This window comes from Monodelphis domestica, chromosome 3 (genome assembly GCF_027887165.1).
Source record: "Monodelphis domestica isolate mMonDom1 chromosome 3, mMonDom1.pri, whole genome shotgun sequence".
Lineage (NCBI taxonomy): Eukaryota > Metazoa > Chordata > Mammalia > Didelphimorphia > Didelphidae > Monodelphis > Monodelphis domestica.
The window spans coordinates 371,088,132-371,232,310 of NC_077229.1; positions in this window are offsets into that span (position 1 = coordinate 371,088,132).

Sequence of the window (144,179 nt, forward strand, 5' to 3'; positions counted from 1 at the left end):
CTGACCACATGGGAGTCTAAAGAATCCTCTCAATAAAACTTTTAAAATTCCTTGCCTTTTTACTATACCGTCTCACCACTTAGTCCTTTTTTTTTTAACAAAAAACTTGGCTTAAAGACACAGCTGCTAGAACACGTGAGTATAAAAAACTTTTTTCTCTTTTCTCCTTAAGTTAAATTGGAATCAGCAGTTTTTTTCTTTTTCTTCCCTTTAATCTTAAGGGACAGCTGGGTAGCTCAGCGGATTGAGAGCCAGCCCTAGAGGCAGAAGGTCCTGGGTTCAAATCGGACCTCAGATACTTCCCAGCTGTGTGACTCTGATAGACAGAAAACAGCTGTTTTAAATCTCAGCAACAGGACTCTAAAGTCCTGGCTGGAAGAACTGTTTCTAAATATCCTTTCCCTTAAGGAACAACTTCCTGGATTAGAAAAAAAAAAACCCTGTGGAAAGTTTGTTGCTTTGCCCTGCTCATCACGTGTTTTGTGAAATTACAAAATATATATATATATATATATATATATATATATATATATATATATATATATATATATATATATATAAATGAGTACTACATTATTTGACAATTATATGGCAGCTGAAGAAGTAGGGGCATTGAGGAATGAAGGATACCTCCAAATTTTTATATTAATAGGTACTGTCATCTTTGTAATCCTCAATACTATATTTAGAGATGAAAAAATAAAAAATATTGAGGATAAAATAAAACAAAATGAGGACAAAATAAAACAAAATGAGGATAAAAGAAAAAAAATGAGGATAAAATAGAAAATATTGAGGATAAAATAGAAAATATTGAGGATAAAATAGGAAATATTGAGAATAAAATAGAAAAACTTGAGGATAAAATAGGAAATATTGAGAATAAAATAGGAAATATTGAGGATAAAATGGGAAATATGGAAGATAAAATAGGAAAAATTGAGGATAAAATGCAAGCCCAATTAGAAGATCTAAAAAGTTTCTTACAGGATCAATTGGCAAACAACCACTCTACCAGAAACAGACCTGTTTCTGAACCTTTGAATGAGGAAATTTCCTTCCCTGAAATAGAGATGGAAAACACCTTCCCTATAGCCCAGTTAACAGACTGCTTCTCTCGTGTAGTGCAAATCTTGTCTGAATTTAATCCCCAAAGCCCTTCCCCTGCAATCCCAGCTTCTCATGTTCTTTCTCCTACAGAAAACCAAATTCCAATGCAAGGGAGATCTTGTCCTCCTAGAGAAACCTGTCCTTGTCAAACTGACCCACAGGTGCAAAATTCAACTAGAGGCCTGTTTCCTCTAAGAGAAGTACCTGAAATAGGACGAAATGGGGATGTGGTGACTTTAAGACATAGGATACCGTTTACTCCCCAAGAAATAAATGAATTTACACGAAATATCCCCACATATGAACAAGATCCTTTTCTAGTAACAAAAAAGATGGGAGACATATTTTTTCAGTATAATCCATCTTACAAGGACGTTGAGAGCTTACTCCAGGCTTTTTTAAGTGAACGTGAAAAAAATAAAATAATTGCTCATGTCAACAAAACCCGGGGGCGTAATGCAGCACATTGGCCATCTCAGGATCCCGAATGGGACTATAATAATCCTGAGGATTATCTACAACTATACCGTTGTAGAGAGGCCATCCTCACGGCCATGAAGGAATGTGCAGACAGTACAGATAAGTGGATGGAACTGGAAAAAATTAAGCAAAAGGACGAAGAAACACCCTCCAGATTTATGGACAGAATTATTGAGTTTGGGGACAGATACTTAGATTGGGACTTAACTAAAGAGAATAGTTTAAGACAAGTTAGAAGAATCTTTGTAAACAATTCTTGCAAGGCAATTAAAAATTATTTTAAAACACAATGCCCAAGATGGTCAGATATGGACCTTGAAGAATTGCGAAAAACAGCTATATATGTTTTAATGGGAAACGAAGAAAAGGAGAAAGAAAATAATGATGACATGGAGGAAATGAAGAAAAAAATAAGATATTTAATAGATAGGATAACTAAATTAGAAAGTGGGCATGATAATGAACCAACGACAATTGCCCCTCTCCAGAAATCCAATTATCAATCCATTACTTGCCACTTCTGTGGGAAGAAGGGCCACAATATGATGGATTGTAGAACCTTTCTTAAGATGTTTGGAAGGAATACACAGTTTAATAATAGTTTTAGAAATAATAACTATAGAAATTATGATAATGGTTATAGAAACCAGAATTCTAGAAATTATAATAATGACTATGGAAATAACTATAATGAATATAGAAATAAGAACTTTAGAAACCAGAATTATAGAAATAGGAATTGGGAAATTAATGAAAATGCTCAAATTGAAGAAAATTTTAATGATAATACTCAACAATATATGAGAAATGGCGCTCGTCCAAAAATTACTCGAGGTACTAATGACCCTCAGAGAGGTGCCCTTCAGGGGGGTGCCCAAGGAATATCCCAAACACAATGATGGTGCCCGGGGGAGGGGCTGGGGCACAGGAATCAGAGGATACAACCTTTGATTTCCCAGACCCTGATGTCCTACTACCCGTTGTCCCTACCCACTGCCCTCCCCATACTAATGAACCCCATGTTACCTTAAAGGTGGGTAACACCTATTATGATTGTCTATTAGACACCAGAGCTTCCTGGTCTGTATTAAAGAGAACACCTGATTTACAATGTTATTCTATTGGCTCAGAGAATGTAATGGGAGTATCAGGAATAACCCAAAGAGTTAAAAGACTTCCTCCTAGAATGGTGTCTGTAGGACCCCCTAGAGGTACAACACTCCTTCCTTTTGATGCCTGACTCCCCTTTAAATTTGCTGGGGAGGGACCTTCTATGCAAACTCAGAGCCACAATAACCTGTTCCCCAGATGGCTCATTATCATTAGAAGTACCAGAGGAATCTTTAAATTTACTCCCTGTACTTCTCTCGGAAAACCAGGAGGCAAAAGAGCCTTCCAATTTTGAAATACCTAAAGATATACCGGAGTCTCTTTGGGCCACATCTTCTTCTGATGTAGGCTTACTTAAATCTGCTGTTCCTGTGCAGATAAAAACTAAATCTAGCCCACCTCCTTCTATCCCTCAGTATCCCCTCTCAAAGGAGGCAATTGAGGGTATTACACCAGTTATTAACTCATTAATAGAACAGGGAATAATAATCCCTTGCAAATCTGAATACAACACGCCCATCCTGCAAATTAAAAAACCAAAAAAAGGGCCCGATGGCAAGCACATCTATAGATTCGTACAGGATCTAAGGGCAGTGAATAATCACGTTATAAAGAGACACTCCGTAGTTTCTAACATACATACTATTATTTCATCTACCCCTAGCACAGCTACATACTTTACAGTAGTAGACTTGTGTTCAGCTTTCTTTTCCATACCAATACATGAAAACTCCAGGCATATTTTTGCTTTCACCTTGGAGGGCTCACAATATACCTGGTGTCGGCTGTCACAGGGTTATATCGAAAGTCCGAGCTTATTTGAGCAAATTTTGAGCCAAGACACAGACAATATAACATTTAAAAATAGCAAATTAATCAAATATGTAGATGATCTACTCTTGGCTTCAACAGATGCAAAAACATGTCAAGAAGATAGCAAACACCTTCTTTTGGAATTGCACAAAAGAGGACATAAAATCTCTAAGGATAAAGTTCAATGGTGTCTCCAAAAAGTAGAATATTTGGGATTCATCTTGACTGCGGGTGCTCGTTATATTTCTCCAAAACGAATTGAGAACATTCAAAAATTGAGTGCTCCTACCACTAAGAAACAGCTGAGAGCAATTTTAGGAGCAACAGGGTTTTGTAGACAATGGATTCCTTGCTATGGGGAAATCACTAAACCCCTTATAGCATTAACAAAGGATTCGGATCCTGAACCCCTCAAATTAGAGCCTGAACACTTGTCAGCTCTATCAGATTTAAAAAAGGCTATCATGTCTGCCCCTGCTCTAGGCATCCCAGATTACAACAAGCCATTTACTTTATATGTGCATGAGTGAAGAGGAGTAGCCTCTGGTGTGTTAACTCAGACTTTGGGACCTTCTCAGCACCCAATTGCTTATTATTCTGCCCAATTAGACCCAGTAGCAGCAGGAGCACCACCATGCCTTAGAGGAGTAGCTGCTACAGCCTTACTAGTAACAAAAACCGTTGATTTAGTATTGGGATGTCCATTAACAAAAATGTGCCCACATGAGATTGAAGCATTATTGGTAAAACATAGAACACAGGCATTCTCGGATCAGAGAATTACAAGGTATGAAATAACCTTATTAAATAGTGAAAATATTACCTTGAAACGCTGTTCAACTCTTAACCCTGCCACCTTGCTTCCAGATTTACCTACTTCAGGAGAACCATTACATAACTGTGAAACATTAGTGTCCATGGCAGAAAAGCCTCGAGATAATCTCTTGGACACTCCCTTAGACAATGCAGATCTGATTTTATTTACCGATGGTTCCTCTTTTATGAGGGATGGCACATGTTACACTGGAGCTGCCGTAGTCTCAGAATTTGCCACTGAATGGTCAGCTTCACTACCTTCTAACATTAGCGCTCAAGGAGCAGAACTCATAGCTCTAAAACAAGCTTGTATAATTGCCAAGGATAAAAAGGCAACAATTTATACGGATTCTAGATATGCTTTCGGCATTTGTCACTCAGTTGGGATGCTATGGCTCCAAAGAGGATTTTTAATCTCAGCTGGAAAATCCATAGCTAATGCAGAAATTATTAATGAAGTTCTTTCTGCTCTCAAACTGCCTAAAGCCCTAGCTGTAGTTCATTGCTCTGCCCATACAGGTAGCTCTGACCCTGTCTCTAGAGGAAATGACCGAGCAGATGCCGCTGCAAAACTAGCAGCCATAGAAGGACCTGGATTAATTTTAACATTAACAACCACTGATAATTTAAATTTATCACTCTCCTATAATGAAAAGGAAGTGGAAAAATGGAAACAAAAATTTAAAGCAAAACAAATTAATGGAGTATGGGTGTCATCTGAAGGAAAACCCCTGCTCCCTAGAAGTTTCTATAACCAAATTTGCCAATCTATTCATAAAAATGGTCATTTTGGCACCCAGGGCATCGTGGACTCTGTCAAGAGAGTATGGATAGCCCCTGGTATAACTACTGTAGCCTCTAAAGTATGTTCAGCCTGTCCTATTTGCCAGGCATATAACCAACATGCATATCATGGAAAAGCCTTTGGGGGACGTCCTCTGGCTTACACACCTTTTGAACATCTACAGATAGATTTCATTACAATGCCAAAGGCTGGATGTTATAAATTTTGTCTAGTAATTGTAGATCAACTAACCAGATGGCCGGAAGCATTTCCTACGACCCGAGCCACAGCAGATTTTGTTGCAAAGATACTTTTAAAAGAAATTATTCCTCGTTTTGGCCTACCAGCACGTATTGACTCCGATAGAGGGAGTCATTTTACCGATTCTGTCTTAAATCAAATATATTCTTGCTTGGGGATAACTCCAAAATTCCATGTTCCATATCACCCCCAGAGCTCAGGCCAAGTGGAGAGGATGAATAAAGAACTTAAGACTATGATTGGCAAATTATGCACTGAGACCCATTTAAAATGGCCTGAAATTCTCCCTCTGGCCATATTTTATCTTAGAAGCAGGCCTAGAGGAGACTTACATATTTCACCATTTGAGATGCTTTTTGGACATCCACTTATACAGGCTAAGCCTTTCTCCCCGGCTTATACATCGCTATTAGGGGGAGATATTACTATTGCTTCCTATATACAGGAGTTACAGCACAAACTACGTGAACTTCATGAATCCGGAGCTGCAGTACAAGCTGGACCATTAGACTTTTCTCTGCATGACCTGAACCCAGGAGATAAAGTTTATATCAAGAATTTCAAGCGAACTGGAGCAACTCAACCTTCATGGGAAGGACCATTCCAAATATTATTAACTACTCCAACATCTATAAAGATTGGAGAAAGAGACTCTTGGATTCACTGCTCACATGTGAAGAAAGCATCTTCTGCTGAGACTGATTGACTCTATCCTATCATATGAATTGTGACTCTATCTTATCATATGAATTGGAGATAATAATCCATAGACAAATGGATGCTGTTTTTTTTTCAAGAATATATTGAATTACTGATTTTTTTTCTTATTTTTTCTTATTTCTTTTCTTTTATTTTTTATCAGAATATTTGATTTTTTTCTCATTTTTGTACTGAAGGTACACATAATTAATATTAATATTTTTCCCTACAGTAATACAAGTTAATATATATACTCTTGCTATAATATCAATATATGCCTAAAAGCTTTAAACTATGGGAACCTGCCATTTATTGATAAAATATTATAGGACTGTGATTAATGTTTGTGTCTGATTCCAGGAAAAGGGATAAAAACAAGGAGCACAGACTAAACCTGAATAGTGCCAATAGAGCACACAAGAAATATTAAAGTGAGACTCGAGGTTGCGACGCTTAACTTATGTTTAAGTTGTAGGACTTCCTTGTATCTACACTCTTTTTGAAATACTCAAACAAGTACAAAGCTTGACTATCATGCTGGCTCCCTATATCCCTGAGGAAAAAATCAGACAAGGGAATGACATTTCCCCATCAAAATAGAATTCTAATTCTTTTCTTCTTATATTATGGCAACTTCCTGTAGTCTTGGCTACAAATGGCTAAGTGAAATATTACTGCATTCTGTCCTACCTACTTGTGGGATAGAAATTACTTTAAACTGGACCTATACAAGGTCTATTTTGAATTTTTCTTATGTTTTTGATTATTTTTCTATTCTTTTGATAATTGACACATACACCCCCATAACTGAACATTGCATTCTGAGCTAAACTTGATATTTTTTTTAAATACTTACTTCAGGGGGGATTGTATTTTAATTTAAAATCTAAGAATTTTTGAATTTTTTTTTGTTTGAGATTGTATTTTTATAAAAATCCAAGACTTTTGTTTAAGATTTTACTGTTATAAAAAATTTCAAAGATTTTGATTTTGTTCGAGAAAAGATCTTCAAGAAAGAAGCTTGAAACTTTTATATCCAGAGAATGAACTGTTGCAGAAAGATGCCAAAAACCTACACTTCATCAAGAAGATCAAGAATGAACTTTGGATGTGATTGATTGGACTGAACTTTTGATTGAACATTTATTGTAACATTTATGCCAAAAGGGACTGCCCCTAATTTGGCTTTCTGTCAATGCGCCTAGTAAAACATTGGTTTTGCTTTCTTTTCTTTTCTATTTCCTCTCTCACTATTCTAATTTCTCTTAGAAAATTGAATATTGTGTATATCTTTAGTTAGAAGTGAATTTAGAACTACAAAATGATTATGTTAAATGATCAATGGGGAGACTAGTCTCCCAATGATCATCAGGGGGGATTGTAAACCTCAAATTTCCTTAGACTTATAAATGTTGGTAATTTCACCATTGGGATATTTCATACTTGGAAAATTTCTTACTGATAGTCTATTGGAATGGGAACCCCATTGGCATGGGAGGCTCTTTCTCTTCCCTTCTTAAGATTACTTTAGGACAGAAACCCTTTGCTGAACAATGGAAAGGACTTTGACCTATGCTTAAGCATAGAACAGGAATTTCTTTGAGTCTTGATTGATTTTAGAATTGATACAATGGAGATACTTGGAATAAAATCTCCACCCTATTCAGTCCTAATAGGATTGAGTAAGGGCTGCAGCCTAGATCAAAATTTAATTATTCCAATCTCTACCATACTCAAGTTAACAGGATTTAGAAAGGGCTGTAGCAAAGGAGTAAAGATTTAATCATTTGAAAATATGACCTTCAACAGACATGTGCAAAAGCCAGAAACCTCTGGGCGGTCCTCGGTTAAGCTAGAGCCTCCATTGGCACAGGGAAATTGATGAACAGGGATTGGTAGATGGGAGAACTGGGAGGAGGAACTTGGATGGTTTCCTTAAAGATAGGAGGGTCTGGAGACTGGAGGTGGTTGAGGTTTTGGTCGGTGTGGTTCCTGGGCTCTGAGGAAGTTTGCTCTGAAGGAAGCTGAAGGTGGGGGCCTCTGAGACTGTTTCTCCATTTTGGACACGTGAGTAACAGGGACTGATCTCTTTTCTTTGCCCCAGCTATCTAAGGGCTTGGGCCTTTTGGCCCAGCCTAAACAGAAGGGATATTTAAGCCCTATTCCCTTCTCTCCCTTTTTCTCTCTCTCTATCTCTAATTCCTTTCTTACTCCTATTGTAATTAAACTCCAAAAAAGGCTGACGGCTGACTTGAGTTTTTCATTTAGGAATTACATAGCTGATTCCTTGGCGAACTTAAATTAATATATATCAGTCTTTTAAAGTGATTCCCTTGTTACATAACCTATAAGCTTCAATTTCTTTATCTCTAAAATGTGCATAACAATGCTTATAATTTCTAAATTATAGAATTAATGTAAGAAATAATAGTATAAGTACCTTTTAAAAAGAAAAAACACATTTTTGTTTTATTATTAAAATAATTATTTTGTTGAAGTTTTCCATTACTACTTTTCCCTACAATTGTCAAAAAACTTGAAATAATGATTAATAATTATATGTAGACACAAGAGAAATGGAATTTTCATTACACATTTTGTATTAAATTGGAACTGTGAACAAATGGAAATCAAGGACTAATGTTTTGACAGTCAGGGTCTGATAAAACATAGATGTTAATATAGGAAACATGCACAGATAAAATCTACATGGGTCACTTTGGCATATGAAAGTAATTATTTTTAAGAATGAATTTAATTTGGCATGTATTATCCTAGAATTATTCAACATCTTTTTAAAAGATATCAAAAGAACAATATACTGTTATTACTTATTGAAATAATAGATCACTGTTTCATTAATTCCTAAAGGTTTTCAAAACTATTCCTTCTCTGAAGCCCTGTAAGCATGTGAGAAATCTACATTTTTAATTATATGTATCCCTATTTTGAAGATGAAGAAACAGAAACAGATTCAATAATTATATGATATGACTATTATTATATAACTAGCATGTTTCAAAGCTGGGAATCAAACCATGATCTTTTTATAATATCATGCTACCTCTCAACTATGTCCTGGCGAATATACTACATTCCAGAGCTATCTTAAGTAATAGTATCAACTTTAGAACTAGAAGGGAGCTTAGAGTTCATCTAGTCCAATTTCCCCATTTCACATATAAGGAAATTGAGGCCCCAAGAAGTTGTGACTTACCAAAAGTAACACATAATAAGGGACAGAGTTAGGATTCAAGACTAAGTCCTTGAGACTAGGTCCTTAGACTCAAATTTTTTAGCATATTCCACTGTACAAAATTACCTCCCCAGTCCCTATTCCCTAAGAATTTATTATGTGATTGTTTTCCTACAAAGGTGAAATAGAAGCAAACTGGTTTACTAGGTACTAGTAAACTTATCTTATCATGCTCTGTCCAGTGTTTATGAGGAAGACATTTTTAAATGAATCAAAATTGCTAATAGTCCATAAACAAAAATTAGATTAGAAATTGAGAGTCTTTTTCTGCCTCAAATTAGGATTTCCCCTTAGAGGAAACAGTAGCAATTAAGTGGCTATATGATTATATAGAAGAGGTACCACAAGATAATATACTCCTTAATGTGTTCTTTTACACATACAGACACACATTTTAAATTCTCAGAATTAACCTGTATTAGTTATCATTTGTGGTCTTAATCCCTGAAAATCAATTGTTAATATAGAAATCTAATCTGAGTGTAGCATATTTTTAGTTAAAGAGAAGGAAATGTGAGGTTGGCTTTAAAGAAGGAGGCTGTGTAGACAACAATAGAATTATACTCTTAGATAGCTGGGGCAAAGGCAGGAGAAAATATCAATAAATAGTAAAATGGAAGGATCTGAAGAGGAAAATATGTATTTCCATCAATAACACCTATCTAATAGGGTTGTTACAAGGTTCAAAAGAGGTAATATATTTAAAGCAAATCAAAAACAATACAGAATTATTAAAATGTGAGTTTCTATTGCTGCTGCTGCTGCTTCTACTACTACTACTACTACTACTACTACTACTACTACTACTACTACTACTACTACTACTACTACACTCTTAATGTTAATATTAATAAGAATTCTCCTTGTGGATGCTCTGCCTCTCTACTAATGCTTATATGACAGGATCAGGCTGGCTAGATAGAATTTACCATTCCAGTTCTATCCAGTAAGTCTATAAAAAATTCTATCTAAAATAAATTGTCATCCTTAGAGAAGACTAGGTGGCTGAAGAATGTGAAGATTAAATTTAGCTCTCCCCTGATTGTGAAAATGAAATTCACTAACTTTACCCTGATTGTGAAAATTGGATTAACTCCCCTGCCCATTTTAGATTTAATCACCAGAAGTATAAACATGCTACTTACAGTTGAGTGGGGAGATCTGCCCATTTTAGATTTAATTACCAAAAGTGTAAACACCCCACTCACAATTGGGTAGGGGAGGTCTGTGACCCATGTGTGCAATAGTAGGACAAATCAGAATTGACTGACTGACTCCTGGGCAGTCCTAAGCAAGGCTTTAGACTATGATTTGTCCACATAAAGAGTGATGGAAGGCACAAGAAGTGACACAAAAAAGTGTCTTAAAAAGGAATTACAACTTCCTGTGAGAGTCAGTTCTTCATTCTTTGGAGTTAAGACTGGAGAAGAATCTGCTGACTGGACCTGCGACCCTGTTCCTGGTGAGACTGTTCTTAAATCTCTTCCTTTGGACTGACGTGCAGTGAGTAAAAAAGCTGACTCCTTTCCTGGATTTTCTGAAGAAACTAGCCTCAGGAGAGACCTGCCTCTTGAGAGAGATTCCCTCTATCCCCAGGTCCTCAGCTACAAAGGCCAAGGCCTCTCTGGTTTAGAACTAACTCTCCTTGCCCAAGTTGAGCCAGGGGTTGGAGTAAATTACTTAATGCTTAGACTATATATCTTACCCTATCCTCTCTCTGATTTCCTACTTCATTCTTTCTGTATTTTGTAAATGAATTGTAAATAAATATCTTTGGAATAAATTAAATTCCTGTTGACCCCATATAAAAGTGTAATCCTATCCAACCTTTTTATAAATTAACCATTTTTCTCCTTACAAGAAAACAAAAAATCTCAGGAGAGTGAGAGAACTACTGACTCCTAGAGCTATAAGGAGTATTTGACCCAATTATGCTTCTGTTCACCTCCAAAATTGCCTCTGAATTCAGTGATAATATGGTATGCTTTTCTTTTCCTGATGGGTTGAGGTTTAATTAATACTACCATACTGCCAATTTCTTTTTTATTGTCTTTTTAGTATCCACTGACATTTCTGACCATTCAAAAGTGAATTCACTCAATTCATTTAAACATAGATTTATTTACACACAGTAATTCTTCCAGATAAAACATTTCAGACATAGATCAAATGTCTTGGCACATTTGAATTAGTTTATGATTTTGTATTATAGAGTAAATATTTTTTTATCATTCTCAAGGGAAAATACATATAGACCCTCTCCACGAGCTTTCATTTTTTTTCTATCAACCTAGTTAAATTTTTAATAGAAATTCACATACATTAATTTTTACATTTTGTTTGCCAAACACTATATTCATTTTATTTATTGATTTTTAAGGTCAAAGCTCCCTATGTGAACTAGAATGAAAGTATAGGTCTTCTCATAGCATAATATTATTTAGATTATTAAGGGAATATTGATTTGTTCCTTTCCCAGTCTTATATATATGTCCTCCTTAGGGAACTATGCTCCTAGACTTTTCACCAAATTATCTTTGAACTTAATATAGACATTGAAACATCATAACACAGCACAGATCACTACAGAGTTGAAAAGATCCACCATCTTCAATCTTCCTTTATTTTCAATTTTAGGCCCATGGAAAAATGCCCAGCTAATCCAAAGGTCTCCTAGTGATGAAAATTCTAGTAGTACATTTTTAAACTTTTTAAAATCTGATTCCTTTCTAGTTGTGAAAACTTACAAATTAACTATGACCAATGAAGATATATAGCATTTACTTTGATAAAGAATTAAACTAAACTATATTTCTTAGAGTTGGTAAGGAATATTGTAATTTTTCCAAAGATTTTTGCATCATCATAATTAAATTTTATTTTAAATGAATAACCATATATTTCCCATTGATTCAACAAATTTAAGATTCAGAAAAACATGACTTTTGCCATATTATTACATATATATCATATAATTTAGGGCTCTCATTTTAATGATGTGAAAATGTGAAGATCAACTTACAATAGAAGGATACTTTCAAGATGAACCTGAATGTAAATATCTGGGCTTATATTCAAAACAAAATCTCTTTGAATAATAAATCTATTGGTATATTTAGCCACTTAAGAATTATTGAACATTATCTTGTAAAAAATCAAATTACAAAATATTCCTTAAGGTCAATATTATTTTAAAATATTTTTCATTATTAAAATGAGAAGTTAATTGTGTTTTTCCTTCACAAAACACTTACTCGCATCCTATTATTTGAACATCATAAAAACCGTAAGTAAATGAGTAGTAAGAATTCTAATGTAGGGACTTCCGGTCAAGATGGCGGCTTAGAGAAACCTAAAGTTCAGATCTCCGGAAAACCCTTCCGGACCGATCTCAAACTATAAGCTCCTAAGGCGCCGAAATTCAAAACGATCAACAGCATAGACCCTGGGAATCCTCCTCCTGGACCTGGATCAAAAGGTACAGCCCCCCTCAAAAGCCAGAACCCGAGATCACTCAGACCTAAGGGGTAGGAACACAGAGTTCAAGGCTCTGGGAAGCCGCGGCCCCTCCCCGCTCAGAGAGCAGGGTAGTCTGAAACAACAACAACCCTCAGGGCGGGCAAGACAGCCTCACCAGCTGGATCCTGCTATCCAAGTCTCAGTGAAAGTCACTGCCCTCGGAGCTCAGGGAAGCCATGACTCCTTCCCCCGCAGAGAGCAGGGTCGTCTGAAACAACAGCAACCCTCAGGGCCAACAAAACAGCCTCATGGCCAGCTATTCTGAAGGCAACTTCCGGAAAGCAACCCGACCCAGTGGAGGGTGCACCTTAGCAGCAGGGAAGCAGATAGAGCCGGGGGAGAGTGTGGCCCCCTGGTCCAACCCTTCCATTCTAGTTCCAGTGAAAGTCATTGCCTTAAGGCATACTCAATTTAACCCAGGGAACGCTCATAGAACCGACAATTTGCCCAGGACTAAAGCCTCTGAACACCAGACAGAGATAAGAAAAGCTAATCCTCCCCATTCAGAGATGGCAAACTCCACAGAAGCACAGAAGCCCCAAAATACCAAGAAAAATAAGAAGGGGCGACTTTGGACACATTCTATGGAACCAAAATACAAAATACAGAGGAGATAGAAGACGATGCACAAGAAAATGCTTTGAAACCTTTCAAAGGAAATGGAAACTCTCCACAAACCCATGAAGAATTTGAATCAGAAATGACCACAAAACCAGTTTGACCAAAGTGAAAAGGAAAACCAGGCTTTAAAGGCCAGAATCAGGCAGCTGGAAGACAACGATCATATAAAAGAGCAAGAATTAATAAAGCAAAGCCAAAATACCAAGAAATTAGAAGAGAACATAAAATATCTCACCGACAAGGTGACAGATCTGGAAAATAGAGGGAGAAGAGATAATTTAAGAATAATTGGACTTCCAGAAAAGCCAGAAATAAACAAATTGCCCAGAGATTCTAGAACTAGGGGGTAATACAGCCACTGACAGAGCTCACAGAACACCTTCTACACTAAACCCCCAAAAGACAACTCCCAGGAATGTAATTGCCAAATTCCAAAGCTCTCAAACAAAAGAAAAAATCCTACAGGAAGCCAGAAAAAGACAATTTAGATATAAAGGAATGCCAATCAGGGTCACACAAGACCTTGCAAGTTCTACTCTGAATGATCGTAAGGCATGGAACATGATTTTCAGACAGGCAAGAGAGCTGGGTCTTCAACCAAGAATCAGCTACCCAGCAAAACTGACTATATACTTCCAGGAAGTGATGCAGAGCGAGAGGAGCAGAACCAGGAGAACATTGTACACAGAGACTAATACACTGTGGTATAATCGAACGTAATGGACTTCTCCATTAGTGGCGGTGTAATGTCCCTGAACAATTTGCAGGGATCTAGGAGTAAAAAACACTATTCATAAGCAAAGGATAAACTATGGGAGTGGAAACACCAATGAAAAGCAACTGCCTGAATACAGCGGTTGAGGGGACATGACAGAGGAGAGACTCTAAATGAACACTCTAATGCAAATATTATCAACATAGCAATGGGTTCAAATCAAGAAAACATGTAATGCCCAGTGGATTTACGCGTCGGCTATGGGGGTGGGGGGAGGAAAAAAAATGATCTATGTCTTTAATGAATAATGCTTGGAAATGATCAAATAAAATATATTTAAAAAAAAGAATTCTAATGTCATTTTTATTGTGAAGAGAAGTGAGACTCAGGGTATTTAGGTCACCATCCTTGGTGTCACAACTTGCAAGTATTTTTCACCACCTCTCTAAACAAGCACATGATTTCAGTATTTGGAAAACAAAAGCACTGTAGATGTGGTTTTAACTATTAATTACTTTTTTGTGGGTGTCAAATGGCCCATCTATTTACTTCATAATGGTAATTTTTAGAGTTTGAAAAATTTAATGAGCAAGGGAAATTTTGTAAGCTGTATAACAACAACAATGAACCAAACTAACTTTTAATTGAAAAGTAAAATTAATCAAATTATTTCCAGAAGAAATATACAGAACATATATTTGTCATTGGCCTTCAAAGTTGTTTTCTACTATAAAAATACTTTAAAATATCTATATTAAATTGCATTCAATTATGGTTTGATAAATTTGAAATAATAAATTATTCATTAATTTTTTCTATTAAAAGCAAATTCATTTACTTTAGAGATGTAACTGAATTTAAAGTTAACATAGCTTAACCAATTAACAGAAAATCCAAATTCATTTTTTTTTTTTACTTTTTTAGGTTTCTCATAGGTCTTGTGTTTAGACTTCAAGTTTTGTGTTTAGACTTGGTCTTTTCCCCAGGCCAGGCTTGGAAATCTATTTTTTTGAATGACCATTGTTTTCCCCTTGAAAGAATGTACTCAATTTTGCTGGATAGGTCATTCTGGGTTGTATACCAAATCTTTTACCTTCTGAAATATCATATTCCATACTTTCTGATCTTTCATTGTGGAGGATTCTAAGTCTTATATGATCCTGATTGTAACTCCAGGGCATTTGAATGGTTTCTTTCTGGCAGCTTAGAGTATTTTTCCATAGCTTGGAGGTTCTTGAAATGAGCTATTATATTCCTGGAGTTGTCATTTGAAGATTTCTTTCTGGAGGTGATATGCGGATTCTTTCAATTTCTAATTTACTGTCTTATTCAAGAATATCTGGGTAATTTTCTTTGATAATTTCTTGTATTATGATTCCCTGGCTTTTTTGTTTTTTTGATTGTGGCTTTCAGGTAATAGAAAATTCTTAAGTTTTCTCTTCTGGACCCATTTTCCATGTTGGTTGGTTGTTTTTTTCAATGAGATAGTACCCATTTTATTTTTATTATTTTGATTTTGCTTTATTGTTTCTTATTTTCTCATCAAGTCATTACTTCTCATTCTAATTTTTAACATATAATTTTGTTCTGTCAGCTTTTGTGCCTCTTTTTTCATTTAACCTCTTTCTTCTTGTATTACTTTCATTTCACTTCCCCATTTTTTCTCTGCCTCTCTTAATTGATTTTTGAAATTCTTTTTGAACTCTTCTAGAATCTGTGTTCAATCCATATTTTTCTTTCTGACTTTTCATGTGTTCTTTTGCTTTCACTGTCCCTCCCTATGTCTGTACCTGGCTCTTTGTTTCTATAAAAATTCTCTATGGTTAGATTTTTTTTTTAATTTTAATTTTTACATCCTTTTTAAAGGTAGACTCTATTCTTCTGAAGGTTGTGAGACTCTTTTATAATTCAGTCCTTCCTTAGCCTTATTTCTGGGTTTCTACCAATTTTCATTCTTCCAAGAGGGTATGATGGCCTGTGGGCTGGGAGTTCTGAGAGCCACCTCTTAGTGCTGATTCAATTAAACACAGAGATTACTAATAGCTCGAATTCTAGCCCCAGGCTAAGGCATGTGCTTTTAGTCTCATTCTGGGCTTTTTCAGGTCAGTCACACAGCACACTGCAGACTGACCTGCCCTGAGGCTCTGCCTTAATCTTTTATAAGGGTCAGCCAGGTTTCCAGGGATTGAGGGTAGGTGCCAGATCCCATTCTTATTACTGCCCCAAACCTGTATTTAGGACCTCACCAGAAGCCCAGACTGGGGTACCTGGCTTTGCTTTGAGACCAATACAGATCAGGATGCACAACGTAGATGGCCTGGTCTAGAATTCCAGACACTATAAGTTTGCTTGGAAATGCAAGGGGCATGCTTGGTTTTGACCACTATTGGCCCAGATCTGGGTCTAGATATTAACTTGGGCCCAGGTTCAGAATCTGAAACAATAGATGTGGATTGGGTAGAGGGGCTTGCTCTTGGTTGCCCTTTGATCCTTGCTATAGTTTATTGCTAGTTATGCTCACTATCACCCCAGTGTTCTCTGCCTACCTTTCAAGTTGATTTCTTTATGAAAGCTGCTTCACTATGCCTCCTTGTTGGTCCTTTCACTCCTGTATTCATTTTGTGACATTTTTTAAGATTGTTTGCAGAGTATTCATTAGGTTGTTTTGAGATTTCATGCTTCTACTCTGCCATATTGTCTCCAGAACCCACAAGAGGCAATTCTAATTTAGAGTAAAGGAAAATTGCTTATTGGTAATTGAGGGTAAAGCAATCTGATTAAAGCCAAATCTTCTCTTACCAACAAATGTCAATATATTTATTTTTTATCATAAAACTTGGGCTATCTAGAAGTGAATTGGGGAGAGTTCTGTTGAGATAATTTAAATTTTCCAAAAGGCTGATAAGCTAACTTCTTAAATATCAGCATTTGCCTCCAATTTTAACTATTTTGTTACTCCCATATTAAAACTTCTTATGATAATAATTTAATCTTTTTTCTTAGTGACTCAGAGTCAAATATGTGATAGACACTATGCTGTAAGTTATCACTATATAAAAATTATCATAATGCTTACTTTATATATAGTAGGTACTTTAATAAAATAAAAACCAAATATTGCTTGATCATACACTCTTTGGGCTTAATCTGGATATTTTTGTTCTTTTTTGTTATATTTTACTTTGGTATTGTTGCTTTCCCATCATTATTGTTTAGTCTCTTGTGAGCTGTTGTCATTTGTTATTATTTTCAGTTTAGCTATTTCTATCAACTTCTTTTACTTGTCTGATTCGGTATTATTTATACATGAAGACTTGAAAAGTAGCCTGTCAAAATCATAAGCAACATATAAGTAAATTGGCTCTGACTGACTTTTCTATAAATAAAATAATCACAGAATCAGATATTTAGAGCTGAAAGTGACCTTAGAGGACAATTCATTAATTTTACAAATGAAAAAACTGAGACCCAAAGAAGTTAAGTGACTTTTTCATCATTACACAACCAGTTAAGTGTTTGGAATCTGATTCAAATTCAGGTTTTCCTGACTTCAAGTCCAGTTCTTTGTTCACAGAAGTCCTTAGCTGCCAAGAGTTTTCATGCCTGAACTTTTTTTTTTTTGCATACAAATAATTTTTCCTACTTTCTGAATCTTAGCAGCATAGTATAGAAAATTAAATGCTGGAAATAGGATTAGTAGTTGGGTTTGGTTTTCCTCCCATCCATTTAATAGCTGTGTTACCCTGAGCAAGCCATGACCTTTTGTACCTTTGGTTTCTACAAGTATAGCACAGAATGAATAGCTACAATAACTATCAATGTTGCATTTATCTGACAGGAATATTCTGTAAATCAAATTAAATATTTTATGTAAACCATTTTGCAAACTTTAAGGTGTTATACAACACTCCCCCAAAAAAAGTATAGAGAAAAAAGGTTTTGTAATAAAAAATTTTATAGAAGAAAATTTTATAGTCCATAGAGATATAATATGGAGTCAGGAATTCCTCAGGTTCAAACCTTAATTAAACACAAACTAGCTGTGTGATCCTAAGCAAGTCAAGTAACTTCTTTTAGCCTAAGTTTCTCAATTATAAAATGAGGATTATCAGAGCATCTACATCACAGGATTATTGTGAGGATTAAATGCAATAATTTATGTAAAGTCCTTTGAAAATCTTAAAATGCTATATAATGCCATATATTATAATATAAATATAAATTATTTTATTAAATTGATCACTGATTAATTTATTTTTAAGGTGAGATGTTTAAAAGGGAAAGGTTAGTTTGTGAATTACAGATTTATCCTTTGACTAAATAATTCACTAATTTCAAGATGCATCTTCTCTGAATTTTTTAGATAACTTATTTTGCTTTAATTTATTTATATTTTATTAGTTTTTATTTCATATATTTTCTAAGCTTTTCTCTTCAAAAGATATCCTAACTATTTTCAAAAGCTGATTCAAAATTAGAAAATCCGTTTACTCCACAAATCAGAGTATTTGATTGCATTTACTCAAATAATTTTGAATAAGCTTACAGATTGAAAATGATTTTTCTCTGAAAGCTGATTTTATCAACTATCTTTGGGTGTAAATTCCTATTAAATTCAGCTAATTTTTCATTAAAGAAATATTGGAAGGACTTAATTCAGTTCTTCCATAGCAATAGTTCACAGATTTCTACATATCCAATGCACTATTCAGGAAAATAAAAGTCAATTTAGCTCACTGTCTATTGAGGGGGAAAAATGCCGCCATTAAAACATGATTGAAATCCATATCTAAACATTTAATCAATAAGATGAATGTCTCTCTTTTGATTTTTTTTATTTTTTTTTTTTGCTTATTTGGTCATTCCAGATGTATTTGACTCTCAGTAACCCAATTTGAGCTTTTCTTGGTAAAGAGAATGAAGTGGTTTACAATTTCTTTCTGCAGCTCATTTTACTAAAGAGGAACTAAAACAAACAGGATGAAGTGACTTTACCAGAGACAAACTATTATATATGTCTGAGGACCAATTTTAACTCTAGAAGATGAGTTTTCCTGACTCCAGATCTAGCATCCCATCCATTGAATCACCTAACTGAAAAAATAAATTAATATATTTAAATAGTTATTGAGATGGTAAGATATTTTGCCAGATGTAGATAATGCACTAATCAAGTCTTCAGAAAGAAGAGGGGAGTGTAATGTTAGACTTAAGTAAACAGATAGACATTAGGAAGGGAACAAAGTAGTCATATGAGCCCAGGAGAGAAGTGATGAACTGGGCTGGTATTGAGAATCACAAGGTGAAAAATAGTCACATAAGTATTAAGAGTAGAGAGATGGAATAAGCCATGCCATCAACCTCAACCTTTTCATCCTCCTACAACTAGGAACTTCAACACTGATCTTAAGATTGCCCTGTTCTCTGATAAGTAATATTTTGCCTTATCTTGACCTGAACCAGTTGTATAAATCACTTTTAAGTCATTAAAAATGCAGCTATATGGATACCCATGCTGCATAAGTTCCTAACTCCCCTTTACATTTTCACCATTGTAATGTATACTCTTTGAGGACAGTCTCTTACAATATAATATTTGTATATTGAATTCTTAGCATAGTATCTTATTCATATTAAATGATTAATATATTCTTTATCTTTGTGGGTTGGGGAAAATTTCTTCTGCATGAAAGCAGAATATTTGTGGGTGATAGTGAGCAAAAGTATGTACCTGTTCCCATTTGTAGCTGAGGTGGAGAAGAGTTCATTATATCATGTCATTGATGAGATTGTTAGTGGTAGTTGAGGATACATAAAGGAACAATATATAGATATAGTAGGACATTGAAGGATGACATATTTAGCTTACAGTCCACTAAAACTCCTGGATATTTTTTTTAGACATACTGTTTTCTAACTATGTCATTCTCATCTTATATTTATAAGATTTCCTTTTTAAAAATCAAGCATCATATTTGATATTTCCCTTTACTGAATGCTTTACTGCCAACACCATTTTAAATCTTGACTATTCTCTACTGAATGGTATTTCTCTTGGATTGTGTCCTTAGTAAAGTTGATAAGCCTGTCATTTATGCCTTTATCCAAGTTACAGACAAAAATATAAGTGAGAATATATTCAAGAAATAGATCCAGAACATTCCACTGGAGACCCTCTGACACATTGTCATTAAATATTTTACTATTTTCATATCTTTCAACTAGATTTTCATTTTGTCCACATCTTTTTATATATTTTATTTTCAGAAGTTATTACAAGAAATATCATCAACATTTTTGAAGAACATTTCATCCAGGAAATTTATTGAGGATATTTGATCAAGAGTACTGCTAATCAAGGGGGCAGAGTCAAGATGGCGGCATAGAAACAGCATAAGTTCAGACCTCTGAAAACCCTTCCTTACCGATCACAAACTGACTGCTCCTAGGAGACTGAAAACCAAACCTAACAACAAGACAGAGCCAAGAAACCCTCCTGCTGGACTCAAGCCAAAAGGTATGCCCCACAAAAGCAAGGATCCAAGAATACTAGGGTTTAAGGGGAAGGCAGAAGGAAGGTCCCAGGATGCCTCCCCTCCCCCACCTAGAGTGCAAAGCCTCCAGTGGCAGCAAGAACCACTGGACAGGCAAAGGCACTGGTCTGGATGGTGTACCTTGCGAGCAGGGCTATGCCAGGCTCAGAGTGTCAAACACAGCTGGCAGGGAAGGAGCTGGAGAGGGAGTACAGAGCTGGCAGCCTGGGAAGAGCTACAAAGACCCTCCATATTGCTCTAGACTTCCAGGAGGTTTTGGCCTCAGGGCACAACCCAGCTGAACGTAATCCCATCAAAAGTCTTCAGAGGACAGGGAAGCCCAAACTCCAACAACCCTCCCTCACAGACTTCTAAACTTTAATTTAATCCAATCAAAAGCCTCCAGAGAATGGAGAAGCTCAAATTACAACACCCCATCCCCACAGAGTACAGGGAGAAACCTTCTGTCAAAGCTCCAAGAGGGGAGACTGACAGAAAGCCCCAAAACTAAAAAAATGAGAGAAGCAAGAACGCAGACAAATACAGGTTGCCCAAAAGGGTAAATATGAGCAAACAACAAAAAGAAGAAAGAAATTACAATACAAGGCTTCTGTACATGTAATGGGCAAATGAAACAGAGGGGGAGGGATCAGCAAAGGAAAAATCAGTAATCCCAGAAAATTGGATACAGGCTTTGGAAAAACTCAAAATGCAATTCAAAACACAATTAAGAGAGGCTGAAGACAATTGGGAAAAGAATTTAAAAACTAATATAACTCATCTGGAAACAGAAAATAGTGTCTTGAAAGCCAAAATCAACCAGGTTGAAAATGAGGCAAAGGAGATGAAAGATGAGGCAAAGAGGATAAAAGATGACCTCTAAAGAAAATCAGACCAGAAGGAGAAGGATGACCAAAAAGCCAGGGATGAAATCCAGTCCTTAAGAACCAGAATACAACAACTAGAATTAAGTGACCTCATCAACAAAGCAATGGGTTCAAATCAAGAAAACATGTAATGCCCAGTGGATTTAGGTGTCGGCTATGGGGGGTGGGGGGGAGGAAAAGAAAATGATCTATGTCTTTAATGAATAATGCTTGGAAATGATCAAATAAAATATATTAAAAAAAAGAATTAAGTGACCTCACAAGGAAGCAGGACACTATAAAACAAAACCAAAAGAATGAAAAAATTGAGGAAAATATGAAACATCTCATTCACAAAATAGAAGATTTAAAAAATCATTTGAGGAGAGACAATTTAAGAATCATTGATCTTCCAGAAGAGCATGACAAAAGAAAAATCCTGGATATAATACTACAGGAAATTATTCAAGAAAACTGCCCTGATATTCTAGAACAAGAAGGAAAAGGGGAGATTGAAAGAATCCACACATCACCTCCTGTACTTAATCCCCAACTGACAACACCAAGGAATGCTATAGCCAAATTCAAGAACTATCAGACCAAAGAAAAAATATTACAAGCTGCCAAGAAAAAGTCATTCAGATACCATGGAGCCACAGTGAGCATAACAGAGGATCTGGCTGAATCTACACTGAAGGACCAAAAGGCATGGAATATGATGTTCTGGAAAGCAAGGGAACTAGGTCTACAACCAAGAATCAACTACCCAGAAAAACTGACTATATTGTTACAGGGGAAAGTATGATCATTCAACAAAATAGAAAAATTCCAACTATTTGTCAAGGAAAGATCAGACTTGAACAGAAAATTTGATGTCCAAGCACGGAACTCAAGAGAAGCATCAAAAGGTAATTAGAAAGGATGGAAAAAAGAAAAACAAAACAAAACAAAACAAAAAAAACTTTTTTTTTAAGAGACTCAATAAGTTAAAATGATATGTATCCCTATAAGAAAAGAAGCCATTGGTAACTCTTAAAAACTGTTGTTAACACCTGGGAAGCTTGAAGAATTACACTTAGAGGGAACAATGACATACTGTATAGGATGAAAGGACAAGACATAAATAGGGATATAGATATATGTATGCATAAATATATATACGTGTATATATATGTATATACAACTAGAGCTTAAAAACAGATTAATACTAAAAGAAATGGGAAAAGAAACAAAAGGGGAGTAAATTTATATGTCACAAAGAAGCTCATGGTGGGAGGAGGAGAACATCAATACACTGGAATGGTAAAGAGGTTGGAAACAGGAAATACTCAACTCTTCCATGCATTGAAATTGACCCAAAGAGGGAAGAACAATCCAATCCATTGGGGCACAGAATAGATTTATGCCCTATAGGGGAGTAGAAGGGTAACAAATGGAAGGTTGGGGAGGGAAGAAGTATAAGGGAGGAAAAGAGTAGAGAGGTAGTTTTAAAAAAAAACTGCAAAGAAAATAAGGGGGGAATAAGAAGGGAGTGAGGTAGAAAGGGAAGTAAAATAAGGGAAGGAACTAGGGGGACTGATTAAAAACAAACATTGGTGTAAAAGGAAATAGTGAAAGAAGAAAAGTCAGGACTAGAAGTAGAAATCAAAATGCTAGGAAATACATAGCAGTTAATCATGACTCTGAATGTGAATGGAATGAACTCACTCATAAAATGCAAGCGAATAGCAGAGTGGATTAGAGTCCCAAACCCTACCATATGCTGTCTGCAAGAAACACATATGAGGAAGGTAGATACACATAGGGTGAAAGTAAGAGGATGGAGCCTAATTTATTGAGTATCAACTGATAAAAAGAAGGCAGGAGTCACAATCATGATATCTGACAAAGTCAAAGTAAAAATAAATTTAGTTAAAAGAGATAGTGAAGGTAATTACATCCTGATAAAAGGCAGTATTGACAATGAGGAAACATCAGTAATCAACATGTATGCACCAAATGGCATAGCATCCAAATTTCTAAAGGAGAAACTAGTGGAGATTAAGGATGAAATAGATAGAAAAACTATACTAGTGGGAGATCTGAACCTTCCCCTATCAGAACTAGATAAATTAAACCAAAAAATAAATAAGAAAGAGGTAAGAGAAGTGAATGAAATCTTAGAAAAAAAAGAGTTAGTAGATATGTTGAGAAAAATAAATAGGGACAAAAAGGAATATACCTTCTTTTCAGCAGCACATGGTATATTCACAAAAAGTGACCATGTTTTGGGGCATAAAATCATTGCAAAAAAGGGCAAAAGAGCAGAAATAATAAATGCAACCTTCTCAGATCACAATGCAATTAAAATACTAATTGATAAAGGTACATGGAGAAGTAAATAAAAAATTAATTTAAAATTAAACAATAAAGTTCTCCAAAACCAGTTAGTCAAAGAACAAAGGAAAGTAATAAATGCTGGAGGGGTGTGTGGCAAAATTGGGACATTAATGCATTGCTGGTGGAGTTGTGAATTGATCCAACCATTCTGGAGGGCAATTTGGAACTATGCCCAAAGGGAGATAAAGACTGTCTGCCCTTTGATCCAGCCATAGCACTAAGCACTGCTGGGTTTGTACCCCAAAGAGATAATAAGGAAAAAGACATGTACAAGAATATTCATAGCTGTGCTCTTTGTGGTGGCAAAAAATTTGAAAATGAGGAAATGGCCTTCAATTGGGAAATGGCTGAACAAATTGTGGTATATGTTGGTGATGGAATAATATTGTATTCAAAGGAATAATAAAGTGGAGGAATCCCATGGGAACTGGAACAACCTCCAGGAACTTATGCAGAGTGAGAGAAGCTGAACCAGGAAAACATTGTACACAGAGACTGATATACTGTGGTATAAGTGAATGTAATGGACTTCTCCATTAGTGGTAATGCAGTGATCCTGAACAACTTGGAGGAATCTATGAGAAAAACCATTATTCACATTCAGAGGAAACTCTGTGGGATTAAAAACACTGAAGAAAAAGAACTTCTTGAATACATGGGTCGAAGGGATATGGTTGGGGATGTAGGCTCTAAATGAACATCCTAGTGCAAACATCAACAACTTGGAAATAGGCTATGATCAAGGACACAAGTAATACCCAGTGAAATTGCCTGTCGGCTGCGGGGAAGGGTGGGTGGAGGGGAGGGATGAAAATAAGTGAGTATTGTAACCAAAAAAATAAAATGAAATGAAATACTAAAAAAATGTATTATAATTGAATAACAACAAAGTCCAGAGTATATTATAACTTTAAAAAAGAAAAAAAAAAAGAGTTACTGCTAATCTTTGCTTTTAAAAGTGCTTTCAAGAAAGAAATTAAACTTGAGTCTGGCATGGGCTTAATTTTATGAAGCCATATTATCTTTGACAATCATTGCTTCCTTTTCTGGATAAACATATACCTGAGAATTGAGTTTACATTTTAATCTTACCTTCTTCTTTAAATATCAGAAATCAGATTACCTGTTGACCACTTGTGTTTTGTTATTCCTAATGGAATAGCTGTTCTGCCTGGGAAAGAAAAGAAGTAAAATAAAACCAGATGTACCTATTTTACCTCTGCTATCAATTACTCATATCTCTTTTTTCATAGAGCCATCATTCTTGTTCCTTTTGAACTAGGCATTCCTGTCCAGGGATTTCTTCGAGAATGCATGTTTCATTTTTTTTCATTTTTTCAGATTACCCATAGATATATTTTATGATCTATGTTCTTTCCTTCTCTTCTGATTTTTTTCCTCCTCAAAACAACAGGTAACAAGATATAATTTTCACATATATTTTCATATAACATGTAATTCCATAATTGTCATGTTATGAAAGAGAAAATAAAGTGAAGAATGTATGCCTCAATTTGCATTAAGACTCCATCAGTCTTTTATATGGTGCTGAATAGGACTTTTTCTCATGAGTCCCCTGAAAAACTCTCGACCTTCGCATTGCTGATAATCATTAGGTGATTCACACTTAATCTGTTACTGTGTACAACATTCTCCTGGTTTTGCTCACTTTATCTTGAATCACTTCATATTGTACTTTTCAGATTTTGGGAGGAAGTGGGGTTTGTGATCATCTTGCTTCTCATAATACAATTGTATTCCATTATTAGCATATACCACAACTTCTTCAGTCATTCCCTAAATTGATGGACATTTCTTCCATTTCTAGTTCTTTACCATGACAAAAAGAGCTGCTATAAATAGTTTTATACTAATAGATAATTTTCTCCTATCTTTGATCACTTTGGAATATAGACCTACCAGTGGTGTTGGCGAATCTAATGCTAGATCCAAAATTCTTTGACCCTTAGGCAAGTTTAGAAATTGTTCTTTTGAATGGTTGGATCAATTCATAGCTCCACCAAAATTTATGTGTTACAATTTACTCACATCACCTCCAATGTTTATCATTTTCCTTCTTTGTTATATTAGCAAATCTAAGAGATATGAGGTGGTATGTCAGAAGTGTTTTCACTTTCATTTCTCTAAGTTAGTGATTTGGATCATTTTATCATATGATTAAAATGGTTTTAATTTCTTCCTCTGAAAATATTTTCATATCCTTTTAACTTTTGTTCACTTGTTAATGCTTTTGATTCTGATAAACTTGAGTTAATTCACTATATATTTGGGAAATGAGACCTTTATCAGAAATAAATACTATAATTTTTTCCAGTTAGTTTTTTTTTTCCTTTCTAATATTGGATGCATTGGTTTTGTTTGTGAAACACTTTTCACTTGCATGTAGTCAAAATTACCTATTTTATGTCTCCTAATGTTCTTTATGCCTTAGTAAGTTCTTGTTAGGACAGGCAGGCTATTTTGTGTTCCATTAATTTATTTATGGTTATCAGCCTTTATATATGTCATGTTTTCATTTTGACTTAACTTTGGTATATGGTGTGAGGTGTTGGTGTATACCTAATTTCTGTTGTATAGTTTTCTCGTTTTCCCAGCAGTTTTTGCCAAATAGTGGGTTCTTCCAAAAAAATTACTATGGTCATTAAACAGGGTGTATTATGTGCTTAATCTATTCCACTGATCCACATTTCTGTATCTTAGCAGTACCAGATTATTTTGATGGTTGCCACTTTATAATGGAGTTTGATATAACACTGTCACCATTATTCATAATTTTTAAATAATTATTTTGATACTTTTGGCCTTTTATTCTTCTAGATGATTTTTATTATTTTTCTAGGTTTATGAAAACTATTTACACTAGTTTGATTGATAGGGCACTGAATAGGTAAAGTAATTTAGGTAGGATTATCATTTTCATTATATTTACTCATCCTACCTGTGAGCAATTATTGTGGGAGTTTTTTCATTTGTTTAGATATGACTATTTCTGTGAAATGTATTTTGTAATTGTGGCCCATTTTTATTTTCTAATCAGGAGGTTCATCCAACCAAATCTCAATGATAGCTATGAATATATCTTGATTTGTTTTTTCCCAAATTTGGGTGTTTTTGCCTTCACATATCCTCATTAAATAAATCAGTATTTGAATATTGACAATGGGAAAAACCAAGGATAATGTGGGAACATTCCATGTATTAAGTATGATACATTATGGAAGCATGTCTTTCTTTATCACATGACAAAGAGAGAATACTATGAACTATTTTGAGGGAAGGGAATATGTCCCCTGACATAGATGAGTGAATAAAAGTAGAGGGAAGGGAAATGTTAGAACATAAAGAACAATTTTGTTTGTTTGCTAAAGTCAAAGATACACAAATACAACACCGATGTAAGCAATTAGAAAAAATATATTAATCACACATTGGTAGTCAAAGCCAAAATAATAAAAATTATAAATTTATCCAAGTCATATGTTTTTCTTCTGCATTTCTACTCCCACTGTTATTTCTCTGGATGTGGATAGCATTCATTCTCATAAGTTCCTCAGGATTGTCTTGGATCAATCCATTGCTACTAATAGAGAAGTCCATTATATTTGATTGTGCCACAGTGTATCTGTCTCTGTGTATAATATTCTTCTGGTTCAAGCTTGATTTATTATTGAGAAATAAGACTAGAGGTTTTTACAAAGCAAAGTACAAAGAATGAGGAAATTATAAGCTATTTCTATTTCATCTAATTTCCATTGTGAACAACCTACCTCATACTAGTTTTGTGTGATAAAAATCTTGCAAGTTTACAAAAGGATATTATTTGACAATATTGGTATATCAAGTAAATTTTTTAAAAATAAAGATAGAAAAGAAATCATATTTATTGTGGATTGAGCATTTCTTTTGATTTTGTTTTTGCTTTCTTAGAGAAGTCTAGACCTGATGTCTTATTAGCAATAGATTTTTATCAGTAGTTTCCCCTATTTGACTATGGTTTTGCTCTTTTGTGTCTGTTTGATTTCAGCTACAAAGGTGAGTTTAGTGGTAAGTTTTATAAAAGTTTTGTATCATATGACTTATTGGCCACATTGAATCCTTCAAAGAGAAATTTCTACATCGGTATGAATTGAAGAGGAAACCCAAAAACACAGTGTTTGAACCCTGAGTATTGGAGTGGGAGCTGTTTAGAAAAGTGAATCTGGCAATATCATGTTCCATAATACATGCTATTCATTACATTATATCTTTGTCTCACCATCAGAGAACCTGCCTTATTTATTACCATCATATATAAATCTAGACTATTGTTTGAAAAATCAATCTAATTCAATTGTTAAAAAGATCAGAAAGACCCATGTGTCTGATATATTCAAGTTTCTCACTATCTTCCTTTCTTTCTCCCTCTCCCAATCCTCATAAACAGATCAACTACTTAGCAATGTGATCCAATTCTTAATGCTTAGCTATTATGATGGTGGACAAAGTCCAAATGACTATAACAACAATAAGGCCTTTAATACAAAATAAATAGGGATAACATTTCATACTGAAACAAGTCCAATAAATTCTATTTAGCTTCATTTTAAGCTATCTTTTTGGAATAAAAGTATGGGAATAAAGTTCTTCAAATGGCATTACAGAAAGCATTTTCCCCAATAGCATAATTCATAAATCAGTACAAACTTTAAGCTTGACAATGCCAAGTGTATTCTTGCGGGAGATATCAGGCTCTCTGGGTTCAAACCTTTAGTGCCTAAAGTCAGAAATACTTTAATCTTTTTTCCTCAGGTTCTGAGAGAATCTAGAGTGAATAAACCATTCTTTTAGAGCACCTGTATCCAATCACTGTGCAGGCCCTAAAGCAAAAGCATATTTCACTATCATTTTATGGAAATAGTTTGCAAAAGTCTTTAAGATGAAAGGTTACAAAAGTGCTTCAAGTATCATCAGCCAAGTTTGAAAATTGCCTACTTCTGTTTATTTCCTGAAATGGAACAATTCCTCCTTATCTGAGTATTACAAGTACAGCAGAGTCTGTGTAATTTGTAATGTTGCCCCTTTTGTCAGTGGAATCAGTATGAGGAGCTCAAGAGCATCAATCTGTATCATATGATCAATGGAATGCCTACAAGATGCCTGATTTTTATCATTAAGTACTTTTGGTTAATAATATGCAACTATGAATGAAACAAATGATGTTATTCTGTGGTAGATAGTGTTCATTGTCATGGGGTAATGGATTGCACTCAAATGCAGTATGTTCTGAACATTTTTTCCCTGCTTGGAAAGCAAAATAGCTAGGTGGAAAAATATAATATCTGTGATTAAATGACTATAGCTATTGTAGTGAAACTGAAGGAAAATTTAGTGTACTGTTCAATCTAAAATCATCTCTTCTATTTTTAGTGAAGAAGAATGAATGTCATACTTCTTAGATAACAGAACTGACTACTGAAAAGTAAGGGAATTATCTCATCATTTTAAAGGAATTTCAAAGTTGAACTGAAAATTCTCCCAACTTGATTATTGCTGTATGATTTTGTGATATTGGCGTGCTTTAAAACATGGGTGTTCATATGGAAGTTTTATACAAACACATATGCATTTGTGTATGTGTATAAACAGCTATATTTGTGTGTATATATATATGCATAGATGTTTAATGATGCACACATATATAATTTTACAACACATATACAAATCTATATTTTTTTAGTTTAATGAAATTTGTGTAGGTGAGTCTTTGTTCCCAGAAGAGTGATGTTATTTTCCTGTTAGTCAGCTGATTTGATTTTTTTGTCCCCATTACATTCTTTTATAAAACGTTATTTTATTTGTTCAGTTATTTAAATAAATTATGTCATGCTTTGCTGTATATAATTTCATATATCCTTTTTTATTTTGATGTTCAGAGTTGTAGCTTCTTCATTATGCAAATTATTTACCATTATACCTGCTATCCTCTCCATTTAAGTCATTGGATCCTGTTTTTGTTTTTTTTTTTGGCCCATATTATATCAAATTTTGTGAAATATTCTCATTTCTTTTTACAAGAACTTGTAATAATACCTTCAGAGTTCTCTATGTATTAAAATCCTAATAGATAGAGGAATATTTTACTATATATATTTTAAGACTGCTAGGGTATATTCTATAACTATTGAAGGTAAAAATGCAACCAATATTAAACTTCACTCATCTGATTATGTAAAAAGGTATTTTCCAAAATATATTATTAAATAATCAGAATTTGGCATAAACCATTTAAGAATATCAAGAGTATTGTCCAAATACAATTTTACTATGTGATATTTCAGTGTAATTAATACATTAAGAGATGTATATCTATTTCTGACTCAAAAACACAGTTTCTCTCTTTCTCTCCCTTTCTATCTGTTCACATATTTGGTCTATATACGTGCTTGTTTGTTTTTTAGGCAGCTATACATATAAATATGTTTTAATGAACCCAACCACAAAATAGGCTATGAAAGTATCCATATTTTGAGTGTACATTCCTTTAATTGGAATAGGAGATGTCAAAAGAACAACAGCATAGTTACAATAAACTTTTAAAAGCAATCAAAAAGTAGATTCAATAGTATCAAAACAATAGAATCATAAAATGTCCATATCAGGACAGACTCTGAAGTTCTAATTTATTTCATTATAAAATGTGACATGTTAACATGAGCAGGATTTTTTTAGGATAATAATCTTTATTTTCAAATTCAATCTATATATTTATTCATATAACCGTTTTTTAGAATTTTATTTAGATCAACATTTGTAAAAGATTGCATTTAAAATTTCTTCCTTTATGCATTTTTAATGAAATTGTGGTGGTCATTTGCTTTAGCACATGGTCATAATTTTTAGAGCTATCATGGAAAGATAAAAATAAGAGTATAGTTCTTGACATTATTATTCAATCATCATCAGTTTTTTTTCAAATCTCCTTTTTCCAAAATTTTGTCCAGTTCTAAAATTTATCCTTTATCTTTCCCTACTATAAACTGTTGCAAAAATATTTTGAGATCATGCATTATCAAATTATTTTCTCCTTAAAGTATTTTGATGTCATACCATTCACTGTTCAATTTTTAAAAAATTATATATTGATTTTGTTTTCCTTAATTTGCCTTAAACAAATATGGTCTCATGTCTTGCATCAACAATATCTAGTTTAATTTTCATCTTAGTAGAAATAATAATAATCAAGGGATTTAATTATTCATTTATGCCACATAATAATTTGTGCTAGAGTTTCTCATTTTAATTTTATCAATATTTATGTTTTTGACTGGTTCTTATATCATGAGCAGCATATTTTTCTTGTTTTTTTTTTTAAATCTATCCTCCATGCTCCTTCATTGTTAGAGATGAGTTCACCCCCTTTAACATTTAAATTTTTAAATGTTAATTTTCTTTTCTCATAGATTCATACATTTTCTTACATATAAATTTAAAAATCAGGGTTGCATATGTCTGTGCTTGAAAAATATTATCCAGTTTCATCCTTTTCCCAAAGATAACTATCTACCAACCCTACATGTCCAAGAGCAGATCTTGCCATCTTCAAGCCTATTTCAATCTTGTCATCAAAGCTCTCTAAATAGAACTATTTTTAGTTTATCTCAAGGAACTTGTCTCTAACTCTAGTTTCAAACTAAAAATTTATTATTTTTTTTGTAATCTGAATAAAAATACATCTTCTTTCTATTATTATTTTTACATTTATTTTGAATATTACAGAAAAATAGATGGTCCATGAGTTCTTACCTTTCCTGCACCACCTTTTTATTTGAATGAATTTGTTGTGATGTGCTGATTTAAGAAAATAATAGATATTTACTTCCCTTGATCTTCAGCTTTATTTGAACAAGTTATTATTATATAACCCAAATGCATATTTGTTCTTTGTTCCACTGATGTTCCTAAGAGAATGAAGAATGACAAAGGAGAATGTTCAGTTCTCCCTTATAGCATGTAAGAACTCAATCACCTTGATCTTTTTAGTTTATTTGTATGCATTTTCATTTCTTAAATTTCTTTTGAGTACTACATTTTGATTTTGAAAATTGATGAACTCATTTGCTCAAAATTAAATTCTAGAAATAAATTCATTCAAGGAGCATTTTTATTAGCATGCTTATCTCTTCAAAATGAGTTGCAATTACATGTAGTTTATTTTCTTTTGATTTCATGGATATATATTTTTATAGATGAAAACAGGATTTATCATTTATTTATTTGGGTTTATATTTTGGAGCTTTGGTTCTTGAAGATTACTTACAAAAGTAAATAATATGGAAATGTGTTTTGCATGATAATGCATGTAAAACCCATATTGAATGGCTTATCAACTCTGGGAGTTGGGGAAGGGGAGAAAGGAGGGAAATAATGTGGATTATATGCCATTGGAAAACTGATGTGGAAATGTATTATTAAAATTTTTTAATGTAAAGTACATATATTATTCTTGATTTTAGAGTTATATATTGTTCTATGCCCCACCCCATCATCAATGAATAGTTTTATATAAGTTAGCCTGTTATCCTCTAACAAATGAACTATTACATGGTTTTTGTAAGATTTATTTTTTTCTGTGAACTTAAAGCTCTAGAATTTCACAAAAATATGCCTAAGGGACTTAAAGATAGGGTGTCTTTCAGCATACTGGATTACATTGATCTGCATTTTTCACCCTATTTTAACACTTCTATTTACTTTTAATAATATATTTGAAATATTTAATCCTTTCTTTTTATTTCATTCTATTTTTTTGAATGATTTTTAAAGAACTCTATTATCAAGTTATGTTTTGCTTTGTTTTTTAGGATGTGGAGTTAATTAAAATATAATCATGATCTAGATAAGCCTGGAGATATAGATTTTCTAGCAATTTAGCTCTTTTTTTAATTGCTCTAGTGTTTTACTTCCATTTCCAAAATTTAGCTCTACTTATTTCACTCATTTTAAAGTACTCATTTCAAAAGCAAAAGGAATTCTAAAGGACCTCAAAGGGTGTATTTGATCTAAGTTATTTTTTTTTCTGAATGTGACACTCATTCTCTATCATCTATGTACACATCATATATGTGTTTATATATACATATGTATGTATATCAATATATGTTTGTGTGTATTATGATAATGATCAGTCTCTACTAATTGAGTTATTCCTGATCTCTTCCTAACTGCCAGAAATCACTGTTCAGTTGTTTTGATTTTTATATACATCACAAGGAAATAGGAGAACCTCTCTATGTTTGCTGGGTGTTTTCAATTTCCCTCACCCAAGGAAAATTCCCAATTTCCCTATCAGGTTGGTTGAAGAGTTCCATAACAGTTTTTTGGGGGACAAATTTAGGGGAAAGTGCTTTCAAATACTATTATCAGAAAACATATATTGTAACAGTTAAAATTTTGGGAAACTGAGGCAGGTAGAAATTAGTTTCTCTCTGCAAGGAGTATTCTATTTTTAGAGGTTTATTAAAGGTTGATAATTTAAGAAAAAATACAAGTAAGAAAGGCATGTGTCTACACCCAGAGAGCCTATTCATGACCACTCACATCTTGCCTGCTAGGTGAAGAGACGCGTGTGCTCTGAAGTGGAAGTAGAAAAGAGACCAAGCCTATTCACAACCAAGTGAGAACTCAGTGAGATTAGAGGGCATTCTGGGGAAGTGGAGCAAGGATTTCTGGGGATTGAAATCCTGGATTTGAATCTATTTTTACATTCCTCCTTTTGATCCTCTGGGGAGAAGGACTTCCCCAAAGGATCATAAAAACATAATCAATTTTAAAGATTACAATAATTTGAGGATAAGAGAAAAAAAACCAATAACTGCTGGATGCATTGACAAAAAGCCAGTTGGGGGCAGTCCCCTTTGGCATGAGAGTATACATACAAATAAATGTTCAATCAACCACACCCAAAGTTATGGTGAAAATCACCTTTAAAGATTGTTATAATATTAATTTATGGTCTCCAAGGAATTTACTTATGAAATTCCTAAAATGAAACACTCAAGTCAGAATGGAGTTTATGGTGGTTTAATCACAATGGGAGTAAGGAAACAGGACAGGGAGTAAAGGAGAGAGGAGGAAAGGGCAAAGGGTTAACTCAACCTTCTGACAAAGCCAGAGGGAGTTTTAGGCCCAAAAGGGCCAAGGTAAAGAAGAGAATCAGTCCTTGACTCACGTGACCAATCTGAAGGAAACTGTCTGTGGGCCTCCTCTCTGCTCTCTCTCCTCTCTGCAGTTCCTAGCATGAACTCCCATTGTGATTAAACCACCATAAACTCCATTCTGACTTGAATGTTTCATTTTAGGAATTTCATAAGTAAATTTCTTGGAGACCATAAATTAATATTATAACAATCTTTAAAGGTGATTTTCACCATAACAATATATACCTCCTTTGTGTGCATACATTTCTTCCTCTATCACAAGACACTAATTTATATCTACTCTTAAAAAATATAAAAAAATTATATGTGTATATAAATATTTATATTTCTACATATTTATCTGTATATCTACATATACAACTTATATATATATATATCCACATTCACACACACACATACACACACACACACACACACATATATATATATATATATATATATATATATATATAGAGAGAGAGAGAGAGAGAGAGAGAGAGAGAGAGAGAGAGAGAGGGAGAGAGAGAGAGAGATACTTTTTAATCTTTATGGTTCTCTCCTACTTTATTTAATAAGCAAAAGTCAAAAATACATCATGAAGAATAGATATTAGGTAAAACCAAAGGTAGTCAAATACTAGCAGAGGCTTTGGTTTTACAGATGGTGTTCTTTCCCCAGTCCATGTTCACATCTCATGTATAAATATCTATATGCAGATATTAATAAAAATCAGTTAAGAATAATCTATATGTGTTAGATCTAACTATCTAGAGGACAAAAAATGTTTTCAAGAAGATGATGGTCATGCATTTCCAAGGAACACTTCTTTATAATTTATTTTTAAAATGTTCATTACTTATCATAAGGGATCAAAAGGGTTTATTTATATGTCATGTGCCAGCCTTAAAAATAAAAATCAATAACCTGTGTATTCATGTAACAAACTTGTCTTGATCATTTTTATCTTTTAATTAATACCAAATATGTTGTCTTACTAGACACATATGGCAGACACTCAGTAAATAGTTGTTGATTACTTTTTTTTTTTTACAGAGTACTTTCCTACTGTACACTCTAGTGCTCCATTTCAGAGCACTATTTCTTCCTCTTGGAAGGTCATACTTCAAATTATACTTAATCTAATCTAATGAGTAAAGAAATATCTAATTTTATGTTTAGGGTAACATCAAGAATATCATTAGAGCTCAAGTGCTACATAAATATATTACTACTACTAATCAACCTTTGTGTGTTTAGCCCTGACCAAGTGAACATCATAATAGAAAAACTAGGTGGAATGTCCTATGGAGTCTTGTGTGCTTGGAATATAAAGCACTTCATCATTTCCTGGTTTATACCAAGAAACATAACCTAGCAGTAGTGTATCTGGCTTGCTTCAATGATGCAGATGGTCCTTTATAATTGAACTGCACCATGCACATTCTGAACCCATTCATCTCCGTTGGCAGATGAGATATGATTTTTTAAATGTCATTTCCTTTCAAATATTAGAGTAAAAGATGAACCAGGCAAAGTAATTTATTAGATTGTTTAGCATGAAATATGTCTTTTGTATAGGGCCAAGAAAGAAGTGGAAAAACTAGCTTCTATTTAAAAACTTATAAAATATCTTCTCTGTCAATTCTATATCAGTTTTGAATTTGGAAGGCAGGCAGTTAAATTCCAATGAAGGTTATTGCCATTACTCTTTACAAGATAACAAAAACAACTCTACTGCCCAAAGAAAGCTTAAAGCTTAATTATTTTGAAACTGAGTCCTCTTGACAGTCTCTAAATTATTTTACACATTTTCTGAAAAACTTGGGACTGATATTTATAATTAGCTATTGGACTCCATATAGAAGCACTCACTCAATCAATGCTATCTAGCAGAGAAAAGTACCTTGTCCCTAAACAAATGAATTGGGGACTTCATTTTCTTCTTTTACATAAAAAGATGATAAATACCCCAGGTTGGGTTTTCCTCTTGTCAAAAAATAGTGGTAGACTACATCATTAAAACATAGATCTAATATCGATCCAGTCCTGTCACTGTTTACCAAGAGTTTGGCCATGGAAATTTTTCTTGATATGAGATCAATGACCAAAAGTTTCAGAGAAATATCAGACACCTGTATAAATGTGTATGTTGGAAACAGACTTCATATATGTATAGTGATTAAATATTTGCAAATGTAATCTATATGTATAGATGTATACACCTATATATATGCATGTGTATATGTATGTATACATGGAATATGGCAATACAATAAATGTCTCCATGTGCATGTGTTTACATATATCCATAAGGTGTGGTCAAGCATTTTACTTATATGTATATGTGCACATACAAGTATACTTATATACATTTTTGCTAAGTTATTTCATACATAAATATAAATACATACATATCTTAGTGTATATATATGGAGTTGTAATGCATATTTATAATCACTTTGCAAAAAAAGATAATACTTTTTTACTGATGAGAAAATTGGCTCAGAGAAGCTATATTCCATATATACCTAGATATATTTGTGATTCACACATATAGATATGAATATGTATGTCTACACTCATAGACACCCCCCCACACACATATATATGTATGTCTAAGTATACTCTGTGAACCTTAAAAATTCCCCATTGGGACCATTCCCCATTCGGGCAGTGAAGGTACTTAGATTAGGAATGTGAGAACTCTACTCCACCCATACTTAAGCCTGGTTTAGGGGAAAAAACTCCTTGCTGAACAATGAAAAGTACTTAAACCCATACTTAAGCCATGCCTATTTTAGGACTAATAAAAAAGGGTGCTAAGTACCTATAAAGGTCAGGCAACTTATGAACTTACAAGGAGCAAAGAGGTGAGAATTACTCAAAAAGATTAGTCTACTCAGGTGTGAATTCAAAATGGGCTGTCTTTTGGAAAATGTCTACTGTGATTGGTAGGTGGAAGAACTTAGGGGAGGTGACATAGGAGAAAATGCCCTTTAAATAGGAGCTCAGACATTCAGATTGGGTCATTCTGATGCAGATTCATTCAGAGAGGATTCAGATTCAGGCATTGAGCTGGTGGACTCAGCTGAGATGGAACTGGCCGGGTGTCACTAGAATACTTGCTTGGACAGATCTTGTGGTGATTGACTAAGGATTGACTGATTTTTCTTTTAGGGCTTAGGCCTGGGTTGGCCAGGGCTGGCCTGGCCTGGCCTTACCCTCTTCTCATTATTTCCTTTTTCTCTCTTTCTTTAATTCCTCATTGTATTATTAATTAAATTCTCTATAAAACCCAGTTGACTTGGGTATATTCATAATTGGGAATATTTCCCTGGCGACCACCTTATATTTGATTTGAAACAAGACACTGTAGTGAAAACATTTTCTGAGGTCACAATTTTACTCATCCACTATTATATCTACTACAATTTATATCTTCCACTATTTTAATCACAAAAGTTTTTGGCCTCCACTATTTTAACTCTTACAACGCACTATACAGGTCTTCTTATTTATGTAGTCCCATAATTGTTACTGTTCAGTTTTCTAAGGAAAAAGGAGAAAAATGGAATTCATTATTTTTTTGGTTGACTGTCCATTGATTCATGGTGATCTGCTGGTATCTACATTTCAGTAAGCTGTCTTTCCCAACTAATTTGATACACTTCAGGTATCCTTCAATTTTTTTTTCTATAAAAAGTGAAATATAACAATATATTTTTTGTTGTCTCTTTCAAGGCTCAATGGATATTTTACTCATTATTTTTCTGGTAAACCAAGGAAATAAAAGGTGAAAGATCATGAATGTGTGGATTTGAAGGAAGAGAATGAGAAAATGAAGATGAAGCAAGAGAAGGAAATGGGAAGAAGGTGGATAAATAAAAGGGTTGGGGTTTCCTTGTTGGTTTAACAGGTGTTGAAATATTATGCAATGCCTAGATATCATTCCATCATATTAAATGCATAACCTTGCCCTCTGTCTATGTAGACTACTTCTAATAACTTTAATAGTGATAAAGTTCTTAGGGGTTACAAAAATCAACTTCCCACTTAGGTAAGTAAACAATATTTTTGATAAATAAATCATTTTATATCTCTTATATAACACAATAATTAATAATATTTGACATGTAAAACTTTACATTTTTTCCATTTTATCCTTGTAGATTTGTGTGATTATTAACATATTTTGTAGATATTGAAACTGAGGCTCAGAGATTATAAGTACTTTGCCCAAAGTCACATAGTCCATTTTTTGAAGAAGGGTTGAACCCCCCTCAGTCTCCATGCCAAATCCAACTCTTCCATCAATTATACAGTGCAGTCTCTCTGAAAAGGACTCTCAACAGAAAGTCTTAGGATGTAGGGAAGTAGCAACAGTAAAAAAAGACACTGAAATGAGTTCTTGGATTCTACTCATAGTTAATCTACCTGTGCAATTGAAAGTAAAGAATTAACTTTCTGGATCTCAATTTTCTCATCTATAAAATAAAATTACCAGATAATCTCTAAGGTGCCAAACAGTTCTAAAATTTTGCCAAGTATATTTTATTTTTTTAAAGAAATTATCTTTAGGTTTTAACTACAAGAAGGTGTTAAGTAACTATAAAAGGTGAATTAATCACAAAAAAGGTGTTAAGTAACTACAAAAGGTGAACTTAACAAAAGAGGAGTTAAGTAACCCAAAAAGATAAAATCTAACCAAAGAAGGTGAGAACTAAAGAATGGACAGTCCTGGAGAAAAGGGCCTGCTGTGATAGGTAGACATGAAAGTTTAGAGAAGGTGACACAAAAGAAAAAGGCCTTTAAATAGAGGGAAAAAAGACTGAAGACAGTCAGTCACCCCAAGCTTGGGATGAAGGATTAGTTACTTGGAGCTGAAGGGAAGATGGACAGTCAGACAGTCAGTCACCCAGGCTTGGAGTGAAGGATGGAAGAGTGACTGGAAGTCCAACACCCAGACTTCTTTTAGACTTTTACAGTTGGTGAGTGTAAAGCTGACTTAGTGACCCAGCCTTTCTGGAGGTGTGAAGCCCAACATCTTGAGACCCTCTTCCCTTGGCTGGCTCTTAGAAATTCTAAATGGTATAAGAAGCAAGAGTTTTCTCTCTCTCATTCTTAATATCTTCCTTCTATTGTAAATATTGTAAATAAAATACCATAAATTCCATTTACTTTAGTAATTCATTTTGGAATTTAGAATTAAATCCCTGGTGACCACCTAATTCATATATTTCAGAGTCCAACCACAATTAATTTTAACACAGTGATCTCCTAGGAGGATAGCACTTTAGGAGGTAAAGGAAAAATGGAATCAGCCTAAACCACTCACCAAGGAGGCTAAGAACTTCTCCCAGGCACCTCACCAGCAAGCTGCAAATTGCCAAACTGCCCAACATGCTGCCATGAGCCACACAAGCCAGAGAGAGTCTCCACAAGAGAGAGGCCAGAGGGGGGAAGTGACCTGAAATATATAGACTGTTCTTTACACCAGTTCCTACTTCTCCCATGTACCAATGATAGCTTAAGCTTGACATAGGACAGTACAGGGGTTCTGTCAGTTGTTTTTGATTTGTCACTTGCTAGCACATATCTGTCATAGGCCATGCTCCTCAACACTCAATCCTTAAGTAGAGGTGTATACATTCCTGGTTGCTAGGATTTTAAGGACTATTCAGGTATGAAAAAATATAAAATTCACAGTGCTATGGAGAGTAGGTGGGCTTCAAGTGTGTCTTACTTCATCATCTTAATTTGATATCTCACTGCCACTTCCATGTCTGCCATACCTGCCCTTGTAGCTGCTTCTGCCATTGCTTGTCATTGCCTCTAGGGGGAACTACCACTAAAGTGACTATCACTGTAAATACCCCTGCCAGTTTGCTTTATTTATTTTGGTATGTAAATAGTTTAACCTATTAAATATTTTTTTGTTTTTCTTTCCCATTTATCTTTTTATGCTTCTTTGGAGTCTTATATTTGAGAGTTATATTTTCCATTCAGCTCTGATCTTTTCATTAGGAACGTTTGAAAGTCCTCTGTTTCAATGAATACCCATTTTTACCCCTAAAAGATTATGCTATTTCTTGGTTAAAGTCCTAGCTCCTTTGCACTCTAGAATATCATATCCCAAGCCCTCTGATTATTTAATACAGAAACTCCTAAATCTTGTGTCATTCTTTCCAAGGTATCCCAATATTTATTTTTTTTCTTTTTCAATGAATGTAATATTTTCTCTTTGACCTGGGTGTTCTGGAATTAATATTCCTGGGAGTTATTCTTTTTATATTTCTTTCAGGAGTGGATTGGGGATTCTCTCCACTTTATTTTACTATCTTCACTATTTTACAGACTATCAGGGCAATTTTCCTTGGTAATTTTTTGAAAGACAATGTCTAAGCTCTTTTTTTTTTAAATCATGACTTTCAGGCAGCCCAATAACTCTTAGATTATGTCTCCTTGATTTATTTTTCAGACCAATTGTTTTCCCAATAACATACTTTATATTTTCTTCTATTTTTTATTTCTTCTGACTTTGATTGTTTCTTGATGTATCGTGGAATCATTAGCTTCCACTTGCCTGATTCTAATTTTTAAGACTTGATTTTCTTGAGTAAGCCTTTGTACCTCCTTTTCCTACTAGCCAATTCTACTTTTGAAAGAGTCCTTTTCCTCAATTAATTTTTGAACCTCTTTTTTTTCCAATATGTTCAATTTGACTTTTGAATAAGTACAAGTTCTGACCTGTTTTTTTAATGTATTATTTTCTTCAGTATTTTAAAAATAAATTTAAATGAATAATTAAATTTAAATAAATAAAACACATTTAATAGAAAAAAAAAACACTATTTACCAAGCTGTTGCCTACTTTTCATGATTTTCCTTTATCACTTTCATTTCTCCCAATTTTTCTCCTATATTTTAACTGATTTTTAAAATCCTTACCAACATTCTTAATTAATCCTTTTGGACTTGAAACAAATTCATATTTTTTTCTTAGAGGCTTAGGATATGCCAACATTTACTTTGTTACCTTTTGATTTCATGTTTTGGTATTCCCTATCACTAAAATATCTCTCTGTTCAGTTTTTGTTGTTGTTTGCTTATTTTGTATTTGAGCTATGATGAGCACTGTTCCAATCTCACTTCAGGTACTTTGTATAGCTGTTCTTAGAGATAACTCTGCGAATCTACAAATTTTTGGTTCTTCTAAGGTGATATGATCTAAGGAGAATTGTATTTAATATTCTCTTGACTTGTACTCTAGTCTTTGAGAAACCACAAATGTGATTTTTCACCTTGGAACTGAGACCTGGATCCCCTCCTCCCCTGAAGTCTTTAGTCATGTTTTGTGCTAGTGCTCCTCTTCCACCTCAGATCCTGACCTGGACTTCTTCATATGCAATACTACAAGAGTCTTGCCCCAAGAGGCAGCTAAGGGATCTCTGTAATCAATCTCCTTCTGAGCAGCTGTCCAATCCCAGCTTATATTCTGTGACTGAGAGCTGAAGAAATTTTTATTCCTCATTGAGCTTCCCCCAAGGTCTGTCACCTGAATGTGGCCTGCCTTGGTGTGCTGCATTGTGCTCCACTTCCACAGTGTGGAATAAAAATTATTAGTTATTTTATATGACTCATAAAGGTTATCAGTAGTGCATTCTTCACAATTATGGTTAGCATTAGGAGTAATAGTAGTAGTGACAATTTCTGATCAATTATCCCTGTAACTCTCCCTCATAGATGAGTTCAGCTAGATCCTTCTGGGAAGAGAGAAAAGAAGCCTATCTCTGCATAACAAAAAGAAGAGACATCCTCTCCTGGAAGTGAATGCACCATTCCCCCATCCAAGACCCTCCTCATCATTAGTACTTCTTTAAAAGTGGCCCCAAACCTTTTCTTTTCTTTGTTATTAACTCTCAATTGGCTGGAGACAAGCATTTCAAGGGTTAATAAAGTGAAATCCCAATGAAAAATACATTATAGAGAATACAATGAGGAGCCTAGAGAAGATACAGTAAAACTCCCAACTAGAAAATTGTGGCAAAGGCTGTGACTCTGGCCTTGTACATTCCTCAATTGTGACTGAGATAGTGTTAATTTGAGAAAAACTCTCATGATTAGAAGAGATCTGGGAACCAAAAGGAGGGTAAGGAGTATATCAGATGAGAAACCAAAGACAAACACAGGTGGTGGTGAATTCAAGGAACCATTGTATAGATTTCCTATGAAATAAGGATATTGCTGTAAGCCAATCGACTTAGCTGAGGTAATATCCAGTAATGCTCCTTAGTCTCTGCTTTTCCTCAAATAAATACTACTCCCTGTCAACATCTTATCTAAGTCTCCTGCCTGCTCATTAGAGTGATTTCTGGGGGTGCTAGACCACCCCAAAGCTGCTCCACACATCCACCATAATGCAACATATTTCATGCCCAACCTAAGTTTGGGGGGGGGGTTCAAAATTATTTCACCATATATTTTTTTATGGATTATGCTGCTCCAGAATTTACTTTGAAGTGTTCTATCTTGGCTATTTGGAGAAAAAAATTGGGAGAGAGCAGGTGGGCCTGTATACTTTTTCCACCATTTTTGTTCTGCTCCATCTCTTCCTCAATCATTAACTTACATGGCTTAAAACTAAAAGCCCACTTTCTTAAAGAGATCTTTGTAGTATAATAAATCGGAGATGATAAGAAGAAAGAAGGCAGTAGAATTAAAATATATTGAGTTTTTGATACTTTATGCCATAAAACAATGTCACTAAGTACTATTGTTAGAAAATGGAAAAATAATAGTCCTTGCTTTCAAGAATATTATATTCAAAAGGACTAAATAATAGATCAAGGAAGATTTTAGCTATAAAACAGATAGATGTAAAGGTTTGTATGGGCTTTATAGTATAATAGTATGAAATTGGAATCTGTTACCCTAAAAACTGTGATTTCCAGTAAAAGTACAATTCTCAGGAGCCCACTCACTTCCTGTCCTCATGTACTATGTAGACAGGAGATAAATTGGATGGAATTCCATGTCTAGCTCTTTTTCCTTCCTGTTGGCAACTTTGTTAGAGATGACCCTTTTGAGCAGGTAGATTAACTTAGTCACATGGTTCTATTTTGTCAGATAATAAACTTTATGAAAATAATACTTGAAGTATTAGATATTGATTTAAATCCTTCAATAGCAAAGTATATGTTGATACATATTTTAATGTTATTTCCACTGATAAAGTATTTATTTATTATTTTGAATTATTTGAAGATATTAAAGGTTTGAATTAAATTCTTCTTTTAGGGTGTCAAAAATAAGTGTGACTGTAGCACCTACCTAGAATCAGTCCATGTGCTCATTAAGGTTGTTTCCCAGGAAGGTGCCTGCAAGAGTTGAGTTGGAAACAGTATAGGAAATCTAGGAAATGCTATATCTTTTGTAGGTTCTTGGATTCCTTTGCCACTTGGTTACAAGTGGTCTTCATGTGGTATGAGGCTAGTGAGAGAGTTTAGACTCCTTATTCTGAGTAATTTTTGCCCTTGTTAGTTTTGGTTCTTGGTGTCAAAGCAAGACCAATGATCTGGGAAGGGAATGGGGAAGAAGGTTATTCATTTCCAGGGTACTTGGGTTTAGTTTTCTGGGTTATTTCCATAAATATCTAAGTAGAGAAGCTGATCAAGGGAGTCTTAAAGTTTGACTTAACAGATACATCCTGCCTCCTGTGTGTTCTTTAGGGAACCTTGTTGTGTTAGCTCATCTGGTTTGCTGACTCCATATGATATGCCCTTAAGATCCAATGTTCATAATAAGTATTTGCTAAATTACAAATGTAAAATATTTATAGCATAAGAATTAGTTCCTGGTGCATATTCTGAAGAAGTTCAAAAATTATATAGAATGTATAAGAGATCCTCTACAGTTTAATCAATTAACATTTTTGTATTTGATGACTTCATACACAGATGAACATAGAAGGGGATAGTGAAAATACCATTGATTAGTCAGGAATGGATAAGCCAACCATTTGTAAAATACACAGAAATATCAAACCTATACATCAAGAATACTTATAGAGAAAACAGAATCAGAAGGTGCTAGACATTGTAAAAACTGAATAACACTTTTAAAAATTTGATTAAATTCCAGCAGGCAGGAAATAACTGTCTACTAATATAAAAGTTGAGTTGTAGACAATAAGAAGCCTAGTTTGGTAAAATACAGATCAAAAGAAGAAAATAGAAAAACATATATATATATATGTATATATATATATATGACATATAATGAAAACTTTTCTTATTTGATATATTTAAATATATTGTTGACATAAAACACCAGAAACTAAGTGGAAAAAAGCATCAACAATGAAAAATTTCATGAAGAGGTTTTACTGATGTAAAAAATTGCAGTAATGAAGAGACAGAAAAAGTATAAAACTTCCTTAGTCAGCAACCATTTAACCTACTTGCTCAGCCGAGAGATACAGTTGCCCAGGGCAATATAAGTTTAGAATATTACTTCACATACAGTTAAAAAGATAGATGTTTGAAAATTACTAATAATATTCCTTCATGAAACACTTTGGATAAGCAGAGGGGGAAAAGAGTTTAAAGAAGCTTGATGAGATAGAGTGCAAGAGTCATCCCAATAAAATTTCACAATGAAAGCACAAAGATAAAAACAAATGGATGACAAAAGGAGAAGGAATAAAAGGACATCATCAAAGGAAAAATTTGAATTGTTCACATGAGATAACTGATGAATACCTTTTATTCCTTGTTTATATTCTCTGATGAGAAGGAATCTTGAGGAAGGTCCAGAAAATTAGGTAAACTCCAAACCTGGGTGGGTATAGGCAAAAAGTGCAACACTTACACAAGTAAGTGTGAATAGGTAGTTCAAGGAGCATCCAAAAAGCTGAAAACACAATTATGAAATTTGTAATAGTGAAGTAAATATATACCACATAGAAGCTATGATGACATCTCATTGATTCAAAGATCTATCAATATAGATGGAGACATGATATTATCAACAATTCATGCTCACCATTATTAAAACTTGGTAAGGAGGATATAATTCTGCCTAATTTCCCATTTTTTCACAGGTCTCTAGATCTTCCTGGGAACAATAATGCCAATCATATAAAATATATCCCCAAATTCCATTTAAGTATGAACTATTGAATTTAATATCCCAATTATAGCATATATTCTCTGTAAATGTGTATTATGTAATTTGATGTTTTCATTAAACAAATAAATAAACATCTAGGCAAAACCATGTAATCAAAAAATAACAATCAATTAGCCAGTCCTTACTAAGAACCAGTATACCCCAGGAACTGTGCTTCATTTTAGTGAAATAAAGACATAAATGGAATAGTCCCTGCTTTCAAGTAGTTTGTATTCAATCATGTAGGAAAGCATAGATATGTATGAATATGAAAATGTATAAGTAAGAAATAAATACAAGATGATTTTAAAGGAGAGAGAGGGGAGTCAACTGGCAGCTGGGATGATTAAGGAATCTTTCCATAAATGTTGTTTGCCCTCTACCTTGAACAAGGGATTCTGAGAGATGGGACAAAGAAGACACATATTTCAGATGTGGAGAACAGCCTATTCAAAGACAAAAAGGTGGGAAATAAACTAGTATGTAAGAGACTAAAATGTAGAGCTCATGAAGGGGAAGAATGCATAAACCTGGAAAAGTAAAGAAAGGTTGTGAATTACTATTTTTTTATTTTGAATTTGATCTCTGAGATTCAGGAGTTAATTGAACATAAATAATATAATCATATCTATACATTAGAGATTTCATTTTGGACATTGAGAAGGATGGTTTGGACAGGAGGAAAAGTAGAGGAAAGCTGACAACCAGGAGAGTTTTGAAGTAATCCAGAAAAGAAATCATGAAGTAGCTAGTAATGGAAAGCAAAGGTGAATACACAGGGATATTTTATTTTGTCATTATAGATCTGTCATGGTAATTGACTGTATATATGGCATTAGGAAGACTGAAGAATCAGATCAAGACGCAAGTACAATGGTAAAATAGTGGCTTTCTAAGCTTTTTTTAACCTGTAAATCTGAAAAATTATTAACCATTTCCCATATAGTGAAAGAAAGTGAGGGAAAAGTGACTAGACATGTCTTTGACCAGTACTCTCGCTCAAAAGTTACTCATGACAAGGACTCAACACTGGCATACCGTTGCAACCCCCAAGACAAAGAGGTGGAAGGAGGAAGATTTTCAGGAGGAATCTCAAAGTTAAGTGATTAAGGAGGAATAAGAAAGAAATAAAGCAGACAGCATTGTAAATATAGAATAAATAGCACACACACACTCACAAACTGAAGTACTTTGCACAGTTATAATATGAAGGAAAATGAGCCAATGCTACATAATGAAAGGGACAATTATGTGGATTCCCAAATGATTACTGAGCGGCAAAAAGAAACTCTATAATGGTACAAATGAGAAAAGAAATTAAATTGAGACCTTTGCTTTCAATGTAATTGGCAACTCTATTTTAGGAAATTCCCTCTACTAATATTTACAGGCAACTAATTCCCTCAATTCTAATTCTTAAAAAGCTATTAGAGGCAGTGAGAGATTAAATGATTTACTTGATATCACATAATAAATATGAGTCAGAAATAGGACTTGAACGTCAGTCAGTCTCCCAAATTCTGAAATGAACTGTCTATCCACTAAGCATTTTTGCCTCTTCAGAGATGCAATTTCTAAAAGAAGAAATTTGGAAAGACTTTAAGTGAAATATAAAGCTTTCAACAAAGAACTCAAATAAAACATACATAGCATTAAAAAAGTGAATTCAAGTAACTCACTAAAGAAGTAGAATCTCTGAAAAGAAATAGATTTGAAATACAAAAATATTGAAGAAGACAATTTAGTAGAAGAGAAGAAAAATGTAAATTATTACATAAAGCATGAAGTCTATACAAGCCAAAGTGGCTGACCTTAAAAACAGCATAGACAGAGAGAAACTGATTAAAGATCATAAGTATCCAAAAGGAAGATGAAAAATTATAATACCTAAAGAGAAAATGTAGTAATTTACTAAAAGATGAAGAAAAGTTATAATTCAGAATTGTGAGTAAAAATAAGAGTAAGAGACTTCCGGTTAAGATGGCGGCTTAGAGAAAGCTAAAGTTCAGATCTCCGGAAAACCCTTCCCGACCGATCTCAAACTATAAGCTCCTAAGGCGCCGAAATCCAAAACGATCAACAGCACAGACCCTGGGAACCCTCCTCCTGGACCTGGACCCGGTTCAAAAGGTACGGCTCCCCTCAAAAGCCAGAACCCGAGATCACTCGGACCTCAGGGGTAGGAGCGCAGAGTCCAAGGCTCCGGGAAGCCGCAGCCTGGCCCGGCTCAGAGAGCAGGGTCCTCGGAACAACAACCCTCAGGGCCTTCTATCCGAGTCCCAGTGAAAGTGACTGCCTTCGGAGCTCCCGCTGCAGAGAGCAGGGTCGAAACAACAACAACCGTCAGGGCGGGCAAAACAGCCTCACAGGCTGGATCCTGCTAGCCAAGTCTCAGTGAAAGTCCCTGCCCTCGGAGCTTGGGGAAGCTGCAGCCCATCCCCCCGCAGGCCAACAAAACAGCCTCACGGCCAGCTATTCTGAATGGAACTTCCGGAAAGCAACTCGGGGGAGAGTGTGGCCTCGTGGTCCGACCCTTCCATTCCAGTTCCAGTGAGGCATATTCAGTTTAACCCAGGTAAAGCTCATAGAACCGACAATCTGCCCAGGACTAAAGCCTCTGAACACCAGACAGAGATAAGAAAAGCTAATCCTCCACATTCAGAGATGGCAAACTCCACAGAAGCACAGAAGCCCCAAAATACCAAGAAAAATAAGAAGAAAGGGGCGACTTTGGACACATTCTATGGAGCCAAAATACAAAATACAGAGCAGATAGAAGAAGATATATAAGAAAATGCTCCAAAATCTTCCAAAGGAAATGGAAACTCTCCACAAACTCATGAAGAATTTGAATCAGAAATGACCAAAAAGATGGAAGCCTTCTGGGAGGAAAAGTGGGAAATAATGCAAAAGAAATTCATGCATCTACAAAACCAGTTTGACCAAACTGTAAAAGAAAACCAGGTTTTAAAGCAAGAACTAATAAAGCAAAGCCAAAACACCAAGAAATTAGAAGAGAACATAAAATATCTCACCGACAAGGTGATAGATCTGGAAAAAAGAGGGAGAAGAGAAAATTTAAGAATAATTGGACTCCCAGAAAAGCCAGAATTAAACACCAAACTGGACATGGTGATACAAGATATAATCAAAGAAAATTGCCCAGAGATTCTAGAACAAGGGGGCAATACAGCCACTGACAGAGCTCACAGAACACCTTCTACACTAAACCCCCAAAAGACAACTCCCAGGAATGTAATTGCCAAATTCCAAAGCTATCAAACAAAAGAAAAAATCCTACAGGAAGCCAGAAAAAGACAATTTAGATATAAAGGAATGCCAATCAGGGTCACACAAGACCTTGCAAGTTCTACTCTGAATGATCGTAAGGCATAGAACATGATCTTCAGAAAGGCAAGAGAGCTGGGTCTCCAACCAAGAATTAGCTACCCAGCAAAACTGACTATATACTTCCAAGGGAAAGTATGGGCATTCAACAAAATAGAAGACTTCCAACTCTTTGCAAAGAAAAGACCAGAGCTCTGTGGAAAGTTTGATACCGAAAATCAAAGAGCAAGGAATACCAGAAAAGGTAAATATTAAGGAAAGGGGGAAAATGTTATCTTCTTCTTTTACTCAAACTCTCTTCTATAAGGACTACATTTATATCAATCTATGTATACTAATATGTGGGGAAAATGTAATGTATAAATAGGGGGTAAAGAAAGACCAAATAGAATAATCTTTCTAACACAAAGATTCACATGGGAAGGGGAGGGGAAGAAAACTCCTATAAGAAGGAGAGGAAGAGGGGGGGGTTACTTAAAGCTCAATCTCAGGGAAATCAACTCTGAGAGGGAAAAACATCCAGATCCATTGGGATCTTGAATTCTATCTTACCCAACAAGGGTAAGGAGAAGGGAAAACCAAGGGGAGGGAGGGGGAGAGGGAGAACAAAAAGGGAGGGAAAGAGAGGGGGGAGGGGGAGGGAAGAAAAAGGGAGGGACTAAAAAGGGAAACATCAAGGGAGGGGACAAGGGGGACTGATTCAAAGTAAATCACTGGACTAAAAGGTAGAGCCGAAGAAGAAAAGGTTAGAATTAGGGAAGGCTATCAAAATGCCAGGGAGTCCACAAATGACAATCATAACATTGAACGTGAATGGGATGAACTCACCCATAAAACGTAGACGAATAGCAGAATGGATTAGAATCCAAAACCCTACCATATGTTGTCTTCAAGAAACACACATGAGGCGGGTTGACACCCACAAGGTCAGAATTAAAGGATGGAGTAAGACCTTCTGGGCCTCAACTGATAGAAAGAAGGCAGGAGTGGTAATCATGATATCTGATAAAGCCAATGCAAAAATAGACCTGATCAAAAGGGATAGGGAAGGTAATTATATTTTGTTAAAAGGGACTCTAGACAACGAGGAAATATCATTAATCAACATGTATGCACCAAATAATATAGCACCCAAATTTCTAATGGAGAAACTAGGAGAATTGAAGGAAGAAATAGACAATAAAACCATACTAGTGGGAGACTTAAACTAACCATTATCAAATTTAGATAAATCAAATCAAAAAATAAATAAGAAAGAGGTAAAAGAAGTAAATGAAATCTTAGAAAAATTAGAATTAATAGACATATGGAGAAAAATAAATAGGGATAAAAAGGAATACACCTTCTTCTCAGCACCACATGGCACATTCACAAAAATTGACCATACATTAGGTCACAGAAACATAGCACACAAATGCAAAAAAGCAGAAATAATGAATGCAGCCTTCTCAGATCACAAGGCAATAAAAATAATGATTAGTAATGGTACATGGAAAACCAAATCTAAAACCAATTGGAAATTAAACAATATGATACTCCAAAACCATTTAGTTAAAGATGAAATCATAGAAACAATTAATAATTTCATCGAGGAAAATGACAATGGCGAAACATCCTTTCAAACCTTTTGGGATGCAGCCAAAGCGGTAATCAGAAGTAAATTCATATCCCTGAATGCTTATATTAACAAACAAGGGAGAGCAGAGATCAATCAATTGGAAATGCAATTGAAAAAACTCGAAAGCGATCAAATTAAAATCCCCCAGCAGAAAACCAAATTAGAAATCCTAAAAATTAAGGGAGAAATTAATAAAATCGAAAGTGATAGAACTATTGATTTAATAAATAAGACAAGAAGCTGGTACTTTGAAAAAACAAACAAAATAGACAAAGTACTGGTCAATCTAATTAAAAAAAGGAAGGAAGAAAAGCAAATTCACAGCATTAAAGATGAAAAGGGGGACAGCACCTCCGATGAAGATGAAATTAAGGCAATCATTAGAAATTACTTTGCCCAATTATATGGCAACAAATACACCAATTTAGGAGAAATGGATGAATATATACAAAAATACAAACTGCCTAGACTAACAGAAGAGGAAATAGAATTCTTAAATAATCCCATATCAGAAATTGAAATCCATCAAGCCATCAAAGAACATCCTAAGAAAAAATCCCCAGGGCCTGATGGATTCACCTGTGAATTCTATCAAACATTCAGAGAACAGTTAATCCCAATACTATACAAACTATTTGACATAATAAGCAAAGAGGGAGTTCTACCAAACTCCTTTTACGACACAAACATGCTACTGATTCCAAAAACAGGCAGGTCAAAAACAGAGAAAGAAAACAATAGGCCTATCTCCCTAATGAATATAGATGCAAAAATCTTAAATAGGATACTAGCAAAAAGACTCCAGCAAGTGATCAGAAGGATCATTCACCATGATCAAGTAGGATTCATACCAGGGATGCAGGGCTGGTTCAACATTAGGAAAACCATCCACATAATTGACCACATCAACAAGCATACTAGCAAGAACCACATGATTATTTCAATAGATGCAGAAAAAGCCTTTGATAAAATACAACACCCATTCCTATTAAAAGCACCAGAAAGCATAGGAATAGAAGGGTCATTCCTAAAAATAATAAACAGTATATATCTAAAACCAACAGCTAATATCATCTGCAATGGGGATAAACTAGATGCATTCCCAATAAGATCAGGAGTGCAACAAGGATGCCCATTATCACCTCTACTATTTGACATTGTACTAGAAACACTAGCAGTAGCAATTAGAGAAGAAAAAGAAATTGAAGGCATCAAAATAGGCAAGGAGGAGACCAAGTTATCACTCTTTGCGGATGACATGATGGTCTACTTAAAGAATCCTAGAGATTCAACCAAAAAGCTAATTGAAATAATCAACAACTTTAGCAAAGTTGCAGGACACAAAATAAACCCACATAAATCATCAGCTTTTCTATATATCTCCAACACAGCTCAGCAGCAAGAACTAGAAAGAGAAATCCCATTCAAAATCATCTTAGACAAAATAAAATACCTAGGAATCTACCTCCCAAGACAAACACAGGAACTATATGAACACAACTACAAAGCACTTGCCACACAACTAAAACTAGACTTGAACAAATGGAAAAACATTAACTGCTCATGGATAGGACGAGCCAATATAATAAAAATGACCATCCTACCCAAACTTATTTATCTATTTAGTGCCATACCCATTGAACTACCAAAATACTTCTTCACTGATTTAGAAAAAACCATAACAAAGTTCATTTGGAACAACAAAAGATCAAGGATATCCAGGGAAATAATGAAAAAAAAAAACACATATGAGGGGGGCCTTGCAGTCCCTGACCTAAAACTATATTACAAAGCAGCAGTCATCAAAACAATTTGGTACTGGCTAAGAAACAGAAAGGAAGATCAGTGGAATAGACTGGGGGAAAGCGACCTCAGCAAGACAGTATACGATAAACCCAAAGATCCCAGCTTTTGGGACAAAAATCCACTATTCGATAAAAACTGCTGGGAAAATTGGAAGACAGTGTGGGAGAGACTAGGAATAGATCAACACCTCACACCCTACACCAAGATAAATTCAAAATGGGTGAGTGACTTAAACATAAAGAAGGAAACCATAAGTAAATTGGGTAAACACAGAATAGTATACATGTCAGACCTTTGGGAGGGGAAAGGCTTTAAAACCAAGCAAGATATAGAAAGAATCACTAAATGTAAAATAAATAATTTTGACTACATCAAACTAAAAAGCTTTTGTACAAACAAAACCAATATAACTAAAATCAGAAGGGAAACAACAAATTGGGAAAAAATCTTCATAGAAACCTCTGACAAAGGTTTAATTACTCATATTTATAATGAGCTAAATCAAGTGTACAAAAAATCAAGCCATTCTCCAATTGATAAATGGGCAAGGGACATGGATAGGCAGTTCTCAGATAAAGAAATCAAAACTATTAACAAGCACATGAAGAAATGTTCTACATCTCTTATAATCAGAGAGATGCAAATCAAAACAACTCTGAGGTATCACCTCACACCTAGCAGATTGGCTAACATAACAGCAAAGGAAAGTAATGAATGCTGGAGGGGATGTGGCAAAGTAGGGACATTAATTCATTGCTGGTGGAGCTATGAACTGATCCAACCATTCTGGAGGGCAATTTGGAACTATGCCCAAAGGGCGACAAAAGAATATCTACCCTTTGACCGAGCCATAGCACTGCTGGGTCTGTACCCCAAAGAGATAATGGACACAAAGACTTGTACAAAAATATTCATAGCTGCGCTCTTTGTGGTGGCCCAAAACTGGAAAATGAGGGGATGCCCATCAATTGGGGAATGGCTGAACAAACTGTGGTATATGTTGGTGATGGAATACTATTGTGCTAAAAGGAATAATAAAGTGGAGGAGTTCCATGGAGACTGGAACAACCTCCAGGAAGTGATGCAGAGCTAGAGGAGCAGAACCAGGAGAACATTGTACACAGAGACTAATACACTGTGGTTTAATTGAACGTAATGGACTTCTCCATTAGTGGCGGTGTAATGTCCCTGAACAACTTGCAGGGATCCAGGAGAAAAAAACACCATTCATAAGCAAAGGATAAACTATGGGAGTGGAAACACCGAGAAAAAGCAACTGCCTGAATACAGAGGTTGAGGGGACATGACAGAGGATAGACTCTAAATGAACACTCTAATGCAAATACTATCAACAAAGCAATGGGTTCAAATCAAGAAAACATCAAATGCCCAGTGGACTTACGCGTTGGGTATGGGGGGTGGGGGGGAGGAAAAGAAAATGATCTATGTCTTTAACGAATAATGCTTGGAAATGATCAAATAAAATATATTTAAAAAAAAATAAGAGTAAGCAGTAAGGAGAAAGAAACTCAAAAGTCAACAAAAGATATTTCAATAATTCAGGATAATTCATGCGGAATTAATTAGACATTAGAATGGCTTGCAAATGACTTACAAAAAGAAAATAAACCCATGCTTCAAATCAGAATAACAGCCCTTTTAACATGACTATCATCACCTATTTTTTAAAAATAACATTGAGAAATAGTATAAAATTTAAAGCATTCTGTGAATAGGTCCATATGAATAGAAGTGAGAAGATTATTCAACTTGAAACTGGTAGAAAAAAAAGTTTAGTAGAAAAAAGTTAAAAGTACAATTTTATGTGTTCATACATATGTATACATATACCTATATATGTACTCTATGTAGAGATAATGCATGCATCTATATGTATTTTTTCCTTTTTTTAACATGGTTTTAGGAATAAAAATAGGCAAAATCAGGTAAGGAGGGGGCTTAAGATGGAACCTCAAGAACTAGAAAACAAAGTAGTACTTAATGCCTAAATAAATTCATCTAAAATTAAGGGAGGAAAAAGGATGTCAAAATAATTACAAAGGCAATAATATAACAATTTGATAAAAGAAGGAATTAAAACAAGCTTTGGGTGAGATACAAAGAATGAATGAGAAAGAAACAAATAATAGTATAGCCCATAAATCAAAGAATAATTTTCAGAGTAGATTGGATGGGGGAAAATACCAATACAAGGAAAATGTCCTACAAAATGGTGCAATAAAGTACATTTAATAAAAAAATATTAAGTTGTAGGAGGAGAAGGAAAGAAAGGTTTTTTTTATTATTTTGGTTTAAAGGGTCAGAAAAGAAAGGACAATAGAAATGAGAAACAGAAAAATAAAGGAAAGAAATAAATAACCAATAAGTAATTTATTATAAAAATATATAAGCAAGCAAATAAATAAATAAATAGCCATAAAAAAGAAATGAGGGGCTAAAGCTGACTCAAAGGACCTAGTGGATCAAAGCTACACTCATATGGGCTTGATTTTTCTAGATACAGATATAGTTGAGGAAGTCAGAAAACAATAATAATCACAATAGTTGCTAGAAGAGAGTTAACTAGTAAAGTAATAATAAGGTTAATTATTTTTCTCTGGCATTACCCAGAACTTAATGATTGGAAATCAGTAGTACTAATTATACTAGAAAAATAGGAACCTCATCAATAGATGGATACTTAGAGGAGTAATCATACAACGTCTACAAAATGTCAGTATCAAGCTGCTGCTTCAAAACCAAAATGGTGTGTATAGGTAAAGTGGAAGTAGAATTGTTGAAGTAGACAATCAAAAATGTAGATCCAATAATTACATGTAAGCCATGAAATCCTGTGGTTACAAAAAAGGTGGATCCATAAATTCCATCAGAAATTGTAAAGGAGGCTTTGTAGTATGGTAGAGTAGAGACCTAGTAAAATGGTAATGGCCAGTGCTTGAATTATTTGTTTTCAGTTACCTTCTATTAAACTATGATGGGCTCATGTAATTGATACTCCTGAGGCTAATAGAATGGATGTATTTAGTAATGGGACTTCAAATGGATTAAGAGGATGAATTCCAGTTGGAGGTCAGCAGCCTCCTAGCTCATGAGTTGGAGCCAGACTTGAGTGATAAAATGCTCAGAAAAATCCGATAAAAAAAACTTCTGATAAGATAAATAAAATTATACCATTTCATAATCTTTTTTGTACTACAGGGGCATGATGTCCTTGAAATGTTCCTTCATGGACAATATCTTGTCATCATCGATATATTGTTAAAAATATTGAAATTAACCCGATGATTAAAAGCATTATCAAGTTATAATGAAATCATATAATTATTCCTGAGGTTAAAAGTAAAGCTGAAAGATCTCCTGTTAATAGTCATGGGCTTGGATTTACTATGTGATATGCATGGGTTTGGTGGGTCATTATGAATTATCATGTAAGTAAAGACTGACTACAAGTGTAAATACATAGGCTTGAATTATAGCTACGACTAGTTCAAGAATAGTTAAAAGAAATAAAATTGAGAATGTGATAGTTGAAACAGTTATATTGATTGATGATAGGGCTAAAGTTACTGATCCAATTAGGTGAATTAAAAGATGTCCTGCAGTAATATTAGCTGTTAGTCGTACGACTAATGCTAAAGGTTGAATAAATAAACTAATTGTTTCGATAATAATTAGTATAGGGATTAGGGTTCTTTGGGGATCCTATATATATAGGGATCCTATAACCTGAGTTATAGGAAGAATGGTAATATGTTCAGTTGCAATTGATAAGTTCAGAAGAAAAATTTTCAGGGAAAAAAATTGCTACTACTAGAGAAGTCCATTATATTCAATTGTACCACAGAGTATCAGTCTCTGTGTACAATGTTCTCCTGGTTCTGCTCCATTCGCTCTGCATCAGTTCCTAGAGGTTGTTCCAGTTCCCATGGGATTCCTCCACTTTATTATTCCTTTGAGCACAATAGCATTCCATCACCAACATATACCACAATTTGTTCAGCCATTCTCCAATTGAAGGGCATCCCCTCATTTTCCAATTTTTGGCCATCACAAAGAGCGCAGCTATGAATATTCTTGTACAAGTCTTTTTTTCCTTATTATCTCTTTGAGGTACAAACCCAGCAGTGATATGGCTGGATCAAAGGGCAGAAAGTCTTTTAGTGCCCTTTGGGCATAGTTCCAAATTGCCCTCCAGAATGGCTAGATCAATTCAGGATTATACCAGCAATGCATTAATGTCCAAATTTTGCCACATTCCCTGCAACATCTATTACTTTCCTTTGCTGTCATGTTAGTCAATCTTCTGGGTGAGGTGGAACATGATTTGTTTTGATTTGCATTTCTCTGACTATAAGAGATTTAGAACACTTTTTATGTGCTTATTAATACTTTTGATTTCTTAATCTGAAAATTGCCTGTTCATGTCCCTTGCCCATTTATTAATTAGGAAATGACTTGTTTTTTATACAGTTGATTTAGTTCTTTATAAATTTGAGTAATTAGACTTTTGTCAGAGGTTTTTGTTCTGAGTATTTTTTCCCAATGTATTGCTTCCCTTCTAATTTTGGTTTCATTGGTTTTTATTTGTTCTAAATCCCAAAATGAATTAATGAAGTAAATGGAATTTATGGTAGTTTATTTACAATAGAGGGAAGATATTAAGGAGGGGGGGAGAGAAAGAGAGAGAGGGAGAGAGAGAGAGGGAGAGAGAGAGAGGGAGAGAGAGGGACAAGGAGAGAGAGAGAGAGAGAGAGAGAGAGAGAGAGAGAGAGAGAGAGAGAGAGAGAGAGAGAGAGAGAGGGGGGGGGGGGGAGAGAGGGAGAGAGGGAGAGAGGGAGAGGGAGAGAACTCAAGCTTCCTCTGAGTTGAGCAAGGTAGAAATTCTAAGGCCCTAATCAGGGAAAAGAGTCTCAAGACAGGCCTTTCTCAGAGGTTTGCACCTCCAAGAAAGGCAGGGTTACTAAGATAACCTTTCACTCACCAATGATGACCATCTAAAAGGAAAACAGTCTGAGGTCTCCTGCATGAGGTCCTCCAGGGGTCCAGTTCCACAGCCAGGTCTGAGTGTCCATTTTCCAGTCTCTCCTCCAAGTGAGAGTTCTTTGATCTAACTTGAATCGAATAAAAAACTTCTGGCCTCTGGTCCTCTTTTTAAAATTTTTTTTCTCTAAAATTTCATGTCTACCAATCACAGCAGACACTCCTCTCCAGGACTACCCACTCTTTAGTTCACACCTTCTTTGGTTAGATTATACCTTTTTGGTTACTTAACACCTTTTTTGGTTCTTTCAACTTTTGTAGTTAATTAACAACTTTTTGTAGTTAAAATTGGTAGATCTACTTCAAATACTGATTTACCACCTTTTTGGGGATTAAAATATAAAAATAGATTGTGAATTACAATTCAATTGTCCTAATAAAGGAAGAGCTAAATATCTTCATTGTTTCAATCAGGATATAGCTAAATCCAATCTTCACAGTATCCTGTACCTTTGCCAAAGTTGATTCTTTCCCCTAGCTTTTTAATTGATTCTCTAGGGTTCTTTAAGTAAACCATCATATCATCTGCAAAGAGTGATATCTTGGTCTCTTCGTTGCCAATTTTAATACTTTCAATTTCTTTTTTTTTCTCTAATTGCTACTGCTAGTGTTTCTAGTACAATATTAAATAATAGAGGTGATAATGGGCATTTTTGTTTCACTCCTGATCTTATTGGGAATGCATCTAATTTATCCCCATTTCAGATGATGTTGGCTGATGGATTTAGATAGATACTGTTTATTATTTTTTTTAGGAAAGACCCTTCTATTCCTATACTTTCTAGTGTTTTCAATAGGAATGAGTGTTGTATTTTGTGAAAGGCTTTTTCGGCATCTATTGAGATTATAATGTGATTTTTTTGTTTGCTTGTTGATATGGTGAATTATATTTTTTCCTAATATTAAACCATCCTTGCATTCCTGGTATAAATCCCACCTGATCATAATGAATAAACAGAATAAACCTCATGATCACTTGCTGAATCTTTTAACTAGTGTACTATTTAAGATTTTTGCATCTATGTTCATTAGGGAGATTGGTCTATAGTTTTCTTTCTCTGTTTTTTTACCTGCCTGGTTTTGGAATTGTGAGATTTAAGATGATTGAGGTCTTAAACTGTAGTGAGTTAAAATGGTGGAAGATATAAATTGTGATAGATATAAGAGAGGGTGAGTAAATTTGACCGCAGAAAATATGTTTCACTACAGTGTCTTAGTTTTTAAATCAAATATAAGGTGGTCGCCAGGGAAATATTCCCAATTATTCAAATACCCAAGTCAATTGGGTTTTATAGAGATTTTAATTAACAATACAATGAGTAATCAAAGAAAGAGAGAGAGTAAGAAAGGAATAAGTATGAAGGGCCTCAAGCCAATATGGCCTAGACCTGAGTCTTAAGAGAGAAAATCAGTCAGTCAGTCTTTTAACACTCACCACAAGGTCTGCCTAAACAAGGATTCTAGTGACACCAGGCCAGCTCCATCTCAGCTGACTTCACCAGAGAGAGCTCCCAAGCAATCCTCATCAGAGATCCTCCAAAAGGATATATATCCTCAAGAGATTCTGCTTTTTCTTATATAGGGGTTTTTCTCCCATGTCACCTCCCCTAAGTCCCTACATCTACCAATCACTATAGACGCTTTCCAAAAGACTGCCCATCTAAATTCCTGCTAAGTCGACCAATCTCCTCAGTAAGTCTGAATCAGAAAAAATGCTGCTGTGTCGACCAAATCTCCTCAGTAGATATGAACGAGAGAAAACATAGCTGAGTCAACTAATCTCATCAAGAGAAAACTTGCCCGACCCTTTTAGGTACCTAGCATCCCATTGTATCAATTCTAAAAACAGGCCTGGCTCAAAGAACTCCTTGCCCCACCATAAGCATGGATCCAAGTACTTTCTTTGTTTATCAAGGAGTTTTTTTCCCCTAAAGCAGTCTTAAGTACGGTTGGAGTAGAGGTCCTCCCATTTCTGATCCTGGTGAGTTCTCACATAAAAATGGGGAATGTTTCTCAGTAGGGAATTTGTTCCAATTAAGAATTCCCTGATGGGGAAATTTTTAACATTCACAAGTCTGAGAGATTTCAAGATTTACAGAATCAGTACCATATTTATGTCCTAAAATGAATTTGGTAGAACTCCTTCTTTGCTTATTATGTCAAATAGTTTGTATAGTATTGGGATTACTTGTTCTTTTAATGTTTGACAGAATTCACTTCTGAATCCATGAGACCCTGGGGATTTTTTCTTAGGGAGTTCTTTGATGGCTTGTTCAATTTCTTTTTCTGATATGGTACTATTTAAGTAGTCTATTTCATCTTTTGTTAATCTAGGCAATTTATGTTTTTGTAAATATTCATCCATATCACCTAGATTGCCATATAATTGGGAAAAATAGTTTTTAATGATGGCTTTAATTTCATCTTCACTAGAGGTGAGGTTTCCCTTTCCATCTTGGATACTGTTAATTTGGTTTTCTTCTTTACTTTTTTATTAGACTGACCAATGCTTTGTCTATTTTATTTGTTTTATTTTTCAAAATGCTGGCTTCTAGTCTTATTTATTAATTCAGTATTTCTTTCAGTTTTGATTTTATTAATTTCTCCTTTAATTTTTACAATCTTTAATTAAGATTTTCTGGGAATTTTAACTTTGTTCACATTCAAATTTTTTGATTCTCACATTCAATTTGTTGACCTCTGCTCTCCCTAATTTGTTAAATTATAAACTCAAGGATACAAATTTTCCCAAGTACTGCTTTGACTTCATCCCATAGATTTTGAAAAGATGTTTCATTATTGTCATTTTCTTCAATTAAATTATTAATTATTTCTATGATTTGTTCTTTAATTAACCAATTTTGGAGAATAATATTATTTAATTTCTAATTAATTTTTATTTGCCTCTCCATATACCCTTATTAATTGTTCTTTTATTGCATTATGATCTGAAAATGTTGCATTCATTATATTTGCTTTTTTCCACTTGTTTGCCATGTTTTTTGGCCCAATTACATTGTCAGTCTTTGTGAATGTATCATGCTCTGCTGAAAAGGTGTATTTCTTTTTGTCTCTATTTATTTTTCTCCACATATCTACTAACTCCAATTTTTCTGAGATTTCATTCACCTATCTTATGCCTTTCTTATTTATTTTTTGGTTTGATTTATCTAGATTTGATAGAGGAAAGCTCAGGTCTCCCACTAGTATAGTTTTAATATCTATTTCCTCCTTCAACTCCACTAGTTCCTCCTTTAGAAATTTGGATGCTATGCCATTTGGTACATACATGTTGGGTACTGATATTTGCTCGTTGTCTATACTGCCTTTTATCAGGATGTAATTATTTTCCCTATCTCTTTTAATTAGATTTATTTTTATTTTGGCTTTGTCAAATATCATGATTGTGGCTCCTGCCTTCTTTTTCTCAATTGAGGCCCAATAGATTTTGCTCCAACCTTTAATTCAAACCCTGTGAATGTCTAACTGCCTCATGTGTGTTTCTTGTAGACAACATATGTTAGAATTTGGGATTTTAATCCACTCTGCTATTTGTTTCCGTTTTATGGGTGAGTTCATCCCATTCATGTTTAAAGTTATGATTGCCACTTATGTATTCCACAACCTTTTGATATACACTCCTCTTTCTGCCCTTTCTTCTTTTGTTATATCCTTTTAAACCAGTGGTTTACTTTTAATCAGTCCCCCTAATCCCCACCTTATTGTGCTTCCCTTTCTGCATCTTCCCTTTTTGTTCCCTTTTTCTTATTATTTTTGGGGGTCTGTTAAGTTGCTTCCTCCCTCTCTTTCCCTCCCTTTTTGTACTCCCTGCTCCAATTCCCCCCTTGGTTTTTCCCTTCTCATTTCCCTGTATGGTATGATAGAATTCAATACCCCAATGGATCTAGATGCTCTTCCCTCTCAGAATTGATTTCGCTGAGAGTAAGGTTTAAGTATTACCTATTAGCTCTCTCTTCCTCTACTTATAATAATATTCTTCTCCTACTCTTCCCATGTGCCTCTTTGTGTGATATAGATTATCCCATTTATCTTATTCTTTCAGATTTCTCTTGGTGCCATCTTCTAGTCCCCCCCTCCCTTTTTCTTTTGTTGTATATCGTCTTATAACACTTATTACCCCAATCACTACCTGTGAATGATTCTTCTAATTAGTATAATAGTAAATATAATTTTTAGAGTTATAAATAACATTTTCCATATATTAATATAAACAATTTGATCTTATTAAAGCCCTTAAAGAAGAAAGTTTAAATGAAAAAAAAAGTTTCCCCTTTCCCCTCTCTTTCTTATTTACATTTTCATGTTTCTCTTGATTTTTGTATTTGGATATCAAACTTTCTACTTAGTTCTGGTCTTTTCATTTGGAAATCTTCTATTTTGTTGAATGTCCATACATTCCCATAAAAGTATATAATCAGTTTTGATGGATCGGTGATTCTTTGTTGAAGACCCAATTCTCTTGCCTTTCTGAATATCATATTCCAAGCCTTGCAATCCTTTAATGTAGAAGCTTCCAGATCTTTTATATTCCTGATTTGTGCTCCTCGATATCTGAATTTTCTCTTCTGGCTTGAAAAATTTTCTCCTTAGCTTGCAAGCTCTTGAATTTGGCAATTACATTCCTGAGGGTTATCTTTTGAGGATTTAGTGTAGAGGGTGTTCTATGAGCTCTTTCCATGTCTTTTTTGCCCCCTTCTTCAACAATATCAGGGCAGTTTTCTTGAATAATTTCTTGTAGTATGATGTCAAGATTTCTGTTTATTTATGGGTTTTCCGGTAGACCAATGATTCTCAAATTGTCTCTTTGTGCTCTGTTTTCCTGATCTGTCATCTTTTCAGTGAGATATTTTGTTTTCTTCTATTTTGTCAGTCTTTTGACTTTGCTTGATTAATTCTTGCTGTTTTGCAAGGTCTTTGGTTTCCAATTGCCTAATTCTAGTGTTTAAGGTTTTCTGCTATAATCTTTTGATTTTCTGCTATAATATTTTGATTTTGCTTTTTGATTTGGTCTATCCTGCTTTTTGTGGCTCCAAGCTGTATCTCCAATTGGGAGTTCCTGTCCTTTAAACTAATATTTTTGTTTTGAACGATTTCCCACTTTTCTTGTCAGAATACTTCCATCTTTTTGATAAGCTCTGGTTTAAATTCTTCAAGAACTTGTGGCCAATTTCCATTTTTTGAGAAGTTTTGGATGCATTTATTTGTATGTCCTCTTGTGTTATTTCCTCTGTAGTCTGGATTTTTTCCCCATAAAAATCATTCAGGGTCAATGCCTTCTTCTTGTTTTCCTTGGTGTTGGCAAGCTGTTTTTTTCTGGGCATTGTTTGCCATCACTATGGTGGTTTTTCCTTCCCTTTGTAGTCAGAAGTCTGAGTGAAGAGGGCAGGCTCTCTATGTATGGAGGTATGGAATAAAGATTTTGCCTGAGGCCACATCTCCAGTCTCTGCAGTTTCTACTATTTATTGCCCTTCTCTGAGCTATCTCCACTTGGGTGCCTAAAGTCTGTACTCTTCAGCCTGCTGGGTTCATAGGTCTAAATGCTCTCAGGGGTAGATATTTAGGGCTCTCTATGTGCCTTGTTTTAGGAAAACATAATAGTTCATAGTGAAACTGGTTATTATTAGTCTGGAGAAGAAAAAAAATTACACAGGATAAATTGATAGTTTGCAGATCTTTGGAGAATTGGAGGAAAGGGATTGAACTTGTTTTGCTAGGACAAAGAAGATTTAAAAATTGGAACAATAAGTAAGAAATTTACAGAAGAAGATTAAGTTTCATGTAATTAAAAATCTGGTAATAGAGCTATCCAAAAATGCAAGAGATGTTTCCATCATTGAAAGTCTTCAAAAGAAAGCAGAAAATTATTTGCTTATTATTTATTATTATGCCCTTATATCAAAAGCTTCTCTCCCCCAAGGCATTAGAAAGGGTTCCTGCCTCCCTGAAAGGTGAGATGGTTGCAATTAGTTCTAATTGTCATTCTTTGTGGTGCTTTTCCCAGTGGATGGAAGGAGATGTCTATTATCTCAGTTACAATTGAGATTTATGTGAGCCTATGAGAAAGTCAGAGAGAAAGGTTAGGAGAAGTTTATTTCTTGTTAGAACTAACAAACACTGTTTGATGATTAATAATAAAAACAGAATTTTTGTGAGGGAAGAAAATAGAGAGAGAATATTAAGTGAGGGCTTGAGAAGAGTTAAATTTACTGCCACACCTGGATATATTTTTGTTATGAGAAAAAGTTAGAGGCAAATTAGATCTTTCCGCATTACAATATTATAATCTTTATCTTGAGAGAAATGAGGAAGATAATTATCATGAAGAGAATATATTTATTAAATTGGACTTTATAGTCACAAAAGAAAATAAGCCATTTGATATTATATGGAAGATTTGAGATGTTTCTGGCTGTGCTCATTCTCACAACTATATACACACATATACACATTTGTAATTGTGTCTGGATATACATATATATATATATATATATATATTTTATTTGGCATTAAGTTTTATAGACAGTAACTACTATTTATTTGTATATAGGAGATTAAAGGATTCAATTTATAGATACATAAGTACTCTATTCAGAAAAGATAATTTTCCACTTTATTATATCAATAATATTTAATAAAGTATGGTGGCAGCTTAATCTAATGGATTAGTGAAAATGGGATGTGATTTTATTAGTTAATAAGAAAAGAGCCAATGTAGCCATGAATTGCTCCAAAACTTGGAAAATAAGGTGAGATATGGAACTAAATTTAATGCCAGGCTGAGGGGTGACTTTGCAGTATGGTCAAACTAAGATTCAATAATTTATAATATATTATTAAGAATTCATGTTCAGATGTTGATTATACTGGTTGGTCTCTAAGGTTCCTTTCAATTTTTAGATTTTTAAAATTTCTTTAAAATCAAGAACTAAGTTTTAATTTTGTGCAAGTCTCAAGAAGAGCAGAATAAGAAAAATGATTATTTTTTGCCTGAGTTGTGTTTTATTCCAAAGAGTGTCAATACAATTTTTACAATTGTTTTTGACATTGTGTGCTCTATATTCTCTTCTTTTATCCCACTCTTCTTCTTTCTCTAATATCGCAGTTAATAAGATATAGGTTATATATGTATTATTATACAATACATTTTTCCACTTTCACAAAGTTGTGAAAACAGACATATATTGCTTATTCTATAGGAAATAAAGTGGACTATGGTGTGATTCAATCTGCATTCAGATTCCCTAGATTCCTTTTATAGCAGTGGCCCTTTTAGTCATGAGACTTTCTGAGTTCTTTATTTTTGCTTTGTTGATAAGAGTTAAATCATTCACAATTGATCTTTGCATGTTTTTGCTTTTACAATGTATGACATTCTTCTGGTTCTCACTTATTTTTCATCACTTCCTATAGGTCTTTCCAGGTTTTTTGTGATATTCTTTTTGTTATTTCTTATGGCACAATAGTATTCCACTACGATCATGTATGACAACCCATTCAGTCATTCTCACTTGATAGGCATCTCTTTAGTTGTGGAAAGGGAAACTAAAGCAAGTTTTGGACTTTCTGCCACTCAGGTGGAACAAACAGCAGTTGGAATGTTAGAGAGAAGATATTGACAAGAATGATAGTTGTGGGGGAGGGGAACTTGGAGAATGACAGTTGATGTACTAAGGCTCTCTTTCTTGGCTCTCTACCTGTCTCTGGATAGAAGTACCTCTATTCCTGGATTTCCCCAACTGTGTGCTCTACCTGGATTCCTATGATTGTGTCATCGAACAAAATGATTTATGGGGGGCAGTTTGAACTATAAGGCTTGTCTTTAGGGGTGTCAGCCCAAAGAGACAAGCCCATCCAGCTCTGAAGGTCAGAAGCTTTTCTTCCTCTTCCTGTCTACTGCTAAAGACTTTTAACTTAAGAAAGCTAGCACAGATTAGAACAGACAGGAATAAAAGAAACCCTCTACCAGCCTGTGAATCCTGGCCTCATCTCCAAAGCAGAGAGAGACTCAAACCCAATCTAGGGAAATCTCGATTCTTTCTTCCATGATACCTCCCAAATCCAAACTTGTTATTAAATTCATCTTCATTTAATAAAACTGCAGTCGGATAAGAGGACTATCATTTCAGGGGGATATAGAGGGAGCTGAATCTAGGGACAGCCATTCAATCATAAACGGTCCTTATCGGACCCCTGCTGGGTGACCTTGGTCTGGGAGGAGGCTTGTCCCTCAGGGAGGTCTGTGATTTTATACTCTAGGGTATCCTCAATATCAATTAATAGAGAACACATTCCCTCAGTGTTAGCTGTAAAATTTAGGGTTGTTGACTGATTATATTAGTGTTCACCAGGGATTAAAATTCAATCTGAATGAAATACTCAAGTCAGTTTGGGATTTTTATGGTGGTTTAATTACAATAGAAGGAAGAAATTAAGAAGGAGGAGAAGAAGGTAAGGGTAGGAGATTTTCTCCAGCCTGGAATAAGTCAAGGGGAGTTCAGTGGCCTCAGCCAAGGGGCCTTCTCAGAAGATTACAACTAGCTCAGCTTCTAGCCATGAGGCCTACTCCGAGATAAGGGGCCTCCTAGGAGGCCTTACCACTCACCAAAGTTGCTCAGGGAAGATGCCTCACCTAAACCATGATACAGAGCCAAACTCCACAAGCACACCAAAAAGACCCACCCCCACCCCCACATCTCCCAAGCTCCCAAAGCTGCCCAGAGCAATCCCAGGAAGTGACACAAAATATATAGGCAGTTCTTTACATCACTTCATCTGTCTCACATGTACCAATGGTGGCTTAAGCTTGACTTAGACAGCCCAGGGAGTCAGTGAGTTGTTTCTGATTTGTCACTTGCTAGCATATGTCAGTCATAGGCCACCCTCCTCACAGTTAATCCTTAAGTGGGAGTGTATACATGCCTGGTTGCTAGAATTCTAAAGTCTAAGCAGAGTGGAATAAATCTAAAATTCACATCAGGTTATAATCAATGGCCCAGTTCTCAGGAACCCCAATTTACAAAGATAACCTCCAAGCAGGGGGTATCTCTTTCCTTTTACCTCACCAACAGCCATATTCCCTCTATCCCTTCAACCTCTCCATTCCCTGTTACAAAACCTTCCTTATACCATGTCCCTCTTCAATCCCTACAATTCCTTTTAACAATCACAGTATTCCACTACAGTTATGTATGACAACCCATTCAGTCATTCTCAATTGATGGACATCCCTTTAGGTTCGAGAACTTTGCCAACCAAAAGGAAATTCGTCCTTTTCTCTTATCTTTGATCTCTTTGAGATTGAGACCTAGTAGTAGTATTGTTGGACGAAAGAGAATACACAGTTTCATGGCCTTTTGGACATGGTATGAAATTGTTTTCACAATGGTTGGATAAGTGTATTCACCAACAGTGTATAAGTTTCCCAGTTTTTATGTATCCCCTGCAATATTTATCATCTTGTTTTAGTTGTCATTATTATATTAGTCAGTCTGATAGGTGAAAAATGATAGCTTACAGATTTTTAAATTTTCATTTCTTTGATTTGAAATGATTTGGAAAGCTTTTTCATATAAATTAAGTTAGTTTTAATTTTTTTTTTAATTTGAGAATTGCCTATTTATATCCTTTGACTGAAATTAACCCTTTTACTAAGTGTTGATATACACACAAAAGAAGTTAGGTCAGTTGTCAATCAATAGAATATCAAAGAATAAGAGCTGGTTTGGCCCTGAGAGGACCTTAGTCCAGGCCCTTAATTTTATAGAGGAATTTTTAGAAGTTAGGTAAATTTACTACTACATTAAGTAGTAGAGTCAAGATTTGAGCCTATGTCTTCTAATTCAAGATTCGATAGTGCATGACTTCCCTAAACAGGAAAAAAAAAAAAGAGATCTAGTCCCTATTATGGGAATGTTTCAAGGTCTACTTTTTATTAAGGCTACTCATGCATTTATCTCCTCTATATGCAATATCATTGTTCTTTGAGCTAAGAGACTAAAAGTGTCTAAGCAGAAAACCTCCCTTCGTCTTAATGAACTCTTTGCCACTCTCTTCTGAGCTGTAGACTTATTTACAAAGTTCAAGTACATTTGGAGTAAGAGACATCTGAGCTATTCTTGGAATTCCTTAGAGCAGAATAGTACTCCTATTGATCTTGAGACAAAGCTAACAATATTTTTTAAATGAGAAATAAAAATATTATATAGACTATGTTTAAAACTTAGTACAATATCTATCCCAAGAGTGCTTCCCATCACAGAGGAGTCTATTATGGATTGCACTACTTATAATATGAACATCTGTACCTAATCATAGTTCTAGCTATATGAATAAGACAATATAACTGAAGCTACTAAAGGCTTCATTTTCTTAGATTATACATAGCAAGGTGTAAATTAGGAGAAAAAAAGTAGAAATATTTTTCATGTGGGAAAACTAATGGATCGAATGCAATTATAAATAAAAGCTGTTTCATTCCACAAATATTTGCTTTTCAAAAATTTGCATTAATAGTTCAAGCTGCTGTGTTGAGGATTTTTTCCTTTAATCACATAACTTTCCTGATAGTCAAAAATTAATGAAATACTATATATCATAAACTTACTAGAAAACTTTCTAAAGATGCAAAGATATAAAATGATAATGCTGATATAAGTAATTTATTAGCCTTAAATTATAATCTCTTTCTTTTAAGTGAGTATTTACATTTATATAATTAATTAATTAACAAGGATTTATTTAGCACCTAACATATTCTAGGCACCTTGGTCGATGCTTGAATTATAGTTTAAAAACTTAGAGAGCCCATGACCCCAAATATTCTATTCTTCGATTACACTACAAATCCTAACTAACAAAAATCAGAAAAAAATAAGTAGTTTAGTGTTACATGAACTTCTGATTAGGGAAATAGTCTTTGGAATAAGCAAAATACTTAAAAACTTATATAAGAAAAGAGAACACATTATCAACTTTCAAACATGTTATCATTGGATTAACTCTTCTAAAAATTAATAGTTCCATTCACAAATTATTTACTGAGTCTGTCATCAGTTTGTAAGTTATTAAATTAATAAACATGTAAAACTGCTGAATATGTGCCATGTACTATGACAAACACTGGGAGTTCAAAGAGAATCAAAAGATATGGCTCCTGCCCTCAAGGTGCTTGCATTCTAATGAGAGATACAGGGCAACAAACATTACAATTTATGAACAAGTTTTGCACTGTGTGAAAGGATTGCATTTTTAGGCAAGGCAGCATTAATGGAGTAACCCACAAAAGTCCTCTTGAGCAAACTAATCTAAACTAATCAACTAAGTCTTGAAGGAGGCCAGAGAAGCCAGAAAGAGGAGATGAGAATAGAGAACATTCTGGGTCTGGGAGATAGACAATGAAAAGAAATAGAATCAGGAGACAAAGTAAAGTATGCAACATAACAACACAAAACTAAAACTAAAAAAAAAGTCAACATGTAACCAGTTTAGTTTATGTGGCTGTCAATCAGATACATGGGAGGAAAGAAAAGAGTAGAAAAGGAAGGAAGACCCAGATTGTTAAAGGCTTTAAAAGATAAATAGCATTTCATACTTGATTAAAAAAAGGGGGGGGACACCAGCATTTATTGAGTGATGGTTGGAGTAGCTCTTTATGAAGATCACTTGGACAGCTAAGTCAAGAATAAACTATAGTGGGAAGAATCTTTGGCATGGAGACCAATCAGATGGTTATTTTGGCATTCTACAAAGACTACGATGATCCCTTGCACTTAAGTGGCAACTCTGTAATTTTAAAGTCCTGTTTCTGCTCTAAATCTTTGAAATACATATTTGTTAAAAGATGTGAGAGAAATACCTATGTAAAAGTCAATAAAAATAGATGTGATCCCTTCAATTCCCAGTTCTTTGTCACCACAAAAAGTGCTGTTGTAAATATTTTTGTACAATTAAGTCTTTTTCATCTATCTGATCTCTTTGGCATACAAACCTAATTCTAATTGTGATATTGCAAAGTCAAAGGGTATGCATAGTTTTATGGCCCTTTGGACATGCTCCAGATTGCTCTATGATGTATTTATGTAAGATCTCAACTTTGAATAGTGTATTAGTGTCCCAAATGTCCCATATCCCCTCTAACATTTTTTACTTTCTTTTTTGTCTTATTAGCCAGTCAGGTGACTATGAGGTGGTATCTCAGACTTGTTTTAATTTGCATTTCTCTAATAAAAAACTATTTGTATTATTTTTAGACAACTAAAATAATTTTAAATTTCTTCATCTGAAAATTACCTCTTCATATCCTTTGGTTATTTGTCAATTGGGGAATGTTTTGTTTTCTTAAAAATTTGATTCAGTTCTTTAGATATTTGAGAAATAATGCCTTTGTCAGAGAGACTTGCCATACATATTTTTCTCATGTTGTTTGCTTTTTAATATTTGTTGCATTGGTTTTGTTTGTGCAAAGTTTATTTTTTCAATTCCATATAGTCAGTGTTATTTATTTATGTCCTATAATGTTCTCTCTGTCTTGTTTTGACCTAAATTATTCCCTTATCCATAGATCTGAGAGGTAAACTATTTTTTGCTCCCCTAATTTGTTTATACCACCACATGTATCCCTTTTTATTTTATCTTGGCATATGGCATGAGGTGTTGAAGTATCCATAATTTCTGCCATACCCTTTTCCAATTATTCTTTCATTTTTTGTCAAATTGTGAGTACTTTTGAAAACTTGGATCTTGGGTTTGTAGATGGAATCTATTTTTCAATAATAATTACACTGACTGGCTTTATGCTTTAAACAAACATCGTAATACTTTACTATATCCTCTAGTGAACCAGTTGCTTGGCTTTTGGCCATTATAGAAAATGGCAATTATAGGTTTCTTAGACAGTATGTGTAGCCATTACTGGCAGGCAGCATCTTATTCTTCAAATACATTTCATGCCACATTTAACTGATGTCATACTCATTAAACTAAAATGGAAATTTTGGCTTCTCTCCAGTCCTTCTCCCCCTCTTACACCCAAAGAAAGGCTGAACCTGTTTTTGAAGAGTAAACAAGCTGTTTGCAATCCTGGCATTTTTCCCCCCAAAAGCATCTCCATGTCTCTCCTCTAGTGAGATATGTTGAATAGCTGAAGGATTATAACACCCTGTATTGCTGTAATCTTGAAGTGGAAATTTCAGATAAAAGGGGGATTAGTTAATTCCTTTCTTGTACTTCTCTGTGAATATTTTAATGCATATTCAAAGGTTATGTTATTTAGGACAAAAAACAATAATTGATTTGAAAAAGACCTCATATGATTTAATTCCTTACCGAAATTGTTCTACAGTATTACTGAAAGGCAGTGATCCAAACTCTGTGTAAACATTCACCATGACAGAGAACTTACCATCTAAGATAACTCCCATGATGTTGAGGTTTTTGAATTTTCTTTCAAGAAATATAATTTTTTGTCACTGTTAGAAATTCTGTATCATTTTGATGCAATATCTGCCTTTTTATAGCTTCTACTGATTGATCCTCATGTTTCCCTGCTTCAGTGATCCAGAATAAGTCTTTAAGCTTTCTGCTCAGTGATTCAATGCACAATCATGGAATTATTGAATTTCTACATTGTAAGGGATTTTAGAAAGGGTCATCAAGCCCAGACCTACCAAAGAATCAATATCCCCAATAAATGCTCATTTATCCTTAACTTTAAAAAATTAATTGACAGGCAATGCTGACTACAAAACACAGCAAATTCCACAAAGATAGTTCTGTCAAAGCATGGGAGAATGTGTCTTCTTCATTGACTAAAAGAACTGAGAACATTTGACTAGGAGAAGATGGAAAACCATAGCTATCTTTTAGGATTTGCTTCAAAAAGCTACCACTACCATTTTTAGGTAGTTCAGTCAGGAATTTTCTCATACTAACAAACTAAATTGTCCTTTTTTTGCACCTTTATTCTATTACTTTCACAGTAGTTTTGTTTTTGGTGACCAAAAAGGAATGGGAGAAAATTACCTATTATTTCATTAAAATTTGAGCCACTCTGCAGAGGAAGTACTTACCTCCAACAATGAAGGGAAGTATTTTATCTTCAATTTATTCTCCTCCATAGCTGCATAGAGAATCCAAAGTTTAAGTGACTTGCACGGGGTCAAAAAAGAATCAATAGATGCCAAAACTTAAACTCTGGTCTACCTAACTCTAAAATCAGACCTCTTTGCACTGTAGAAATCATATTCCAACTCAGAATAAATATTATCCCTACTCCCTGTAAAAGTCTTTTGAATGCTTGAAGTATCCTTAAGAGTCCAATTCTCTAGGCCAAATATTTCCAGGACTTTAAACTGATTCTCACTGACCATGTATTTGAGGACCTTTCCATTCTTGTCACCCTGAATGGTTATTCTCTATAAGGTTAATTTCCTCCCATACATTTTCTCAGAAATTAGCATGACAAAGTCAGCCAAGCTGTCTTATCCTACAGATAATGAAAATAATGTTTCAAATTGAATCCTGGAGGGTTAGAATCAATAAAACTTTGAAGCTTTGTTAATAATTTTTTCTAACCTTGGACACTTTAGAAAGTTGGCAGCAGAGGCCTCCCTTGGGAGGAAGAGTGGAGGGAGCAGATCACACATGATGCAAGTACTAGCTGTGATGGAATGGGAGCAATAGTTTTGGGAGCATTCAGCTCAGAAACTTTAAAGGAGTTGGACAACTGGCCAGAAAGAGATTATTGAGGACCCTTTGCTGGCATTTGGTTAAGGGCTTGGTACTGATTGACAACCCCTTTGCCCATATGCATATCTGTTTGGCAGTTCCAAGGCATAGAGAAGTGACTGTGCTTGGTGTGAAAGGAACAGGGGCCCTGGTCACAGATCAAAGCAGAGTGGTGCCCTAAAATATTTGCTGCTGCAGAGGAACAGAGGTCTTTTTAGGGTAAAAAGCAGAGAACAATAACCACACCTCTCCCCAAATCACAACCTCTTGAGAGCAATGAAAACTGGAAAATCCCCAGAAATAGCTCTGCAAACACCCTTCTAGGGGCAATCAAGAAATTAGAGGTCCCAGATTCAAATCTTGCCTTAGGCAGTTTCTATCTATGTGACCTTGGGAAAGTCACTTAACTTGAAATACCTAGCCCTTAGCACTCTTCTACCTTGGAACCAAAACTAATTCCAGTTGTAGGAGAGAAGACAAGTGTTTATTAAAAACAAACAAACCACTTCTGGTCAAGATGGCAGCTTAGAGAAAGCTAAAGTTCGGAACTCCAAAAACCCTTCCTTACCTATCTCAAACAGAATGCTCCTAGGGCATCAAAATTCAAAACAAACAGCAGAAAATACCCCGGAAAGACTCCTCCTAGACCTGGATCAAAAGGTATGGCCCCCCAAGAGTTGGTGCCCGAGATCACTAGGATCTAAGAGGAAGGCAAAGAGAAGGTCCCAGGACCCATCCCCCCAACCCAGAGTGCTGAGTCCAAGGCAGCAGCAGGAACCTCAGGGCAGGCAGGGAGGCCTCGGGAGCCGGCTGTTCTGAGGGCCTCCCCCTGAAAATGACCTGAGCCAGTCGCGGGGGTACCCAGACAGCAGGGAGGCAGAGAGAGACAGGGGAAGCCTGTAGCCCCCTGACCAGAACCTTCCATCTGGGTCTCACTGAAGGTCGCTGCCTGAGGGCATACTCAGTCTGAGGTTAATCCTGTCACCAGGACTAGGAGAATTGAAGGAAGAAATAGACAGTAAAACCTTATTTGTGTGAGACTTAAATCAACCATTATCAAATTTAGGTAAATCAAATAAAAAAATAAATAAGAAAGAAGTAAAAGAAGTGAATGAAATCTTAGAAAAATTAGAATTAATAGACATATGGAGAAAAATAAATAGGGATAAAAAGGAATACACCTTCTTCTCAGCACCACATGGCACATTCACAAAGATTGACCATACATTGGGTCACAGAAATATGGCACTCAAATGCAGAAAAGCAGAAATAATAAATGCAGCCTTTTCAGATCACAAGGCAATAAAAATAATGTTCAGTAATGGTACATGGAAAACCAAATCAAAAACTAATTGGAAATTAAACAATATGACACTCCAAAATCATTTAGTTAGAGAAGAAATCATAGAAACAATTAACAAATTCATCGAGGAAAATGACAATGGCAAGACATGCTTTCAAACCTTTTGGGATGCAGCCAAAGAGGTAATCAGAGGTTAATTCATATCCCTGAGTGCATATATCAACAAACTAGGGAGAGCAGAGATCTATCATTTGGAAATGCAAATAAAAAATTCAAAAACGATCAAATTAAAAACCCCCAGCTGAAAACCAAACTAGAAATCCTAAAAATTAAGGGAGAAATTAATAAAATTGAAAGTGATAGAACTATTGATTTAATAAATAAGACAAGAAGCTGGTACTTTGAAAAAACGAACAAAATAGACAAAGTACTGGTCAATCTAATTAAAAAAAGGAAGGAAGAAAAGTAAATTAACAGCATCAAAGATGAAAAGGGGGACATCACCTCCAATGAAGAGGAAATTAAGGCAATCATTAAAAATTATTTTGCCTAATTATATGGCAATAAATACACCAATTTAGGAGATATGGATGAATATATACAAAAATACAAACTGCCTAGACTAACAGAAGAAGAAATAGAATTCTTAAATAATCCCATATCAGAAAATGAAATCCAACAAGCCAGCAAAGAACTTCCTAAGAAAAAATCCCCAGGGCCTGATGGATTCATGAGTGAATTCTATCAAACATTCAGAGAAGAGTTAATCCCAATACTATACAAACTATTTGACATAATAAGCAAAGAGGGAGTTCTACCAAACTCCTTTTATGACACAAACATGGTACTGATTCCAAAACCAGGCAGGTCAAAAACAGAGAAAGAAAACTATAGACCAATCTCCCTAATGAATATAGATGCAAAAATCTTAAATAGGATACTAGCAAAAAGACTCCAGCAAGTGATCAGGAGGGTCATCCACCATGATCAAGTAGGATTTATATCAGGGATGCAGGGCTGGTTCAATATTAGGAAAACCATCCACATAATTGACTACATCAACAAGCAAACCAACAAGAACCACATGATTATCTCAATAGATGCAGAAAAAGCCTTTGATAAAATACAACACCCATTCCTATTAAAAACACTAGAAAGCATAGGAATAGAAGGGTCATTCCTAAAAATAATAAACAGTATATATCTAAAACCATCAGCTAATATCATCTGCAATGGGGATAAACTAGATGCATTCCCAATAAGATCAGGAGTGAAACAAGGATGCCCATTATCACCTCTACTATTTGACATTGTACTAGAAACACTAGCAGTAGCAATTAGAGAAGAAAAAGAAATTGAAGGCCTCAAAATAGGCAAGGAGGAGACCAAGTTATCACTCTTTGCAGATGACATGATGGTCTACTTAAAGAATCCTAGAGATTCAACCAAAAAGCTAATCAAAATAATCAACAACTTTAGCAAAGTTGCAGGATACAAAATAAACCCACATAAGTCATCAGCTTTTCTGTATATCTCCAACACAGCTCAGCAGCAAACTAGAAAGAGAAATCCCATTCAAAATCACCTTAGACAAAATAAAATACCTAGGAATCTATCTCCCGAGACAAACACAGGAACTATATGAACACAACTACAAAACACTCTCCACACAACTAAAACTAGACTTGAGCATTAACTGCTCATGGATAGGACGAGCCAATATAATAAAAATGACCATCCTGCCCAAACTTATTAATCTATTTAGTGCCATACCCATGGAAGTTCCAAATTTTTTTTACTGATTTAGAAAAAACCATAACAAAGTTCATTTGGAACAACAAAAGATCAAGGATATCCAGGGAAATAATGAAAAAAAAAAAACACATGTGATGGGGGCCTTGCAGTCCCTGACCTAAAACTATATTACAAAGCAGCAGTCATCAAAACAATTTGGTACTGGCTAAGAGACAGAAAGGAAGATCAGTGGAATAGACTGGGGGAAAGCGACCTCAGCAAGACAATGTACGATAAACCCAAAGATCCTAGCTTTTGGGACAAAAATCCACTATTCAATAAAAACTGCTGGGAAAACAGGAAGACAGTGTGGGAGAGATTAGGTTTGGATCAACACCTCACACCCTACACCAAGATAAATTCAAAATGGGTGAATGACTTAAACATAAAGAAGGAAACCATAAGTAAATTGGGTAAACACAGAATAGTATACATGTCAGACCTTTGGGAGGGCAAAGACTTTAAAACCAAGCAAGACATAGAAAGAATCACAAAATGTAAAATAAATAATTTTGACTGCATCAAATTAAAAAGCTTTAGTACAAACAAAACCAATGTAACTAAAATCAGAAGGAAAACAACAAATTGGGGAAAAATCTTCATAGAAACCTCTGACAAAGGTTTAATTACTCAAATTTATAAAGAGGTAAATCAATTGTACAAAAAATCAAGCCATTCTCCAATTAATAAATGGGCAAGGGACATGGATAGGCAGTTCTCAGATAAAGAAATCAAAACTATTAATAAGCACATGAAGAAGTATTCTAAATCTCTTATAATCAGAGAGATGCAAATCAAAACAACTCTGAGGTATCACCTCACACCTAGCAGATTGGCTAACATGATAGCAAAGGAAAGTAATGAATGCTGGAGGGAATGTGGCAAAGTAGGGACATTAATTCATTGCTGGTGGAGTTGTGAACTGATCCAACCATTCTGGAGGGCAATTTGGAACTATGCCCAAAGGGTGACAAAAGAATATCTATCCTTTGATCCAGCCATAGCACTGCTGGGTCTGTACCCCAAAGAGATAATGGACAAAAAGACTTGTACAAAAATATTCATAGCTGTGCTCTTTGTGGTGGCCAAAAACTGGAAAATGAGGGGAAGCCCATCAATTGGGGAATGGTTGAGCAAATTGTGGTATATGTTGGTGATGGAATACTATTGTGCTAAAAGGAATAATAAAGTGGAGGAGTTCCATGGAGACTGGAACAACCTCCAGGAAGTGATGCAGAGCGAGAGGAGCAGAACCAGGAGAACATTGTACACAGAGACCAATACAATGTGGTATAATTGAACGTAATGGACTTCTCCATTAGTGGCGGTGTAATGTCCCTGAACAATCTGCAGGGGTCCAGCAGAAAAAACACCATTCATAAGCAGAGGATAAACTGGGAGTAGAAACACGGAGGAAAAGCAACTGCCTGACTACAGCGGTTGAGGGGACATGACAGAGGAGAGACTCTAAAGGAAACCCTAATGCACATATTAACAACATAGCGATGGGTTCGAATCAAGAACACATGTAATACCCAGTGGAATCACGCGTCGACTACGGGGGCTTGTGGGGAGGAAAAGAAAATGATCTTTGTCTTTAATGAATAATACTTGGAAATGATCAATTAAAATATTATAAAATTGAAAAAAAAAAACAAGAAAACAGAATCACAAGAAAGCCTGAATCTTAGGAGAGTGCTTCCCCACCCAGAGGTAAAGAGAGCCAAGCTTTAACATAGTGTTCAAAGTCAAAAAATAGTCTGAAAAAGAGAGAAAACAACAAAGAACTTGATAATAAAAAGCTACTTTGATGGCAAGACAGAGCAAATCAACAACTCAGAGAACAACAATATGAGAACAACTACAAACAAAATCTCAAAGAAAATTGCTAATTAGATAGAAAGCCAGCAAGAATTCTCTGAAGAATTAAAGAAAAAAATATGAGTGGTAGATGAAAAATCAGTAAAAAAAAAAAAATGAAAGCAAAGCAAGACAATTATTTGAGAGAATTAACAGTTTTTTATAAGAAATACACAAAAATATGCTAAAGAAAATAAAATCTTAATAAACAGGATTAGCTTATTGGTAAAAGAGTAAAAAAAATCAAAGTAAAGAACTCTTTAAAAAGCAAAATTGGTCAAATGGAAAAAAGAGGTAACAATCCTTTCTGGAAAAAAAAAAATCTTAAATCTTAGAATTGGGTACATGGAAGACTACATCAGACAGCCAGGAACAATAAATCAAAGTCAAAAGAATGAAAAGCAGAAGAAAATGTGGAACTGGGGTAAAAATTGACCTGCAAAATAGATTGAGGAGGCATATATGAAGTCCCAAAAAATATAATAAAAAAGACAAAAGGACCTACTTGTACAAAAATATTTAAACGAGTTCCTGTGTGGTGGCAAAGAATTAGAAATTGAGGGGTTATCCATCAATAGGGGAATGGCTGCACAAATCATGGTACATGATAATGATGAAATACTATTTTACTATAAGAAATGATAAGCAAGACAATTTCAGAAAAAAATTGGAAAGATCTACAGGAGCTGATGCAAAGTAAGCAGAACTTGTAGAAAACTGTACACAATGACAGTAATTTTGAATGATTAATATCTGTAAAAATTTGGTTATTCTCAGCAAAGCAATCATCTGGAACAATCCTGAAAGGCTTATCACAGGGAATGCTATCCATCTCCAGAGAAAGAACTGTTGGAGTCATCTTTCACAGGAGCGTATATATCATTTTATTATTTTGGGTTTTTTGTTATGTATGACTTTGCTCTTGCAACACTGACCAATATTGGAGTGGGTTTTACATCACAATAAAAATACAATTAAAAGTACTATTGAACTGTCCTAAAGACCCTATATATTAATTTATAGAAATTATAAAGGGAAATTGCCTTGAGATTTTACATACTGAAGGTAAAATAGAAATTGAAAGAATTTAGTGATAATATATCCCCAAATCAAAATTCCCAGTGGAATTATAATCAAATTTTAGAGTTCTCAAGTGAAGGAGAAAACATTGCATACAGCCAGAAAGAAGTAACTCAAATGCCATGAAGTCAGTCAAGATCACACAAGATTTAGCAGCTTCAATATTAAAAAAGAAGAGAATTTCAAATGTCATATTATGAAAGGCAAGGATTCTAACCAGGAATAACCTATTCCATAAAACTGTGTATAATATTCCAAAGAAAAAAATAAATATTTAGTGAAATAGAAGACCTTACAGCATTCTTGACAAAAAGACCAGACTTCAAAATAGTTCATGTGGGGACACCTTGTATAAATCCTATGTAATATAAAAACATCCAGAATGTGGACAAGAGAGAATCACAACTCCTTTCTGATTATCAGGTTTTTGTTTGATTTTTTTACCAAATGACTTACTATTTTCCCTTTATTTGACTATTTAGTTTTAGGGTTTCTTCACTTACCCAACAATGAAATAAGTGGGGCCAGGGATAAAAGAATTGCTGTTATTCAGTAGATTTTTAGTTACGTATGACTCTTTTAGATACTTTCTGGGGTTTTCCTGGAAAAGACACTGGAGTGATTTGCCATTTCCTTTTCTAGCTCATTTCACAGATGAGGAAACTAAGGTAAACATGATTAAGTGACTTTGTTAAAGTCACACAGCTTATAAAATTCTGAGCTCAGATTTGAACTGGAGAAAATTAATCTTCCTCTTTAAAAAGTATTTATTTATTTATTTATTATTTTCAATATTTTTAATATTGAATCAAAGTCAAAATCAACAATCATATACCCATCAACTCATGTGATCAATCATAATTTTTTCTTCTGCATTTCTACTACCAGGGTTCTTTCTCTGGATGTGGATAGCATTCTTTCTCATAAGTCCCTCAGAATTGTCCTGGATCATTGCACTGCTGCTAGTGGAAAAGTCTATTACATTTGATTATTCCATAATGTATCAGTCTCTATGTACAATGTTCTCCTGTTTCTGCACCTTTTTCTCTGCATCAGTTCAGAAAATGAGTCTTCCTGATGCTTGGCCAGGTGCTATGTCCATTATGGTACAGAGGGCATGGATTAAGGGAGGGAGTGGTCAAAAGAAAAGCAAACTTTTGAGAAGCGAAAGAAAGACAGACAGACAGACAGAGGGGCAGGGTGGGGTAGGGAGAGGGAGAGACAAAAAAAGAGGGAGGAGAGTGAAAGGGGGTTGGAGACAGAGAGAGAGAGAAGAATAAAGAGGAGAAAATAGTAGGAAAGGCTGAGAGAGATATCAGTAGTTATTTTCAACTTTAAATAGAATATCGTAGGATAAAGACTGTAAGTTAGTCAATAAAGGACCAGACTGATAAACAAAAAGGACAATGTTTTTTTTTTTTAATATAAGTATTTTTCCGTTGTTCCATGATTTATGTTCTTTCCCTTTCCTTTTCCTTCCCCTCTCCCAGAGCTGACAAGCAATTCCACTGGATTATTACACATGTATCATTATTAAATATCTATTTCCATATTATATATTTTGTAATAGTCTTTTAAAAGCCCAAACTGCATATTCTATACCCATATAAAAGTGATAAATTAAATGTTATTGTTTTGTGTTTCTATCCCAACAGTTCTTTCTCTTGATGGCTATAGCATTCTTTCTCATAAGTCCTCAGCGTTGTCCTGTATCATTGCATTGCTATTAGTAGCAAAGTTGATTACATATGAATGTCTCATGTTTCAGTTTCTGTGTACAATGTTGTCCTGGTTCTGCTCATTTCACTCCACAACAGTTCATGGAGGTCTTTGCAGTTCCAATGGAAATCAAGCAGTTTATTGTCCCTTATTGGGAAAAGTAAGGGATTTTTCCATGCCCTAGAAACACTTTAAAGCTAAGAGCTACAAAGAAGATGCTGGTCTTTATTTGTAGATGTTTTTTTCCATAACAGGATATCCTTGTGCCAATGAAATCAGAGGCTCAGCCCTGTCTCTAATTCAAAGAGCACTTCAAATTGTATGTTGTATGTAGTATGTAGAGGGAGGAAAAGGGATTTGAAAAGATACAGTACCACCCAGGAAGCATCATTTATATATATATATATATATGTACATATATACACACATATATACACACCCATATATATTGTTATTGATCAGTCATTTTTCAGAAACATGTATATATAAATATATAGATATATATACCCATACCCATATATATGCATACATATACATATTAGATATATATATGTATGAAAAATGACTGAATAATAACATGTGTGTGTGTGTGTGTGTGTGTGTGTGTGTGTGTGTGTGTGTGTGTGTGTGTGTGTAAAATAGGACAGAATAAAAGAGACTGCTAGGAAGTCAAGCCTATGTTCAACAATAGTGGGGGATGAGAGAAGAGATTCCCTGAATATAAAAAGGATCTGCTGCTGAGGCCAGAATTTACACTTGTTCATTTCACCAACGGATAATGGTACAAAACAGCAGTGATTAGTTGGCCTGGAATTCTTTTGTGCCTCACAAAGATCCTGCCAACAGCTGTCTTTTTCAATAATAGATGCTGACTTTACCCCCGAGCATGGGGCCTTGTCCACAGCATGCTTTGGGAAGGTATTTCAGGATCAAATGATTTCTTGATAAATGCTACTAGAAACACAATTAGTTCTGCATACAATGACTCAACAACTTTAATGTGACAGCTAAAAATTCCACATTATAAATGTATATTTTTCCAGCACTGGAGAAATATTTACCTTCAATGCCTTCTAGAACTGAAATACCCTTAATAAGCAAAAAGTCAGCGCTAGACCAAAGTATGATGTCTTGAACATATGAACTTGTATTTATATGTAGGTATGTATATATGCACATGTATGTGGATATATAATAGCAGATGGAGAAAGAATGAGAAGGAGAAAGAGAAGAAGAGGGAGAAAAAGAAGAATTAGTGGCAAATATATATATATATACATATATATATATATATATTTCACTAATCTTTACCTGACATTTAAATTTCTTTCCATTACTATTGTTTGTAATAAGTATTGTTTTGAGAAGGTTCAAAGACTTCATTAAACTTACAAAGGGGTCCATGACCGAATGGACATTGCATGTATGCAAACACATTGAAATAAATTTGCATGTGTATACAATTTAGTGAGCATGTGTGCATATATTTCCTAGCATGTGTTATTATTTATTTGGTATATTTACATAAAGGTGTTTGTGTGTGCATATATTTGCTGTCTAACTATAATAACAGAAGTCCATACATTATTTCTAATACATGTACACATGGAATACATATGTTATTGTGTGTAAATTGAAGGTATCAGATATCAGAATTTTAGGATATCAGGAAAAACCTTAACTAGACACACTGCGCTTTGAAAAATGCTAGGCACTGCATTAATTAGAGCAGAAGAAGGACTGTTTTGCCACATAGGAGAACAACCTATGCAATAATATGATGATAGAACATATGATGTTATGTGTAAAGAACAATCAGTGGATCTATTTACCTGTAATACAGAGTGCCTGGAGGTGAGAAACATGGAAAACTTTTTGAAAACATAGGCTGTAATTTGCCAAAGTATTCTGAAATCCCACTAGAAATGGTGGCCACAAAATATGGGGAGTCAGGAAAGTATTCACGGCACAGGTAGAATTTAGATTGGATTTTTTAATGGAAATGAATTTAATAATTTAAGAGAGTAAATTTGAACAAATCAGTGAAATGGTCAAATTTTAGATTTTTTTCATTTATTTTATTTGAAGAAATATCATTCTGGAATTAGCATTAAAAAGTAGAGGCCAGAAGAATGTGTATGATTCCGTGAACATGTTCCAGTTGTTAGTTGATAAGGGTTGATGTAAGACTAGTGTTACTGAATGGATGAGAAGTGATAAGAGCACTTTGTTTATCCCCTCAGAATAGCATGGTGATTTCCACATGCTAGGGGAAGAAAGGCATAATGTGGTAGTAGAATCAACAAGTCTAAAAACTAATTTGATACATGTGGGGAGTAAACAGTCAAAAATGACTTCAAAGTTTCAGCTTCATTGACTGGAAAATAGATGATCCCTTCAAATTTCTCCACCTATCCCACCTTATACATTTTTAGTGATGACCTGATTCTTCTCCATTATGTTTTATCTTTACTACAGAGGAGTTAGCAGAAGATCCACTGACTTTCTGGGCATACTTTTAATTCCCCAGACAAGTGGTTTGTGTTTGACTCGGGACCTTACCTGACTAGTCTAAATGACATTAATACCCTAATGTGACAACAGCCATATGGAATTCAAAAAACAGATTATCCATAATGCTAACTAGATTACTTATTTCCTTTTTGATCTCAGCAGATAGCTATCCAGGAAAAAGCATGAAGTCATCTCAGAGATTCTTTATAAAGTCTCTGATATTTGAAATCATGTAAACAGCAGATCCCAAGTACAACAGCATGAATTTTGAAGAATATTCTCTGTCTACATTTTTTGAGCAATTTTATTCAATTTCTAGTATGAGAAATGAGCCATATGCATCAGTGACTGCAACACCAATTATTCAAGCAGAAGCAACAAAATGCTCACTTCCTTGTCCATTACAGATTAATTTATCTTGTTTTTACGTTCCTGTAAGAAATAAACCCCAGCATGTAGAAGCTGGTCAGAACCATTTACAGCAGGCGGTCTACTATCCAGATGCTCCAAAGCCAAATTGACTGTGCAGAGACCCAGATAGACCTATAACCTGGTTATAAGTGAATTATCTAAAGAGATTTGTTGCCCCACTGTTCATGTCTGGCTACCGACAGATGTGGCCTCAGGCTGTGTCTACCAGACAACAGGGCAACTGGTCAAGTCAGTGAAAAATGTCAAATTGTTTTTGTTGTTATTAGTGTTCATCATTTAGAAAGCTATAATGCCATTCCCTGTGTTTCTTTAAAAGAGTAAAGGTATTATGTTTTTTCTTCCCCATTTTGTTTTGTTTATAAGTGGCACCTTATGAGAAGGTTGTCTTTTTTTTTTCTAAATAAGAAGCAAGTAAAATAAAGATCAATATTTTGGGAAAGTGGTGTCAAGATGGCAGAGAAGATACAGAGAACCATCTAATCTCTACTAAATTCCATTTCAAACAACTATGATATAATGTATCAAAATAAATTCTGGAACAGCATAACCCACTAAAAGACAGGGTAAAAGAAAATTTCAACTCAAAACAACTTAGAAGGCCAGTAAGAAAAAAAAAGATGTAGTGAGCTGGGTGGAAGTGGAGCACTCCAAGGCAGATTCTGCTGTAGCAACAGGGCTTGGGGGTGGCTGGCTATATCAGTAGCAAAGACTGACAGCTCTCAGGCAGAGATGGTAAAAGGTATTGATAACTGCCAAAAAATGAGATTACAGAGACCCCTTTTCTGATTCTGGGTATAAGAATCTTGTCACATTTCCTACACCAAGATCCAAGTCATGCTCCTTGGTTCCCATCTCAGGATAAGGAGGAACTCTAGTATAAATCAGCACTTATGACCACAGTAGAACAAGGGATCCTGGTCACAGTTATATGACAGAAAAAAAATGCTTGTGTTTGCTGATAGACCAGAGCACAAGTTGGGAGAGTATTGACACAACTCTCATTATACCATACCACCTTGAAAGAACTGAAAACTTATAGATCCCCAGAGCTAACTCTGAAGGAAGCTGCACAAAGAATCTGAAGCTTAGAAAAGTATTTCTTTCATCACAAGAATGGGGCCCAACTTTAATATTTTTAAATTGAAAAGAAAAGAAGGCTAGAAAATGAACAAACAATTACAAAAAAAGAAACAACATAGAAAATTATTTTGGCAACAGGGAAGACCAAAACCCAAAAGAAGACAAAAAAGTCAATATTGTGCATTCAAAGCTCCAAAGAAATATATGAATCAATCTTCATGCACCCTAAAAATTAATGGAAAAAATTAAAAAAAAGATTTTAAAAATCAAATAAGAGGTAGAAGAAAAATTGAGAAAAGAAATGGAAATGATACAGGAAAATCACTGGGGTGGGGGGGAGAAAGATCTTAAGATCTTGTTAAAGGAGACCCAAAAAAATAATGAAGAAAATAAAAAAATAGAATAGGCCAATTGGAAAAAGAGGTATAAACATCCACTGAAGACAACTTCTAAAACAAGTACAATTGAATAGAAACAATCAGCAATTTCAATTGAAGAACTGAATTCAATTGAAGAAAATAATGTTACAGCATACCACAATTTATAAGACACAGTCAAAGCTGTACTTAAGGGAAAACATATCTCTCAACATCTGTATCAAGAAATTTAAGAAAGAATAGATCGATGAACTTGGCATGAAACTAAAAGTTAGAAAAAAAAAACAAATTAAAGTCTCAATTTAAATAATAAATTGGAACTCTTGAAAATCAGTGGTGCATCTGATAAAAAGTGATGTCAACAGGTCAAAAGATGCAGTTTTAGAGTCCTTTGAGTATATATGAGTGTGTGTATACAATTTGCAAATAGGTCCTTTTCCCTTTTTTTGATCTCTTTGAGATACAGAAGCAGAGTGAAGAGTGAAGCAAGTAGAATCAGAAGAACATTGTACACATACAATAACGTATGATGAAAACTTGTGAATAACAGCTATTCTCACCTATTTGAGAGAATTCAAGACTCAAAATTCTATTTTTTAAATATTGGAGATTATTTTTAATTGTAATTGGGGAGGGAATTAAATTTTTAAAAAGATAATTGGGATACCAGGATAGAGCATTGTGAGATTTTAGTAGTGCAAAAAAAACTGGCAACATCATTCCCTTATAGTGAAAAGATAGACATATCTGACTAGGAACAAACACAAAAATACATACATACCACAAAAGTTTTAAGGCATATCCCTTACCAAGTGACTAGTAATATTTTCTATTCACATTATAATTTTTCTATTCTTGTTCCCAAATATAAAGATGAATTAACTACAAAAACTTTCCTAAACATGAATGTCATTATTATTTTTTTTAAATTAGCACTCATTTAATTATCTGCTTCAAAATTTTCAATAAAATTCTCTTGATGCCTGGTGATGTTTTAAGATCTGTCATATTGGTTATAGAAAATACTTCTTTAACTGATGAAGAAATTGTTTAAATTTCATTCTATCTTCTAAAATGCAAACCTAAAAAGAATTCTTTTCATTCTGTCATCTAGTATATTTGTAAAATAATGATGAATACAATTCTTAATATTTCCTCAAGTTGTCCTTGACTTATTGATGTCTTTTATAGTATGATCCTTTATTTAATTGTTCATGCATGCATACACCAGTTGTCACAGAAAAACAACATAAAACAGCTTCTGTTTAGATCTGACAAGTGAAAAGGCATATAAAATGGTTATACATAATGCAGCTAATAAATTGTAAAACACAAATGAAAATGGAAAACATATGAATAAAACTCCTACTCCAATAAGGACAACTGCTTTTTAAGCCACAATTTTGAATGCTTGTAGAACTATGTGTGTAGATAGATAGATGGATGGATAGATAGATAGATAGATAGATAGATAGATAGATAGATAGATAGATAGATAGATAGACAGATAGACAGATGGATGGATGGTTAGAGACAGAGACAGACAGAGATATTTATTTTTCTATGTGTACCAGATGTCTACTCTGGTATGAATTCTGACAATGTAATTTTCCTGCAGAGTCTTTCTGAGTAAAATCCTAGTTTTTGAGGATGGAATTAGGGATGGACCTTACACCATTTAAGTCTAATAGCTCTTGAGGCCTCAGTGTTGAACTTCTTTTTATACAATGTAGTTCTTATTAATGAAATCACCATTAGCTCTTAAACAAAAACATTTCCTTAAAAATAAGGTAAATGCTATAATAAACTACATATTGCTCATATTCAATGTCACAATCATCACATAAATGAGTTACAATCTCATTAATGTAAGATCACATGTATAGAAGCTTGGCATGGAAATGAGTGAAAAAATCCTTTTGTACTCAGCATAATTCATAACTTTACTGGTATTTTTTATGTCTTTGGTTCAATCAGGAACATCTGAAAAGTTCAAAGCCCTTTTTTGGCTCAAAAAGCTCTTCAAGTGTTCCTTACTACTGTCCTACTGAGCAAACCCCTCTGCTTCTCCTCTCAAACTTGTGAGACAGTGAAAGCATATTTTAATTTATAATCGCCCTCAAGAGAGCATTGAGAGAGAAGGTTACACTATTATATTTGAACAGTGGTTCCTTTAACTAGAGAACTGAAAGGTCTTTTGAAAGACTTTTTCTGGACAAGGTGGGTGAGTCCAACAAGCTCTTCACTCAACAAGATTCCACATCTTTCCATCAGAAGTTAGCTATCTGGTCGAACAGCAAAGTCCATATTTCTCATCTACATTTCCCTTTCAAATCAGCAAGAGAAGCAAAAAAGAAAATGGTAACTCTGAGAGGCTTTAGCTGTTTCATACACACTTCATATAATCGAACGAATGAATTATTTATTATTCACTATGTACAGAGCCCTATATTAAATGATGGGGGTACAAATAGAAAAATGAGACCATTTCTGCCCTGCCATAGGTAGTATTCTAAAAGGGGAGACAATAGATATGGAAAGTTTGAGCTATGAGTCATGTTGAAGATTCTAATGCTCCATAATATGCACCAGAAAAACAGATGGTAGCATTTCTTTAATGTCCTTTCCACTGATAAAATACTTGGTTTTTCATATTGAATAGTCACAAGAACTTTGATAATTGGAACTTCCTTTTCTGGCTCTTCAATAAATGTGACTAATAACACTTGCAGATATTTTTGCCAAGTTGCTCCTCTATAAGGCTTGCTTTCCAAGATGGTGGTTGCAGGTTCTGGGACAGAAGCATTGCTATTTCCAGTGATCATGGGTTCAGGATACTAGGTTGTCTCCATCAGTGCCTGAGAGATAGTGGTCAAAGTAATGGTAATGGTTTCAGTTTCCTGGAACATGATGCTTCTTTTCTCCTGTGCAGTGGTCCCTATTGCTTTAGCTTCTTTGGCCTGCCTTCCTTGAGAGGCAGAAAGTAGACAGATGATGTAGATGGATAGTCTTATTTCCCTAAGACTTATTTCCTACTATCATGGTCTTGAACAGGTAGTAGGATTAGTGGTCTTGGAGATATGGCCACATTCATGGCTCCTTTATTGTCAACTGGCCATTAGTTGCTGTTGGTGGTAAGAAGGAAAGTGAGTCCATTTTCTAAAATAATTTCCCTCTTCAATGTATAGAGACTAAAGAGCAATATTTATCTTCTAAAGAAAAAAACAGCAGTTTTTCAGCCAATCAATAAGTGAAAACTTCTAAACTAAATTTCTTGCGGACAGTATTTTTCAGAGTTCCATAGTGCTAGCTGCTTTTTATGCACCCCTTCACTGAGTTTTCTTCTATCCATTTTGGACCATTTCACTGAGGTTCTTTCCTTTCCTTTGCTTTTAAATTGTTGAAATGAGTACTTCACTATGCTCAATGACTCATTTTCTTCTTGTGGTTAAAAAAAAGGAAACTCACAAATTCCCCTTGTATCTCAGATGTAAAACCAACATGATTTTTTCAATAATCCTAAGACTTACATGACATAATTTTGTGAATTTTGACTTCAAAAACATTTATATTAAAAAAAGCTGAAGGATCATAATACCCTGAAACTTTAGCCATTTTGCAATCTTCAAAACTAACATCTTAATATCTTATGATTCTGAAAATTATCTTCTTGAACCTGAATTGTATGAGATATTCTTAAATAAAAGTTACTTCTTGGCTTTCAAATCATAAAATTATTCACATACTAAAAGGAAATATTTTTAAATAGCTTAGGAGGTGATTTAAGTTTATGGATGTATATTTTTGCTTTGATAAACAGGGTGTTCACACACTTTATTTTGGACTGTAGGAGTTTTGATTAATTGACTATTTTCCCCCCTTTAAAATGGCCTAACTCTTTACTTATGAAAGGGTCAAGGGTCATTATATTTAACCTTTTCCAACTAGATTTATTTATTTTTAAAAGGAACATATTTTTGTACTCTGTTTTTAGTAGCTGAAGCACTAATGTTCTAAAGGGGAAATATTATACAAACAAGCAAATACAGATTTAATAAATGACTTGTGACAATGCAATTCTGTAGTTCCCTAGAGAATAAATTTAACACTAAGAGAAACAATGAATATTTTTTGGGGAGAAATTTTATTTAATTAATTAATTTAGAATATTTTCCCATGGTTACAAGATTCATGCTCTTTCCCTGTCCTTCCCCAAACCCCCTCCCATAGCTAACACTCAATTTCACTGTGTTTTAGATGTTTCATTGATCAAGACCTATTTCCATATTATTGATATTTGTACTAGGGTGAGTCTATATCCCCAATCATACCCCCATTGATCAAGCAGTTGTTTTTCTTCCGTGTTCCTACTCCCGCAGTTCTTCCTCTAAATGTAGATAATGTTCTTTCTCATAAGTCCCTCAGAATTGTTCAGATCATTGCATTGCTGCTAGTAGAAAAGTCCATAACATTCGATTGTGCCACAGTGTATCAGTCTCTGTGTACAATGTTCTCCTAGTTCTGCTCATTTCACTCTGCATCAATTCCTGGAGGTTGTTCCAATTCCCATGGAATTCCTCCACTTTATTATTCCTTTGAGCACAACAGTATTCCTTCACCAAATTTGTTCAGCCATTCCCCCATTGAAAGACATCCCCTCATTTTCCAATTTTTTGCTACCAAAAAGAGCTCAGTTCTGAATATTTTGGTACAAGTCTTTTTCCTTATGATCTGTTTAGGGTACACACCCATCAGTGCTAAGGCAGACAGTCTTTTAAGGCACTTTAGGTATAATTCCAAATGGCTACCCAGAATGGCTTGATCAATTCACAACTCCACCAGCAATGAATTAATGCCCCAACTTTGCCACATCCCCTCCAGCATTCATTACTTTCCTTTGCTGTCATGTTAGCTAATCTGCTAAGTGTGAGGTGGTACCTCAGAGTTGTTTTGATTTGCATTTCTCTGATTATAAGGGATTTAGAACACTTTTTTCATATGTTTATTGATAGTTTTGATGTAACAATGAATAATTTTAGCAAAGTTCCCAGATAGAAAATAAACTCAGATAAATCATCATCATTTCTATTTACCACCAACAAAATTCACTAGTAATAGATATAAAAGGAAATTCTACTTAAAATATCTATATACAATATAAAATATCTAGGAGAATACCTGCCATAACAAACAGAACAACTATATGAACACATTTACAAAATGCTTTTCAAACAAATAAAGTCAGATCTTAATAATGGTAAAAAGATTAATTGTTCACAGATAGGCTACACAAAAAATATAATATAAATGACAATCCTACCTAACTTGATTCATATATTTAGTGCCATATCAATTATTTTCAATTTCATAAAACTAGAAAAAAATTTAACAAAATTCATATGGAAGAACAAAAAAACAAGAATAACAAAAGAATTAATGAAAATAATTTGAAGTAAGGAGGCTTAACTCTACTAGATCTCAAATTTTATTTTAAAGTGATAATCATCAAAACAATCTGGTACTGGCTAAGAAATAAAGTAGTGGAAGAAAGGAATAGGATAGGAAAACAGCACATAGTAGTTAATGACTATAGTAATCTAGTATTTGACAAACTGGAAGATCCAATTTATTGGGGGTAGAACACACTATTTGACAAAAAATGTGGGAAACATGGATATGGCAGAAAGTAGGCATGGACTAACTACTCATTCATTACACCAAGATTAAGTCAAAATCTATTTTTTATATAGAAATAAAGGAAGAAATCATAAACAAAATAGGGCAACATAGAAAAGTTTACCTGTTAGACTAATGGATAAGAGAAGAATTTATGACTAAAGAAGACACTGAAAATATTACAAAAATGAAATGGGTAATTTTGATTACATTAAAATTTTTTAAGTCTATAGAAATAAAACCAATGCAACCAAAATTCAAAGGGAAATAACAAATTGGGGGAATTTTTATGCCAAATGTCTCTGATAAAAGCCTTATTTCTCAAATATAGAGAACAGTGTCCAATTGAATAGAATATAAAGCTTTCTCCAATTGATAAATGATCAAAGGCTATGAACAGTTTTCAGATTAAGAAATTAAAACAGGGACTTCCGGGTAATCATGGCTGCAACCTAGATGCCACAAGCTTCCTCTCCCCAGCACCGAACAAAATAGACTACATCAAAGGAGCATAAAAATCACCTTTGGAGGAACAGAAGGACTCCCCAGTACTCCCCAGTACTCCCCAGTACACCACAGAGGCGAAGGTGGGGTTTGAACATTTCCACACTATAATAAGATGGAGGAAAGCTTGCACAAAAACGTGAACTGAGCCGCCCTTACCCCGCCCCACCTCCCCCACCAAACCAGAGTGAGCTACCTGAGCACTCACCAGGACAGCGAGTGAGTGGGGAACATTTTCATCTCTGTCCGGGGGTGGCACTCTGGGGTCCTTGGGATCTGGGGACTGCCAGGAAAAAACGTCTCAGGGCAGTTTCACGGGAGAATCCTGCTCTGAGCACAGGGGGCCCAGGGAGCTGGGGAGGTTGCGCTGAGCATCTGGGCAGAGCTAAACACCAGGGTCAGACCACACGCTGATTATCTGGGCGGAACTGAACACCTGGGCAGTTTGGCTGTGATCAGGGACCCAGCTCTCTAAGAAACCTCAAAGGCTGGTAAGAACTAGTCTGAGGCAACATAAATTCACAGAAAACCCACCCATATCACCCAGACCCCAGACCAAAAAGGAAAGGGGAAGAAAACCACCAAAGGGATGGCTCACATGGCCCAAAATCAAGCCTCCAGGAAGAAAGGGAAAAAGGTGACTATTGAAAACTTTTATGGTGGAAGTACCCAAGGAAAAGAAGAGAATGAGGATGAAATCCAAAAAAAAAAAAAATCAGAACATACCTACCAAAATGGAAACTATCAACAAGTTCTGGAAGATCTCAAACTGGAACTTAACCAAAAGTTGGAAACCTGGAAAGAAAAATGGGAGAAAGATATCAGCAGTCTGACAGATAAGACTGCTCAATTGGAAAAAGAGCTCGAAGCATCCAATAGAAGGGCAGAGAAAGCTGAAAAGCAAAACCAGGCCCTAACGACCTGAATTAAGCAACTCGAAGAAAGTGAGATGATAAAACAGCAAGAATCAATAAAGCAAACCCAAAATATTAATGAATTAGAAGAAAACATAAAATATCTCACTAAAAAGGTCACAGACATGGAAAACAGAGGAAGAAGAGACAACCTCCCAATTATTGCTCTCCCAGAAAAACCAGAGATAAACAATAAACTCAATATTATTCTACAGGAGATTATAAAAGAAAATTGCCCACACGTTCTGGAGCAAGGGGGTAAAATTGAATAAGAAAGGGTTCATAGAACACCCTCTATACTAAATCCCCAAGAGACAACCCCTAGAAATGCAATTGCCAAATTCAAGAGCTTCCAAGAAAAGGAGAAAAATCCTACAAGAAGCCAAGAAGAGGAGCTTCAGATATAAGGAGGCTACCATGAGGATCACACACGACTGAGCGGCTAACACACTAAGAGACCACGAAGCATGGAACGTGATATTTAGAAAGGCAAGAGAGCTGGGTCTCCAACCAAGAATCAACTACCCAGCAAAACTGACTATATGCTTCCAGGGGAAAGTATGGGCATTCAACTAAATAGAAGATTTCCAAGCATTTGCTAAGAAAAGACCAGAGCTCTGTGAAAAGTTTGATATCCAAGCACAGAAAGCAAGAGAAACATGAAAAGGTAAATATGAAAGAAAGGGAAAAGGAGATAAATCTTATCTTTTTCTTTAAGTCAAACTCTCTTCTATAAGGACTACATTTACATCAAATTATATACATTAATATGTGGGGAAAATGTTTTGTGTAACTCTCAAAAATTGTAGCATCATAAGAGTAGTTAGAAGAAACATGCATAGGGAAAGAATGGGACATTAAGAAGATTTGGGGAAAGTGGGGGGAAAGAAAGGAAAAGGGAGGGGGAACTGTCTATAATACTAAGACTTACTTCAAGAAATGGGGGGGCATAATAGAATAATCTTTCCCATATAAAGATACACATGGGAAGGGGAGGGGAAGATCTCTCATATGAGAAAGAGAGGAAGAGAGTGTGAAGTGGAATTACTTAAACCTTACTCTCAGTGAAATTAAATTTGAGAGGGAAGAACATCTAGATCCAGTGGGATCGTGAATTCTATCTTATCCATTAGGGCAAGAAAGAAAGGAAAATTAAGGGGGGGGAGGGAGCATAAAAAGGGAGGGAAGAGGAGGGGGAAGGGAGCACAAAAATGGAGGGGCTAGAAAGGGAAACATCTAAAGGGAGGGGACTAGGGGGACTGACCTAAAGCAAATCAATGGTTCAAAAGGAGATAGCTAAAGAAGAAAGGTCAGAACTAGGGGAAGATATCAAAATGCCAGTGAATCCACAAATGAAAATCATAACTTTGAACGTGAATGGGATGAACTCACCCATAAAACATAGACAAATAGCAGATTGTATTAGAACCCCAAACCCTACCATTTGTTGTCTTCAAGGAACAGATATGAGGCAGGTTGACACTCACAAGGTTAGAATTAAAGGTTGGAGTAAGACCATTTGGGCCTCAACTGATAGAAAGAAGGCAGGAGTTGCAATCATGATATCTGACAAAGCCAAAGCAAAAATAGACCTGATCAAAAGGGATAGGGAAGGTAAATATATTCTATTAAAGGGAGTATAGACAATGAGGAAATATCACTAATCAACATGTATGCACCAAATGGTATAGCATCCAAATTTTTAATAGAGAAACTAGGAGAATTGAAGAAGGAAATAGACAGTAAAACCATATTAGTGGGAGACTTGAAGCAACCACTATCAAATTTAGATAAATCAAACCAAAAAATAAACAAGAAAAAGGTAAAAGAGGTAAATGAAATCTTAGAAAAATTAGAGTTAATAGACATATGGATAAAAATAAATAGTGACAAAAAGGAATGCACCTTCTTTTCAGCATCACATGGCACATTCACAAAAATAGATCATACACTAGGTCACAGAAACATGGCACTCAAATGCAGAAAAGCAGAAATAATAAATGCAGCCTTTTCAGACCACAAGGCAATAAAAATATTGATCGGTAAGGGTACATGGAGAGCCAAATCAAAAATTAATTGGAAATTAAATAATTTGATACTCCAAAATCAGATAGTTAGAGAAGAAATCATAGAAACAATTAATAATTTCATTGAGGAAAATGACAATGGTGAGACATCCTTTCAAACCTTATGGGATGCAGCCAAGGCAGTACTTAGAGGAAAATTCATATCCCTGAATGCATATATTAACAAATTAGGGAGGACAGAGATCAAGGAATTGGAAATACAAATCAAAAAACCTGAGAACAAACAAATTAAAACCACCCAGAATAAAACCAAATTAGAAATCCTAAAAATTAATGGAGAAATTAATAAAATCAAAAGTGACAGAACTATTGAGCTAATAAACAAGACAAGAAGCTGGTACTTTGAAAAAACAGACAAAATAGACAAAGTACTGGTCAATCTAATTTAAAAAAGGAAAGAAGAAAGGCAAATTAACAGCATCAAGGATGAAAAGGGGATCTCACCTCCAATGAAGAGGAAATTAAGGCAATCATTAAAAACTACTTTGCCCAACTATATGGCAATAAATATACCAACCTAGGTGATATGGATGAATATTTACAAAAATATAAATTGCCTAGACTAACAGAAGAAGAAATAGACTTCTTAAATAATCCCATATCAGAAAAAGAAATCGAACAGGCCATCAAAGAACTTCCTAAGAAAAAATCCCCAGGGCCTGACAAATTCACCAGTGAATTCTATCAAATATTCAAAGAACAGTTAATCCCAATATTATACAAACTATTTGACATGATAAGCAAAGAAGGAGTTCTACCAAACTCCTTTTATGACACAAACATGGTACTAATTCCAAAGCCAGGCAGGCCAAAAACAGAGAAAGAAAATTATAGACCTATCTCCGTAATGAATATAGATGCAAAAATCTTAAATAGGATATTAGCAAAAAGACTCCAGCAAGGGATCAGAAGGGTCATCCACCATGATCAAGTAGGATTTATACCAGGGATGCAGGGGTGGTTCAATATTAGGAAAACAAGCCACATAATTGACCACATCAACAAGGAAACCAACAAGAACTGCATGATTATCTCAATAGACACAGAAAAAGCCTTTGATAAAATACAACACCCATTCCTATTAAAAACACTAGAAAGCATAGGAATAGAAGGTTCGTTCCTAAAAATAATAAACAGTATATATCTAAAACCATCAGCTAATATCATCTGCAAAGGGGGTAAACTAGATACATTTCCAATATGATCAGGAGTGAAACAAGGATGTCCCTTATCACCTCTACTATTTGACATTGTACTAGAAATACTAGCAGTAGCAATTAGAGAAGAAAAAGAAATTGAAGGCATCAAAATAGGCAAGGAGGAGACCAAGTTATCCTTCTTTGCAGATGACTTGATGGTCTACTTAAAGAATCTTAGAGATTCAACCAAAAAGCTAATTGAAATAATCAACAACTTTAGCAAAGTTGCAGGATACAAAATAAACCCACATAAGTCATCAGCATTTCTATATAATTCTAACACAGCTCAGCAGCAAGAACTAGAAAGAGAAATCCCATTCAAAATTACCTTAGACAAAATAAAATACTTAGGAATCTATCGTCTGAGACAAACACAGGAACTATATGAACACAACTACAAAACACTTTCCACACAACTAAAACTAGACTTGAACAATTGGAAGAACATTAACTGCTGATGGGTAGGACAAGCCAATATAATTAAAATGACCATCCTACCCAAACTCATCTATCTATTTAGTGCCATACCCATGGAACTTCCAAAATTTTTTTTTACTAATTTAGAAAAAAAACATAACAAACTTCATTTGGAAGAACAAAAGATCAAGGATATCCAGGGAAATAATGAAAAAAAAAATAGAAAGGAAAGGGGTCTTGCAGTTCCAAATCTCAGATTATATTGTAAAGAAGCAGTCATCAAAACAATTTGGTAGTGGCTAAGAGACAGAAAGCAGGATCAGTGGAATAGACTGGGGGCAAGTGACCTCAGCAAGATAGTATATGATAAACCCAAAGATCCCAGCTTTTGGGACAAAAATCCACTATTTCATGAAAAATGCTGGGAAAATTGGAGGACAGTGTGGGAAAGATTAGGTTTAGATCAACACCTCACACCCTACACCAAGATAAATTCAAAATGGGTGAATGACTTGAACATAAAGAAGGAAACTATAAGAAAATTAGGCGAACACAGAATAGCATACATGTCAGACCTTTGGGAAGGGAAAGACTTCAAAACCAAGCAAGACTTAGAAAGAGTTACAAAATGCAAAATAAATAATCTGGAATACATCAAATTAAAAAGTTTTTGTACAAACAAAACCAATGTAACCAAAATCAGAAGGGTAGCAACAAATTGGGAAACAATCTTCATAAAAACCTCTGACAAAGGTTTAATTACTCAAATTTACAAAGAACTAAATCAATTGTACAAAAAATCAAGCCATTCTCCAATTGATAAATGGACAAGAGACATGAACAGGCAGTTCTCAGCCAAAGAAATCAAAAGTATTAATAAGCACATGAAAAAGTGCTCTACATCTCTTATAATCAGAGAGATGCAAATCAAAACAACTCTGAGGTATCACCTCACACCTAGCAGATTGGCTAATATGACAGCTATGGAAAGTAATGAATGCTGGAGGGGATGTGACAAAGTGGGGACACTAATTCATTGCTGGTGGAGTTGTGAATTGATCCAGCCATTCTGGAGGGCAATTTGGAACTATGCCCAAAGGGTGATAAAAGACTGTCTGTCCTTTGATCCAGCTATAGCACTGCTGGGTTTGTACCCCAAAGAGATAATAAGGAAAAAGACTTGTACAAGAATATTCATAGCTGCACTCTTTGAGGTGGCCAAAAATTGGAAAATGAGGGGATGCCCATCAATTGGGGAATGGCTGAACAAATTGTGGTATATGTTGGTGATGGAATACTATTGTGCTAAAAGGAATAATAAAGTAGAGGAATTCCATGGAGACTGGAACAACCTCCAGGAAGTGATGCAGAGCGAAAGGAGCAGAACCAGGAAAACATTGTACACAGACTGATACATTGAGGTACAATCGAAAGTGATGGACTTCTGCATTAGTGGCAATGCAATGTCCCTGAACAATCTGCAGGGATCTAAAAAAATACTATCCACAAGCAGAGGATAAACTGTGGGAGTAAAACACCGATGAAAAGCAACTGTTTGACTACAGGGGTTGAGGGGATATGACTGAGGAGAGACTCTAAATGAGCCCTCTAATGCAAATACCAACAACAGGGAAATGGGTTTGAGTCAAGAACACATGTGATAACCAGTGGAATCGTGCGTCGGCTATGGGAGAGGGAAAGGTGGTGTGAGGGGGGGCGGGGAGGAAAAGAAAATGATCTTTGTTTCCAGTGAATAATGTTTGGGAATGACCAAATAAAATAATGTTTAAAATTTAAAAAAAAAGAAATTAAAACTATGAGGAAATACTCTTTACTATTGATTAAAGAAACAGATTAAAATATCTCTGAGATATCACTTCACACCTATAAAAGTAACTTATATGACCAAAAAGAGAAATGATGAATGTTAGAGGGATGTAGGAAAATTTGGTATGCTAATGAGCTATTGATAGAACTGTGATCTGATACAACCATTCTGGGGAGCAATGTGCAAAAAATATAGATACCCCATGACCAGGCAATATCATCACTTGGTCTGTATGGCAAAAAGTTCAGAGATAGTAGAAAAAGTCCTAATTTTACTTAATATTTTTAGCAGACCATTTTTCAATGGCAAAGAATTAGAAATTACAGGTGTGTTCGTCAATTGGAGAATGACTCAATAAATTGTGCTATATGGTTGTAATGGAAAACTATTGAGCCATAAGAAATGAGGAACAACATGAGTTCAGAAAAACCTGGAAAGACTTAGAGAAACTGATGCAAAGTGAAATAAGCAGAACCAGGAGGACAGTGAATAAAGCAACAGAAATATTGTATAATGTTTAGCTATGAAGAGCTAAATTATTATCAACAAAACAAGTTTCTACTATAACCCCAAGGGACTCATGATACCAACACACACACACATACACACACACACACCACTCACACATGCACATGCGAGGACACATGGACAAAATATTATTTACAGCCTAAGAAAGAACTGTGGGAATCTGATTGCAAATCAAAGCATACTATCTTTCACTTTACTTATTAGTTCATGATTTATTTATTATATATGTGATATATGTCTTCCATCACAACATGGGAAATCTGAAAATACTTATTCCATTAAAGCATTGGCGTAACCTATATCAGACTTTTTACCATCTTGGGGATAGAGAGTAATAAGGTGGGAAGAAGAGATGATGAATTGTGAAATGTCCGAAAACAGTTGTCAAAAATTGTTTCTACAAGTAATTGAAAAAGAAAAATTAAATAAAATGCTTTTTATAAAAAAGAAAAGCAATTTGGAACTATACACATAAAGTGACTAAAATAACTATACCCTTTAAAGCAGAAATTTTACTCCTTGGGCATATACCCTAAAGAGAACATTGATAAGAAAAAGGTCATATTTATAGTGACACTTTTTGTGGTAGCAAAGAACTGGAAACACAATAATTGCTCATCAAATGGGGAATGGTGAAACAAATATGGATGCATGAATAGAATGGAATTCTACTATGCTGTAGCTACCAGAGAATAAGATGAAAAAAGACACATAGCATCATTAAGTACTAAGTAAACAAAGCCAAGAAAGCAATTTTCACAATGAATACTAAAATGTATATTTAAAGGACACCCACAAAACAATTGAAAGTTAATTTTTCAGAATTACAAAGCACAAGCATGACTCCAAAAAAGAGATCTGAAAAGATATTCTTCTCTCCTAAACGTTTTGTATAGTTGAGAGGACTTGCAGCCACGAAGAGACAGAATGATATCATTTTGGAAATGGTAGATGGGAACTGTTGCAGAGTCAAATATGAGATCCCCTAGGTTGCATTTTATTGCCTTTAACCATCTTCTAGCTGGAATAGCCACAAAATTCAGTCTGATGACATTGATCTCAGCAAAGCATTCCAGCAAGCACTCAACTCCACAAGGATTAGTAATATGATCTGTGACAATATACCACAAGCTATAGAGAACCCAAAGTGGGAGACTGAGAAAACAAAATGCCTAATGATGCTATTTGCAGGTTTTGTAGCACTAAATTGTCTAATTAGTAAGAAAAAAACTAATTTTGGGTGTGGAGGAAATGGAGGTCAGAGATGTTGCCAATACCCTACTATTCCATCCTCTACCTCAAAGCCATTGATTTTGTGGGAATTTATTGTTGGCATACAAAGCTGGACCTTGCATTATCTCATAAAATTCAGAAATATTATTTCCAACAGCTGAAATAGGTTATTAGTAGTACCTACTTTTAAGTCAGTCACATAATATTTGTCAAGCTAAATGCATTTTTTCTGAGCTTATCTGAACTCCTAACCATCATGTATTTTTTTCAACTTCCTCACCTTTAGATTTTGTATTTTAAATTTCAAATATCCAACTGTGTCAACATGGAATCAAGAAGTCCCCAGTTTATTTAGTTTGGAGATAGAAACCCCAGGTTTTGACCTTGTCACAGGAGAGTTCCTCCCAGAGGGAAGGTCCTATTTCACTGGGCTCAAGCTACCAATAGACAATCCGCTTCAGGTGGGAGCTAAGCCCAAACCAAAATCTAGTGACTGGCACAGCAGGCAGCACATCAGTCTTCCAAGCTCAATGTCCTGAGTTTGATCCTCAGAAGGAGGCTGTGATATCCTGGGAGAGGCTTCTGGAGAAGAAGAGTCCCTCAACTTCGGCTTGGGTTTAGCTCCCACCTAAAGCAGATTGTCTATTGTTAGCCTGAGCCCAGTGAAGTAGGACCTTCCCTCTGGGAGAAAACTCCTGTGACAAGGTCAAAAGCTTAGTTTCTACCCTCAAACTAAATAAACTGGGGACTTCTGGATTCCATGTTGACAAACTTCCTTAGGAATTTTTGAAATACAAACTCAGTGAAAGAACTGAGAGAGTACAAACACAGAAGGAAACATTTGCTAGGTTCAATGGGGACATAATTGGGGATGTAGACTCTAAATGATCACTCTAGTGCAAATATTAATAATATGGAAAAATCAATCAACTTGTGACAAAAAAGAATTTTCAGAATAAAAGATCACATTTATGTAGGACTTCATATTTTCAGATATTAAAAACAACTTTTTGAGCGGCATGCTATTATTATCTCTCCCTCCCTCCTTTTTTTTTCCTCATGAATAAACCAGTGCTGATATAGACTAAGTCATGTATCCAAATTCACACCCTTCTCACCCACTGGATTCTATGACTCTAAATCGGGGTTCTCAATTCTCTCAACTCCTTTCTTCACCATGCTCCAACTACATTCTCAACTGTAAACCTGTGGTTTTGCCATCATGTTCTAATCCTGGAAGAGTCTCTCCTACTTGGAAATCTCACTTTGAAAGGCTGTTTCCTACTCGAACTTTCATTTCAATAGCAGGAATCTCAGGCAAACTATGTTCATTCCTTCATTTCCATCTTTTCTATTTCCATTTCCATTCATTCATTTCCTTGTCTCAATGGACTTTTGACTTCAATCACCATCAGACCCCTCCACAGTCCATTCCTCCTACCACCTCAATTCATTCATGAGCTTCTTTTTAGGCCTTTTGTCCCCTTTTAGAATGTAAGGTATTCAAAGACTTGGGTTTCTTTCTTTTTTCTTCTAATTTTGTCTTTAGCACTGAGTACAGACAAGCACATAATAAAATAAGCATGTAATACAAATTTGCTGACAACATGACTTTATTCACAAGATGGGAAGAGTAAAGATTTTCAGTAGAAAATGTTGGACCCTTTTTACATTTTAAAAACTATAACAGTATTAATGGGAATTTAGAGCAATACCTGAAAATTTGTTCAACAATGTTATCAACCAAACACCATTGCAAAATTATTCCATTTCAAAAGCAAATTCTCAGGATAATTATAATAATCTTTCACTATTCAGGCAACTTGGCCTTCTTCTTTAACTTCCAAAACTACAGATGGAGACTAAGGAAGATGAAAAAGGAAAGAATGAAAGAGATGTGATTCCTTATTTAAGCCAGTGATGAGATCATTAATGCTCATTTTAAATGAATGACAACTTTCTCCTTCTATTCTACTATTTCCAAAAACCAGCTATAAAATAATATGAAATAGAAGTCAAATTTTTTCTATTTTCTAGCATTGATAAACTATGACTAAAAGGAAAATTCAAAAAAATAAACTTATATAATTATAATCTTATGACCAGTTAACCATATGAATGCCCATCAATGACATGTTTTCAAGTGAATTGTTGCACATATAAATATTTGGAATTAGATTGAACATTTTCTAGTACTTCACCCAAATAATTTGTTACAGGTAGTTTACACATGGCTAACACATTTACAGATGTTATTGAATTAACTCTTCTTTTATGCTGATTTCTTTATTCATTTAGCATATAATGCTAAATGAATAATCAATGAGGGTCAACTGTTTCAGTGTTTATTTCTATGTAACACCAAGAATTCCCCTTGATTAATTTTCTTACTGGTTTGACACAGTCACTTTGAGTAAAGTTGACCATCACCTTTTTATATGCTACTGAATTTACCTAGAGAGCCAAAAGGAGACTTAGCATATCACTGCTCCCCTTCTGCCTTTCCCTTACCTCTTTTTAATTATTGAAATTATTTTATTGAATTAATAAGAATCTATCTTTCAACTTATTTTCATTTTTCTATGAGTCAAAAGCAGCATTATATTAGGGCTTCTTTTTTGTATTTTTGTAAACTATAGACAAAAATAAGTATGGTGAAATTTTCATTTTTAATCAAATGTTTTAGTATGACAATGATCCCTCACCTATCGAAGGAATTACATTCCAGAGACCCTTGTAATAGATAAAAATCCACAAAGTAGAAACATTATATTTATTTTATTATGTATATATGTTTTAAGGCCTTATAAACCCTTCCCACTCTCCTATAAACCTTTTCCACAGTCATTAACCTTTCCCACACTCTTATAAGCACTAAGCCTATCAGTGCACAGGATACAGAACATAGCACTGTGATTGATCACCTTTCATTCCATCAGCCAATAGTGTGCCATGTACAATCAAACATTTGGCAAACTTGCGCAAGCATTAGTGGAGTACTTTGTGCACAGTATAGTATTCATCTGCAAAATCCCACAATATAGCAAAATTTTACAATACAGAATTAGATTAAAAAAAAAAAACATGGTACAATGAAGCCATGATATAGCAATGGATGACTGTATTTCATAGTAAGCCAGGGAAAATATGGTGTAACCTATTATTCTTTGTTAAAAAAAATTGGCTGAATCATCAATTTGATTATATACATCCAGGGAACTTTGTAAAGGAGTCAGTAGGATTAAAAATTCAATATTTGTACTAGGTACAAGTCATTGATAATGCAAGCTTGTCTTCTTGGCCTCCAAGATTTGGTGGTATAGTCACATATCTTTCTAGTCTCCATTGTCTTCATCTATAAAATGAGGGGTTATAATCACTCTAAGTGATTTAAATTTATTTAATTTTAACATTTAAGAATGATAAAAGCAATTTATTTCACTATAAGGTGAAATATTTCTCATATTGGTTGTGATGCCTTTCATCTCACTGAGTGTGTAATATTTCAGAATATTAATTTTTAGCAATTTCTCTGTTCTAAAATTGTGAATTTTTTAGATTTTTAACAAACTGATTCAAATTTGAATTATTCTCAATTTTTCATAGAAAGAACTTGTATTCTTAACATTGAGGGATTTTGTGAATATATATATATGTGTGTGTGTGGGTTTGGATAAGTACATATGTTCATTTATGAATATGTATACTTGGATTCAATAAACTCTTTTGGAATACTGGTGTCAAGGTTTTTAGGTCATCTATTATTAATGAGGATACACTTATATAGGTCCTTTTGAGATAGTACCCTCAGCATTTGGAAACACATGTCAGAAAATGACATACTTTGAAATAGAAATCAATATGAATTAATATATAAGAACTGATATTGAGAATCATTAGAAATCATCTACATAAAGGTTAATCATTGCTGCTACTAAGAAAGAATTGCTTACCAAAACTTACTAAGGAACCAAATGCAAGGGTTCTTAACATTTTTTATGTCAAATTATGAGCCCTATGGATAACTTTCTCAGAGCAAAGTCTTTAAATGCATAAAATATAGCACACATGATTTCAGAGGAAACCGATTATATTAACTATAGGTATCAAACTATTTATTATGTGTGTGTGTTTTAAACATTTCCATAGACCCCAAGTTAAGAACCCCAGAATTAAAATATCTCCTAACTTTTAAATGGGAAAATATTTATTTATGTTTATATATAAATATGTATCTATGAATACATATATTTGATGCAATATTTTGCTTATGCAGGGCTAAGAATAGTATTGTATGACATAATATCTATAAAGCTCTTCACAAATCTTAAAGTCTGCTCATTAGTTTATTCAATACTCCATCTATCAACTGAAACCATGTTGCTGTTCCAAAATAGAATTTCTGAATTTGCAGGGTGAGAGAAGGAAATGTTTACTTGATAATGATATTCTGCCTCTGAACTCAAATCTTTGTATCTTAGACCTAGAACTGGAGGGGCCCTCAGGGGCTATTAAGATCACCTCTCTTATTTTATAGTTGATGGACCTGAAGTTCAGACTAATTAAGAGATTTGCCTAAGAACATAAAGTAAGTATCTGAGGTAGAATTTGAATTCACACCTTTTCATTCTAGTCACTGCTTTTTCAACTATAACACACTGCTATCATCTTTTGGGAAACTCTCAGCCCCTTACACTACTCTGAAAGGCAGCTTCTTACTGCCCCAGAGAAGACCATCATTAATCCCAGAATTTTCTAATTGTTTCTGATCCTGAACAGATAATTGCAAGGATATTTCTGTGATCTTGTTTTTGCAACCCGGCAACACCTTCAACACTCTCTTCCTGCAGCTCTGATATTCTGTGCATCCAAACTATACTCTCTCCTACTGCTTTCAGCAATATCCCTTAGAACCATAATGACAAATCTATGTCACGGGTGCCACGGTTGGCACACAGAAGCCTCTCTGTGGGCTCATGTGTGTCATCTGCCAGAGTTAGTTACTAGAAAGGCAGAGGGATTCCATGGAGCTGCTCCCTACCCCTTCTACACCATGCCTCCTCACCCCTCTGCCCAGAAGTCCAAAAGAAGTATTTACTCCCTCCCCTGAGCAGACTCTTGGCCCACTCCCCTCCCTTTGTCCTTCCCCTGTCTGGGGTAAAACAGGGGAGGAGGGATGTGACACATAATCTCTAAAAGTTTTGTCATGAGTGCCTTAGAAGAATTTCCTTTCTCCCTTCCACTTTGGGCATCCCTATCTGAATAAGGCTGCTTTGCTGTGTTGAACTGCAATTCCTCACCCTAAATAAATGCTTCACTTTATTTACTGATCATCTAGCTGGTTTGAGTTAGTTTTTTTAAGGTTGATATTGTCTTTTCAATGTGTAAATCTTAAATATCATTGATTATACAGTATATTTTTATTATTCTTAAGTATTTATTGCAATTCCATAAAAAAATCCGAAGGTGAAATAGGAATATAATTTTTTTTTTTGAAAATTTTGTTTGCTATTTTAAGTTCCCAGTATCTCCCTTTCTTTCTCTTCTCCTCATGTCACTTTTATCATTTGGCAAAAAAAAAATGTATATATAAAACTATATATAGGGTTTTTTTTAATTCATCAGTTTTTTTCTCTAAAAAGGACATGTACAATTATTCATCAAACAATATAGTGGTAGCTGTATATAATTTTCCCTTGTTTCTGTTTATTTCACTCTTAACAATTTCATGTAGGTCTTTCCATGGGATTTTTTTTTAATTAACCTGCTCATCATTTCTTATGGTACATTAGCATTACATCACAATCATATGCAACAATTTATTTAGCTATTTCCGTTTGATGAGCATCCCTTCAATTTCCCATTCTTTGCCACCATAAAATTCCTATAAACACTATGAATATTTTAGAGCATATTGGCGCATTTCCTTTTTCCCCAATAACCCAAGAAATAGATCTAATAAAGATATTGCTGGATCAATAGGTCCATAAAGCTTTATAACTCTTTGGATATAATTTCAGATTGCTCAACAAAATGATTGAATCAGATCATAGTTCCACTACAAGTGTCTTAGTGTTCTAATTTTTCTACAGTCCCTCCAAAATGTGTCATTGTGTCTTTTTATCATTTTTGACAATCTGATAGTTAGATGTTCTACCATGGTAGTTTTGATTTGTATTTCTCTAATTAGTAATGATCAAGAGCATTTTTTAAAAATATGCCTGTATATAGCTTTTATTTTGTCATCCCCAAACTCTCAGTCCATATCTTTTGACCATTTATTAATTGGGGAATGGTTCACATTCTTATAAACTTGACTAAGTTCTCTGTATTTTATATGAGACCTCCATACAAGAGATGTAGAAGAGGTCACATAATTTTTTGCTTAACTAATATTGATTTTATTACTTTAATCCACATGTAAGGTCTCCTTGACAACTAGGTTCCATGTTGTACATAAAATCTATGTCTCTGAAAACACCTCACACAAATGTATTCAGATACTATGAACATAAGATTGATTTTTCTTTCTTTTTTTCCCTTTTCAATAAAAGTGATTATTCAGGCCCCTTCAGAAGCCTAATATTCCTAGCTATCATTCAACCTCTGTTTCATTCTATTTATATGTAAAAGTGTTTTATTATGTTAAATATTATATTTATTATTATAAAATAATATTTATTATATTATATTTTTGTCTTCTTTGTTTCTTATATTGTTTTAATATTATATTTCTGGAAGTATGGCATCATTCTAAATTCATTTAGAAGAGCCCATGTTATAAAAGAGTTCTACATCACTTTAAAACATCTTTTAGAAATTTCCTAGATTAAGTTTTTAACAGAGTCTTGAGTAACTGACAGTGAACCTTCATGAAGAGCATCCCCACTTCATCATTATAAAATAAAGTGTGTTTAACTAATTTGTGATGCCCAGCAGCGCTATTGACATCAAATATAGTAAAATACTGCAATAAACATATTCTCTTCTAAAAGAAGTATTTAAAGGAAGAACAAGACAAAGAACTAAAGACTTAGTCAACTTATCAAATAGAAATCCATGGACTTGGTAGCAAAAAGGAAATGAAAAATGGATTCTGCAATCAATAAGAAGTCACTGATAGTGAGACAAGGCTAATAGAAGAGAGAGGCACAATATGAAGAGAGCTGATATTTCAATGGAAATGCCAAAAGGTGAACTGATTCATCTGTGATCCTTAGCTGAACTTTGTCATGACTTAAGCAAAATCCTAGCATTTATTTGTGCTCTCAACACCAAACATCTTATTTTTTTCTTTAAAAAATTTTCTGTTTTTTTAAGAGTATGAAAAGAAAGCATGTTATATGTAAAATCAGTCTGGCTACTTATATTATCTCTTCAGCAGATTTGTGCATTAGCATTCCTCCTATAATAGAATGAGCCATTTTCTTCTTAATAACAAAAAGCAGCACTTATAATATTCCTTTCAGTGTTGCCAAATCAAAGATAATCTCTTCATATCTCCAAACACATGCACAGGGGAAATGTTTATAATCATAAAATTAATGCCATAATCATGTCTGATAACCCCCTGAAAATTAGGTTTTCCTAAGCTAAGCAAAAATAATTGTACAAACTAGTGGGACAAAATTTGTCTAAGAAAAGAATGAAAACCAACCACCCACTAATTCCTCATGTAACCAGAAATAGAGTTCTCTTTCTGTATATGCATAAGAATTTGGGAGAATATTAAATTTTCCATTTAATAACTTATGGTAGCCATTGTTGTTAAATCCTTGAGTAATTCTATCATTTTGCATAAATTGAACATCTCTCCTCATGTCATAATTATCCTAGTAATTTTTGATATAACACAAAGTACGCAGGAACATTATGGTCCATCTCAGTTCTTCCTCCTCCCTCCAGGAGTATTAATTTTCGTACCATTCCTGTGAGCACAACCAAAGACTCCTACCAATTCTCAAGTAAACAAGTAGGTTTCTAGTCTATTCAGACATTTATTGAACATCTGTTATATACAGGTTACATGAGAAAGTTATATGGCTTAGTTACTGGAATGTTGTACTTGTAATCAGAAAGGGTTTTATTTAATTTCTGACTTGAATGCTGTATGGCCCTAGGTAATTTTTTTTAACCTCAGTTTAGTTAACTGTAGAAATGGACATGATAATTCCTAATCCTGCAATCCAAACCAATTAAACAATAGTTAAGTGCCTATAATGATGTTCCAGAGACTATGGTAAGCCCTAGGGACACAATTTGAGACAGTCCCTGCTATTATAATCTAAAAGAGAAGCAACTTACAAAAGAAGGCAAAAAAGAGTTGGAGTGAGGAAGGAAGACCCCAGAGATACCGTGCAAGGAAATATCTTATTTAGTGGAATTGGAATCACACATGACAGTAGAGGCAAAGGTCTAGTTTCTGCCCTTTATAAAAGGCTTGGGGAAGAATTTGGTACTCTTCCCTACAGCCCTCGAATCAGAGCAGAGAGGAGGCTGAGGAGGCTATAGTCACTTAGAGCTTGAATAAGTAGGATGGGGGTTTGTTTAGAAGTAATAAAAGGAGTTTTTGTTGTCATGATCAGTGGAATTGAAAATAGGCAAGGTAGGAGATACAAAGTAGAGTATGGTTATCTTGTTGTTAGGAAAATAAAATGATAGATACAGCTTTATAGATATATATTTCTTTTTCAGTCATTTCAGTTGAACCTGAATGTGACCATATTTGTGAATTTCTTTTTTTTTCCAGGTCAAATCCAAGTCTTTATTATAAGAAAGGACCCTCTAGGATGGATGGCATACATGGAGAAATCCATGTAATCTAAGAAAAAAAGATATTTTTTAAAAATTATTTTATTTGGTCATTTTCAAACATCATTCATTTGAAACAAAGATCATTTTCTTTTCCTCCCCTCCCCCCGACCCCTGGCATTGGCGACGCTTGATTCCTCTGAGTATCACATGTGTCCTCCTTCCAAGTTCATTTCCATGTTATTGGTTTTGCATTGGGGTGTTCATTCAGAGTCTTTCCTCAATCATATCCCCTCCATCTCTGAAGTCCAGCTATTGCCTTTCCTTAGTGTTTTTTATGCCCACCTTTTGTCCTCTGCTTGAGGGTAGTGTTTTTTTTTTTCTCCTTGATCCCTGCAGGTTGTTCAGGGACATTGCATTAACACTAACGGCAAGGTCCATTAGGTTTGATTGTACCACAGTGTATCAGTCTCTGTGTACAGTGTTTTCCTGGTTCTGCAACTCTCACTCTGCATCACTTCCTGGAGGTTGTTGCAGTCTCAATGGAATTCCTCCACTTTATTATTCCTTTTAGCACAATAGTATTCCATCATCAACATATACCACAATTTGTTCAGCCATTCCCCAATTGAAGGGCATCCCCTCATTTTCCAATTTTTGGCCACCACAAAGAGTGCAGCTATGAATATTTTTGTACAAGTCTTTTTACTTATTGTCTCTTTGGGGTACAAACCCAGCAGTGCTATAGCTGGATCAAAGGGTAGATATTCTTTTGTCACCCTTTGGGCATAGATCCAAATTGCCCCCCAGAATGGTTGGATCAATTCACAACTCCACCAAAAATGAATTAATGTCCCGACTTTGCCACATCCCCTCCAACATTCATTAATTCCCTTCCCTGTCACGTTAGCCAATCTCCTAAGTATGAGGTGATACCTCAGAGTTGTTTTGATTTGCATCTCACTGATTATCAGAGATTTAGAGCACTTTTTCATGTTCTTATTAATAGTTTTGATTTTTTGGCTGAAAACTGCCTATTCGTGTCCCTTACCCATTTATCAATTGGAGAATGGCTGGATGTTTGGTACAACTGATTTAGCTCTTTATAAATTTGATTAATTAGACCTTTATCAGAGGATTTTGTTATGAAAATTATTTCCCAATTTGTTGCTTCCCTTCTAATTTTGGTTACATTGGTTTTGTTTGTACAAAAACATTTTAATTTAATGTAATCAAAATTATTTATTTTACATTTTGTGACTCTTTCTATGTTTTGCTTGGTTTTAAAGTCTTTCCCTTCCCAAAGTTCTGACATATATACTTTTCTGTGTTCATCCAATTTACTTATAGTTTCCTTCTTGATATTCAGATCATTCACCCATTCTGAGTTCATCTTGGTGTAGGGTGTGAGATGTTGATCCAGACCTAATCTCTCCCACACCATCTCCGAGTTTTTCCAGCAGTTTTTGACAAATAGTGAATTTTTGTCCCAAAAGCTGGGGTCTGTGGGTTTGCCATAGACTGTTTTGCTGAGGTCACTTACTACAAGTCTATTCCACTGATCCTCCTTTCTGTCTCTTAGCCAATACCAAATTGTTTTGATGACCACTGCTTTATAGTATAGTTTGAGATCTGGGACTGCAAGGCCAACTTCCTTTGTATTTTTTTTCATTATTTCCCTGGATATCCTTGATCCTTTGTTCTTCAAAATGAACTTTATTATGTTTTTTTTTTCTAATATAGTAAAAAAAAATTTGGAAGTTCAATGGGTATGGCACTAAATAGATGAGTTTGGGTAGGATGTTCATTTTTATTATATTGGCTTGTCCTACCAATGAGCAGTTAATGTTTTTCCAATTTGCTCAAATCTAGTTTTAGTTGTGTGGAGAATGTTTTGTCTGTGTCCTGTGTTTGACTCAAACAATCAAAAAGTTGATTTTGAATGGGATTTCTTTTTCTAATTCTTGCTGCTGAGATGTGTTGGAAATATATTGAAATGCTGATGACTTGTGTGGGTTTATTTTGTATCCTGCAACTTTGCTAAAGTTGTTGATTATTTCGATTAGCTTTTTGGTTGATTCTCTAGGATTCTTTAAGTAGACTATCATGTCATCTGCAAAGAGTAATAACTTGGTCTCCTCATTGCCTATTTTAATGCCTTCAATTTCTTTTTCTTCTCTTATTGCTACTGCTAGTGTTTCTAGTACAATGTTAAATAATAGAGGTGATAATGGGCATCCTTGTTTCACTCCTAATATCATTGGGAATGCATCTAGTTTATCCCCATTTAAGATGATGTTAGATGATGGTTTTAGATATGTACTGTTTATTATTTTTAGGAAAGGCCCTTCTGTTCCTATGTTCTCTAGTGTTTTTAATAGGAATGGATGTTATATTTTATCAAAGGGTTTTTCTGTATCTATTGAGATAATCATGTGATTTTTGTCTATTTGTTTGTTGATATGATCAATTATGTGGATGGTTTTCCTAATATTGAACCAGCCCTGCATTCCTGGTATAAATCCTACTTGATCATAGTGATTGACCCTCCTGATCACTTGCTGAAGTCTTTTTGCTGGTATCCTGTTTAAGATTTTTGCATCTATGTTCATTACGGAGATTGGTCTGTAGTTTACTTTCTCTGTTTTTGACCTGCCTGGTTTTGGAATCAGTAACATGTTTGTGTCATAAAAGGAATTTGGTAGAAATCCCTCTTTGCTTATAATGTCAAATAGTTTACATAGTATTAGGATTCCCTATTGTTTGAATGTTTGATAGAATTCCCTCGTGAATCCATCAGGCCCTGGGGATTTTTTCTTAGGGAGTTCTTTGATGGCCGTTGGATTTCTTTTTCTGATATGGGATTATTTAAGAATTCTATTTCTTCTTCTGTTAGTCTAGATAATTGATAATTTTGTAAATATTCATCCATATCACCTAGATAGGTATATTGATTGCCATGTAATTGGGCAAATTAGTTTTTAATGATTACCTTAATTTCCTCTTCATTGGAGGTGAGAGGTGAAGTCCCCCTTTTCATCTATGATGCTGTTAATTTGCTTTTCTTCTTTCCTTTTTTTAATTAGCTTGACCAGTACTTTCTCTATTTTGTTTGTTTTTTCAAAGTACCAGCTTCTAGTCTTATTTATTAGCTCAATAGTTCTATCACTTTCAATTTTATTAATGTCTCCCTTAATTTTTAGGATCTCTAGTTTGGTTTTATTCTGGGTTTTTTTTTTTAATTTGTTCTCTTTCAAGTCTTTTTTTTTTGCATTTCCAACTCTTTGATGTCTTCCCTCCCTAATTTGTTAATATATGCACTCAAGGATACAAATTTTCCTTTGAGTACTGCTTTGGCTACATCCCATAAGGTTTGAAAGGATGTCTCACCATTGTCTTTTTCCTCAATGAAATTATTGTTTCTATGATCTCTTCTCTAACCAATTTTGGAGTATCATATTATTTAATTTCAAATTAATTTTTGATTTGGTTCTCCATGTACCCTTACTGATCATTATTTTTATTGCCTTATGATATGAAAAGTTTGCATTAATTATTTCTGCTTTTCTACATTTGTATGCCATGTTTTTATGAGCTAGTGTATGGTCAGTCTTTCTGAATGTGCCATGTGGTGCTGAGAAGGTGTATTCCTTTTTGTCCCTATTTATTTTTCTCCATATTCTCCATATATCTATCTCCATATATCTATCAACTCTAATTTTTCTAAGATTTCATTCACCTCTTTTACTTCTTTTTTATTTATTCTTTTATTTGATTTATCTAAATTTGACAGTGGTTGGTTCAGATCTTCCACTAATATGGTTTTACTGTCTATTTCCTCCTTCAATTCTCCTAGTTTCTCCATTAGAAATTTGGGTGCTATACTATTTGCTGCATACATGTTGATTAGTGATATTTCCTAATTATCTAAAGTCCATTTTAGCAAAATGTAGTTACCTTCCCTATCCCTTTTAATCAGGTCTATTTTTTCTTTGGCTTTGTCAGATATCATGATTGCAACTCCTACCTAATTTCTATCAGTTGAGGCCCAAAATGTATTTCTATCAGTTGAGGCCCAGAAGATCTTACTACATCCATTAATTCTGACCTTGTGAGTATCTACCGGCCTCATGTGTGTTTCTTGAAGACTACATATGGTGGAGTTTTGGATTCTAAGCCACTCTGCTATTCTTCTACATTTTATGGGTGAGTTCATCCTATTTGCGTTTAATGTTATGATTGTCACTTGTGGATTTCCTGGCATTTTGATATCCTCCCCTAATTCTTACCTTTCTTCTTTAGTTATAACCTTTTAAACCAGTGATTTACTTTAAATCAGTCCCCCTAGTCCCCTCCCTTGATATCCTTCCCTTTCTAGTCCCTCCCTTTTTGTTACCTTCTTGTTTGTTTGTCGGTTTTGGGGTTTTTTTTGTTTGTTTTCTATGGTCTGTTAACTTCCCTCCCTGCTTTCCTTCCCTCACTTTTTATGCTCCCTCCAGTCTCTCCCTCCTTAATTTCCCCTTCTCTCTTACCCTATTGGATAATATAGAATTCAAGATCCAATGGATCTAGATGTTCTTCCCTCTCAGAGTTGATTTCACTGAGAGTAAGGTTTAAGTAATACCAATTAGCACTGTTTCCCTCTCCTTCTTATAGGGGAATTCTTCCCCTCCCCTTCCCATGTGTATCTTTGAGTGAGAAAAATTATTCTATTTATTTTTTTTCTATTTCTTGAAGTATATCTTAGTACCATCAACAATTCTCCCCTCCCATTTTCTTTCTTTTTTTCCCTCCTTTCTCCATATCATCTTAATGCCCCAATCTCTCCCTCTGTGTTATTCTTCTAATTACTGTAATAATGCATACAATTTTTGAGAGTTACACATTGCATTTCCCCCACATATTAATATATGTATTTTGATATAAATGTAGTCCTTAAAGAAGAGAGTTTGAATAAAAGAAAAAGGTAACATTTTTCTCCTTTTCCCTTTCCTTCATATTTATCTTTTCATGTTTCTCTTGATCTTTGTGTTTGGATGTCATACTTTCCACAGAGCTCTGGTTTTTTCTTTACAAATACTCGGAAATCTATTTTATTGAATGCCCACACTTTCCCCTGGAAGTATAGAATCAGTTTTGATGGATAGGTGATTCTTGGTTGAAGACCCAGTTCTCTTGCCTTTCTTAATATCATGTTCCAGGCCTTGTAGTTGTTCAGTGTGGAAGTTGCTAGTTCTTGTGTGACCCTGATTGGCATTCCTTTAAATCTAAATTGTCTTTTTCTGGCTTCTTTAGGATTTTTTCCTTTGCTTGAAAGCTTTGGAATTTGGCAATTACATTCCTGGGAGTTGCCTTTTGGGGTTTTAGTATAGAATGTGTTCTGTGAACTCTTTCAATGCCTATTTTGCCTCCTTGTTCTAGAATCTCTGGGTGGTTTTCTTGGATAATATCTTGTATTATGATATCAAGATTTCTGTTTATTTCTGGCTTTTCTTGTAGACCAATGATTCCTAGATTGTCTCTCCTTCCTCTGTTTTCCAGGTCTGTTACCTTGTCAGTGAGATATTTTATGTTATCTTCTAATTTCTTAGACTTTTGACTTTGCTTTATTAATTATTGCTCTTTTTCAAGATCATTGTCTTCCATTTGCCTGATTCTGACTTTTAAAGACTGGTTTTCCATTTCAGTTTGCTCTGTCCTGCTTTTTGAGACTTCCAGCTATTTCTTCAATTGGGTGTTTTTGTCCCTTATATTGCTGAATTCCTTTTGCATTATTTCCCATTTTTCCTACCAGAAGGCTTCCATCTTTTTGATAACTTCCAATTTAAATTCTTCAAGAGTTTGTGGACAATTTCCATTTCTTTTGGAAGATTTTAGAGCATTTGTTTCTGTTTCTCTTCTACAATTTCCTCTGTATTCTGTATTTTTCCTCCATAATATGTATCCAAAGTCACCCCCTTCTTCTTGCTTTTCTTGGTATTGGGGTGTTGTGGTTCCTGGGTACTGTTTGACATCTCTATGTTTTTTTTTCTCCCCTTTCCAGTCAGAAATCTGAGTGAGGAGGGCTTGTTCTCAATATATGAGTCTAATGATCAAGGCTTTAGCCTTGGGCAAATTCTCAGTTCTCCACAGCTGTACTGTCTTCCCGGGGGAGCCCAGGGTCTGCCCTCCCCTGCCTGTCAGCATTTAGGGTGTTACTGCTCTCAGGGGTAGGTCTTTAGTGGTCTTAGTTAACTCCCAAGACCTGTTGGTGCCCCTTGCTCACTTCAGGGGATCTCTTCTCTCAATCATTGATTATAGCACACTACTTCTGGGTGCCTGAGATCTGAGCTCCCCTTGCCTGCCTGTTGGGGTTTTGGGTATTACTGCTCACAGGGTAAGTCCTTGGTGGTCTTAGTCAGCTCCCCAGACCTGGGGCTGCCCATTGCTCAGTTCTGGAGTGCCTCTCCTCACGTGTTGATTCTGGTGAGTGCTTACATTAACTCTGGCTCCGTAGGTGTAGTGGGGGAGGGTAGCAAGTTTGGGTAGGAGATTTTTAGTTCCCTTATATTGTGGAAATGCCCAAATCCCATGTACCTTCAGTGCTGCACCTTCGTGTGGAGTCCCTCTGTTCTTATGAGGATGTTTTGTTTTTTTTTGGTGGGGGGGCTCTTTTGAGGTAGTCTGTATCATTGAGTCTGAGGAGGGGAAGCTAGCTGCGTTTAATCTGCAGCCATGTATACCCGGAAGTCTATTTGTGAATTTTTTGACAAAGATACTGGAAAGGTTTGCTGTTTCCTTTTCCAGCTAATTTTAAGAATGAGGAAAATGAGGTCAAAAGAGTTAGGTGACTTGGCTAGAGTCTCACAACTAGTAAATGTCTCACACCAGATTTCAACTCAGAAAGATTATTCTTAATTTCAGTTCTGGTACTTTATCCACTTCGCCACCTGGGTGTACCATATGTGTATATATGTATGTGTATGTATATGTATTCCTATAGGTATGTGTATACATACCTACATAAAGACATATACATATGTAAACAAATATATGTATATTATATTCATATTGTTTATATATTTGCTCATATATATTTAAAAGCAAACCTTACATTACTACATAAATGATGATGATGCTAAACCACTTCACTTGGCATTGAGGATCACAAATAAATCATTAAGTTACATATAGAGCTTACAATTTAGTACTGCTTTTTAAAAAGTGAATATAAAGATAGACATGCAACAGCTTACAAGCAGTATGAATTGATCCCTATGACAGTTCGCAGGACAGAGAGATCATGTCTGGCTCATGCTATCATAGAAGAATTTGGAAGAATGATTTCAAATTTCAGGTGCCAGAGATGAAGGGGAAGAGCATTCAAAGCAGAGAGGATGGTGAGGACCTAAGCATGGAGGTGGAAACGCATAGCAGGATTTTAGGGAATGACAAGTACACTGATTTAATTTAGACTTCAAAAAGGATTTAAAATGAAACTTGAATTGAGTTCACTGTGTGATGGTTTTAGGAAAGCTTATGGAAATGAGTCAGCTTCCTTTTAAGTATTCCTATATCGCCACTCACCAGAGTACTTAGGGGCCTGAGCAACAAGCAATAAAGACATTTGACCTACTTCTGCAGCTCCACCGTATCTTGAGACTGTGGTTGCAAGGATCCAAGTATTTGTTTTAAGATAAAATAAATACTAGTTCAGAATATTAGCTTCTAAATTTCTTTCTATATAACCCTGAGTTCTACTGCTGTATTTATTCTTAGTGCCACAATTTAAGGGGGAAAAGCATTGATAAGTGATAAAGCATAACGAGAAGAGCCTAGAGAAATAAGCGTTTAGAGATCACATTCGATGAGGATTAGCTGAAGGAATTAGGCTTGTTGATCACCAATGTAAGAAGATTAAGAAAAGATATCAAATACAATGTCAGATATTATAACTTTTGTGCTGGAAGGTATATTAGATATTAATATAGTCTACTCCGTTTCTTTTTCAGTTGAAGAAATTGAAATTGATAAAGGTAAATATTGTAAAAAGTCAAAAAGATATTAAGTATTGGAACCAATATTTGAATAGAAACCCGACTCAGTACAGTTAAATGACATTTCAAATGGATATGCCTGTAAATGTTTAACAGACTTTGCAATATATATTCTGTATACTTAGATACATAGACATTTATATGTGTGGATTATATATTAAATATATTTGTACATATTTGTACACACATATACATCTTTACAAAACCCTTTTAAAAATTAATCTACATTGAAACAGCTAGGTGATTGGAAAGTTATTGGAAATCCATCCCTAGAAATAAGAGGTAGTGAGTTCAAATTTGACCTCAAACACTCCTAGCTTTGTGTCCTCAATTGTCTTGCTTTTACCACTCTTCTACCTTGAAACCAATGCTTAGTTGTGATTCTAAGACAGGTAAGGATTTTAAAAGTTTAATCTTCATTATTAACATTTTCTCCATCACTTTCTTAAGGCTGGACAATCCAACCCGGATGTTTAGGGGGGTTTTAAATTTATGTATAAAGGTTCACTAAAAATTAAAGAACTGTGAAAAGCTTTAGACAGTAGGAGGTAGCTCTAGTCTTTCTACTCTGCTGTAATGTGGCTACATTTTTCACTTTTCAGTCACTTATACTACTTGGTTGACATATACTTAATGACAGACTTCAGCTTTGAATGCTTGTAATTTTTTCCAACATCTATCATATCTATTGTAGTAGTAAAATTAATATTCAAATTCAGTATTTTGATCATAAATTCTCATATTCTACTACCTATATGAATATAATGTTAATTTTGACACCAAATTTTAAGTTACAATTAAATAAAGTAGAAGAAAGTTTCTTTTCCAAGACATGACATTAATTACTACCGATTTAAAAATTTAAAGAATAGCATTTGTAATAAATGTCAGCATATTAAGTATTTAAAATAGTGAAACTTTCAAAATATAGAGACTAAGTAGAAAAATTTTAAATCTTTTTGGAATGGATTAAGGTATATAACATTCCCATCATCCTGTCTGCTACTAAAATTTAGATTTAAAAGTCTTATTTCATTAATAAAGGGCATATAAATATGATAGTGATTTAAGGTACTCTGCTTAGCATAGCAGGAGAAAGCATATTAGGTTTAAAACAGTTCTTTTTTATGGTAGCAAAAAACTAGGAACAGAAGAAATTTTGAAGTGAAATATGGTAGATACTCTTGATGGTAGTTTGGTAGAGGTGTGATATGGAAGTTTGATGGCTCTTGATAACCCACAGTGAGGGTAGGCCTTGCAGGCCTCCCCCCATAAGCCCAGGGCACTTATCTGACTCTTAGACCAGTTAAAAAATGAAGACAAGGTTTTGTTTGAATTTCAGTATGCTGGATGGGAGGATTAGGGAATAGGATGCCCTAACTCTAAATTTCCTAGCTAACCCAAACTCCCTTCTAAGACCTTTGCAAAGGGATATCTTCTGTTCTTCTGGCTGCCCAATTCACTACTCTGAGTCTCTAAGATTTTTCCCAGATATCTTACTACCTTACTAAAATCCTCTCACATGAGTTTTGGTAAGGTATATAGTTCTTTAGAGTAAAGGGTAAAATTTCCAAGACTTTTAAGGGTAAATTTAGGATTGGGACTGAATGTACATTTTAGTTGGTCACCCGGGATTTAAATTCTAAATCGCAAAGGAATACTCAAATCAGAATCAAATTTTATGGCGGTTCATTTAAAAGAGAAGGATGAAATTAAAAATGAAAGAGAGAGGAATGGGAATAAAAACTGCTCTACCAGGGCTGAGCCAGGCAGAGACCTCGGCCAAGGGGACTCGCCAGAAAAAACAGGGGAGAGGGGAGTCAGTCTTTTTTTTTTTTAATTCAAATTTTATTGTTGTTGCTCAGTTATTTTCAAAGATGCTGGAGTATTTTTGCTGTTTCCTTCTCCAGCTCATTTTTTTGAATAATATTTTATTTGGTCATTTCAAAACATTATGCATTGGAGACAAAGATCATTTTCTCCCCCCCCAGACGACACACAATTTCACTGGGTATCACATGTGTTCTTGATTCGAACCCATTTCCATGTTGTTGGTATTTGCATTAGTGTGTTCATTTAGAGTTTCTCCTCAGACATGTCCCCTCAACCCCTGTAGTCAAGTAGTTGCTTTTCCTCAGTGGTTTTACTCCTACAGTTTGTCCTCTGCTTGTGGATAGTGTTTTTTCTTCTAGATCCCTGAAGATTGTTCAGGGACATTGCATTGACACTAATGGAGAAGTCCATTACATTCGATTGTACCACAGTGTATCAGTCTCTGTGTACAGTGTTTTCCTGGTTCTGCTCCTTTTTGCTCTGCATCACTTCCTGGAGGTCGTTCCGGTCTCCATGGAATTCCTCCACTTTATTATTCCTTTTAGCCCAATAGTATTCCATCACCAACATATACCATAATTTGTTCAGCCATTCTCCAATTGAAGGGCATCCCCTCATTTTCCAATTTTTGGCCACCACAAAGAGCTCAGCTATGAATATTCTTGTACAAGTCTTTTTCCTTATTATCTCTTTGGGGTACAGACCCAGCAGTGCTATGGCTGGATCAAAGGGCAGACAGTCTTTTCTCACCCTTTGAGCATAGTTCCAAATTGCCCTCCAGAATGGCTGAATCAATTCATGGGAGTCAGTCTTATCACTCACCGCATGACTGTCTAAAGGAAGCAGTCTGAGGAGCTACTCCAGGCTCGAGTTCCAGGGCCAACTCTGCCAAAGTTCCCTCCTCACAGGAAGTGATGTGAAATATAAAGGCAGTTCTTTACATCCCTTCCTGTGCCAATGGTGGCTTAGTACAGCCCATGGGATCAGCCAGTTGTTTCTGACTTGTCACTTGCTAGCACATGCTGGTCATAGGCCTATCTCCCCAACACTTAATCCTTAAGTGGGGGTGTATACATTCCTGGTTGCTAGAATTCTAAAGACTAAGCAGGGTGGAGTAAACCTAAAACTCAAATTAAATAAGGTAGCAGTTACTGACTCTTTATCTCAGGGACTAACACTGGCCGGTTAGGCCCAAGATGGTTATAGACCTTCTGGTCTTCCTTCACTAGCTGACTAGACATAGCTCAGAGCAGCTGGAAACACTCTCTCAGGATGCTGGAATCTCAAGTAGATGAAACAGTAGACAGGCTTGTTCTAACTGAACACCAGGATCAGTAGCTTTGGCTCCACAGGGATAAGAAACCAAACCCCCACTTCACTCACACAGATGGCAAGCAGCAGGAAGTTGTAGCTTCAAGCTCTCCCAGAAACAGCAAACCAAAAGCCCAGAATTCTTTCTGTTCCCTTTTTATAATATCCCAGATTCCAGAACTGAAACTATATCGTTCCATGGTATGTGGTAAAATCCCTCTTTGCAAACTCTCCTCTCTGCTACCTATTTGCAAATCATTTCTTTCCTTTCCTCATTTCAGAAGGGAAGTCCTTCATTTGAGGAATGGCTAAACAAGTGATGCTACATGATTGTAATGGAATACTTACTATAAGCCATAAGAACACTATAGCCATAAGATATGATGAACATGATCACATGCACACACATACACACACACACACACACACACACACACAGAATAAAACCTGTAAAGATTTATATGAAGTGATGCAAAGTGAAGTGAGCAGAACTAGAATCAAGAATTCAGAACAACTCCAATGGACTCATGACAAAAAAAAGCTATCCACCACTCTAGAAGGAACTCAAAGAGTATGAATGCAGATTGAGGCATGTCATTATTTGTTTAATTTCCTCCATGAATTTTTCTTTAGTGTAAGTGATTCTTTTTTATAAAGCAAACTGTGTTTTCCTTCACCAACCCTTCTTTTTAATTGTTTTTACTATAATATAACTTTAAATGATGATCTTGGAAATATTTATTTTGTGATAATACATGTTCAATCTATATAATATTACCTTCTATCTTTTGAAAGAGAGAGGTTTGTGAGGGAAGGAAAGTAATGGATCACAAAATGTCTGAAAACTGTTATTAATGCAATGTGTACTCTGAATTTGTAATATGAAAAAAAATTTTAAAGGAAAGTATAGTAGAAATAGAAATGCCTTGGAATCATCAGTTTTGATTTAAAATCATCATTCCAACACTAACTTGCTGGTTACCCATGCAAGTCACATTATCCTTTTGATTCTCAGGCATTTTAAATCTTTGAAATATAAATAACAACTGTTTTCATCATCATTAGGATCAAGTGAGATAATATAGTAAAGAGCCTTGTGATATTAAATTGTCCTACCTTTCTAACATTTCTTTTATATAAACTCTTCTTTCCTGTGATACTGCCCTCAGGCTGTTGCAGACCTTTATGACCTCACACCAAGATTAGTGCAATAGTCTACTTACTGGTGGTTTGAACTACCTCAAGGCTCTCCACATTATATTCCATCTGCCATTCAGTTATAATTGCCCTTCATAACATCTTCTCTGATAGAGGGAATGTAGCAAAGTGGATAGAGAGCTGGTTTGAGAATCAGAATATGGGTTCAAGACTTAACAGACATAAAATGGCTTTATGACAATGCCCAAGTCTCTCAATTTCTCGGTACTACAAAGACAACTCCCTTAAGATATAAAGTACAGAGAATGTCCCACTAATGTGTATTACTAGAGGGATTTTCCTCACTAGGCTTGTTGTTTTTTCCCCAAATAAATCATGAGTTCAGCAAAAAAAAAAATGGCACTGAGGACAACCAGATTTCTATTCACCCAAACTCCATCAACAATATAAAAGCTTTTTCCTTTATAAAGTAGAGCCTTGGGAAATGGGTAAAATATTAATTATTCAGGCTTGTGTGTGCTATGGCATAATTCTTTGGATTATTGTTTAGATATTGGGAACCCTTATTTTCAAATGCACTTATGGTAATATTACATTAAACGTATTTGACGATAGAAATTCCAAAAAGCTGAATGAAGAGTTAACATGCGTAAATCAGATAAAGGAAAACTTTAAAAGTTCTGACTTCAATATAAGCAAACTAGAAAGGTCAGATATAATGCCCATAACCTAACAAGGCACATAGGAACAGGAATGTACCACTTTATAGTAAGTCCATGATAGCTTTCAGTGGTGTTGCTTGCTTGAACAGTTACCAATGGGTGGGTTTCCAGAGTTCTGTGTGGGTATGTGTGTGTGTGTGTGTGTGTGTGTGTGTGTGTGTTGTACGTGTGAGAGACAGAGACAGACAGCTACAGAGAGAGACAGAGACAGAAAGGCAGAAACAGAGAAAAAGAGGGACAAGGAAACAGAGGTAGACAGACATAGGGAGAAAGAAAGGCAGAGACAGACAGGTGGAGGGAGGGAATGAAGCAGGGAGACAGAAAATAAACAGAGAAACAGAAAAACATAGATATAGAGAAATAGATAGGAAAACAGAAAATGATAGAGAGGGAAGGAGAGAGATGGAGAAAAGAGAAGACAAAGAGAGACAGAGACAGAGAGAGAGACAGAGAGAAAAAGAAAAAGAAGGAAAGAAAGAAAGAAAGAAGAAGGAAGAAAGGAAGGAAGAAAGGAAGGAAGGAAGGAAGGAAGGAAGGAAGGAAGGAAGGAAGGAAGGAAGGAAGGAAGGAAGGAAGGAAGGAAGGGAGGAAGGGAGGAAAGGAGGGAGGGAAGGAGGAAAGAAGAGTCAGCATGTTAAAGTTTCACTCCATTGAGAAGTTCATCAATTTGTATAAATGCAATTATTTTCTCAGAAAATTATTGATGCTCACAAAAATAGATAATCCTGAGTTGTCTAGAACCAAACAGAATTTTGTGTGATTCATGAGATTGAAATTTTATGTGAAAATGTTAATTACCTTGCCTGAATGAATTGAACCTTCCTGAAAAAGAAATGTCTGCAAAAATAAATTGAATATCATATATATGAAGGTTTAATGCATTATTATTCATTTTAATATACTCATATCACTAACAAGGAAGAACTTGAAGGGAGACAAAACATAACAGAAAGGTTATTTGAGTTGTACTAGATTCATTATCTGATTGTGTACTGAGTTCAAAAGAATGAGTAAAATAAGAGACTTTGCAACCCTTCACTGCACATCATTAAAGAGTCTGCCACAAGCAGTTTAACAGGCTTTGTTAAAGAGTATTCTCTGCCAATTTCACAGTAATTAGTGTGATTCGCAGCCTGTGCCAAAGACATGAGAAATGTGCGGAAGTTAGCTAGCTGCAGCCAAGCAACTTATCTTATTATCATATTCTGTAATAGAACTCTTAGACGGTGCCTGTGGTGAATCAGAGTAGAATTAAATTATTTCAATATCATAATAGCAAAGTCCCTGAGCATTACTCTAGAAAATATACCTAAGATCTTTTTTACATTAATTCTAAAGCATTTAATATATACAATGTATTTGTTGCAATCAGGGCCTGTGTTTTGTCAAAGCTGAAGATAATAGATACATTAAGCATAGAGAAGAAAAGACTCAGGGGTAACATCTTTAACATCTTACAATATTTGAAAGACTGTTGTGAGGAAGAGGTAATAGCTTTGCTCTACTCAAACAACTCATTCTTCTTGACCCCAGATGATAAAATGAAAGGTGGTATTCTGGTAGGAAGGGGCAATAACTACAAAACGAACGAACAAACAAACAAACAAAAGGAATTAAACAAAAAAGAGATTCCAAAATTGAATGGTCTGCATTCAGGAGTCAGAAGACTCTCTCTTGTTAGAAGTCTTCAAGCAAAGACTCTTGTCATCTTGATTCTGGAAAGATTCTGGCAGGTATGTGTTAGATTAGAGGGGTTCTGATATCTTGCAAGTATTGAATTTCAACCAATTGGTAACACTTTGACTTATACATAATATGAATTTGGCATATATTTACTAAAATTTTAAATAAAATTATAATCCCAATAAATGGCTTATCTGAACATTGAACTTTAAGGGAAAGCACATCAACGATTAGGTAAATTAGAAAATGTTTCATATGGAATGAAGCATTTGACGTAACCTAAAGGAGTTACTGTAAACTCTCCACGTCTATGGGGATATATTCCGGAACCTACCATGAATGACAGAAACCTCAAACATAAGGGCTTTCATGAAGGTACTGTGATAATGTTACAACTAATGTGATTAGTAAGAGCACTCCAGGCTGACTGATGGAAAGTTTGACAAGGGGGAATGGGCATGGGGACAAAGGTAGATGAGCTCAGGTATTGGGCTGACAGACTTCACCATGTTTTAGCCTATTTTGCTTGGCCAGGTAGTGATGGTAAAACTCATAAACTTCATGCATAATTTCTGGAATTTTCCAAATTTTCTTTTTTGTTCATTTCCCCCCCATGACTCCAAGTTTAACTATGGATCACTGAAGTGAAAGACAATTATATGGCAGCATAACTGTATTATGAAAATAGTCAGTCTTGAATTTACCCAAAGTGATTCCTGAGTCAGTCACCTTTGTAGTGAAAATAGTCATAATTACTAGATAGCAAAACTATATGGGGGAGGGGATCTCAACTTCCCTGTTTCAGATTTAGATAAATCAAACAAAAAAGTAAATAAGAAAGAAGTAAAGGAAGTGAGTGACATATAGAAAATTTGGAGCTAATAGATCTATGGCAAGAGAAAAGGGAACATAGAATAGTTTAGCTGGCAAATCATTGGAGAGGACAAGAATATATGACCAAACAAGATATAGAATTATAAAATGTAAGATGAATAATTTGGAATATATTAAATTAAATAGCTTTTGCACAAACAAAATTAATTTCACCAAGACTAGAAGGGAAACAACAAACTAGGGAAAAAATTTGTAACCAAAGTCTCTGAAACATTTTTATGTCTCACAATTAACAAAAATTTATGATAAAACAATCTATCTCCCAATTAACAAATAGTCAAAGGATAAGAACAGCAATTTTCACATGAATAAATACAAAATATGAATAATCATATGGAAAAAGTGTTCTTAATCACTCTTGATTAGCGAAATGCAAATTAAAATAATGCTAAAGTTAAATCTCACACCTATCAAAGCAGTAAAGGAAACTGGTAAATGTTGGAGGGGATGTGGCAAAATTGGGACACTAAGGCAATGTTGGTGGAGTTGTGAACTGATCCAATCATTCTGAAGGGCAATTTGGAACTATGCCCAAAGGGCTACAAAACTGTTCATACTTTTTGATTCAGTAATACCACTACTGAGTTCATATCCCAAAGAGATAATAAATAACATTTATTTAATAATAAATGCTCTTTTTGTAGTGGAAAAGAATTGGAAGTTGAGGTGATGCCCATCAATTGGCAAATGACTGAAAAAATGGTGGTACATGTTGGTGATGGAATATTATTGTGGTATAAGAAATGATGACCAAGATGATTCCACAAAAAGCTGAAAAGATCTGCAGAAAATTGATGCAGAGCAAATAAGCACAACTGGGAGAGAATTATACACAATAAATCAGTATAGGATGATGATTATTTGTGAAAGCTTGGCTACTGTCTGCAGTACAAAGATCTGGGACAATCTTAAAAGATTTATAACAGGGAATGCTATCAACCTCCAGAGAAAATATGTATATATAAACATATATAAATACATCAGTGCATTTATGTTTTTATTTTGGGGATTTGGTTACAAATGAGTTTGCTCTTACAACATTGACCAATATGTAAGTTTATTGTGCATGACAATAAAAATATAATTTAAAAAGCAGTCATAATCATAGTCCTCATAAATGAGCAATGATCTATACTATTTTTAAGCTGCTTTATAAAACTTTAACATGTTATATACATGCTAGTTATTATTACTAAACATACATATGTATTTTTATGTTTTATTATACTTTTATTTATTTTTAAACATTATTTTATTTGATCATTTCCAAAATTTATTCATTAGAAACAAAGATCACCTTTTTTTTTCTCCCCCTCTCCCTCCATCCCTCCTACTGGCTATGCATGATTCCTCTGGGTGTCACAAGCATCCTCCTCAACCCTAGCCCATTTCCATGGTATTGGTTTCCTTAGTACGGTGTTCATTCAGAGTATCTCCTCAATCAAATCCCCTCCACCGCTATAGTTAAGCTGTTGTCCTTCCTACGTGTTTTTACTCATACCATTTATCCTCTGCTTGTGGGTAGTGTTTTGTTCTCCTTTATCCCTGCAGATTGTTCAGGGACATTGCATTGAGACTAATGGAGAAGTTCATTACTTTTCATTGTACCACAATGTATCAGTCTCTGTGTAAAATGTTCCCCTGGTTCTGCTCCTTTCGCTCTGCATCACTTTCTGGAGGTCATTCCAGTCTCAATGGAATTCCTCCACTTTATTATTCCTTTGAGCAAAATAGTATTCCATCACCAACATATACCACAATTTGTTCAGCCATTCCCCAATTGAAGGGTATCCCCTCATTTTCCAGGTTTTTGCCACCACAAAGAGTGCAGCTATGAATATTTTTGTACAAGTCTTTTTACTTATTGTCTCTTTGGGGTACAAACCCAGCAGTGCTATAGCTGGATCAAAGGGTAGATATTCTTTTGTTACCCTTTGGGCATAGATCCAAATTGCCCCCCAGAATGGTTGGATCAATTCACAACTCCACCAAAAATGAATTAATGTCCCGACTTTGCCACATCCCCTCCAACATTCATTAATTCCCTTCCCTGTCACGTTAGCCAATCTCCTAAGTATGAGGTGATACCTCAGAGTTGTTTTGATTTGCATCTCACTGATTATCAGAGATTTAGAGCACTTTTTCATGTTCTTATTAATAGTTTTGATTTTTTGGCTGAAAACTGCCTATTCATGTCCCTTGCCCATTTATCAATTGGAGAAAGGCTGGATTTTTGGTACAATTGCTTTAGCTTTTTATAAATTTGAGTAATTAGACCTTTGTCAGAGGTTTATGTAATGAAGATTGTTTCCCAATTTGTTACTTCCCTTCTAATTTTGGTTATATTGGTTTTGTTTGTACAAAGACTTTTTAATTTGATGTAATCAAAATTATTTACTTTACATTTTTTATCTCTTTCTACATTTTGCTTGGTTTTAAAGTCTTTCCTTCCCAAAGATCTGACATGTATACTATTCTGTTTTCACCTAATTAACTTATAGTTTCCTTCTTTATGTTCAAGTCATTCACCCCTTCTGACTTTATCTTGGTGTAGGGTGTGAACTGTTGATCCAGACCTAATCTCTCCCATACTGTCTCCCAGTTTTCCCAGCAGTTTTTGTCAAATAGTGGATTTTTGTCCAAAAAGCTGGGGTCTTTGGGTTTGTCATAGACTGTCTTGCTGAGGTCACTTGCCCCAAGTCTATTACACTGATCCTCCTTTCTTGCTCTTAGCCAGTACCAAATTGTTTTGATGACCACTGCTTTATAGTATAGTTTGAGATCTGGGACTGCAAGGCCACCTTCCTTTGTATTTTTTTTTCATTATTTCCCTGGATATACTTGATCCTTTGTCCTTCCAAATGAACTTTGTTATGTTTTTTTTCTAATCCAGTAAAAATTTCTTTTTTTTGGAAATTCAATGGGTATGGCACTAAATAGATAAGTTTGGGTAGGATGTTCATTTTTATTATATTGGCTCATCTTACCCATGAGCAGATAATGTTTTTTTTCAGTTTCTCAGGTCTAGTTTTAATCGTGTGGAGAGTGTTTTGTAGTTGTGTTCATATAGTTCCTGTGCTTGTCTCAGAAGAGAGATTCAAAAGTATTTTATTTTGTCTACATTGATTTTGAATGGATTTCTCTTTCTAATTCTTGCTGCTGAGATGTGTTGGAAATATATAGGAATTCTGATGACTTATGTGGGTTTATTTTGTATCCTGCAACTTTGCTAAAGTTATTAATTATTTGGATTAGCTTTTTTGTTGATTCTCTAGGATTCTCCAAGTAGACCATCATATCATCCGCAAAGAGTAATAACTTGGTCTCCTCATTGCCTATTTTAATGCCTTCAATTTCTTTTTCTTCTCTAATTGCTACTGCTAGTGTTTCTAGTACAATGTTAAATAATAGAGGTGATAATGGGCATCCTTGTTTCACTCCTAATATCATTGGGAATGCATCTAGTTTATCCCCATTTAAGATGATGTTAGATGATGGTTTTAGATATATACTGTTTATTATTTTTTAGGAAAGACCCTTCCATTCCTATGCTTTCTAGTATTTTTAATAGGAATGGGTGTTGTATTTTATCAAGGGTTTTTTCTGCATCTATTGAGATAATCATATGGTTTTTGTTGGTTTCTTGTTGATATGGTCAATTATGTGGATGGTTTTCCTAATATTGAACCAGCCCTGCATTCCTGTTATGAATCCTACTTGATCATAATGAATGACCCTCCTGATCACTTGCTGAAGTCTTTTTGCTAGTATCCTGTTTAAGATTTTTGCTTCTATGTTCATTAGGGAGATTGGTCTGTAGTTTTCTTTCTCTGTTTTTGATCTACCTGGCTTTGGAATCAGTATCATATTTGTGTAATAAAAGGAGTTTGGTAGCGCTCCCTCTTTTGCTCATTATGTCAAATAGTTTGTATAGTGTTGGGATTAGATGTTCTTTGAATGTTTGATAGAATTCACTTGTGAATCCATCAGGCCCTGGGGATTTTTTCTTAGGTAGTTCTTTGATGGCCTGTTGGATTTCTTTTTCTGATATGGGATTATTTAAGAATTCTATTTCTTCTTCTGTTAGTCTAGATAATTTATATTTTTGTAAATATTCATCCATATCACCTAGGTTGGTATATTTATTGCCATATAATTGGGCAAAGAAGTTTTTAATGATTTCATTAACTTCCTCTTCTTTGGAGGTATGGTCCCCTTTGTCATCTATGATACTGTTAATTTGCTTTTCTTCTCTCCTTTTTTTAATTAGGTTGACCAGCACCTTGTCTATTTTGTTTGTTTTTTCAAAGTACCAGCTTCTTGTCTTACTTATTAGTTCAATAGTTCTATCGCTTTCAATTTTATTCATTTCTCTCTTAATTTTTAGGATTTCTAATTTGGTTTTCTTCTGCGGGTTTTTAATTTGTTCGCTTTCAAGATTTTTGATTTGCATGTCCAATTCATTGATCTCTGCCCTCCCTAATTTGTTAATATATGCACTCAGGGATACGAATTTTCCTCTGAGTACCGCTTTGGCTGTATCCCATAAAGTCTGAAAGGATGTCTCACCATTGTTATTTTCTTCAATGAAATTATTAATTGTTTCTATGATTTGTTCTCTAACTAATCAATTTTGGAGCATCATATAATTTAATTTCCAATTCATTTTTTTATTTTGCTCTCCACATACCCTTACTGATCATTATTTTTATTGCCTTATGATATGAAAAGTTTGCAATAATTATTTCTGCTTTTCTACATTTGTTTGCCATGTTTTTATGACCTAGTGTATGGTCAATCTTTGTGAATGTGCCATGTGATGCTGAAAAGATGGTGTATTCCTTTTTGTCCCTATTTATTTTCTCCATATATCTATCAACTCTAATTTTTCTAAGATTTCATTCACCTCTTTTATTTCTTTTTTATTTTTTTATTTATTTGATTTATCTAAATTTGACAGTGGTTGGTTCAGATCTCCCACTAATATGGTTTTACTGTCTATTTCCTCCTTCAATTCTACTTTCTCCATTAGAAATTTGGGTGCTATACCATTTGGTGCATACATGTTGATTAGTGATATTTCCTCGTTGTCTATACCCCCTTTTATCAGGATGTATTTGCCTTCCCTATCACTTTTATTCGGGTCAATTTTTTCTTTGGCTTTGTCAGACATCATGATTCCTATTCCTGCCTTCTTTCTGTCAGTTGAGGCCCAATAGATCTTACTCCAACCTTTAATTCTGATCTTTTCAGTTTCTAGCTGCCTCATCTGTGTTTCCTGAGGACAACATATGGTATGGTTTGGGATTCTAATCCATTCTGATATTTGTCTACTTTTTATGGGTGAGTTCATCCCATTCACGTTCAATGTTATGATTGTCATTTGTGAATTCCCCAGAATTTTGATATCCTCCCCTAATTCGGACCTTTATTCTTTTGCTATTACCTTTTAAACCCGTGGTTTATTTTAAATCAATCCCCTTAGTTCCCTTTCTTCTTATGCTTCCCTTTCTAGCTCCACCCATTTTGTTCCCTTCTCCTCCCCCTCTCCTTCCCTTCCTTTTTGTGTTCCTTCCTCCACTCCCCCTTTGGTTTTCCCTTCTCCCTTACCCTGTTGGATAAGATAGAATTCAAGATCCCAATGGATCTAGATGCTCTTCCCTCCCAGAGTTGATTTCACTGAGAGTAAGGTTTAAGTAATACTAATTAGCTCTCTTTTCCTCTCCTTCTTATAAGAGAATTCTTCCCCCTCACCCCCGTGTGTATTTTTGTGTGACAAAGATTTTTCTATTTAATTTATTTCTATTTCTTCAAGTGTATCTTAGTACCATCATTGATTCCCCCCTTCCTTTTTCTTTCTTTTTTTCCCTCCCCTCCAAATCATGTTAATGCCCCAATCTTTCCCTATGAGTGATTCTTCTGATTACTCTATTAATGCATACAATTTTTTAAAGTTGCACATAACATTTCCCCCATATGTTAGTATATATAATTTGATCTTATTGTGGCCCTTATTGTTTGAATAAAAGAGGGAAAAAAAGCACTTTTCTTCTTTTTCCCTTTCTTTCATATTTACCTTTTCATGTTTCTCTTGCTTTTTGTGTTTGGATGTCAAACTTTCCACTGAGTTCTGGTCTTTTCTTTATGAATATTTGGAAATCTTCTATTTCCAAATATTCATAAAGTATGCCCATATTTTCCCCTGGAAGTACATAGTCAGTTTTGATGGGTAGCTAATTCTTGGTTGAAAACCCAGTTCTCTTGCCTTTCTGAATATTGTGTTCCAGGCTTCATGGTCTCTTATCATGATCCTTATTGACATGCCTCTGTATCTGAAGTTTCTCTTCCTAGCTTCTTGTAATATTTTCTGCTTAGCTTGGAAGCTCTTGAATTTGGCAATTACATTCCTGGGGGTTGTCTTTTGTTGATTTAGTAAAGAGGGTGTTCTATGAACTCTTTTGATTTTTATTTTGCCCCCTTATTTGAGAACATCAGGGCAATTCTCTTCAATGATTTCTTTAGTATGGCATCAATGTTTTTGTTAATCTCTGGTTTTTCAGGTAGACCAATGATTCTCAAATTTTCTCTCCTTCCTCTGTTTTCCTGGTCTATCACCTTGTCAATGAGACATTTTATGTTTTCTTCTAATTCATTAATTTTTTGACTTTGCTTTATTAATTCTTGCTGTTTTGCAAGATCACTGTCTTCCAGATGCTTAATTCTGGTCTTTAAGGACTGGTTTTGCTTTTCTGTTTGGTCTGCCCTTCTGTTAAAGGCTTCCAGCTGTTTCTCCAATTGTGAGTTTTTGTCTGTCAGGTTGAAGACCTCTTTCTGAATTTGTTCCCATTTTGCTAGCCAGAAAGTTCCCATCTTTTGGATAAGCTCCATTTTGAGTTCTTCCATAGTTTGTGGATAATTTCCATTTTGGGGGGCATGTTTTGATTTTGTTTGCATTTCATCCTCTTTTTCCTCTATAGCTTGGGTTTTCCCTCCATAAAATTTTTCAATAGTCACTTTTTCCCCTTTATTCTTGGAGGGTTGATCTTGGACACTCTGAGCCATCTTGCTGGTTTTCCCTTTCCTTTTTATTCAGGAATCTGGGTGAGGTGGGCAGATTTTTATGTTTTTGCCTCAGGCTGATTCTTCCCAGTCTCAGAAGTTTGTTAGTGCGCCCACCCACACGGTCTATGGTCTCTCCTCTCCCCTGCATGCAGACTTCCCCTGTAAAACCGCTCCAAGTGGTCTTTTCCTGGTAGTCCTTGTCAGTTCCCAAGGACCCTGGCATGCCCCCCCCCTCACTACAGCAAGGAGCGGAGGAGATTTTTCCTCAAGCCATTTCTAGAGCCTCTACAGCTTTTGCAGTTTGCAGGAGCCCCCGAGGTCTGCTCTCCAGTGAAACCACTCTGAGGGGTAGTTCCCTGGGAGTTCTTGTTAGATCCCAAGGATCCTGGAGTGCTCCCCACTCACTGGAAAGACATTCCTCACTCACTTGCTGTCTCTGGTGAGTGCTCCGGTCCCTACTCCGGTTCTGTAAATGGGGTGGGGGAGGGCAGCTCACCTCAGCTCACGGTTGGCAGCGAGCTTTCTCTCCCTCTTATAGTGTGGGAATGTTCAAACTCCATGTACCTTCATTGCTGTGGGCTGCTGGAGTGTCCCTCCGATCTTCCAAAGATGATATTTATGCTCTTTTGAGGTAGTCTGTTTCATTCGGTACAGGGGAGGGGAAGCAATTCACGTCTAGCTTGCTGCCATGTTTACCCAGAATGATCTATACTATTTTTAAGAAGACAGAAATTAATGGATAGGATAGAACAAAATTCACACATAAAGAAGAATAGAACTTAAGTTACTCTTTGTTGAAAATGAGGTCAATATTCCTCAGTAAAAGAATGGAAAAAAATGGGCAAATACTTGGTCAAAAAATTGAAATAAAATTCTCAAAAGAATAAGCAAAAACTATATGCAATAATGTTTCTAATCACTGATAAGACAAATGAAAATCCAAAAGCCCTAAGATTTCATCTTATATGCAGCATCCTGGCCAAGGTGAAAAATGATGGAAATGGTAAATATTAAAGTTTTTGTAGAAAATTAAACACTTTGATACAGTGTCAGTGGAATTTTGCATTATAACAACATATTGGGGGGAATTGCAATTATGCAAATAAAATGGGTAAAATAACCTTTAACATCAAGATTCAACCCTAGGCCTTTATGCCAAGAAGGAAATTGACAAAAACTTTTATAACATTTTTTTAATTGTTCATTGACAGAATGGCTAAGCCAATGCTGGCATGTGAACATAATGGAGGATCACTGTGCTGCAAGAAATGACAATTACATGGAATTTAGAGAAGCATCAGTTCCCCATCACTGATATAAGAGATAGGGATATGTATTAAATTTGTGATTATATTAGTAAGATGAACTCCTAGGTAAGGAAAATCCTTCTTTAAATGCAAATGGACACCCATTCTGAAATTCAGCAACAACAACAAAAAAAGTCACTACTAGGCAGGTTAGTTAAAGAATTCCTCTTCCCCTTCACTTATCTTAGTTCATAGTATCCCACACAAGTTAAAGAATATCAAGACCAACAAAAGAAACCAACTGACAAATAAGTCAATAAGCAGATAAGTTAAATAATTAGTTTTTGGTTCATTAAATACAGTTATATATTACAATTATACAATTTTGTTATTTAAACTATAAATATCACAAAATTATGTTGTTGTTTTTTCTCAAAGTGACACTCCACCCAAATTATGCTTGTTTTTTGGCAAATTTTGACACACCAAATTCAAAGGTTGACCATCACTCTCTTAGGAAAACTAAAAACGCTATATAGTTAATTTAAATGTGTGCATATTCTCTTAAATTTCTTTTCTCCTTATATTTAATAGTTTAAAAAGTAGTCCACATGTAGAATAAATTACATGATATTGTCAGGAAGCTATGATAAATTATATAGAGATAGTAAGGCCATTTAATATCTTACTGTGAACTCTGCAATTATCTAATATTATATAGAATTGCTTAGTTTTTCTGTCATCATATATACCTCAGCACTATCTTTCTGTCAGATGTAACTTAAGCAGTCTGTAAATAATCTTGCCATTGTTGTTTCCCTTGATGGTTGTGAATTGAACTTTCATTAAAAGTATAAAAACATGATTAGAAAATGAAGCAGATATGCTTTTAGTCAGTCTTGTACTAGGTTATTCTTTGTTCAGACTACTAGCTCCTTTGCACATAGGTGCTTTCCTTATTTTAGGGGCAGTAAAACACAATCTATGTTGAAGAAAGACACAGATCACAAATTGCCATGATTAGAACATTACCTGTGATTCTTTAAATTATGACTATTTTAAGTTAGATAACTATTTGGAAACATGGAAAACTTATCTAAGGATTGATGGGTCATATGTGACAGAGATATGGAATTGTTTGGTTTTATATCTTCAGAGGAAGGCCACAATGAATGAGGAGTCTCAGATTTGAGGGTTTAAAATCCAGTATGAAACTTATTTTCTTCTTTTATGAAAAAGAGAGAGAAAAACAATAGATACATGAAGTAACTTATAAAGAAATAGAACACTTAGGCTTAAGTTAGGAAAGTCATCATAAGAAGTTAAGAAGAGAAAATAAAGAAAGAGGTTATGAGATAAGCAGCTTCTGACTAAGATGTATAGATACATGTGTGAATATTTAAATAATTAATTTAGAATATTTTCCCATGGTTACAGGATTCATGTTCTTTCCCTCCCCTCCTCTACCTCCCTTCCAATAGTCAAAGCACAATTCCACTGGGTTTTACATGTATCATTGAGCAAGACCTATTTCCAGATTATTGCTACTTTCACTAGGGTGATCATTTAGAGTCTACATCCCCAGTCATATCCCCATCAACCAATGTAATCAAAGAGTTGTTTTTCTGCTTTGATTCTACTCCCACAGTTCTTACTTTGAATGTGGATAGCATTCTTTCTCATAAGTCTCTCAGAATTGTTCTGGATCATTGCATTGTTGCTAGTAGAGAAGTCTATTATATTGGATTGTGCCACAGTATATCAGTCTCTGTGTATAAGGTTCTCTTAGCTCTGTTGCTTTCACTCTGTATCATTTCCTGGAGGTCATTCCAGTTCACATGGAATTCCTCCACTTTATTATTCCTTTGAGCACAATAGTATTCCATCACCATCAGATACCACAATTTATTCAGCCATTCCCCAATTGAAGGGCAACTCCTCATTTTCCAATTTTTTTTTTGCCACCTCAAAGAACTCAGCTATGAATATTTTGGTACAAGTCTCTTTCCTTATTATCTCTTTGGGGTATAAAACCAGCAGTGGTATAGCTGGATCAAAGGGCAGATAGTCTTTTAAAGCCCTTTGGGGAGAGTTTCAAATTGCCCAAATATTGTGTGAATATTTTGAAATGTCTTGGATAATAATTTTTCCACTCATCTATGATTTTATTTAACTAAAAGATTTATCATTTATTTTATGTCCATTTTCACTTAATTTTATTTATTTTTAATATATTTTTTAGTTTTTCCTAATTACACATAAAAATAATTCTTAAAATTCATTTTCTAAAATTTTAGTTCCAAGTCCAAAATTAGTTCTAAATTCCTTTGTTTTCCCTACCCATTCTCTTAACTAATGAGTAATTTTATCTAGGTTGTTCATGTGCCATTATGAAAAACATATTTATATAATTGATCATGTTGTGAAAGAAGACATTTTAAAAAAGAATAAAATTATAAAATTAAAATAGTATGTTTCTTATGTATTCAGACATTATCAGTTCTTTCTCTGGAGGTAGATAGTATTTTTTGTCATGAGTCCTTTGGAATTGTCTTGGATCATTCTTTTGTTGAAAAAGCTAAACCATTCAGTGTTGATAATTGTATAATTGCTTTACCATAAGCAATATGCTCTCCATTAGTTCATGTAAGTCTTTTCAGGTTTTCTGTAATCATCCTGCTTTCCATTCTTTATAGTACATAGTATTTCATTTGAAGACATATAATTTAGAAGTGAGAACAATAAACTTTTTTTTTACTTTAATTAGACATGATTCACTACTAGCTATTAGGGTTCAATTTGGGATGTCTTCCCCAAATAACTGAACATTATTAACATTGAGAAACTTTTTGATTGATAAATAGGTTAACAAATAATTTCTCTGAAAACTTATACATTGTTCTTTGTCTTTTACATTTGCTTTTGTGGAGGATGGAGTTAGGGAAGGATTTTTTTGGTTGTTGTTTATTTGTTTTTCCCCTTTCTCCATCAAATATAATATACAAACAAGCTTGAAATGATGTTTCAGTTTTAAATGCCAAATTCATTAATCATAAATGTCTTCTAAATTGGTCAACACCAGTTGACTATCTATCTATCTATCTATCTATATATATATATGTATGTATGTATGTATTTAAAGTACCACTGATTTTACATATAGGAATACCTAAGGACTATTGCAATTAAAAAAAAAAGTTTGGAATCCAATAGAAAGAAGATTTCTTCTACTCTTGTATCATACAACTCTCAGTGTTCCTCTGATTATGGAAATACTTATTTTTTTTTCTATAGTATATATAGAATAAGTATAGCTTATTCCATCACTATGCTAGAGTAAATTTATTGTAGTGATATGGAAAATTCATTATGATACTACAGTATCACAGTGAATTGAGTCAATAGTTTTCTTTGCACTTAAAGTAGACTTTCTAGAAGGAAGTATGGTGAAGCAACCAAAGCTCTAGAAAGGAGTTCTTTGTTTGAATCTGTGAATTTCAAAACTACTCAACCCTGTTCAAACCATTCTTTAGAGGATGGGATTTGGCTATTTCCTGATCAATAACAATAGAGATACTTGGAATGATAGAATCAGGTCTTGGAAACTACAATTTCCACCCTACTCAGGGTAACAGGATTTAGGAAGGGCTGCAGCAAAGCTCAAGATTTAATTATTTGAGAATATGGCCTTCAACAGACATGTGCAAAGGGGACAGACCTCTGGGCTGTCCTGGGTTAAGCTAGAGCCACCATTGGCACAGGTGAGACACAGGAAGTGAGGTAGAGGACAGCTGAGGAGTCTGGGGACTTCTGGTGTGGAGGAAAGGAGGTGGTTGGAGCCTGGTGTTTTGGAGTGGAGACCCTCAGACTATTTCTCCATTTTGGTCACGTGAGTGATAGGGACTGATCTCTTTTTTTTGTCTCAGCTATCCAAGGCCTTGGGCCTTTGGCCCAGCCTAAGCAGAGTGGGTATTTAAGCCCTATTCCCTTCTCTCCCCTTTCTCTCTCTCTCTCTCTCTCTCTCTCTCTCTCTCTCTCTCTCTCTCTCTCTCTCTCTCTAATACTTTTCTTCCTACTGTTTGTAATTAAAAACTCCATAAAAGATTTACTGCTGACTTGAGTTTTCATTTAGGAATTACATAGCTGAATTCCTTGGCAACCTTAAATTTATATATAACAGTCTTTTAAAGTGATTTCCATATCACAAATCCTGGTTCTGCTATTTATTTATTTATTCAGTAATTGTAGTAGATAATCATTGAAACCCCCTTTAACTCACAAAGTTGCTTATTTTGTGGAAATTATGTGATCCTGTGTAAATCATTTCTCTAGGCCTCTAGAAAAAAAAAAATATATATATATAGCATTTCTAATACACCATTCTGAAATGAGAACATTGAGCCAAAGTTAACTTTAATTTGTGACTGTTAATCAAACAAAACACTAAAAGGATATTGAGTAGTTGGCCTTCATTTACATTTATAGGAAATGCTATGCTTGTCTTTTTTTTTTTCAATCTTACCTTCCATCTTGGAATCGATGGTATGTGTTGTTTCCAAGGCAGAAGAGTAGTAGGTTAAGCAATTTGTCCAGTATTATACAGCTAGGAAATTTTTTAAATCTAGATTTGAACCCAAACCCTCCTATCTCCAGGTCTGGCTCTCTATCTACTTGTCAACTTGGAAAAACACAGACCCACTAAAGTAGTCATAAAATGAAATCTTTAATCAGGAAAAGAGACAAGTCCTTAATAATCATCTGCCACAGGGAGACATGCTCTAAATACTACACAGAATCAAAACTCTGGGGATCTGGGGACAGTGTCTTTGAATCACTGCCAAAGAATAATAGAACTTAGGTGGTCTCATATAACTTTTGGGGAAATATGATTGATTGACTTTACAATAGCCACAAGGAAATGAGAAGTCCAGGGCTGAATTATCAGGGAAAGTTTGATGTTTTACAATGGATACAAAAGGAAAAGTCCAAACAAGTGCTGTGCTGCCTGGGAGAGAACTTTGATAAGATGGGAGAGACTTCTAAGACAAAAAAGAATATTTAATATTTGATTATGTCTACTAGCCCCCCATAAACTATGTACTACTTCTGGTCACATAATCTTTTGTGTGGCACCTTAGAAAGAGGCACCTCACAAAGGATGATGTGGCTGCACAATGGAGGACATCAGCATGGTGAGCAGCAATCTGGGGGAGGGGATTCTGCACTGTGTATACTGCTGCCTAGTTAGGGTTAGGGTTAGGATTAGGTTTTGTTTTTATAGTCCAGCCCTCCAATAGTCGGAGGGACAGTGAACTGGCCCCCTGTATAAAAAGTTTGGGGACCCCTGCAATAGAGTTTTCTTGGCAAAGATACTGGAGTGGTTTGCCATTTCCTTCTCCTATGGATTATGACAAACAGGTTAGGTTAAGTGACTTGCCCAGGATCACAAAACTAGAAAATGTTTGATGCCAAATTTGAACTTTGGTATTCCTGATTCCAGAACCAGTTTTCTTTCCATTGAATTGATTTAGCTGCTTCTTATTCTGTATCTACTATGCCTTTATTGGGGCAAAGAGCTACTTGTTTTATTAGGGTCTTTTGTGATATTATACCCACATTTTTTATTCTATTAACTGAAAAAAAAAACACACACAGAACTATTAAATAGTCAGAAAAATCACTCTTTAATTAAGGAAGGATTAGTGCTAGATTAGGCCTCCACTCAGCTTCATGCCCCATGACTCCACAGAGTTCAAAGATTGAACTCTGGTTGCTTTGGTCACTGACCCCTGGAAATGCCAACAGATTGCGGATTTCCTAGGAGCCTTTAAAGTTGGGAAGCTTAAATATCTTTCTAGTGGAACTTGGGGACTGAGGTTGAGAGGGACAGTTGATTGACTTTACAATAGTAACAAAAGAAAATGAAGAGTTTCAGACAGGAATAATAGTGAGTGTCTGATGCTTTACAATGGAAGCAAAAGGGAAAGGCTTTGGCTGGGCCACCTTGGTAAAGGACTTTGGCCTAAGGGGAGAAATCATTGGGACAAAAGAGATACTTATTACTTGATGGGATTAGCCATCCACTTAAACTACTTTATGGTCTATTGTTAGTCAGAGACTAGAGAAGTTGGACTTTTCCCTCAGGGAGGAACTGTCATGTGACAAGATCTTTTTAAAAGGCTTTCACCTTTAAGCTAAGTAAACTGGGGGTCCTTAAATCTTTCTAGGCTACAAGTTTGGGGGCTTCTAGATTCCACGTTGACAATTCTTACCTCAAAAGCTATTTTATTTTCCATTTTTGATTATAGGACCTCTTTTTCCTTATCCTTTCTTATTTCTTCTCCTACCCTTTATTGGCTACATCTGACAGTTGGTTTTGTTTGTTTAGAGCCCCTTTCTCTTTTCTTTATCATTATTTTTAGCTGTTTTCAGGAGTGCTTTGCTTTTTATAAGAATCACTAGTAAATCAAGAGTCCATCAAGATGTCCTTTAGCTCAAGGAGTGTACCCCAGAGGTTTGATACAATGAAGCTATAATCAGGCTTTTTTTCTCTTTAACTTTTCAATTTTCTAATCTCCTCACTTTATAAATAAAGGAGCAGACAGAAAATTAAGTAACCTTGCTCAAAGTCATGGGTTTGGGCATAGGAACTAGACTACTGATGTCATGTGTTCAGGAAATTCCTCGATCAATAAACTCTTTTCAAATGCAAGTTAGCAGCTTTTCTGTAATTTATAACATATATGTGTGTTTGTGTACATATATCTGTGGGTATACACACACATGCAATATACATACATGTGTATATGTATATACAAAAACTGTATAATGCATACAAGCACATATTGCACATACATACATAAACAATAGATATGTGTGTGCTTAAGCATATGAATACATACATACATGAATACACTATGTCTGTGTAAGTACATGCATGCACACATACATGTGTAAATACATAATTTGAAGATCTAAAATATACTTCTTCCAGTCTCCAAAGTCAGCTTTCAATCTTCCATGTCATATTCCCTCTTTAGGTCATAAAAATGGCACAGGCCCAGAGAGGATATCAATGCAGATATTTCTCTAAATGCAAAATTTTGCCAACGTTACCATGTTTTTTAAGGTTGTCAGAAATTTTATGTCTTGATAGGAGAAGTTCTACTGTGCATTTAGTGCTGAAATGGGAATGTAGGCAGCATCCTCTCGAACTCCTATTTATGAATGAGAAAACTGATGCTTAGAGAACATAAATGACTTATTCAGGGTCATACAACCCATAAGTAGAAAAGTCAAGATTTGATACAGGTTCTAACAAAATCAAAATCTATTTTAACTATACCATATTAATTTCCTAAGATGCTGCTTCTGATGTGTAGGTAATTGTCTGCTTCTCAGAATGTAATTAAGTTCAGCCATATGCAATTTCTTTCTCATTATCCATCCATCTATCTATCCTCCATCTCTCTTTCTCTATCCATCCATCCATCCATCCATCTATCTATCTATCTATCTATCTATCTATCTATCTATCTATCTATCTATTGATATCTTTCTGTCTTTATTTCTCTCTATCTATGTATCTATCTCTCCATCTATGTATCTATGCATCTTTTTATCTATATCTATCTATCCCTCTATATCTTTCTTCAGTTGGCTGGCTATCATCTTTCTATTAATTATTTCTCTATGACTCATTTATTCATTTTTATGTGCTTACTTTTTCATTTTTGATCTTTTATGGAGAGGCTTGGGTTGTGTATGTGTGTGTGTGTGTGTATAAGAATTGTACTTTTTTGCTTATTTCTTTGTAATAGATATAATGGATTCCTTATTTAAGTCTGTGACCATACAGAACAAAAGGTCAACTAGGGAACTGCCATGAAGATTAGGAGCAGATGTGTTTTCTGGTTGACAAGCAGCACCAGAGGCAGGCTATAATGTGAACTTCATTGAGGTAATACAACTGGAAATACCACTGAGATAGATGAGTTGTGAGCAGGTACATGTAGGGAGAAGAGCATGGGAAGTATGCAACACTAGGCATAATGAACTCTTCACTGAAATCATCAGTCCCATGGCTATCCAAGAGAGATACTGATTACAAAAAGAGTTTGGACCCAATCTTTCAAAACCAATCACATATTTGGAATAGTTTGAATTACAAACTATTAGGAGCTAGGATTGGAGTTTGGGAGTGGGGAATAGACCTCTATACTATATACATTCATTTGAGGTATTATTACTATTATTATTAGCAGTAGTAGTAGTAGTAGTAGTAGTAGTAATTGTTGTTCTTCTAGTAGTAGTAGTAGTAGTAGTAGTAGTAGTAGTAGTAGTAGTAGTAGTAGCAGCAGCAGCAGCAGCAGTAGCAGTAGCAGCAGGAGTAGGAGTAGGAGTAGGAGTAGTAGAAAAATGATAATCAATAAGCATTGAGTGAGTGCTTGTTTTGTGCAAGTTACTATGTTAAGTGTGAGATTACAAAGTCAGGAGCACAGCCTCTCCCTTGAGAGTAGAGATTCTTTCTCTCTCTCTTTAATCTCAGGCATCCACAAAAAGATTTACCTATAAGATACAGAGGTTAAATAAAAAGATATTATCATAAAATAGGGCTAACAATATTTTTCTTTTATTTAATAATAATTCCTGAATTGATTAAATGTATATATTTTTTTTTATATTCTCTTACCTTAATCTGTTAAGAATAGTGAACAGTTTAATATCTAGAATAGAATTAATCAGAATTTTGTAGTTTTGAGATTGGATTGGAGTTTGGTAGCCAAGAGAGGAAAATAATCATTATAAGCCCCAGCAATTTAAAGTTGAATCCATGGGGTTCCTGCAGGTGGGCAGGTGGAACTGGATGGGCTATTGCTATAATGCTCTGTGTGAGTGCATAAATATGTGCATCTGCGTGTGAAAACAACCCAAGTGGCACCTTCTTATTGTATGAAGTTTATATCACACTCTACAGATCTGTCATGACAGCTTCCAATAAGACTATCAAGCACAAGCAATGTTATTAAAGTTGCTGTTGGACAGATGCATTTATCATTTAACAACATTCCTTGACAAATGAACAATTCCCTTTTAATAACTAAACTACATTATGATTTTCTACCAAATTGCAACATGTCAAACTATAAACCTCATTAAATTACTTACTCACTATAGGCATCTGATTTTTCTTAGAGTAAGGATGTCAAGGAAAGACAGAAGAAAGAAAGTTGCTTTTTTTCCCCACATTTTATGTCAGGAAAATTTTCTTTCCTTTTATAAATTCTCTAAACACTTCAGACCCATCAGCATATATTTCAGCTCTGAATTCTTTCAAATTAGGTTGATTCTGTACTGTGAAATGTATGCCACTATTTCTTTTGAGTTAAAAAAAAACAAATGACATTTTTCTACATGGTAGAAATTCAAAAATACTGCTGAGAAAAAAGAATATTATGAATCTATTAATGTAGTATTCTGGTCAAAAATTGCTAGAATGATTTAACAATTAGGACCACCCTCAATCAATATTGTAAGATTATCATGCTCCTGGCAGAATCACACCCACCTTCCAAACTACTCAGGTCCTATTTGTTTTTAATTGACAAAGGAATAGAAACCACTAACTCTTGGATATACATTTCTTCCTTGAATTCTGTCTTCACAACATTTTTTTTTTTTGCATAAGTAATACTGGTATAACTGTTCCTCTTTTTGAGATAAGGAAACTAAGGTCAGAGACTAATGATTCAAAGTCACACAAGCAGCCATGGGAACTGAACCCAGGGTTCTATTGACTTCGAGTGGCTGAATTTCTGCATGGTTTTATTGTCAGCATATAATGTCATGAATAAATCAAAAATCTTAACATCATACCAGAAATGAGATAATGAGTACCGTACAGCTCCTCCCCACCACGATGACAAATTGAGATTTGGTTGTAGGCTGCTAGTCCACAATGCATAGTTATGTCAGGAAAATATTATTCAAAAGAACTTATTTTTTTCTTAAGAGAAGAGCATTTGGATTATATGTATCCTTTAAGTGAAGTAGAAATTTGAAGTAAACATGGAAATTTTCAGAAAAATACTTTTGGCATATCACAGAAATGTCTTTTCTACTTCAATACAGTCTAGAGTTTTAGCACCTTACGAATATGTGTATTCATTTCTTTTGTTTTAATGAATCAGATGAATTCTCAAATCATTTCAAATGTATCTATAAAGACTGAGCAGATTCTCCAATATGCTAAACTCATGTGTATGTGTGTTGTGCATCAATGCTAGTATTTTTTATCTTTTATCTTTTACTTAATTATTATGAAGGAATCCATGGGTTAAAATATTTAATCACCAGTGACATTTTTTTAAATAGTACAAAGAAAAGAGAAAAATTGGTCACTATGTGGTTAAATCAAATAGAAAGCTTTACCAAACCCCCAAACCACATACATAAAAAATAGAGTACATGCTTATTTGTTTGTTTAACTTTAATTCTAGAAGTTAATTAGCAACATTGATCAAATAAACTGATGGTGAACAAACATTTTTTTTACTTTGTGTCATGTAGACTGATTGTGAAGTTGTTGCTGTTCTTGTTATTTACTTTCTCTTTCTTTTTTCTTTTTTCTTTTTTTCTTTTTTCTTTCTTTCTTTCTTTCTTTCTTTCTTTCTTTCTTTCTTTCTTTCTTTCTCTCTCTCTCTTTCTTTCTTTCTTTCTTTCTTTCTTTCTTTCTTTCTTTCTTTCTTTCTTTCTTTCTTTCTTTCTTTCTTTCTTTCTCTCTCTCTCTCTTTCTTTCTTTTATTAGCAGAACTATCTTCTATAATGGTCACATCTTTGATAACTAAATTTGTCCCAACTGAAGTTAGGGTTGAATAAAGTTCTGTCATTTAGTGAACAACCCAATGACATAAATGACTTTTGATCATGCAACCTATGGCAAAAATGAATATTTTCTTATATTATCTAATTTATTAGAAAACCACAAGATATGGTGAATGTTTATCTTCCCTAGAGATGATGTATAGATTACATGTCTACTTATTGCTCAGTGTATGCATTTCTATGCCTGAATATGTAGTTTAACAGTTTATAGTTTATGAAGGTATTTTGTTTTTGACTTCTGTATTTAAAGTCATTTTTCAGAAAAGCATTAATTGCCCTAGCATATTGATTATTTTACTTATATGCAATTTATTCAGTAAAATTCTCTCTAAATAATTGCCAAATGGAAGTAGCTAGATGGTACAATGGATCTAGAGTCAGGAAGACCTGAGTTCAAATTTGGTCTCATATTTTCTAGTTTAATCTTTGAGGAAACTCTAAATTTCATTATCCTTAAAATGAGGACAATAATAACACTTTACTCGCAAGGTTGCTTTGACTATTTTATGAAAGACTTTTTATTGTCTTTCATTTGACTATTTTCATTTGACTATTTATGAAAGACTATTTTAAAAATTCTTAGGATAGAAACTGGTAGGTACTTAAACAGTTCTAATATTATTCCTTCTAATTACATGTACGACTTGCTTTATCTTCACCTTTCCTTCTCCATGTCATGATTCCAAAAGTTCAATTTCCCTTCAAATGTGTGTGATATAGTCACAGAATTATTTTTCCACTCATCCATTGGAAGTGGTTAGGATGAGAAAGAATACTTGAGTCATTTAACTTCAATGTACTTATTTCCTCATCTGTAAAGGAAAGAGTTAGATTAGATGACCCTGATCTGTGTTTTCTCTCAAGATCTATGATACTATGATCCCATGGGTGGGAGAAGACAGGCAGAGGACTCAGCATTTATTATACCTGTAATAGATTAAAAAGAATATCTAGATTTCAAACACTTAAGAATCAATTGTTGATTTCTGGTTCATAGGATTGGGCTCAATAGAAAAGTCATTTCATCATCATCATACATCTATATACACACTCTCACAGACATAAACACACACCTACATACAGGTCAGAAAATAGCCACAGGTTCACATGCCTCTATTGAAAAGGATATCCAGAATCAAGTTCACACCTCTTCAAATAGATGTGAGGGGTGAAAAGGAGAACCTTGCAGTGAAGGGTGTAAAAAATAGACTCGAATACAGGACTACAATCCCCACGAGCCTTTGCTCCACTTCCCCAGAATGCCTTGTAATCTCACCTGGGTCGAGATCGAGAAGGTATTTAAGCTGATTCAAAGGCCTTTGAGAGCGTTCTCTCTTGGCTCTTTTGGACTTCTGTTTTGGAGCAGGCGCGTCTCTTGCGTGATGTGAGGTTATGTTGTCTAGGCCTCTGGCCTAGGCACATGTTTCTTACTTGTATATTCTTTAATCTTTAACCTTTAATAAACCTCTAAAAAATATAATACTTCTTGCAGAGAGAAACTAATTTCTACCTGCCTCAGTCTCCCCATCTCCCCTAAATTTTAATTGTTACAAGGGTTTGAAGTTGTTGTAAGAGTCAGTGAACAAAACGCCTCCAGGGAATTTCCCTCCCTGACTGGGCAAAGGGCTCGTAGTTGCTCTCTATCCCAGATAGTTTCCAAATAGTGAGTGGAAATAGTAAAAGGATTGGCAGGGGGTTCACCTAGAAAATGTTATTTGGCCCTAGTCCTGGTGGATTGACTAGTTGGCTTGTAGGGAAACCTCCTTCCTTCTGTTAGAGAGGCAATGTCTGCCCTGACAGTGCTGAGTGTGATGTCTATGAAAAGGCAAGCAGGGGTCTGGCCAAAGCGGAGACACTGAAGGAAATTAGGGTTTGACTGTTTGTCAGGACTTTGCTTATGCCTGAGTTTTTCTCAATGACCCCCCTGGTCAACTCCAGCTAGAGTGAGAACTAATGACTGCCACCCCAAGATTTGACAAAAACTTGGAGTTATAGAGAGCTTCTTACCCTTAAGTAAACCCTCACAAAATGTAAAAGCCTTTTCCCTCCTTTTAAGGATTAAATGACTATGTCTTGTCTCAAGAAAAGTAGTTTAATAAACAGGGTAGAGCTGGGGATAGAGAGTGGTATAAAATTTAAAATTAAAT